The sequence below is a fragment of the Athene noctua genome, chromosome Z (genome assembly GCF_965140245.1).
Source record: "Athene noctua chromosome Z, bAthNoc1.hap1.1, whole genome shotgun sequence".
NCBI classification, from domain to species: domain Eukaryota; kingdom Metazoa; phylum Chordata; class Aves; order Strigiformes; family Strigidae; genus Athene; species Athene noctua.
The window spans coordinates 16,282,598-16,426,776 of NC_134077.1; the positions used below are offsets into that span (position 1 = coordinate 16,282,598).

The following is a 144,179-nucleotide window of genomic DNA, read 5'->3' on the forward strand; positions in this document are numbered from 1 at the left end:
TGAACCAAGCTCTGCTGCAACTCTCTCATGCTTTGACCAGTGATAGTTCTGAGCAGACCCCAAAAATCAAACCATGGCTCTTGTGAGATGTTAAACAAATGCTTAACATCAGGGCTCATGAAAACTGTCTGTCTGGAAAGCTTTTCCTCTGGCTGGTTGGTACATACACGACTCAGCCTCTTTGCCTTTTTGTTACAGGGCAATGCTGACTGCTAAAGAGCTTTGCACAGAGCCCATCCGTATCTGACAGGACTGCTTGCCCTGCAAGGTCTCAGTGCCAGCAAAACCAGCTTCAGCAAACCAGGGAGTGAACTGCAAGGTGCATGTGCAGGCTAGCTTATCTCTGCTCATTTGAACTCATGTCTTGAAATATCCATGTATGCACTAATACCATCAGCTGACCATCAGCTTCCGGCATCTGCTAACAGTCAGCCTTCTACAAAGGAAATGTTGATGTATCCTACTACATCTTTCCATCTTCATGCTGGTGCTAGTGGGAAATGTTGAACTTAAATGTGCGTGCAGTGATTGACAGGCTCATATTGTGATCCAAAGCTATCCCACTATCTATCTGAGACAGCTTTTAAAACCAAGCTTACAGCAGTCAGTCCTTCTTTAGAAACCTAATGAGTTTAACAATCATCCCAGCAGGCAAACGCTCACTTTACAAAAATAAACCCAGAGGATATAGAGTGAATTCAGGTAGGTTTCAGCCCTTAAACTCTCCCCACTGAAAATGAAAGATGATTTATGGTATACTTGTTCTGCAGATAAGCAAGAGACTTGAGACAATTCTGTAATTACACATGTGCTCTCCTCTGGAAGCAGTGGCTATTTTCATACCACAGCCCAATAAAGGAAACGTGAGAGGCATCTGTGCTTTGTTTATAGCTCCATTAGCCTTTCTTGAACTGTAAATTACTTGGCAGGCTGAGACAAAAGGGAAAGACAGGGATGGATTCCAAATGTAAAGTTTGAAGTTCACAGCTAATTCAATTCCTTCAGATTTTACTGCCTAAAGTTTAGTCCCTTTGAATAGTTACTCCATAATTATGAAACTCATTAGTGGAAATCAACACATTTAGTACATGCTTAATTGTAGAATGGACTACTATAAAATATATTTTTTATATATAAGTGCTTTATAACATTTCACTATGACCATTTTCCATGGCAGTCTTCACCCTTGTCTCCTTCTTATTCTTCATCAGTCAGTGAATAGAAGAGAGAACAGACAAATGGGTTTGACATCTGCCTAGCACACTTGAAATTTTCAGAGTGAGGGGAGTTAGGAACAATAAATTGTACATTTTCTTCCATTTCCAGCCCCCTGGTTTAACCACAGTGACAACACTAGGAGAATATAAAGGCACAGCCTGTGAGGGCCAGCATCAGGAAGCACAGTGCCGTAATGGCATCTGGAGTATTATCAGTAGCACACTTGTGTGTAATTGCATTAATTGCCTTTAATTACACTCCGTGACCTGAAACAGTCTGCTTCCAAGAATCATGACACACTACCAGTCACGACGGATTTATAAAGTAACTTGAACAAGTATATGGTCAGATCTTTTTAAGCAGATCCACAGCTGGAATGACAGACGTGTGTGTGTGTATTTGTGTGCTTGTTTTGCAGGCCACCAGCAGAAGTAGAGAAGCAAGCAACAGTCTTTCTTTACATAGAAAACCCTATACAAAGTATTCCCAGAAAAAAAAAGCAAATCTGGAAATGATGCTTTTCTTTCCTTTCTCTGGGACTAAACATCACCTATATCTTCTGCCATTAGTGTCCCTTCAGAAAGGCTTTAGAGACAACAGGTGACACCGCAGTTGCTGCTGGATGGCAACATCTTTGCCATGAGCACAATGAGAGTTGTATGTTACCACAGCTTTCCACAAATCCTGAAAGGAATTTTGTCTCAAAGTCATCTCTGTTCCCTTTTTAGTTACAGTTCTGCAATCATGAATAAACATTTACATGTGTGCATTTTTGTGGTGAGGCAATTCTGTCCAATGCTGGACAGAATTTACTGGTCAAATCCAAAAGTCAATGGAGGTGTTGCATTAGAAATGCTCTCAGCTCTCCCCTCAAGCCTTGGGATGGACCTAAACTCCCTGTCCAGCATCCCAGCAGCAGAGCCAGGAGCTGTGGTTGTAAATCTATGTAATGACAATTTGCAGGTGCACACATGCCTCTGTGGCAGGCAGACAGGCTCCTGAAATGGCTCTGCTGATGGAGCCAAGATGACAGTTTTTCTGTCATTCCCTGTGTCCTACAGTGGGATGGAGTTGGTGGTGTTGCCATGCCATCTTTACAGCACTCACCTGCAATTATGGGAGCAGTGTTTTTCTCCATGACTCAGAATGTTTTATTCATGATCCATTTATGGCAAGACAAAGCACAGGGGACTCTGATGATACTGAAACTCCTTTGCATGCTAATGGCAAGGTTTTCAGCTGTGGGTCTCTAATTCTCATGCCTTATGCTGATATTTGTGTGTTTGAAGGATAGTTGCATGCCAAACTTGTTGCATGTGCATTTACCTGCATGTGACCTGCACGCAGAGTGCAGCTGACTGTGCAAGCTTAAATGTGCATGCCTCTGTATCCAAGGATGACTGCGTGCATGACTCCATGAACACCTGTATGAAGATGGGAGAAAAATTATATGCTATGTCATATGGCTCAGGCAGTCATTCTGCCAGACAGCCCCCTTCTTACTCTTCCCACTGAGCTCCTTCAGAGTGTACGGTGAGACTCTCAGTCTGACCCAACTCCCAGCTCAGCCACTGGCAGCCTTAATTTCCTGACCTGCACTATAAAACCTTACATATCTAGGAAAATAAAGGGAGATCTCCATTGTGCCTAGATGATCTACTCACGCTGCTAAGTCCTCTGTAGCAGACATGGGTGGGAACTCACACAGTTAGACTGAAGAGGGAAACCTGACTCCTTCCTTGATCCCTGCTGTGGAAGTCCATGCAGTCACAGGCTGTCTCTTCCCCTGCCCAAGGTGTCAGTAGGTGCTCAGTGAGCCATTTTTGAGTTTATGACCTTTAGCCTTACCTGTATTAACACATTTTGAGGCATTTAAGAGGTTGATCCTGTAGGTCATACTGTGATTTTGTTGTAAGTCTCCTTGTCACACAACTCGTAGTTTTAGATTTTTGCAATTGTCTTTAAATGTACTGTAGAAGGCACATATAAATACTTACCTGTCAAGGAGCATAATGGCTACATGCAATGGCTGGCAAATACAACAATCAACTGATGGCTCTATCAGAGTTCACATAATTCTTCTAATCTCCTGCTTTGCAGGTAGGTCAGCAGTTTACCTTCATCTTTGCAAGCAGGAGATGAATAAAAGAACTTCAAATTCCCTAAGTCACCATTTACAAGTAACGGAGATCTTGGCTTTCCAATAGGTTTTAAAACCAACAAAATCATCTGGAAATCAGTAGTGAGTCTCTGAGTCCCTCAGCTGTCCTTGAAAATCCCAGCCTAAGGTCTTGCTCCTGTTCCCACTGAAGTAATTAATTTAATGAAATTCAACACAGGGCATCAGAGGGAAGTATAGTCCAGACAGCCAAACACAAAGTTAGGAACTAGAAATTACAACACCCAGCTCCATGCCTTCATTTCTGAGGATGATGCTGAGTCACTTACTTTTCTTGCCCTTCTCCTCATCTATTTTTAAACCCTGGCATTTATTCACCTATTTAAAAAAAGATTTGTTCACCTCTAAATCCACTACATGATCTTCAAGTTATTAATTTTCTTAGATAAAGACATCACTGACATCCAGCTCTGCTTCTCATTACACATTGCAGCACAGCCAAGCTCAGCCTGGACTCCCCACTCTGCTCCCTGCCAGCTGCATGAACTTATACTGGAGAGAGAAAACAGCGCTATGCAGAGGAGGGGAACACACCAGAAGAATTTTTGTTCTGCACTTATGACCCACATGGATGCAAAATGCAAAGAGGCTGCTGATGGAGAAAGCTGGTGAAGATGCAAGCCCATGTTGCCCTCCATGATTTAATTTCACAGGAAGGAGGTCTCGTGACTATTGCACCACACTTGGGCCCCTGATGTGTCAACATTGCTCACTACAGCCATTTTGAGGCTTGCTTTCCTACCCACCTTTTCTTCATTAAATCCTCCGATTCCCAGTGCTTGGGCATGGACAGTTCCCAGTACATAACCATGCCAGCTGTAACACTCATCTATGCTTGTCCAATTTACAGTGCAGTAATGGCTTGCTGCCACTGTCCTTCACTGGTCCCATTCTTTCTATCTGTCTATCTATCCATCCATCCACCCACCCACCTGCCCACCCTGTTTGCACAAAGGATTGGCAGCACTCTAGGTTGCCCTGGTTATGGTTTCTCCTCCACAGGCTGCTCCAGACTACCATCATATCCCTTCTCTGCTGAAGCACCGCAAGCTGCTTCACAGCCAGCCGAAGGGGCATGTAGGCCTTCTGGTGACCTTGAAAGGGATATTCCAAGATCCGGGTTTTGGCTGTACAATTTCCCATTTTGACATTTGAAATCAGTCTTAGTGAAAGAACCTGGAACGAGCTGAACGCTTAATGCAGCATCAGCATATTGCAATCATCAGACCCACTGTATAGGACATGAACACTTGCTTAACACCACATTTGCCCTGTAAAGTTACTCATAACGTGAGATTTTTCAGCACGGCTAATGATGGTAGGCCATGTAAAGAGAGCTGACTGCACCACTGCAGTAATTTTGCCCAAGGGAACCTGTAGACAAATTAAGCAACATATATCAGAGATTAGCTTTCTTTTTTTGGCTATTCAAGCAAGCCAAGAAGGTCATGCAAAATATCTTTCATTTCATTAAAGGCAACTTAAGTCATTAATGTCCAGCTGACACTGTAGCGTTAATTCTGCTCTACAGAGGCAAGAAAATGGTCAGTGACCTGAATTTTTTAAGCTGCATTAGAAACAGCACGGTGCAATTACAATGCTACAGCCATGGTTAGCTCTATCTCTAAAAACAGTCTAATCTTTCAGACGAAAATTAGAAAAGGTCAAACTAAAAAACAAGGTCATAACCGCCAGCATTGGGAAGAACAGCAAAGGACACTTCATTTTTAAGTTCTTTTGATATTTTGTGATCATAGTGGCTGGAGATTTTTTTACTTAAAAAAAAAAAAAAAAAGAGCAACTCAGGTGAGAAGCCTCTCTTAGATGCAATGTCAGAGAGACTCAATGAGTGTAAGAGAGGGTGAGAATGTGGAGGAGAGATTAGTATTGTGACTAGAGCCAGAAGTCTGGAAAGATGGTAGCAAAGAGGACCATGTTCTGTATGACCAAGCCCATGAAGGAATTTTAATTGTTTTTGAACAAGGTACTTAAATTAAAAAAATACTGTTTTGGTATCACCCCATTAACTCAGCTTCATTTTTCTTATGAATAATTGAGGTGAGATTCAGCTACACTGACAGGAATTTGTTTTTATTGTTTTGATGATTGTAAAGGTCTTGTGGAAGTATTAGAACAGTTGCAGAAAAGAAGGATCCATTGCCTAAAAAAAAATAAAAAATCCAGAGTGTGCACTAACTAGGCATGATCCAACTGATATATCAGCTGTGCATAAAGACTTCCTGTTTCCAGAATCCTTGCAATCTCAGTAAAATGAAAGTTGATGTCATCCAGAGGCAATTTTTAGGGTTACTAAATTAAATAAAGCAAAACAGTACTGAAAATATAAACAATGGATTTATAGGACACATTCAGCTACAGGTGAAGCGAGAGAAAAGTGCTGTACAACAGGGAGCTTGCGCTGAATTCTCTTCCAAGAGCAATCACAACTTAATACAGATATTGTTTCGTGTATATATGCATGCGAGTTTATTATAGCTAGGCTTACTGTTTTCTGCCAAACGCAAGGCAAGAACGGTGAAGAGGTGCTATTAAAGTATTGATTTAATTTTTTAAATATCACTGGAAGCCTAATTGCACTATTCGCTTGAGAATTTACCAACATAAGCAATAACTGATTTTTTTCAAGTCCTCAGGAATAGTCATAAAAAGTAGATCTGTATTAATTAAGTCACAGCACAACCTTGTTATCTGCATTCAGGTGAGTGATTTGTAGCTGCACCATCACCCCTTGTAAGGGGAAGCAAACACTGCCATTTAATGTCTTACTATTCAGTGCTAAGTCCAGGGCTAACATACACTGAGACAGTATGGATCAGTGTTGCAGTAAGAATTACTGTGTTTTATCATTCATAACAATATAACTTTTAGATCACAACATTGCTTAATCAAGCAGCAAAGACTTACAAAACAGTCCTGCCACCCTTAACAGTGGCTGGCACTGGAAAAAGCAGCTGAGCAGTTGCAGAGCAACAGTTACAGACTTCAGGACAAAACAAGCATATCTCATATTACATGACTTTAGCTCCTTAAGGTAGGATTATATAGGTTGCTAAACTGCTGTAGAGCGCTCTTCTTGATTTAAATCTTGAGTTGTTCGAAGTACCACACAAACATACTTAAGTGTTTGGCTTGTGACACTAAGGTAAATTGTCCCCGCAGCCTCAAAGCTGCCCACACTGCACATTCATTGTTTGTTTTGCAACAGCCCATTTTCACCCGATTTGGTCCTTGAACAACACTGTGAAAGGAATTATCACGGACTGATACAACAGAAATCCTCTAAATCCTATCAAACTTCACTGTATTTCAGGCAGGGAGGGCATGGGGAAGGGAGGGACACACAAACACACACACACACACTGTACTAAAAATGGATGTTTTCTTGTCCACTTTCCCTACCGTGAAAAGTCGGTGCTAGACTTTTGGGTTTGAAAACAGAAGAACCAGTAGAGGTGCCTGGGGATAGCGTAGTTCACAATTAGCCACTGCAAAATTCCTGTAAAACCCCCAATACCACTGCAACATTCTTTGCATGGGACATGCAGATCAGCCTGATTGGCAGTATTTTGAATCCTTGATTATTCACAGGGGGCTGGATTCAGTGTGATTAGACATAAATGGTACGTAAACATAGATAAGAGCCAGGCAATTAACTGGTATCTATGCTGCTTTAGTAACTGCAGCAGGACCACACGGATTTATAGTAACCAAAAACTGGACCCTTAAAGGCTGAGGTTTATACAAGCCCCAGGTCTGGTCTAAAGAAAGAGTTCATTTCAGAGTCACATGTCTCCCCAGAATTTTCTGAAAATCACTCCTTCTTTCACCAGTATGCAAATACACTCAGAATTTTACGGTTCATCACCTTCAAAGCAACAGGATTAGTGTAGTTTGCAGACAGTGTTTTAAGGAAAAGTATTCTCTCTGCCATCTGGACACACAGCTGCAACACAGAGGCGCCTGCACATGTTAGGAAGCCATCCTGACATACCCAGGAACTATCAGGGAGGCTTACCCATACAGGAGAGCCAGCTGCATCTTTGAAGGCAAACTGAGATACAGCAAAGAAACAGAAGCCATCTACTATAGAAATTAAATTAGTGGGATCTCAAATAACACAGCTTGGATACTACAGTCAGACAGACAAAGAGAATGCCATTTTTTAAGAACAGCTTGAAGGTATAGAAACTGGCAGTCCTACCGTAGTTTAAAAGGGAATCCTTTGCACCATGATACAGTGGAGTTTACATTTCTCAGCAGATGGGCAGGCCCTTTCTGCTCACCCATGGGCAGCTAGGCATGTGCCAGACCCCAAGACTCCTACCAGCGCCAGCCCCGGCTACCTGCAAAATCCACAGAGAAGCTCCCATTCCCAAGGCCTTATGCTTTTGCCAAGTAAATATGAAGAGCTAGCAAATTAGAGCACCAATATCCCACCGTTACTTTGTAGAGGTATAAATGTCAGGCAAGCTCCAAGGTAGTGGAACAAATAATCTGAGAGCAAGCAAAACAAAGCACATCCTCACAGCAGAAATGCTGTAAGAGGCAAGCACAAGGCACTAGCATGTTAAAAGGTGTCACCTGACCTCCAAACAGCTGTACAAATGCAAATACATATAACACAGCCAGGGAGAATCAAAACTGGTTTTTACTCACAGTGTAAAAACTTCTTCTGTTTGGAAGGTGAATGTGCTCTGAACCATCCACCACACAGGTTTTGTATAGCAATTCAAGAAAAGATGCATGAGAAACAACAGGAGATAAATGTATTTTGTCTTGTCTTCTCTTTTGAAGCTACTCGTCCCCTTTATAATCACAAAAATAGCAACAGAAAGGTCCCCAAACTATTTAATTCCTTTCCATCTTGTCCAGTTATTAGGGGAGTGTGGACTTGAGTCAAGATATACTATTTACCATGTCTTGTGGTATTTAAATGGTCTATGCAACATAAAATTGCCACAGGAGAAGAGAATGGAAGAGCTGCAGACCAACAGGCAGATGGATTTGGTCCTGGGGAGCTGCCCGGGACTGGATCCTAGGGCTCCCATGCCACCAAAATATCTGGCTAACCAGATAGAGATTAACGATTCTGTGTTGAAAAACTGTATGTTTCAGGAAACAAATTTCAAAAAGGAAAAAAGAACCAAAGTCAAGCCCATAAGCAAGCTTGTAAAATATAAATACACGAGGCAATTCCTCTTTGGAGGAAGTCACCTCTCTCCACCTTAAGTGCATACTCATCTGCAAGCAGTGACAACTGTGTATGTATGGTGTTTACCAGGCAGAATCACAGTTTGTTTTCTCTTAGAGGATAAAAATATATAGATTTACTGATCAATCTTTATAAACATAGATTGCTCAGGTCTTCCACATGGCCTTTCAAAAAAATTGACAAAGTTCTTATAACTCAGTATAATAAATCCCCAATGCCCCAGAATAACACTCAGATCATTAATGCTACAATATTTAACACTTGCTTTGAAGTAAAAGAGAACTTGTACAGACTCACAAATAAATCCTATTTATATTTGTTAACAAATTATTTCTGAGCATGCATTGGGTCCCACAAGACACACAAGGCCAAGTTTCCACTAGTACTTTGCTCCGACAAAAGTTCCACTAAACTATTTTCTTTCACTCGCCTGATCCTGTTAATGCAGCAAAGGCTGTAATAGGAACTGCAAGACATTGGCATTAAACACCACTGCTTAACAGTATCATGTTTGTGTCCTGTTTTTGTCTGCAATGCCCAAGAAAGAGGAAAAAAAAAAAGAGCTCCTTGCAGCAGTAGCAGGACAAGTGTTTGGTTTGATATGAAAAGTGAGACATTACAGTCCAATTCTCTATTCTTCTGCACAATGCTATGGGACTGAAAGTTACCACAAAATTGTCAGCGTAATTCTCCAAGCTATTTATTTAATTATTCTAGAAGGTCAAGAGCTTCTTCTGAATGTCTGGAAAAGGGCAAATTAAAGAAAAAAAAAAAAGTAGCAGAAAGTTCACCAAATAATTAAATTAGTAACATATATTCAAGTTCTCACATCAGTAACTTGGTCTTTAAGCTCTTTTTGTACTCTAAAAGTTGTATTTATTTAAACCAAAATCTAATTTCACAAAGAGAACATGAGGGAGAAAGCTCCTCAGAGCTCTAGACATTATGGTGACAGGGAAATTAACACACTTTACAGATATTTGTTAGCTGCAGCCTTTGCACAACTGACACTTTCAATGTAAGGACAGAGCAGCCCTGAAAGTTGAAAAGCAGCTTCATCATAAATTGTTCATCTACATTTCTCTCTGTCAAGTCTTTTTAGCAAGGTCTAATTCAGGACTCAGGGTTTATTAAAAAGAAAGCAGAGGGAAGATGACAAAAATTTGAGAACAGCAGCAGCCGTGTTCATTCCCTTCACCAGCAAACAGCCCCCTCTTGACCAGCTCCAGGAAGGGTGGGGTTGCATTTGCTTTCATCTGCTCCTATTTGTGGTTTTAAATCGACAATTTGTCATCATCAGGCTAAATTGCAGCCAAATTTTATAAAACCAGAATGATGTCGTTGAACACTTAGAAAGCTGAGATGCTACCTGATGCGCTTTCCTCTGGACAGATTTATGGGGTATCCCAGGGCACCAGCTCTTAAAAAGTTATTGCAAATAGAACCTGAAGCCTAAATTTCTTGTGTCTTAAGTGGTCCATAATGGTTGACTGGGTGGTCCATGCTCCTCTTCTGCAGAAAATGCAAGGAGCCTTAGTCCTCACTAAAAAAGCAAGTGTACTTCCAGCACTAGCTTTGAGATGCACCAGCTTTTCCCTGCTGCATTTAAAAGAGGAGGCAGCTAATTGCTCCAACCATTCTCTCACTTTCAACTTTGTTTTTGCTTTGTGCAAGCTAAAATCCCAGTGTTCAGACTGTGTAGTTGGTGTTTACAGTGGTGCTGTCGGATTTTGCAAGCAGCTTTTTGAAAGAAGTTCCCCCTCCCTTCACCATTACATGCAGGCCAATTATGCACACGTACAAAAAGGTTCAGCAAGTTTAGCTTGCACCTTTAACTGTTCTAGTAAGTAGAATACAGATTACCTGATTTTCTTGTAGAGTACATTGTCTGCACAAACAGATGTACAGACTAATAATCCTCATATTACAAAAAAGCACCTGATCTGACCATATTAGAGCTTTAGTAATGCAGTAATTCAAGCAGACGACAAACTCATCTCTGAAAGGTTTGATTAATTGGAGCGCTGCTATTTTGTGCATGTCCATGAATTGTGGGTATGAGTACCTATTTGTATAACTATGGAGTTAGTCATCCCAAAGCATTCAATGCAGAAGCTTGCTTTTTATCTGGAAAAGTCTATTGCGGTCTTTATTTCATTGAACACAAAGCATGAAGACACAATAGCTTGTTAGATTGAACTATGGAGACAAGGCATGCAGGTTGGTTTGATACTAGGTCTTGTGACAAGTTGTGACTACAGCTAATAAAGTACTCCTGGCTCTCCTCTCTGCTGTAAATTATAGGCGCAAATCTTTAGCCCACAACAATACTGGTACACAAATGCGGGTTGGGTGAACAGACAGGCAGTCTTAAGAAAATCAGTACATCATGAAAATCAGTACATATGAATGAAGGCAGAGAAGGATCTTTTTCTCCAAGATAATGTTTTCAGCATCTGATAATCCTCTCTAGCCAAGAGTAATAGGAAGGATTAATTATGGAAATAGATTAACCTTAATTATTCTGTGGCCCTATAGTAATTAATCAGTGGGGTGCTCAAGGGTGAGCTATCCAAGCAGAGTTTACCTTCACATCCATGTACAGGAATTAACTTTTTTCCTATTCATCACTAGACAAGTGCTATCAGATTTTGATTTGTGTGAAAGATTATGCTATATTTACCATCAAAAGAATCAATTTTTCTTTCTGTTATGAAACAGCTCTGAAGCACCTTCCAGGCTCCAACTATTTACAGTTTAGGAACTTCCTGAGATTAATCCCCTGCCTGTGTATTTAGTAACCTGCAATAAATTTTTCATGAACTTGCCTAGTCTCCCTTTGGGCTGATGAAAACATTCAACCCCATCATCCTGCAGCAAGGAGGTCGCTGTTGTAACTACACAGCAGGTGAAACCCCTTCCTTTTGTTTACTCTGAACATGCCTCCACAAAGATTCAGTTGATGCCTCCTCCTGCTTGCAGATGGCCAGTTGCAGCCCACCTTTTCCATGCCACTCGCGGTTTCATAGCCATCTATCATACCCCTTTGTATCAGCCTCTTCACCATTCTGAAGAATCCTGAGCTAGTCTTTCCTGAGGTGGGAGCTAGCTGCAACTTTCCTCATCCTTATTGCCCTTCTCTGAGTCTTTTTCAGTTCTGTCACATGCTCCTTAAGATTGGCTAGCTAAACTGTACTCAGTACTCAAGATGCAGATGCTGCTTAGATGAACACATAATGATGTGCTCTGGTTTGTTCCTGTTTCTTTCCTCATGATCCCTACTGTGATTTGGTTTTTTGATCACTAAAGCAAATTAATTTTATTGCTCCATTATTTACAGTTTGTTTCAGTGGTGATACTAACAGTCATTAGAGGATCGAAAGGTAGACAGATGACAAATACATGTTTCTCAATATGCTGGAGAACAGGCTACAGCTCTTCACTGTCTGTATTCATTGCAAATTGTATATTTAATTTCAGTTAAAATATAAAACCAGACACTTATTCTTGAAAGAATCCAATGCCAAGGGGATTATTAAAATGTATTGGCTCCTTGGGGAACTTGCAGTGACTATAGGAGCTACAATGCTTGACCATGTAAAAGTACATCCCGTGTTCTTTTTTTCTGACAACTTCTCAGGTTTTCTGTTTATTCATGCTGTAATTAGAGGAAGAGAAAATGTGAATTTATGGGGTAGCATATACAAAACATGGTGGAAAAGGAGTTCGCTCAGATTTTGGGTCAAGTGTTTTAATGACAATGGGCAAATCTTCCCATTATTGCAGGAAAATAAATGATGATTTGTTATCAAGAAAGCAGCCCTCAAAAACCTTTTGCAAGATCTTGGATGACTTGGGTCAGATGACTGCCAGGTTGACAAGTACAGCAGTATAGAAAGATGGAAGTGCTAAACACTGTCTGGTGTCACTGCTCTCACCTGCAGCGCCCTGTCTACAGGCTAGATCTGCACAGGGGCAGGCTGGGCTTGGAAGCTCAGGCATAAGCAATTTGTTCAGGTATCACCCAGTAACGTAACACACCATCCTCTTGGATTTGAATGCAAGCTGATAGAGTGGTTTCACATTTTTTTCTGAGTTACTAGAAGAGCAAAGCCAGAGGACTTAATACAATTGGATAATAACAGGCTTTTGTACTCCAAGGTATGATCTATTCTGGCTGTTTCATCCATGGGCCCACATATCTAAAATACAGCCCAGCTAGTGCCCTCCAATTCTTTCTTGCAAATTTTACAAGCTTTAAGATGTTTATGATTTTCAGAAATATAACAGCTACTTGGGGAATGGAAGCAGTTTGGTCAGACAATATTTTGTTAATGAGGATGATGCTTCCTCACCTGTGCATATATCTGCATAGATCGCATGGCCTTAATGAGCAAGGACTGTGCACATCATGTAAATCAAGCACAGGAGTTTTTTAAAGCTCTCTTCTTTTTAATCTGAATATTGTGAGGGAGCAATGGCTCTCCCAAAGCCAAAGCCCTGCAACCTTCTCTCTGCCTACAGCTCATTGTTCAGTCTTACTGTTTTTCTACTTCCATAGCTCAGTCTGGCTCAAATATGCTTATATGATGGTGAAGGTGCTCATGTTTGTCTTTCAGGCCATATTGGCTGGGCTGAATCTGTGTGATCAACCAGGCAGGGTATTTACATCTGCATCTCCCAGGAAAACAAAACACCTGTAGTATTTACTGTTGCATTTCACAAAGCAGCAAACCCAGTCCCTTTCCCATGCAATGCCTCCTAAGGCAACAATTCCCCTCTCAGGTGAACAAAGTCCCCCATGTTCTTAGATTTTCCCACTTTCTCACTGACTCTCCCCAAAATGCAATTCTTTTTCCATAACAGTCCCCCAGGACATCCTATTTAGACCTCCTTTAGAGCTCCTTCTGCAGTTTGTGCCACCCCTGCTGTGCTCCTCTCTACCAGCACGAGTCAAATTCTCCCGCTCAACAAAGAGCTGCAGATTCTATTCCAGCTGCCCTCATTTCTGAGCAGGTTTGTTAGCTATTAATAACTATATGAAAATTGGATACCACTTCCACCATTTTAAAGGAGAGACAGAAACTTTGTTGATCCATACTGATCCAAATTAAAGCTTATATTTACTATTTAGTACTGTAAAATAATTTCCACTTTGTTCACACTGAAACACAGACAAATGTAAGTAGCTGAAATGGGTGTTGTCCCCAGCTCTAAACATAGAGGAATAAAATTTCCTGAAGTGACTGACTTTTTTGGCATATGGGATCTCTGCAGCAGACATTAAAAAACTTTCCTCTCTTAATTCAATAATTAGCTCTTTCAAAACAGAAAAAAAATGATGTAAGCTTCCCTTTTCTGCTAATCTATGAACAAAAAGTATATGCACACTTTTGGGGCCTTTTGGTCCTAAAAAACCAAGATAATTTTATAATTATTTTATATATATATATATATATATATATATATATATATATATATATATAAAATCCTACTTAAATCCTTAACTCTACATCTAACTTTTTTCATTTAGTAAATGACTTCCCATAGCTTTCACTTTTGATATAGATATTCTTTCTTTGGGATCCAGCATGTTTAGCTCATTTTCTTTGTAACTCCTTTGTTATTAGCCATAGTACTTACACTAATATGTATTAATTTGCTCTAATCATCTTCAGGACACAGTATGAAAAAAACTCAAAAAAATGAATTTAATAAATTAGAAATGCTTTTTGCCGTTTCCTCATAAAGTAAAAGAAGAAATAACAATCTACATGAATGTTTGTTAAAACAGATACTTGTTTACCTATGTGTACATCTTACCCTCCTGCTTAGCAAAGACATACCAAATCTGATATACTATTCCACTTAGCTGCTAAATCAGGTCTTAATGGTTATCTTCAAGGATTAACCTGTCTTTAGACAACAAAAAACTCTGATTAAAAAAAGGGAAAGCAAGACTAAAATTAATTATATCTAAATTACTGTTTTGTACTTGAAGATTTAAACCTGATTAAGACCAGTTATTTAAATTACTTTGATTTCAATCAACACATTTGCAGTACAATTATTTTTTCCTCAGAAATGTCACAGTTGCTGGGAGAAAAAACAAAAATAAAGGAATAATGCCAGGAATTGCAGCTAGGGCACTAAGGAGCTAGAAACTGGGCCAAAAATGTGGAAGTCCTGTGCCTATGCCCATAAACTGCTTATTTCCATAAAACCTATTTAAAATTGACTTTCCAAGAGAATAGTTGCATTTCAATTGAACTCTCTTTTAATATTAAAAACATATAAAACTTTTTTTTTCCTGTTCTCAAATCCAGTCATTCAATATACAATTATCTTCTGGAATCAGAACCATTTACTAAATACCTGTCTCACCTAGTGTTACACATATTTTCTTAAAGGCAACAGCAACTTAGCTAGTTGTGTCCTCACATATCATCAGACCACTATATTAAGAGTTAGGACAGAGGAAAACTATATTTGGAATAAAGTAGTTCTTGTAATAGCAGGATAAAGTTGGCCTGCTGATTCTTTTATTGGCGTCTAAGAAAAAAAGAGAACAAAACCACTTTTGCAGTGAGCAACCCATATGGTCCTGTTGGTAAAACAGTATCTGTGGGGTAGGAAGAGGAGGGGAGTCATTTTAAGCAGCAGGCAAATTTAATTCATGGGTTTCTGCAGGGACGCACTGACAGGGAGGCCTCCTCAGCATTGCTCATCTTCCATGGCATCTTCTTCTGCAACCCTGGCAGCCTGCACCTGGCTCCTTGGCTTCAAACTGGGCTCATAGACAGTGTTCAGTTTTGGACCCCCCACTACAAAAAGGACATTGAATGACTCGAACATGTCCACAGAAGGGCTACAAAGCTGGTGCAGGGTCTGGAACACATGTCCTATGAGGAGCAGCTGAGGGAACTGGGATTGTTTAGTCTGGAGAAGAGGAGGCTGAGGGGAGACCTTATCACCCTCTGCAGCTCCCTGAAAGGAGGGTGCAGAGAGCTGGGTTTGAGCCTCTTAGCCTAGTAGAAAGCGACAGGACAAGAGGGAATGGCCTCAAGTTGCGCCAGGGAAAGTTCAGACCAGATATTAGGAAGCATTTCTTTCCAGAAGGGGTTGTTAGGGGTTGGAATGGGCTGCCCAGGGAGGTGGTGGAGTCCCCATCCCTGGAGGTGTTCAAGAGTAGGGTCAATTTAGAGCTTAAGGATATGCTGTAGGTGGGAACTGTGCTAGGAGAACGGTTGGACTAGATGATCTCCAGGGTCCTTTCCAACCTAGATGATTCTGTGTGAAACTGGGCCAAGTGAGAGGGCATGAAGAATGTGGGAGCGGAGCACTCGGGCTGGTTTGCCTGTGACTCATTAGGAGAGGTGAGCAAAACAGGTCTGTCCTGGAAAACACCACTTCTGGCCTTGTTAGGAAGAAAGAGTAATACAGACCTTAAAGTCCAAGCTGTTGTCATGTAGAAAGGTTTTAGCTTCTAACATGCCACACTTCACGTTTGCAGGATGCTGCAAAGCCAAGCCTTGCTGGCCATGCTCCTTGGTGCAGAGCACTCTTGATGGGGACTTGCCTTCATCCCACTCCAAGGAGCAGGTCCCCAAACCCCACAGAAGTCACCAGGGAGACGATGAAGGGAACTCACCTGCTGGCTGTCACAACGTGAGGCAGATGTGAGGCAGTCTAGCCTGCTCCACCAGCACCTGCAGACAAGCTGAGTTTGCATCAGTGGTGGGCGCTCCTCACCTTGTCTTCCTGAGCTGCCAGCTGCAATGCTGAGCAGGCCCAAGGGAGCCATGAGACAGACTAAAATTTCAGAGGTCTAGTCCCTGCTTTCCATCTCCCTCCTTCTTACAAGATACCACCAATGGCAAAAGTGGCAGCATGGGCTCACGGGCTCATACAGCTGGGTGATACCCTTTGGTGCTTGGTGCAAACTGGGGCTGGAAAGCGCTGCCAGGGAAAAAGGCAGCCGAAAGCCTGCTGTATCCCTAGCGGCACAAACACATCACAGTACCCTGTGGTACTCAAGGGTCCCACAGTAACCATGTGGAAACCATCCTCCCACTGCAACGCCCTCATGGCGCAGTCCACATATGCCCCTAAGATAATAGCACAGCCTGGGTCTAACATCTGACTCCACCCCATAATGCAAAACTGTGTTTAAGAAGCCTCCTGCATGTAAAGTCTTGAATGCAGCAATGAAGCCATAAACCAATACAGGTACCAGAGCTTTATTAGATGTTTCACTGGATACAAAGAAACAGGATTTTATGTTACTCTTTTTTTACATTGAATACACACTCTTGTCATAAAAATTCACATTTGCTATACAGAACTGTAGGCATTTTTTACACAACATTAAAGTACCATTGAATAGATCCTAAAAAGAGAAGGTGCAGCTCTGTGAACCTTTGTGGGCACAACACACAGGGAGCTCTATGTCCTCAGTGTTACACAATCATCCTTCCACCAAAATGGAGAAATCATTTAAATGCATTAATGCTCACTGGGAATAATAAGGCTTCTATACAGAGACCTTGAACAGTGTCAGGAGGCAGTGTGGCAGTAACATCCTAATCATCACCTACATGATCCTAAAGCTACTGATGACTGAGGCAGTCAAAACCTTATCAACTGTCCTGGCCAGCCCAGATATTTTAAAATTAAAGTTTTAACCATGTGTGTTTATTTTCAATAATAATAATTACACATGAACTCAGGATTCTACTTTAAGGATCCCAGCTTCACAGCAAAACTGATTTCAGCTACTCAAGAAATCTCTCCTGATCAAACTGACTTTTATAGAACCCAGAGCTGAGGGAAGAGATTAGTACATGTCATCTCACTCAAAAAAAAAGCGCTTAAGTGTACCTCCATCTTAGGAGATACTCATTGGCATATCATCCAATCTGTTTCTAATTTGGAAGGAGAAATTTTATAACTAAATTCTCATCATCCAAGGTGAGGCCAGTCTAATAGGACATGTGTGCCTAACTTGGAGTGTGGAGTTAAACCATCCCAGGACATCAGATGTTGGACACTGCCATCTTTTAGCCCCATATTTAACATCTTATAAGAACTTGTGGATTGTTATGGTGCACTGAGACTGAGGATGAAAAACCTCCAACGCTCACTTTGAGCAGTGTTGCTCACAGCTGGCAGTTAAAGGGATGTGTATGCAGAAGTTAAGGAGCATTGAGCAAAGGCAAAGGAGTGGGAAGATGCTGCTTTTTAGCTAGACAAAGATAATAGAAAAGGGTCTGAAATCAGACTTCTGCCTTCCCTCAAGAGCTGTTCAGGTGGGTCTGACTGAAGCTGACTTCATACCAAATGTACCCTAGTGCAGGCACACTCTTCCTGGTCCTGTCCAACTGGCGAGGCATGAGATGGACCCTCTATGTGTTCAGTACATGTTTCAGAATTACCCTTGGCATCAGCCAGAGGTATCTCAGACAGAAACCATGAAGGGAGAGTTAGACCTGGCTGGGGGAATGGTAGAGGGGTCATACCTGTGGGCAATGTAGAGATTCCTAACTAGAGCACTAGATCCTGTGTCACACTGGGAAATTATTACAGCTTTTTAAATTAAAGTTGCCACGGCTCCTGAAAGCAGAATGCTATATGTGGGCAGGCCAGGCCAGGCTGCTCAGCCTCTGACATCTGTTATTTTTACGTAAGGATTTTTACAGTCCAGCCTGGACTGCAGCTGAGTTCAAAAGTCTTCCTGCAAATTTACAGCTACATTCCAGAATGTGATATGAGCAGTACTGCATAGCGTCCAGGTACTTCCTCAAAGCCAGGCTATCACCACCCTCCTGTCATGATTGTATTCTAGAAGATGAATTTTAGGCCATTCAATTACATGATCACAATTCCTGCTGGCATCAGCAGGAGCTGTGTGTGCACAGAAGTGATTTGATCTGTATCACATTGGAAAACATGTCTTTACCCCCTTGAAGAATCAAGGTAGTGAATCAGGCAAACCTCCTATTCTTTATACACCAATATGTAAGTGAGCTCCAAGTAACTTCAAGTTTAACTCCTTAGTGCCAAAAAGTGAGGGAGTCAGCCCTATGGACAGTCCTCAGTAACGTTTGAAATCGGAACTGTTAATTATGGGATTTAGAGAGTATTGTGTGAATGCATTAAGGCAGGTTACATAACTGCCCTTTTCCTTTAGGATTAATTATTATTTCCTCATACATTGTAGACAATCCATACTCCCATACACACACACCTACAAAACAGCAGCACAGTAAAAAATAAATAGATCACTGAACTCCAACATACTTCTAATCAATACATTGCACATACTATACAGCATATTTTAACCTCATCATTGGGTAAACATACACAATTCAGAACAATGTTGACTGCACGTAACACAGAAGCTACCACTGAGATATGGCAAATACATCATATACACTATTAGCTTTTACTTCACTGAAATGTTTAGAAGTTTAAAATGGTGTTAACTGAACTCTTGAAATCACCAAATAGCCTACTCAGTTGCTAATACCTAGTGCTCCGTATACTATATTCAGGATAAACAGCACTGGAGCTGTGTTTTCAGGACACTCCATTTTTTTGATATTGTGGAGTTAAGCTCCAGAGTTTTACATTTCCTTTGCAACACAGCATATACTTACTACACATTGACTATCTGCTCCCTCTCATCCCAGGATAAAGGTTTGGTAACTACTTTGAAGTTAGTAGAAATGGTCTAGATTTGTATCAGTATGACAGAAAGCCCAGCATACAGGATCATACACTCTCTCTCACGCACGTATGCATATATATATATACTCACACATGTGTATGTTTAAAAGAATGGCTTGAAATGGCAGGACCTACAAAACCACTGAAGTAATCAACAGCAAAGGAATGCAAATAACCCACTGATTTTAAAACTAGGCTCCTGTGGTGTGATTCTGATCCTACCACTCTCTACACAGGAAGGTATCAGACCCAGGGACCAGCTGCTTATTTGGTCCAAATCGCTGCAGGTTGGATCAGTACCAAAGAAAGACCGTGTAAACTGGAAAATGGAGCCAGGTAGGTTTACACCAGTTGAGACACTGCATGTGTTGTGCAGCACTGTTGCATGTTTTCAAATACGAGTGAAAAGAATGGATCAAGTAACCATGTGAAAATGTCGGAAAGCAATACTACTTGATGTGTATACAATGAACGTAGCAAGGGGGGAAATGAGCACAGAAAGAAAAAAAAGGTTTTGATGGAGAATGACATGACAGTTTGTGTAAATAGATGCTTATGAAGATCATTAGTGTAGACAGGTATTTTTCATCTGATGTTATCTCATTTCCCATGCAAGATTCCTCATAATACATGTGCAGAAACCTCTCAAACAAATCAGGTCAGAACAACTTATCTGACCCAACCCTGCAGCCACATTTCTGGTTGAAATCAAAGAGTTTTAGCTGCATATGGATGACAAAGCTGGGCTCCTGAATGGTCCAATTGTGCTGCATAGTGCCTTCTGGCTTGTTCTTTTCTGGCAAGACCTGCCAAACAGTATCAACAGGAAGTGCATCCCCATCAAGACTTAAGAGTTTTGGGGCCTTGCAGATGAAATCCCCAGAAAAGCATGGGTAGTATGGCCCCCCCCCACACTTTTTTGTTTTAGTAATTAAGGCAAGTTTATCTGTCCCTAACATAAAGTGCTGTGCTTCTCCAACAGAAAGGAGACTGACAGCTAAATAACATATTTTTTCTGACCAAAATTTAACATTCTGCTAAGATTTTTTTCTCCTATTAATGGAGAAACTATATGATTTATCTATTATCCTTCTTGTCAGAGGGTTTTTTTCTTTGTTTTTATTTTCCAGTACCCAAATGACAATTAGAATAAAACTGACGCTAAGCTAACATTTCATAACAATGCTAACAAGCTCAACATAGCACTATATTTATTCATAAATACAGGCACACACACACACTTTTCTTAAATACAGCAGAACATTTGCTTTGAGTACACTTCTGTGTAAGCTAAAGGCTTGGTGTGCCTGGTGTGTGTTTGAGCGTGGGGTCCCAGGAGGAACTCAGTGGTGTTGATACTCAACAGGATTTCCATCAAAATCCAAAATAAAGAAACCTATTTTTTTCTCCACCCAAGGATTCAGATAACTTTACTATATTAAAAGGATAGGTTAACTCTTTGACTCTTTAACTCTTATACTTAAACAGCTGAAAAGGAAGAGTCTGGAAGCAAACAAATCCAGCCAAACATAAAAAAGAAAAGAGTATTTCACACTACATCAGCAATAAATAAGCAAACATTTTAATGTTTCTATGTGGGACACCCACACAGGGTGGGTTCAAAACCAACAGAGGCTTATGTTTCGTTTTATGTGTTCGTTACATTAATTTTGCTTGGAGAGCCTGTTGAAAATGGAAACAAAGTGCATCAACCCACCTCATATCTTGCTTAGTTGTGGTTGAAAGCACTAGAGTCAACCTTGTTCAATGCAAAGATGGGCTGTGACTCTTGGTAAATTTTTGAGGCTGTTTGGGTGAAGTTTTAATGCTGTAAAAAACCTAACTGGCTTAGATCATAGATTTCACTGGGGATGAATCTTGCAGTCCTAATCTATATAGAAAAAATTGCTACTGAAGGAGGCATCATAAATTTTTTTCAACCAAATTTATAATAATCCTGTCCAAAAACCTGAATATCATTATGCAAGTGTGCATGGATGTCTTTGTGTCATATACATACACTTAAATGTGTCATTATACTACACACACACACACGCACACTTTTTCCAAGGCACCCTCTCAGTACAAAATAGCAGCAACTGTTCATTTTATTCCACTTCTTCCCAAACTAAAAAAATCCCACAAAACCCCTGTAACACCCCATAAACCACCTGTTTTTTAAGACCATTTTTGTTTTTCTAAACTCTAGATGGTACTCCTTATCATCTGACAGAAAATAGCAAAGGACTATATGATGCCATTGTCTTTTCTCACACAACCAGAAGTTCTAGTAATATCCATGGAAACTTGACCTTAGCCTTATTCCACAAAGCCCTGAAATATTTCAAAGAGCATTTTCCTTGTAAGACGTTGTAGCATCTATTGTTTTGCACAAATGAAATGTTTTGCTTTACAAAGTTGTATGCCTGTGCACTGATGTTTCCAGGAGATATGATTGATTGCATTGCATCCAGTTAGGTGTCATACAGTGGCAATGCTTTCATTTAATAAATCACTAAGATTTCCATACATTTGAATTTTATATATGTTTCATTAAAATGGTTAAGGATGATCAGCGATTCTGCTGCTAGAACAGTGCCATTCAGTAGAATTCTAACCTTGTGTTATGCAGTATAATATCCTACAAACAATTTAAGGACTATAGAGTATTGTTATTTGCTAGAAATTGAACTACTACACCCTGTAATACAGGAATTTTTCGCTGACGAAACTGGCACTGATTTTTTGGTAATCAGCAGAGAAGTGTTGTGTTCGTAGCTGCCTTAAAGGGAAGCTTAGACTGTCCCTATTTTTTTAAGTGCAGTTTTAGTCACATAAGATTTAGTCACATAAGATTAATCTTAGGAGGAAGTGGTGCTCCAAGCTAGCCTAATTTTGTGTCTGCTAAAACCAGGGAAAAAATGCACTGGCAGCTCCCAGTACAGGGTAAGGCCAGCATCACATATCTGCTGACTTGGCCTGGGGCAGAGACATTGGAAAATCCCATTTTGAGAATGAAAAGCAAGCAGGATTTAATCTGTGCTCTGTGCAAGCTATGTAATACATCATGTTTACAGTTCACTGATTATGCGCGTGTTAGAGGCATGACTTTGGATTCACTTCACAAAGGCATTTAAACCTGTAGCTCACTGATAAATACTATCAGTTGAACCACCTAACAGATGAAGCATAGCGGCTTAAAATTTTCAGGCCAGATATACTGTCCTGTTTCAGTGTAACACACCATCAAGGAATCCTGCTGTGGGCAGGCAGAGGGCAATATATATCTCATTGTGCTGAAAGCAGCAGATTTCTTGGCACTGTTCATAACCATAGAAGACACACGAATCACATATGGTATGTCATGGAAAACATTTAAATGGCCTTCTTTTATCAAACACTGTAAACACGTTTAGTTTTCTTCTTCACATGAAACACAAATGTAAAAAATGGTCATAAATGATTAAAATATTTCCCCTACACCCACCCACTAAAGCCCTAAACACCTCAGCGTTTATAAGAACATTACTGTTTTACAAGATAATTCTTTTAAAATGCAATCTTTCTTTTTAAATTCTAAATAATGCAACAATACACATTATAGTACTATCAAGTAGTGTCATCTTCACCTTCATCCAGGGCATAGTTGAGCTTTATGACTGTGCTGATAAAGTCACCAAGTTCTACAAAATCTGCAGTGATAATATTCACACCACTTTCTCCTGGTTTCTGAGTTCGGACCCACTGCATCATTGCAGGAAGAGCCCTAAGGAGAAAACACAACAATAATTACTTATAAAGCACTGAGACAAATGCATCAAGGCAGAATTTACGTACAGGGACTCCCACAGATCTTACTTTGTTTCTGAAGGAACCATGTGAGAAAGGATAAAAGTTACTGCTCAGGCTTTTTGAAAACACTTCTTTTTATAATTTTGATTCTCTGTGAAAATATGTTGACTGCATTTCAACTTCTCAGCAGAAAAGAATGGAAGGAAGATCATACAGGCTCACAGTAATTATTGATCTTGCCTGGGGGCCAGGGCATGGACTAGATAACTTTTTGATATCATCTGCCCGTATGACTCCATGGGAATTGTTTATGGTAAAAGAATTAACAGAAAACTTGAGGCATTTGCAAAGCATGTTGTACACATTAAAGGAAATACTGAAAATAGTATTTTGGGGGACACTGGAGCAACCAAGATTACTACAGTGTAAGTACAGCATACACTGAATATCGTTTCTTTCCCATATTAATGTCCTAGCCATGAATTATATTTAATCATAAACCAGTGGTTAGTAACTGAAACAGAAGGCACCACAGCCATATCGACTCTTTTCTAAGACGGCTTTTTTTTTTTTTTTTCATATCAGACCCTTAGCACAGGAATACTGGGGTGTAAAAGATATCTGCATGTGTTTGTGAGCATAAAGAAATTTTTCTGACACCATGAAAATATAAGCTAACAATCACAAGAAACATCTATGGGAAAGTAAAGGGCTCCCCACTCCAGGTGAGTAAGTCAAGCAGCAAGATCCAGTTTCCAGAAGGCAGAAGTTAACAGAGTTCCAAAAAAATAAGGTACAGATTTTTCAGAGAAAGGGTATTCTTCAGAGAAAGGGTAATTGACCATTGGTACAAACTCCCCAATGACTGTGAGAAACTCTGCACTTGCGAGTCTTTAAATCAAGCCTAGACATCACTCCAAAAATACACTCTTGGTCAACCTCAAGCTGCTGAGTTAAATAAAAAAGAACCCAAGGACTGGGCAGGGCCACAGTCAGTTTAGGTGAACATTGTGAACATCGCTATTGCTCTAAAATCTATAAATCTGTGATTGCCCCTCAGCCAGCAGGTTGTACAGCCTTTTTCACAGCGGCAATGTACATGTAAAATGTTGGTCTGGCAGGAATTTTACAGTACATGTAATTTACAGTACATGTAAAATGTTGGTCTGGCAGTAATTTAAATCAAGCTGAACATGCTGAACCTAAATCTTCTCTCAAAAGTTTTAGGAAAACAGATGTAAAGAAACCAAAACTATTGGCAGACACAGATTGTACTTATCGGTGGCCACCAGAATTAGTCATTTTTTAAAACAATTTAGTACAGAAAAAACCCCAAGCAGTTACAATTAGCCCCCTCTCTGATTTTACAGGAGAATGCACAACACTAAGGTTTTGCTTCAGCAACATGTGCTTAAATCGACCGTAAGATCCATGTTTAAGCCAGCATCACATTTTATTTCACTCGTTGATTCAGTATGACTGAAGCACATGAATGTATGCACAACAGCTCATAAAACTGAGCTTAAGAATTCTGCCACATAAGAATCCAGCCAGTTTTGGATTTAAGTTTATGTAATCCTGAAAAGTTGCACTCTGTGGAACTGTAACAACAGGCACAGGTCAGGTGTTAAATATCCAGCAATGCCTGGAATGCCTGAAAAGATCTGTGAGCAATCAGAACCAGAACCCGGACAGATCTCAGCAGAACAGCATGGACCACCAAGGTGATAAAAGGCAGCTCAGAGAAGCTGAAAACTCCACTGCATCTTCACATGCAAGAGATACTGCTGAACACTGGACAAAGACATAAGGCTGAACTTCTAAGATAGCAGTATGTTGCCTTTGTCTTTAATATTGTCCTATTTTTAAGCTCAAAGAGTTTCAGGTTTGAAGGTGAACTGATTGATTGTAGGCAGGCATGGATTTTTTTCTTACTTCCTTCTGCATAAGTTGATACCCTTGATATTTTACTCCCCCTTGAGGCATAATTAACTTCTTTTGGTGTCCTTTACTTGTTCTGAAGCTGTTTCTGATGAAATTCTGTCTTCAGACCATAGAGTTTGCTGTCTATACACTTAGCCATATAGACTGAAATACTGTTTTCTTTTTCCTACTGTGTTCTTATTAAGCCAGCCTTTAACAGACAGTCATGCCTCCTATTGATCAGTGCTCTATCTTAAACTCAGTTTGCCCTGACATTTCATCTCCAGTTAGGCCTCATAGTTAAATGGTTATTTACGTTTTACTCTTATTTCACACAAGACAGTTACATGACCCTTTGTTCATACACAAATTGTTAAAGTCACAGAAATCTTTTGCTCATGAGACTAGAGAGCAGTTAAAGGTAAGTCAAGAAGTGAATCAGATTATCCGACAAAAAGCTTATTTGCATAGTAAAGCCAAAGATCATAATCCTGTAAAAAACCCACAAGCCTGGACAAAAGATTTCACTGATCTTAAAGATTTGATCTAGGCCATGCAACTCTGCTTATCATAGAAATTCATAGAAAAAAACTATACAAATCACCTTCCTCTGATAGTCCAATCTTGAAAGTGCATTACATCAGTGACTGTAAGAAACCACATGTTGCTCAGTTTTAGTACAAATCTCTCACATGCTCACAATAATTATTAGAATAAGCCTGCTTTAACATTCCTCAGGGTGCCTTTCTGACATTAGCACAAACCTTGTTCACCCTTCCTTGTACTTTTGTCTCTGCATGCCTCAAACTAGTAATTGTTCTCATTAAGAGGTTTAGTCAGAGGAACAAACCATGCTGCATGGCAGCCACCTACATGATTGTGCTCACAGAAACCCAGTACATACCATGCTCTTCGTAAATATTCTTGCAGTGTTGATAAGAAATTATTTTGCTTATGAGTGCATGCAAGTCTCTCAGCCTGCAAACCCTGATAACATCACTGCCTCTGTGTTATGCAGGTCCTGGCTCTCCTGTGGAGAATATTGATGTCCATGCTTAAGGGTCTCACTGGAGCTCTGGCACCAATGGTTCAGATCCCAACTCTGCAAGTGTAGTAATCTCTGCTGTTATTCCACTAACTGCATAGGTGTAGTCATACTGTAACTACATCCACAACTCCACTGTGCTAGTGTAATGATTTTTCCTAAAAAAACAGTGTCATGCTGGTAATAATGACAGCAATGCCACTATTGAAACTGCATGCAGGACAGGCTCTAGCTCTTCTGAGGGCAAACTCAAGTCTTTCAGCCTTCCTGTGCCTCAGCTGTCCCTGCTGTAAATGACGCGGTGAAAGCTGGATGAGTTGATCAGGAGTCTTATTGGCCTCAGAGACGTGTTGTGAGGTTTCAGCGCTGTTAAGTACAAGATGAAAAGTTTTATATTAACATGCTACAAACTAAGAGACAGGCTGGAAAAGCTGACAGATGCAGAATACTCTCAGCCCTTAAACTTACCGATCAGCTGCATCCTGCATATGTGCAGTCCAGCCCTTGCAGCCACTGTCCCAGTTCTTGGCAGGAATAATTTCTAACTCCTAAGGGTTGCAAAAGCTACGGTGTAATGCTGAGCCACACACACAGAAAGGCGCTGCTTGCCTCAGTCTAAAGCCAGGGAGGAGAGAGGTGTGCTTGTCAGCAAAACCTGTGTGGGGAGAAAGAGATGAGTCTCCTCCTCTCGCCCCACTACCTGGGCTACTGTTTTCATCCTGCTGCAGCTCCACCGATCTGGGCCGGGACTGGCTGGATCTGACCCTGGCAGGCCAGGGCAGCACTGCCCCACAAACAGTATCTGAAATGAACTCCCTTTTCCGCATCGCCAGCACAAGGGGAGGGCATGAACAGGGCAAGGAGGGAAAAGCCACAGGACTGAGGGGCTTGAGAAGTGGCGGGAAAAGAGGGGAACAGCACGTTGCCTGGGTTTGACTATGGATTGAGATCAGTAATCTTGGTGACAAATTTTCTGTCCTGAAGGAATACATAGAATATATCATTTATTTGCACTGACTGGGAACTAGGAGGTACCAGACTGCTGCCCCTTGCTCTCAGGAGGGCGAGAGAGCAGGAGGATGACAGCGATGTGGAAGGACCTCGTGGGAAGGACTGTGGTCCAGTCCTAGCCCACCACTGCTGCACCTCAGCACTAGTGGCCAGAACCACCCTGCCACCCACACTGCCCAGTAGCCTACTGCAGGGGCTCTCGGACATGTCAGAAACTCTGCATGAGAAGGGGGAGAGCAGAGAAGATCTGGGCAGTAAGGACCTACCTATTCTGGACAATGCAGTGTCATGCAGAGATATTTAATTTCTTCTGAGACCAAAGCTTTTATCTCTAAGTGGCACCTCACTAGGTCAGTCAGAGGTACGAATCATTTGCATACGGTTTGGATATCAGGATGGCTTACATCATGCATGCAGACATGCCCTAAATCACCATCTCCAGCCCTTTTATTGTTGAGGACCCATGTACTTGCTACAGAGATTTTCATTTACAACTCAGTAAGATCTAGGCTCAGCTTTGACAATTATTTTATTACGTCTATTTTCCCTGTTCTGTTTGCTTGTCATATAAACAGAAATGTGTGCAGATTTCTTTTTAAGTTTTTCACTTCTTTCAGGAACCATTTTCTGATGCATTAAAGAACTCAGCAGAGAAACGCTGTCCTAAACTATGAAATAGGCATAGCCCTTCTCAAAGTTATTGAATATTCAAAAACTTTTTTTTTTTTAACCTGTCAAAGATCTCCAGTGGACTCCAATGGTATTGAATTTTGTTTAAAAAACAATAAACATTCAAACAGCTTCAGTTCAAGCAGCAAAACTGTGAGTCCCAGAGAGAAAATATGACCTAACTAATTACATTAAAATTTGCTTTAAAAAATTTGCTCTTAGGCTATTTTAGTTCAGAAGGAGGGGTGATGTGGGTTTTTTTTTTAATGCCTGAGTCATCAAATCCTGACAATGTGACAGAAGACTAATGACAGCAGTGCTTTAAGAGAGACTTCCCATGGTGAAACAGCTGGTCCTCTCTGCAGAGCTTTCAAGAGAGAGGAGGAGGAAAAGCAACTTTGCAAACACAAAATAAAAGGCCCGTTCGCTGTTTAATGAGACAGATCACTAAAGACAGAGAACAGGTTTTCTTCTGGAGTGCAGGGAGTCAGTACAACCTAATCCAGAGTGAGAAACTGGTCTCATTTACAGACTGTGATACTGCCTAGCGTTAAGCTCCCATTGCCAGTAACATGAGAGACAACTGAAGCAGCTCCACTTGCTCAGGGCAAAGTGACATGTGGCATTCCTTCCCTCTCCAGCAAAGCACACACCCTGGCTCCCTGTAGCCTTATGCAACTAGGTGTTCAAGAAAAACAGCAGAAGGATGTACGTCCAGAAGCCTGAGTCTAAATCCCTATACTCTTTAACTTTTCTCCCCTCCATCCAATTTTACCTATGTTTGAAAGAACACTGATTAATTCTGGAGCAGTAATTCAGCATACGTTGACTTTGGCTTTTCAGGGATGCTGAGAATTCATAGCTCCAGTGGGAGCTGTGGATGTCTCATGTGTCACTGAATCATAAAAATCAGGACTGGAAAAAAACTTGAAAAGTCGTTCAAGTTCATCCAGCCCATCCTGGGCAGGATCAACTACACAAAGATCAACAATACAAACCAATCCTGGCAAATGTTCAATTTAATCAGTACTTACAAGTCCCCAGTGGTCACAACCTTCCTCTGTATTCAGAGCATCCCTATGTAAATAACCTTATACATCCTCATTACCTTTGACTGGATTACCCACAAATAGATGCCACCAATAATAACGGCATTACAGTGTGCTGCTCAAGAGTGTTCACTGTGTCCTCACTCTGCTCCCACTAAAGATTTACTGTTCATCAGTAAATAAGCTTCCCTGCAGAACATGAACCTTAGGTACCATTCCACAGTACATCATTCTACCATAATTTTCTCTGTGGCAAAACTAGTTTAAAAGGTCCTCTTCTTTTACATGCCAACTGCTTGTTTCTCTTCCCTGATCAAAATTTACTATTGTCTCAGTTGTGCTAATAGACCTGTAGGAACAAAATAAAAACCAGCCCACAGAAATGGTCTGGATTAACAGAAACAAATCAACCATTTTTGCTCTCCCTCTGCCCCAAATGGCCCCATTCATTGATGAGATTGGATCTCTAAGACCTCCCAGACTGTTGAACTGACAAGGATCAAATGAACTGAAGCACAGAGATTTACATGAGCTCAGCATAAACAGGCTGGGAAGGAACTCCTTAGATTGACTTCCTTACTCCTCAGATCCTCTCTAGTAGTATGGCCATAAAATTGGCACTACCAAAACCAGACTGACTAGAACCAGAAAATTTGGGCAATGCTGGGTGAAATTTTACTATTAATAGTCTCCAAGGCACACAGATGGGAATTCCTTTCCCTGGATCCTGAATGGATGTTACACTGCCCACGAGCTGTCACGTTGCAAGAACCTACATTAATGTCCTGAATTTATTCTTCTGAAACGCTTATCTATAAATTTATCATTCAGTCCTATTGCTTTATGCAGTTTGGAAGCACACCTAATCAGATGACACAGACTACTGTGCTGGGGTCAGATGAATATTTTAATGTAGTTGATCATAGCACTATACTCTGCAGAGTTATAGCAGGGGCCAGATGTCCTCACTCTTCTATTGAACTGTTGTTGACTTTCTGGGTTTCATTTTTAAGGGGAGGCAGAAACGAGCTCAAAAGGGCATTTTCTGCCCTCCCCTCAAAGAACGTTTCAGCTGAATTTATTGAATCTACACTTCTATGCTTGTGAAAAAATGCAATGGGATATTTAATAGCAAACGGTGTTTCTGGAGGTGATTAACAGGAAAAACATCCTATTTTTCCCTACTTCTGTGATTTTAGCCATTGCACCTAAGGCTTTGACTAATAGTATTAGGGATTTGGACAGCTCAGAAAGGACTGAGTGAACCTGTAGTGTAAAAGATCTCATTAATGAGGCAACCCTAGTATTTTGCTTAGCCTCTTGGACACTGTAGTGGGGAACTGAAATGGCCAGTGCCAGAGCCAAAAGCTTGGACTGCAACTGCACAAAGTGAGGCATTTAGCTTTTACATCATGACTGAAGAAGGTCTTGTAATAGACATAGTTAAGCAAGTATGGGCAAATACATGATAGTCCATGGATTACCAGGAAAACTACTGCTTGCTGTGTTCAAAGGCTGGGTTTTCTCAGTGAACCAGCAGATCAAGTTATACAAGCTCAACTGCTCTTCTAATCTGGATTTGTGCAAAGCATTTGACACTCTCCCACAGGACATCCTTGTCTCTAAATGGGAGAGACATGGATCTGACAGGTGGATCATTCAGTGGATAAGGAGTTGGCTGGATGGTTGCACTCAAAGAGTTGTGGTTAATGGCTCGATGTCCAAGTGGAGAGCAGTGATGAATGGTGTTCCTCAGGGGTCAGTGTTGGGACCAGTGCTGTGTGACATCTTTGTTGGCGACATGGACAATGGGATCGAGTGCACCCTCAGCAAGTTTGCTGATGACACCAAGCTGTGTGGTGTGGTCGACACGCTGGAGGGAAGGGATGTGCCATCCAGAGGGACCTGGACAGGCTGGAGAGGTGGGCATGTGTGAATCTCATGAAGTTCAGCAAGACCAAGTGCAAGGTCCTGCACATGGGTCAGGGCAATCCCAAGCACAAATACAGGCTGAGGGATGAGTGGATTGAGAGCAGTCCTGAAAAGAGTACCTGGGGCTCTTGGCTGACAAGAAGTTCAACATGACCTGGCACTGTGCACTGGCAGCCCAGAAAGCCAACTGTAACCTAGACTGCATCAAGAGAAGTGAGTGGTGAGACACTGGCACAGGTTTCCCAGAGCAGCTGTGGCTGCCCCCTCCCTGGCAGTGTTCCAGGCCAGGCTGGACGGGGCTTGGAGCAACCTGGGCTAGTGGAATGTGTCCCTGCACATGGCAGGGGGGTGGGAACTAGATCTTTATGATCCCTTCCAACCCAAATAATTTTATGATTCTATGATAATCGGTTATCTCTTTGGAGATCACATAGGGGAGAAACATTTCTCACGTTCATGACAGTGGTGCAAGTCATAAGCTATGAAAATGGAGGGGAACAGAGAGATCTGAGTGCTGTTCAGATGTCATTCCTTTCAACCTTCTGTGGCCCAAACAGAGATAAGCCAGAACACTCATTTACACAGGTCCCTGCATGTGGCTTATTTATCTGCTTCAGATAGTTGGTCCTGGTCCCACTTCCACATAGAAATGTAGGTATTCAAGAAGTGCCAAGAAATACACAGAAATTACAGTAGGCATGGACTATGGAAATAGGAACTGGAACTTACTTCATTGCCTGTGAAACAGAGAAAACTTCTGCTTTACATAAGAAAACATCTGTCACCCATCAAGGGAACAACTACAGGTTTGGGGCTTTTTTCTAGCTGTTTAAAAAAAAAGGGTTATGATTTACTCATACACTCATTACACTCAAATTACTGGATCAAACCATTCAAATCAGGTGTTAGAGTTGTTTGCAGAGTGGGAACTGCTTTGTCACAGGTGTATGTTGTAGCCCGTACCAGATCATTCATGGTCAAAGTTTCTTCCACCAGACTCAGCCAAGGGCTTTGTTTTCTCCAAGGATTGCCACCATGTGTCACCTGGGACCTTTCAAAGAGCTCTCCTGCTGAAGAACTTGCTAGGGGCCACAGGTACAGAGCTGCCCAGCTATTCCACAGTTCACAGTTTCACTTGCTGCTGATAGCTCAGCCCCTTGTTACAAAACTCACATTCTTGAGCATGTAAAGTTTGAATGATGTAAGAAAGGAGAGATTAAAAGGCAATAAACAATAATAAAAAAACCCGTTGTGCATGTAAGAAATCCTCTGATCGTGGAGAACAATGAAATAGGGTCTACCTAGTGAACAAGAAGAGGTGTTTTTCACCAGTGTTTAACCTTGCCCAGAACCTTGGAAGACAGATGAATTAACAGAGTGATTCCAAAAATCCCACATTTGAGTAACTGGAAAAGTTAGTAAAAAGTTATGTATACTATCAGGGAAAGGAGAGCAGCTAGGTGGAAGGCAGACTTTATTTAAGAAACTTCTGACTGCCAGCACTATCACTCTGCTGTATGACCTGTAATAGAATTTCACACATCATTGCACAGTTTTCACTGAAATAGATACTACAATAAATCTGAATTATTTAATTAAATAGATAAAATAAGTTGGGGGGGGGGGGGTGTTTTATTCTAATAGCATAGCCAGCAAAATTAATGTTTTCCTTCTGCAGGTGCTTCAAAATTAAACTAAGTCTCACCTATATTTGAATCCTTTGCTACTGAATACAGAGCAAAGCAATTTCTATTTTCTTTCAGATAAACAGCTCTAAGTGGTTCTAATTTTTTTGTTCCATCATGAGGAGATATAAAGTCAGTTTGTGGTGGCAGAGAACAGACAATCAATGAAACTGTGTTTGCCATAGTATGTTGATCAGTATTTCACAATATGTTATTCAGACATACTGTAGAATAATTCATACCAAATGCAATGTTGAAAAATGCAAGGAAAATAACCATATCAAATCAGAGAAAGTTGCAGTAAAGAGATGAGTCTTGCAGCATTCTTATAAATTTAACACTTTCTGATTCTTCAGAGAAGGTAGAAATCTGCTTCATTCATGAAACATCAGCAAGTAGATTACAATGAAGCAATCCACCCAACAAAGTCTAAATGAAAAATTATGACAAAAATAATTGCCCTTGAAAAAAGGTACAGGGTCATTTTTCATCACTGCTGCTATCTGGACAGCAAGAAGAAGCAGAGAATATAGTAAGAGCTTCAGGATGCAGTACCGTTACTTCAGGCTGTTACTCCAAGTAACAGAAATTTTGCATAATTACAGCTCTGATTTGAATGATGTTATGATTAAAACAAGTCAGGAAATGAGATGGTGGGGGACAAAATTATATAAGAAAGTACACCTTTTTCAGTTAATTAAAAAGATTAAATGTCTAGTTAATGTTCAACATAGCAAATTAAACATTATTTTATTAGATTTTGATCTTTTAAATTTTAAGTAATTTAAAATTAGGTGTCATTTTAAAATAAAGTTGTTTTGAAACTGTCAAAACACTTCAGTATTGCTGCAACATTCAGGATGAATGTTTTCCTACATATTTTCCTCAAATACAATTAGTCATCAAATTTGACCCAATTTCACGAGTAGTATCAATGGTGCTCACAAACTTGTTTTTCCTGCAAATCTCTGTTTAGCATCAAAATTCCTCCCTGCTGTAACTCTCTCCATCTGAGGCACCACCTCTTCTGCTTCCTACTGTCGTTTCCTTTGATTATATTAGCAACTGCCTCTTTGCATGGACTGAACTTCCTCCATCTCTTCCTCCACCAAGCCTTCATGTGCAAAGCTACTTTTATCATTTTCCTTGCAAGGTGTGTATCAAATACACAGCACCAAGGATCCTTATTAAGCTGCTGTCATTACCACCTTGGGTTTTGCCGCCCAGCACCCCAGCCCAGCACCCAGGCTGCAGGCTGTGGGCGTCTACAGTGGTCACACCCCCACCAGCTCCTCCACAACAACTGCTTCATATCACCAGAGAGGGAAACTAAGATACTTATTACCCTTTATACATTTTCTGGCTTCTAACTCTGGCCTCACACAGCTAAACCAGCTTTGTTAATCAGCTGGATCCCAGAGGCAATATCCTCCTAAATAGCATCCTGGGCATTTCTGTGAATCATTTATCAGGAGCAGTCTTCCTGAGCTACTCCTCATCCCTTCCACTTGCTTTCCTCACAACCTAGTATTAACAAGCCCAAAGCATTCATATGATAAACCCTGTATTATGCTGATTATGCCAAATACACTACCTAGGAGATATTACAGAATAGCCACTGCTCTTTCACAGTTAGAAATCTTTGTTCTGGCTACAGCTGGGGGAGACATGCTCACCAGGGTTATCTTCCTGTCAAGGATTTGTCCCCCTAACACAGACTGCTCTGAATCTTCAGTGACCAGTGGGGCTACGAATGAATACCTACAAGAGCGCCTGCTTCCCCATCCCCAGTGATGGCTTCTCACATGCCTTGAGACCAGGCTGCTGCCAGGGCTCCCACAAGCAACTGAGCATTGAGAGGAACACTGTGCTGTGTGGTACTGTCCTCCCATCTCCAGTCGCAAAGCAAGTGGCATGGACAAGACTGTGCACAGCTGCTTTTGAGAAGGCAGGTTAGCAGCCATGACGTTCTCCCATACAAGGTGGCCTGGGATGAGTCTGCTAATGATCTCTGTTCCTCTTTCAAAAAACCAACAGAGCTCATCTTAACAGCAGTTAGCTTTCTCACTCCCGCTTTTCCAGCTGTAAGACTGTTGGAAAACTTCCTTGCTCTGATGGCAGGGAGTCCTTCTCTCACACTCAGCCTGAATTTATTTAGTCACTGTGTAACTGTTGCTCTTGTGAGAACACCGGCCTTTAGCCTAAACTGTTCATTTCCCTCCCTGGTATTTATTCCCTGTGATATTTATAGGCAGTAATCACATAGCCTCTCAGGCTTCATTGTGCTAGGATAAACAAGACAAGCTGTCTCAATGTCTTCAGCAATTTATTCCCTGATTATCCTAGTTAGTAGTCCCTCTCTGCATCTGTGCCAATTTTAATATACTCCCCAGAACACTGATGATCAGAATTGTACAGGCTATCCAAAAAGATATCCCACCCACACCTTGGGCAGTAATAGCACCACCTTTCTGAGCATGCTGGAAATGACTTGGTACATATCAGGAGGATACCATTCTTTTTCCCATCTGCTTTCCACTGAGGGCTCAGCTTTAGCCAGCCATGGGTGACACGCCAGCATCTACCTTGCCTGGCTTCCTCAGCTGATGAGATCCCACCTTACAAGAGATGCTCCCATCATTATGACCTTCCATCTTATACTACTGAATTCCAGCTCATTTCTATATACTACAGACACCCAGTTCTTGCTCTACGTTACCCCTCAGCTTTCCTCTGTTATGATGATAGCCTTCTTACTTTGTGTTATCAGCAAACTCCATTAGCAGTCTTCTACAGCTGAATCCAAGATGTAGGCTCTTTGAGGAATGCTAACATTACCTTGTCTTCAGTCTGGTACTTTCAACTAGTCCCAAATTAATTTCTGATTCCCAAATTCCATTTCAATTGATAATATCCTACTTAACACTTCACCAGCTGCATTACTGATATCCCTAAATTTTCCTGTAAAATTTCTATAGAATTAGTTACAAAAACAAATGAAGATCATTCGACACCATCCACCTTTGGCAAAACCTCATCAATAGTTATCTTACCTTCCATTAACCTCTGTATCTTTAATTATCACTTATTTCCAGTTAAGCTCTTCAGCCTCCTGAAAGCCTTCTCCTGAAAGCTTTGAGGGGCTCAATACCATTTCCCTGACAATTTTAGGTAAGAGCATTATGTTTGCTGCTCTGCACTCTAAACCACTTCACAGGTCTGCTTTAATGTGTGCAATGCTCATGCTAGTCCTTCAGCAATTCTGCTATGGACATTAGACAGATCATGGTGCTCTCAGCTTGAATGTATTCACTTCTCACAGCTGTTACAAAACATCTTGACTAGTAGTATCAGGAGTTGCGCAGAAGGCTCCAAGAGTAATCCTGACAGTTCAAACAGTGGATGAAAAACTAACTTCCAAGCTCCACACCGAATATAGGAGAACTTAACATGAAGATAAACAGGATTAATACAGTTAGTTTAACCAACTCACAAGGTCCTATAATTAAGATAACGGTACAGTTTACTGATTGCAATGTGCAAAGGAATCCACTGGAAGGAATAAAATCTGCTTATTTCATTTTGGTAGACATTTCTGCTGACCTTTGAGCTATGCTTTTTAGCATTCATTACTGGCAGATTTTGTAATCAACTGCTAATAGTCATCTTTTCTTTTAACTCAAACTTATAGCCAACAGTCTTGAGATGTCTAGATGATGCAATCAGTGGCAATGTAACATGACCAACAGCAAAATTCGGAGCAGTCAAACCTGAGTCAGACTCTTCCACACTGCATAGTCCCGAATCACTAACTCTAGACTACATCTATCATCATGCTGTCCACCTTGATTTCAAAATGTAATTTCCAATAGTCATGAGCAAAATTAAAATGGACATTAGGAATGAAGGGAGAAGTATGATATTGTCCCCAGACTGGCACTTGAAAAACATTGATATCAAGGGACAAGTAAAGGCTGGGTACAACAGTACCAGACACCCATTGTGGTAATTAAAAAGACCTAGTCCAAAACCAAGACATACTGTTCTGTGAGAAACTCCAGCATTCCAAAATGTGATTTCAATTCAAATTAGAAAGAAAATATAAGATGTTGGCCTTTCCCATCAAATGAAGTTCAGGATCTATTTCTAAATATAAAAATGAAAATCTGTGAATATAGAAACAGCATTAAATATTGTAATTAACACCCTAACATAAATCTGAAGACAAGACAGAATTAATAGAAGTGCAAAGTTGAAATATTTTGACACAAACTATTTTGCTAAAATAGGCTTCTCCCTGGAGAAAACCACTGAAAGATGCATTCCTGAAAAAAAGAGTAGACTTTAAGATACCTGCATTTTTCAATAAAAAGCTGCACCCATGTGAAAAAGAACAAATGGTTTTATAATTGCTGGGTTCAATGCAACAATTTACACAAACAGGCACTCACTACCACATCTAACAACTGTAGACCAAACTCTCATAAAAGGAAATAAAGTATTAACCAATATAGCACTGATATGAACTCAAATTAGCTCCAAAACCAAAAATGTTTTCATGATTTTGAGAGCTCTTGCTGGTTCTGATCAGCACTAAAAATAGGCATTGTAAGAAGTCTCATGCTTCCAGTAATACTGGTAACTTCTGAACTGATCTCATATTTTATTTAATGAGAACTCCACATTGATGAACTAGGGTTGCTACACCACAAATGAAGCAAACCACATCACTGATCACCAGGGAAAAGGTAGACTAAAAAATGCATTATATAGCTTGTAAAAATATAGCAAGGGATTGCAGAGGACGCATCAACAATAAAGTCAGGTTCTCCTGGAGTGAAGCCCGGATAGATATTTGATTGAGACAAGCCATAACAAAGAGGTCATAGAATCACAGAATAGTTTGAGTTGGAAGGGACCTGTAAAGGTCATCAAGTCCAATCCCCCGCAACAAGCAGGGGCATCTTCAATTAGATCAGGTTGCTCAGAGCCCCATCCAACCTGACCTTAAATGTTTCCAGGGATGGGGCATCTACTACCTGGGCAACCTGTTCCAGTGTTTCACCATCCTCATAGTAAAAAATTGCCTTCTTATATGTAATCTGAATCTACCCTCTTTTAGTTTAAAACCATTATCCTATTATATATTTATATATATATATGTTATATATAAAACCCTTGTCCTATCACAACAGGTCCTGCTAAAAAGTCTATCCCCATCTTTCTTATAAGCCCCCTTACAACATCTGTAAGATGCTACATCTGTAGCTCTTCCCTGGTCTGCTGATGTAGTTGCTCCATCAGAGAAGGCCACTAGGTTGGTCAGGAAGGACTTGCCCTTGGTGAAGCCATGCTGGCTGTCTCGAATCACCTCTCTGTCCTCCATAAGCCTTAGCATAACTTCTAGCAGGATCAGTTCCATGATCTTCCCAGGCACAGAGGGGAGGCTGTCAGGTTGGTAGTTCCCAGGGTCCTCCTGTCTACCCTTTGTAAAAATGGGTGCAATGTGTCCCTTTTTCGAGTCACCAGGGACTTCACCTGACTGACGTGACTTTTCAAATACGATGGAGAGTGGCTTGGCAACTACATCAGCCGCCAATTCCCTCAGGATTCTGGGGTCCATCTTGTCAGGTCCCCTAAACTTCGGTGTGTTCATGTTCCTCAGGCAGTCTCAGATCTGATCTTCACTTACAGTGGGAGGGACTTTGCTCCCCCAGTCCCTGCTCGAGGCCCATCCACTCAAAAGGTGTGGGAAGAGAGATTGCCAATACAGGTCATTCCCTCTTTCTTCAGCATGACACAGAGCTTTGCTGGACCGCTCTGCTCCACTGGCACCAGGCAACACAGTCCTGTCGTGTCAGCCATGCACTGAGCATGAGAGTCCCTGAAGTGGCTCACGCTCCTCTCGTGGGATACAGATCAAGCTGCACATTCACCACAGAGCTGCTACAGTCCCCTTCCTCCTAAAAACCTCTCACAACAGATGCTAATAGCGGTCAGCCTCAACTGAGCATCCGCCTCATATCAAGTGTCAAAGACTAGCCAGAGAGACCTTGAACCTCTCCAGCCAGCAGTGACGCAGGGGGAGATGTGCTAGATAGAACAGCCTCTGCCAGTGTGATCCAACATGCTGGTATACTGTGCATCAGCAGACTTGTTATATAAAATAGATTACAAGAGTGCACAAGCATGGTCCTGGTGAAAAATACACACCCCTTAAAAAGGAAAAAGCAGATCTGAGTCTGCATATCAGAAGAGATGTACCCTGAAGAGCTGCAGGAGAGAAGCCCAGGTTACTGAGAGGGAATTACAGTAACTGAGCCTTGCGGTCAGTCCATCCAATGCATTATTTTCAGCTGCTAGAGAATAAAGAAAAGTCTTGCCTGAGCTGGAAAATATTTTTCAAGCAACAGCCCACCTATAATTTCCATGAGTAATAGATTAGAAGAAAAAACACCCAGATGTTCATCATATTGATTACTACTTCCACAAATGTTCCTCAGACTGCAGAGCTCAAAGGACGGAGCTTTCCACCAAGAGAAAACTGTTCAGTTGGATTTATGTCTCTTCTGTTCTAGTGCAGCCAGACAGTAATAGCGCTGAAATGCTGTCTGATGGAGAGAGGGAGCCAGCAGCAAACGCCACTAGGTGAGACAGATCATTATCTGCCAAATGCTCTCTGAGCTGAGATTAGCAATGGACTCAGAATTTACTGTGCCTGGTGTGAGAGCAGGGCAAGAGCCTGGCTCTCATTTCCAGTGCTGCAGCAGTGACCTTACTGACCCTTCTTGGCTGAGCCCTGTCCTTACCTTCTGCAGAAGGATGGTTAACAGATGGACCAAGCCAGGCGCAGCCACGTGCCATGCCATGTGCTCGTACTCTTCAGAGAAATACCACTAGTCTTAGACAACATACAAGTACCTTGATGACCTTCCAGCAATGAGCTTCAGGATCACCCACCTAGCACCCAATGACAGCCTGAAAGAGCATCTCTGGGTACAAAACATCCTTTCCTAATTCCTTCCAGTGGCAACTTTAAAGACTGATGGTTTCATATTTAATTATTTCATCTTAATTGTTCAAATCCTAACCATCACCGCTCATGCAGCTGAAGTAGAAATGAAACTTGCTGGCTGACTGCTTGCAACAGCCTAGAGGAAGAAATGAAAATGAAGTAAAAAGAGTGTACATGTGAGGACAGAGATGACAAAAGGTGGCTAAAGAAAGGATGGAGCAACAGCGCTCCTGAGCAGAGGCAGATCCTCCTCCTGTCACAGGGACAGCGGTCATGAACCCTGCACAGCCAATGGCTCAGTTGAGACAGCAGGGAAGGGTAGTATGAGTTGAATCCTCACTGCTTCAGCATTTTCCTCAATCAAAAGCAGAGAATGGAGGGCTGTCCCTGTTGTTGCTTTCCTCTGGTAAGCAGCAAAACCAAGGCAAGCCATAATGAACTTAACTAGCTCTGAGGAAAAAGCCTGCTCACAAGGAGGCAAGTTTCTTTGCAATATCCACTTAAACCTTGGGAAACAAGGCAACAAATGTGCAGGCTAAAATCATCCCTTCTGAGTTACTTAAGCAACATAGTACACTATCATACCTGTAGGAATTATCTGGATTACGGCATTGCATCAGAGCTGTAATTTGGGTGGGTCTAACTGGAAAAGGAGACAATCCATTGCAAACTTCAGAGTATGTAAATCCAAGTAGGAAGGGAATAAAGGTCTATGGCTGTCTCCCTTCACTGTCCAGCAGCAAAATTAAGGGGTCCATCATTTAACATCTGATTTTGTTCTTGATTTACTACATAACAGTGCTTCCTGGCACACTTGAGAGCACCATGGTGCTGTCTGAAAAGTTAATCAAGTTTCAGTAACACACCATGAAACAAATGATGGTAAGGTTCCTCCTTTGTGATATAGCTCAGAAAAAAAAAAAAAATCAGTGGGAAAGTGCTTGCTTCTCACCATGGCTCCTACACCACTCTAACCACTCAGTCTCCTTCATATCTTAATACTATTTTATGATACACCGCATTCTGGATGACAGTTGCCTAGTTACAAAAACTCTCAGATCAACAGCTACAGTATTAAAATCTTGCCAAAGGTCAAATCACACTGTATGATCATTCAGTGTTTTAAAGACATGTCTTTTATTATTTTTCTTAGTGTCTGAGATAAACACTGAAGGACATATTACTATAATAGGCTGTGCTTTGTTAAAGCAACTGTACACCCTGGGACTGTGCACACAATACATGCAATGTTATAATTATAGACAAAGTCTGTTCTAATCTGTGACTTCATGAAGTTTATATCTTAGCCCCCCTCCTCCCTCCAAAAACAAAGTCAATCCTGGAAGAAAATGGAATTATGAAACATTTGTCTATGAGTTAAGTTGTAAAAAAAAAAAAAAAAAGATCAATACAATGACTTTAAACATTTCTAGGCTTTAAGAACAAAAGAAAGAAAAGAAAAGCTTTATATTGTATCAAATCAGGATCTTTCACAATGACAGTGGCTTCCTAAGAAAGAATTGCATTGCATCCCACAGGTATTACTGAATTTCTAGGGAAAAAACTTTATCATCTCTGTTTCAATAGGAAAAACAAAAGCATATTTATAGCCTGTGCAAGTTCTGCATGATACAGAAGGTGCACCGTACATCACCAAAACCTTTGGCCTGGCTGGCTTCTCTATTTACAAGTCCTTTTCTACTCCCCCTGTTCCAGCTGTTTCTTTTGTACAAAGGTGGCACCAGGGTGCCAGGTTCCTTTACTGTTTCCTCTGTATGCTTTGCCCCAACATAACTCTGGCTATAGCCTACATGCCTAACTGCTCACTTAGTCCACAAAGACTACTTGTTTGTAAGCACAGGGAAGCTTTAACAAAATTAATTGGAAGCTTGGTATACCTTCTGACAACTGATCCCACAGGCATTCTGTCGCTAAGGCTTCCTTAGCCTACCGTCCAAGCAGAGATAGCCACTGCAGGTGACTTCTCTAGGGAAACTGTGGATGCATTCTCCCCTAGATTACCATTGAAAGCCCTCTAAGGCTTTGGAGGATGTTGAGAATTGCACAAAACCATCAGGAATGTTACAGCATGTGCAACAGGGTTTTAAGAGGTGACAGGAATTTTCTGACAATTTCTATCCACATCCTACCACTCCGGGACCATGGAGCAGCTACAGGAGATTAAAAATTCAAACTTCCAAACATATAATAACTGCATGTTAGTTAGTCCAGGACTGCTGGATCAGTTCTCTGCTTGAAAACTGACAAGGCTGCCCTTATAAAGCTACTCTACTCATGTAGTCCTGAAGGCAATGGTTTGCAGCATGCAAGTACTAATACAACACAGACATGGATGTTGTCACACCTGCTGAGTTTGTATTTGCTTGAGTTTCTATTAAATGTCTTTGTATTACAGAAAGTCATTATCAGCTCAAAAGCCACCTTGTGAATAAATCTGCAAGGGCTTGTTTGCCTAAATCTCTGCGGTCATTTTGTACCTTATAAATGAAGAGAAGGACCAACCCCATCAGGGAACTGTTCCCTTCACAATGAGGTAAAAGCAGCCCAAGCAGACCCAGGCCCAGCATCCACGAAGGCATTTTCCCCGGGGTCAGCATTTGTTAGCATCTATTAGCTGTAGAGTTTCCTTAGTGATCTAAGTAATGTCAGAAAGATCAAAGAAAATCCAACTGACTTAATGAGCCATTTGCAATTTCACTACAGCAGCCCTGCAGACTGAAGCATGAAATCTTTGAGACAAGTAGACATTAGTGACAGTTTACAGCAGCGTAGTTGGGGGAATGAACATTTCCTTTGCATGATGGAAATGCTTGCTACTTTCTGTATACACAGGGCCAGACTGCTCAGAGCCCGATGATGGGATCACATAAAGTATCTTTACAAGTAGTCACACAACATATACTGTAACTGCAAGCAGGTGTTTTCAAACGTAACACGATGAAAGTTGCAAGCAGGCCTAATAGAGGAAAAGACTGTGAGACACCCTCACACATCCCCAGAAAACATAAAACTAACTACCCTGAACGAACACTCCAAAGCTATGCCCCCCAAAACACTGGTGGTCACGTTGCTGGTGATCACCATGCCAACTTCCTTTCTGGACTAAATCCCACAGAGTAGGTATGTAGACAAATACTTTTCCCTAACAAAGTTCTTAAAAATCCTGTGCTCTTGTATTTTGTGGCATTTTACTACTATTCCAGGTTTGTGACCAAAGCCATCAGACACAACCACCCAGCACTTCCCAAGGGAATGCGATACTTAAATCCTTGTGCAGACAGATGCTCAGATGATGAAATGCCACTAAAATGCCTGCCAGCAAAATCAGCCTGAACACACACAGCCTATTTGGGACTTTACTGCGCAGGCCTGCTGACGTGGCAGCTAGATGCTTCAAATGAAACCAAGGACTCCCTGTGCTGTTCTGTGTGCAAACATGGAGATTGCCTCTGGTGTGGAAAGACGAGAAAAGTAATTAAGGATCGTTTGAGTAAGAATAAAAATACTAAGGATTTGGCTGAATTCCCCAGAGTTCTTTTGAATTTTCTACTAATATACCAGAATGATAGTTTGTGCCTTCTGGGGTCAAAAAGAAAGACATCCACCTTCAAAGTCAAACCCAGTGAGGGCAAGCGTTGCTTGTACCATACACATTGGTGAGGGACCGAGTCTACAGTTGCCTCTTGGCATTTAAAGAGCTCACACACCACCTCTGCTGCTATGGGGTTGTGGAGTTCTAAACACAAACCACGTCATCAGAGCCTGCTGCTCCCCTGCAGCCTACAATGGAGACAGCCATCAAGGTTACAAGCAAGAGGGATGTCCAGACGATTAGCAAAATACAGTTGCCACAGTTGATGTGGCATCAGTCAGTACCACAGGTGGATCAAAATATTATCAAATTCTACTCTTCCAGCAACACATAAACTTTCAAAAAATTCAGCTGGCTGAGATATGGTTTGGAAGAGTGCGCCCTCAGAAACTGACTCAAAACTCCCACTTCTTGAAACTTCAGGGATTATTTTTCATACAATACCCACCTATTTGTTAGCTAAATCTGACCCTGCTTAGTTTATGACTGAACCCAGAGATGGCTTTTTTCCAGACAGCTTCTGTGGCCTACTTACCACCCCTTTTGTTAATAGTATGGCTTCTTTGCCTCCACTTCAAAGGTTCATTCTCATGTGCAGGAATTTTTTTTTTTTTATTTGCTTTGGTTGCTAAGGGGGAAGCTTTAGCATGATAAGCAAGGATTTAGTGACATGCGAGCTACAGGGAACATTATCCTTTAGGATTAATTTGGAAATCAAGTGAGAATTGGCTGGGTATGTATTAGTACCACAGGATTTTTGCATCCTCTGAAGGAGATCTATTCTTCTGTATTATTCAGCCTCGAAGACAACAAAGAGGTATCATGCTCATCTCCAGTGTCAGAGATAAAATTGGTAATTTCACTGCAAATCAGAAAATAAACTAGATTATTATGAAGAACAGCTCTACACTCATCAAAAGGTTGTTTCACAACTGCCTTTCAGATGTACTAAAGGCAGCTGCCTCACTGTTAATTCAATAAGCAGAGAGAACATAATTTATTTGGTATGTACTGTTTGCTAATCAAAGAGTATTTCTTGGCATCTAAACTCTGCGTGACAGAATGTTAAGCCTGAAAACATATTGTTAGTCCTCAAAGTTTTTCATCAAATCCAAGAAACATAATGTGCATGCATACGAGTGATTCTCCTCATTCAAGTAATGAAGATGAAATCTGTGTTATAATGTTGAGTAACTCTGAGCTGTGGTCCTAGGAAGAGCTTAGGATAAATGGCTTTTTCTTCTCTTGCATTTGTGCAGGATAGAAAGCTTGATGACTTTATAACTTCTCCTTCCAAATTATTGTCCCACAGAGCATTACCTGTGATGACAGCAAAGCCTGTGAGCAAGCATTATGGGTAAAAACCAGTCCTGGTATATCTTCTACTGAATTCAGTCTTAGGAGGATGAAACTGGGTTTTTTTTAATCAAGGTTACCATCACCTCCCATACTGCATATCTGTGCTGTGGCGAACAGGTTGAGGAATAACGTCACTTCTTCTGAAACGCATCACCTTAGGAGACTGCCCTACTGAAGTTTGAACATGTAGACCTGCATCAACACAAGCAGCTGTGAGGAAAAACCAACCATCTTGGATAAGGAGCCACAACATGAGCTACAAAGTAGCAGAAAGGAGCATGGATTGCTGCATGGTGTTTCCCTGACATTTTCCTGGTCTGACGGATGCTGCAACTGAGAGAAGCCAGGTTTTCCCTCTAAGGTGGCCACTGCTCTTCAAATTGTAAATAATCTCATGACTAACAAACAACTTCAGAGATCAAAACCTGCTACGTTTTATTGGATCTGAAAGGATCTAAAACGTTGCTCTGTTTTCAGTATTAAGTCGATATGTAAATGAAAATGGTCACTGTACAGATGGAGGGAAAAAGAGACAACTACAAGTTTTATTTGAAAATGCCAAAGAAACTTTTCTTAAATGTAGTGTTTAATTTAGGGGAAAAAAAACACACACCAGAATTATTTGAAAAAAAGTCAACCTTAGTCCACATTTGCATTTAGAGCATTCAAAGTTCAATGTGCGGGGAAAACCCCACAAAAGTAAGGTTACAAAACTGCCGACAAAGACAAGATACTGCATTCTTAATGCAAAGCTCTTCACCAGCATTTATTAAGAAGCAGAAAGTAAATATAAAGTGTATAAATCTACGCAGCAACTGGCACCAAAAGCACTCTTTTTTACAAATGAGATGGTTCAAAGTAGCAAACAGAGCCCAAGTGGAACATAGGCCTCAGCTCCTTTAGTACGAATAGCATACTTTTAAGTTACTGAAACATTAATGCAGCAAGATTGAAGAGAATTCTGTAAATTCTACTAATTGTGCTCCATCCTTTAATTGTTCATCTATTTATATTTATCATCAAGCGACAAGCAGTTCTGAGTTGGTTTACCTTTAGAGCAGTTAACACAATATACAAGCTCATTTTCTATGTAGACACACATTCTATGTACACACAGTCCAAGCCTGTGTCTTCCTGCAGTGTATTTTTGTAATAAAAATACAAATAAAAATTCAAAATGAGATGCCACCTTGGAAGACTAAATACTAGCTTTGGAGATAATTTTAAAGGTCCATCTCTTTTCCAATGGTTAAAAGAGTTATATAAAGAAGGAAAAAAGGATTAATGCAGCAGCTGTGATTACACCCTTGTGACTCGTGAAAAATCTCAGTTGTAATTTAAAGAAACAACATTTCCAGGTATTCCTGCCCAATTATTTACTGACATTTCAAGTTAGTTATCTCAAACTTTGCTGTAGAGAAAGGTGTACTAAGAGTTCAAAGGCTCAAGTTTTTCAGAGCTCAGCCAAACATATCCAGGATCCATTTGAAGTTTTTATTTTTCCAAACAGCTTCAAGGAAGCACATTTTGAGCCAGAGAAGAAGAAAAGGTTTTTTAATGGCTATTCTATTGATGCAGCAGGTTTTAAGAAGAACCTGGTAGTTTCTTGATTGTGTTATTTAATGTTCTAAAGAACACTCAGAAGGATGTTTACCAGTAAAAAAAAAATATCCCTGAACACCAAGGTGAGTGTTTAGCAGTAAAATCCATCAACAAAGTAAGATTTCAGCACAGAGCAGTGCCCTTCAGACTCAGCAGAAATGGAAATCCTCAGTCCAATGGAGCCTATAAAAACATATGTGGAGGATATACAAACAGCTGCAAGTGCAGTTGTACAAGCACTTCTGAATCATATTCCACTGCTTATAAAACCTTCTATGTCAGTGTTTTACCATTTCAGGTAAAGTTTTCCCCTGTTTTTTTCAATTTAACAGTCACTTGGAAAAGTTGCCATAACGGCTCAACCTTTCCCAAAAATGAGGCATGTTTTCCTCGCAGGTTGTAGTGTCACAGGCACTGCATCATTCATCTCATAGAAGGGGACAGCGTTCCCAGTAGACCTTCCTGGCACAGGCACATCCATGCAGAGAGCAGAACCTTAGGAGGCCAATGACCCCCATTATAAATTCTTTACACTCTGCAACCCTTCCATTTTTAAGGGGAAAAAAAAGTAGCTCTTTTGTCTTGGCATTAAATTTTAGGTTTCCTATCAAGTTGTCAAGAACACAGTCATATATACATGCCTTTAAGCTGAAAACTGGCTGTGATTTATCAAAGTCAGAATGGTATAAATAATGTATATATTGCACAGATGGCTTTTTTTGTAATGTAGCAACTAATGGCCTGTCAACACAGTATTCCATGTACAGAACCTCTACAATGGTCTGCAGTCTCTTTCCTGTATGATAAATGAAGGCCTGTTAGGAGGCAAATTCTCTCTAATGATCTCCTGATATTTTTGATAGAATGTGTAATGGTATGCAGAAAGAAAAGACATTCCTCTTTAAGGTGTGTAAAGGTAGTTAACGATGCAAATTCTGTAGGCTTTGCTGATGAGCCAAAATGAAACATAAATGATCTAGATCATTCAGATAGATTTGTCCACATCCAGTAAGGAAATCAAAGGCAAGATGTTCAGTGTATGTGGTAAGAAACAATATTTGAAAAATAAAACAAATGGAAAAACCTTTTTGCAAAGAAAAAAAAGGCCAAGCCAATCCCATAAGATCCCACTTGGCTTTGGCACCAGATTTTCTTTCAAGATACAAAAGCTTGTCCTTCAATGTGTTTTTCTCTTTAAATATTTTAGGATGATGCCCAGGTTCTGACTAACCCACAGTAGCATGCATAAAGACATCTCCTGGCGTTTCTTTAAAAGGAATTAGAAAAGCAGCATTTCCAACACACACATTCATCACAGTCAGCACATTACCTGCCAGAAACTTACCTTTCTGTGATCGTTTCTCTGAGACCACTAGCAACCCCTTTCACCACTGTACTAGCCTTTGGCGTCAGCACTACTTGAGATATAAAAAATGAGCCCTTCTTTCTTCTTTCGGTGATTGATGCCTGGAGGAATTGAATCAGTTTTTCCGGATCTGTGGTGTTTGCCCAGGGAGCTGGCATCATCTGGCCTGGCCAAAGAAAGGGTACCTCAAGAGCCACTGGACTGTGGTAGAAAACCAGCACTTGGTGTTCCTTTTCCCACAGGTACTGGAGGCTGACTTCATGGGCGAATATAGCAGGACACATTTTGTTTCCATACGTGTCTTTGAGCATTTGGACAAGCTTTTCATGATGGTATTTCTGCATCCCGTAGAAGTGATTGAAGTCCAAGAAGACCACTTCTTTTGGGTGGTCACTGAGAAACGCATTGATCTCTTCCAGACCCTCCTTGACTTTGGCACTGAATAAACCATGAGCAAAGTACAGTTCATTGTCTGGGTCTCTAGGCTTGGTGGAAATTCTTAGATCAAAATACCGTATACCTGCCCCCAGCTGGCTAGTGAAGTTCATGGTTTGTGTAGCCAACCACTTCCTCATCAGCTTTTTAGCCACAGTCCCAAAAACAGACACAAAATTCTGGACCGTCTCTGGCTGTTCAGGCCCAACTGGAGAGGCTTCATCGATGTAGAAGCTAAATGAGTCATGAGAGCCTAAAAACACAACAGAGGAGAACAATCAACATTGTATTAATCTGTTAAAAGTCATTAGTGATTCTTTATTAATAAACATAATTCTCTGGCCGTATCAACTCTCACCAGTGGACTCCTCACCTGTCCTTTTTCTCAATAAATTACATTTGTCTCGCAGCATTTACCCCACCAGCAGCTTGCAAGAACTTAAAGGAAATGTAGGGCCTGTTTCACTGTTTGTCTGGGCATTCCCTCACTCTCTTCTAGATTTTACTTATGCCTTTAAGCTCACTGAAGTCAGTGGGCTCTGAACGTCAGAGCAATCCTGGTGTAACTCCAGCAAAGCCAGTCACAAAATAAATCCCTAGAGCCAACAAGGAGAGTCTGACCCTGCACACTGAATGGTACACTGTCTAGCTCGCAGAACCAAAGAAAAAAACATGCACACCTTTATAGCCAACTAAAATACGAGTTGAAAAATACCAATGACATGTAATCTTTCTGACCTTTTCCTTATTTCAACTCTCATCTGGTCACCAACAAGGTGACTGAATGCTGTTTTCCGTCTTAAATTTACCTCTAAAATTCTTTGCTTTCCTTTGCTACTGAAGTACAACAAATAGAGCCAAGGATAACATTGCATTCCACTGATAAAATACAGAAACTCCACTGCATTCTCTTGACAAGAATGAGATGTATTACTTAACATTCTTATATACAGAAGTTACCATTTTCCACAACATAACAAAGTTGAATACAAATATGTAAAACACGAGCTATGCAAAATTCTGTCTCAAGGTACATCCATTTAAAAAAAAAACAAAACAAAACAAACAAACAAAAAAAAAAAACACCAAAAAAAAACCAAACAAAACCACAACTTATTTTGCTCAGTATCTAGACATTTACATGAAAGTAGCTGATAAAGCTAAGGACATCTGCAAACACATGATCATTCCTCTGTAAGTGTCTTTGTCTTGCTTTATGGTGAGATGAGCTGACCCTAGGAGATGCTCATCACCCTTGTCAACCACTAACCTTCTGAATACCTAGTGGTGAAATCTGACAGTTTATAGAGAAATTCTGTCTGGCTGCAGGCAGAGCTGCACTCCTGCTGTCCCAGCAGGAGGGGATGCTTCTGGTCGGACTCACTGTGGCAAGTGGGTCTCCTTCTCAACCTATGTCACACTGCTTCCAAAACTCCTTCAAGATCAGCAAGCATTGTATTTCTGAAATGGACTGTAGCACTCAGGGATCCACTCTGAGGGACTGGATTCCTCAGAGATCCAAATCCTAGCATCAAAATGCATTCAGAACACAAGCCTTGCCTGCTACTGACATTTTTGTAGGTGCTCTTCAAAATTACTTTCCAAAGCATGCATACTGTGGCAAGTAAATATCACATTACTGAAATCCTGCTAGTCAGTCATTTCTGATGGTGATGCTATTTTAAGTGAACTGGAACAAACCCTATAAACTGAAGTGACAGCTATAATATTCTCTTCTTTAACAATAAATGGAGTCACGACAAATCATCTTAGATTCTGGCTTGGATTTGGCTTTGTTTAATCTGAAAAATGTCTTAAAATTTTGTACACACCTGCTTTTCATGGTTGTCTCTTTGAACTGCATTTTACTTCAAATATTAGATAAATTTTCCATTTTGATGAAGCTTTCTAGTGCTAAGTGCTGAAGCAATAGCATATTCCTTGCAGAACCTGATTAGATCATAGAGTATCTGGTTACACACTGATATCCCAGGGGACCAGATCTGCATACAGAATTTTAATGGTAAAACAAATGATTGGAGCAGTGATTTGTGTTTCAACAGTATTAAAGGGAAAATCAATGAGATATATTAAATGTTCTGCTCATTGTAACCAGCACTAATCTAGAAATCAAAGTAAATCCAATCTTGTTTAAAACAAGGCATTGCTACTGATCTTAGCAAACACTCACTTTGTCCACTGAAGTCCCTGTTATTTCAGCAGGATTTTATGTCATAGTAAGTACATGTATAAACATGATTAACTGATTGCAGCAGTAGGCTCAAAATGGTATTAAGATTAATTAAATCACTTGTTCTTTATTGTCTGCTCTACAGCCACTGGCAACCTGAAGTTGCAGAAGAGGTAGCCAAACTTGACCACCATGGCCAAAATGAAACATAGTGCCAAACACTACTCAAAAATACTTGAGAGAGGAAGCACAGTTCTTAGAACAGAACATCAAGGTGAACAACTTATCAGCAGGTAGCATTTAGCGACTGGTAATGCAAAACAAAGAAGAGACTGGGGGGGGGGGGGAACGACACACGACACGGGACACACACAACAGCTAGAAACAACTGAATGTTAGAAGCAGGATAGTTTAGAAAAATATTTTTTCCTGATTTTTCCCGATTAAGGTTTTCGTGCACATTTTGAGCCTAAAAATGGGGATTGCAACATGGAAGGTAGAGAGAAGAGTGCACAGTGCACTGAGAATCTTCATGTTTTCTAACCCAAACAAGGCAGCCCCATCAAATACTACAAAAAGAAAACAAGGTTTGACTTAATTTGATTTGTCAGCTGTTCAAGAGTATGTAAAGATTCCTTCTGATTGAAAAAAAATCAGCAAATGTTTTGTCTTTCCACATGTATAAGTAATTTGAATAGGTCATTTAAATATTTATTTTCATCATGCACTTATCTACATTTATTTCCTTTCGCCTTCATCCTGCCCTGTTGTCCTAACCAGCTTACTTACGTAACTCACAGAAATTCAAAATCCTTGCACTTGGCAGAGCCAATTAGAGTATGATCTTTTCCACTGTCATGGAAAATCACTATGTTCCTGGTAATGAGAGAATCCTGAACAAACATACACTTGTTTTTAACAACCAGGTTTCCTTCCAACCTTGTTTTGGTGCATGGGGATATTCCCATATTACTTTGACATTGGGAAACTGACTTGCAAATGCTCTGTATCACTAAATATCAGCTCCCATGAAGACAGGACGCAGGGTACATTCAGAAATACTAATGAAGTTATGCCTTCAATCTTTGGAAGGTAGTGGTGCCTGCATGTCAGCTATCTTTTTTACAGTAGGGCAGGGGACACACTGACCTGATGTATGGGACAATCTCTACACACAGAGACTTCACAGTCTGAGACACAGGGTAGCAAAAAGAGGGGAAATATTCATCGCAAGCCACACAGGGAGGAGGACAAATCTGACATTCCTCTTGTGTGCAAACATGTTTTCTGACCAGTTTACTAAGTGTCTAGCACTTTTTAAAAATATTGCACAGTTTTCCCACTATTTCAAGGAATCAAGAAATCCTTGATCCAAGGAATCAAGGATGAAGGCTCGTGGATCACAATCAGGGGTGTGGCAAAGAAGGGGTAAACATGATATGCATATGCTACTGACTGCCCAGTCAAAAAGGGGAAAGCAGACAAAGCTTTCTTTAAACAACTGGAAGACACCTCATAATTACAGGGCTTGTTTTCTTGGGGAACTTTAAGACATTTGCTGGAAGAGCAGGGCACAGGCAATCTGGAAAGCATCAAAGACTTTTTTTCTGCAGGCACTCCTTTACATAGACAAGGACCCCGCTGGACATGGTACAAATTAAGAAAGAAATGGCTAAGAACATGAAGGCTGATGGTAGCCTTAACCAGAGTGACTATGAGGTGATACAGGAACATGAGAAAAGTGAGAAAGGCAAATAGCAGACTATAGATCCTGGATTTCAGAGCAGCAGTCTTAGCTTGTTCAGGAAATTGGCACATGGTACCCTGTGGGAGAATTACCTTAAATGCCAAAGGACTCAGGAAAAACGCTTTAACTTAAAAGACAATCTCTCTAAAGCATACGATCAGTGTGCAAGAAAACAAGGAGGTACAGCAGGAAGCAAATTTGGCTGCATGCATAACTTCTGAGTGAGCTCAAACTTGAAACGCCATGTACAGAAGGTGTAAGCAGGGATAGGCCATCTGGGAGCAACAGAGGAAGCATGCAGGGCGGGAGTTAGGAAGGGCACAGTTTAGCTGGAGTTCCTGCAAAGGATGGGAAACCTGCAAGGGATGGGAAAGGCAACACAGCTCCTGCAGATAGGTCAGCAGCAAAAGGGAATAAGGAGAATGCTGTCCCACTTCTTGACAGAGCACGAGACCTCATAATACAGGACTGAAGTACCTGGTTATCTTCCTTGCCTTAGTCTTCACTGGCAAGTTCTGCTCTCAAGCATCCCATGTCTCTCTGCCTAGTACTTTCTTTTTCAGACTGCTTTTCATTAGTAACAGGTGAGTAAATCAAGGACTACTTACACAGATTAAACATGTATAAGTAGATGGGACAAGACAGGATTCATCTGAACATGCAGAAGGAGCAGGCCAAGATCACTGTAGGCTGACTTCTCTCACCTTTGACAGGTCACGTTGACTGGAAGAGGCAAACATTACATTAATCTTCAACACAGGAAAGCAGGACAGTCCAGGGAATAACAGTCTGTCAGATTCATTTCAGTTCTGTTGAAGAACACAGAGCAAGTCCTCATGGAAACTATTTCTAGTTCATGAGAAGTAAAAAGGTGACTGGGAACAGCTACCATGGATTTTGGAAGAGCAAATCATGACTAACCAACTTGATTGCCTTCTAGGATGGAAATTACTTGCTTTGCGGAAAACAAAATTTTCCATTTACTCCAGCAAGGCTTTTAACACAGTCTCTCTTAATATGCTTGTAGTCTAACTGTGAAGACAACAACTAGACAAGTGGACTGTAAGGTACATGAAAAACTGCCTGAACCATCAGGCTCCAAAGGTTGTGGCTAAAGGTTCAAAGCCCAACTCTGATTACAAGCCAATTCTGTTTAACATCATCAGTGACAGAGACAACGTGATGGGAAGCACTCGGCAAATTTGCAGGTGAAACGAAGTTGGGGGAAGTGGTTAATGCTCTGGAGAGGGAAGCTGGTATTCAGAGAAACTTCAGCACAGCAGAGAAGCAGGATGACAGGAACCTTAAGAAATTCAAAGGCAAGATAGACCGAGGACAAACAACCCCATTCAGTAGCATAGCTGGGAACCAACTGACTAGAAAGCAGCTCTGCAGAAAAAGCCTTGTTCATTTGGACATAAGGAAAAAACAGCTTCTCCAGAAGACCAGTTAAGCCCTGGACCAGGAGCCCAGCAGGGCTGGACTCTGTATCCCTGATTCTCAACTCTTGGCTCAACAGCCTCATCTAACTTGGAGTTAGCTCTGCCTTGAGCAGGGGATGGACCCAATGACTTCTGGAGCTACTTTCCAACATGAATTATTCTGTGTCTGCTTATTCTCCCCTCTCCTAAGATAAACCAAAATTCAGTCCTTCTCTCTCAACATTAGAAGCAATTATCAAGAGACACTTAAAATGTCTGCACCAGCCATGATCCAAAAACCAAAAGTGGTCAGTTTCAATCACCAAGATGTTAAAATTTTCATGAACTTAGATGTGGCCAAATACTATTTAGACATTCAAAAGTAAAATGTGCAGTATCAGATTGAAAGAAAACAGCTACTAGTACATTCACTATGGAGAACAGTCTCCTGTTTTCTTTACCGAATTCCCGTAAGAGGACAATCAGGAATATATCACCCACTATAGCTCAGCTATGGACATACTTATGGCTTCCCTGGAGGGCTAAACCCCCCATTTAAAAAATAATTGGGCTCAGTGCTGTAAAAAGTCCCTCAGGGAGAGTGTGTTTCAGTTCATAATAATTTCTTCAGTCCCACAGAGATTTACACAGAGGCACAGAGAAGCTACTATTTTTGGTGGCTAAGCTTTAACATATCATTCATAAGGCCAGCAAGTGTAGCTGAGTTTTGCTCTGCCCTCCCCTTGCCTCACTGTCAGCTCTGGCCATCCCTCATACCAAACAGCACCTAAAATAGAGTTATCGAATTGAAGGGCGCTTCCCAACATGCTCCTGACAGCAGCAATCACACCCTGAAGACTGACAAGTCACAGAAAAAACACAAACAGATAGAAGCAAAGTTGCAGAGTTTTTGACATGTTTTACTCTCTTCCCCTTCTCCCACAGATCTCAAGCTCCTCTTGTCTCTGTGTTGGGAGTTATCCAACAGCTGTTGGAATTTGAATGTTTTAGTACTGCTCTGGGTGGCATTAAAAGCTTTCCTGCTGTTATCTTCCTGTATTTAGGAGATTACATCCCTTGGTGAGTATTGCTGAACGGTCATGTGATGCAGCCTAACTTTTTCAAAAACATCCTTGACAGGGAGAGCTTTACAGTGACTGACAGCAGATCACAACATGCTTCTTGGATGTTGTAGAGAACAGCAAGGACAAATTCCATGACCTCTGGTACAAAGGAGACCAATGCAGATGTTCTTTGAATCTCATTTGGTCTGTTGACACTGTCCTGTTTGGCCTTAAAAAACAATCAAACATGGGAAAAGCCCTACGAATGTTTAGCTAGCCACACTGCAATTTCAAGGAATAACAAAGCCTAGTCATGAACACTAGAGCTAGTACACCTTAATATTGTGTTTCAGCTTCTTTTTAAGATGGCTGAGCACTGTTCTCTCCATCAAAGTCACAGCACATCTCAGGAAGTCAAAAGGTGCTGCCAAGAGCAATGCAATTCAGCCTTCACAGTTCAGTTACTTTTAGCATTCAAACTGCTTGGGTGATACAAGATTTGTCTAATAAAAAGGTTACCTAGGAGAGCAAAACAAAAACAAACGGTAAAAAAAGAGATTATAGATTGTGCAGTGTCTCAGCTTCCCCACAGGTAACTGCCTCGGTTATCAGCTGTTCTTGAAGCCAGTGTTTGTCAGGAGTTGTGCATCCCTGACATCAACCGAAGGTCACAGTGCTTAGCCCTATACACACTCAGCACTCCACAATCCGAAGGCATCGGAAGAGAGGCAGACAGTACCTCGGGTAATGCAAAAATCCAGATAATGAACGAGTCAGAACAAGAGTATGTGGATGACCCATTCTTGTCTACACAGGCCCACTGGCTATGTATCTGATCACATTAAGTTATGATGTAATAATGTGTGCAGACAACACTCTGCTACCTAAAAATCTCTTTCAAGGCTCATAAACTCTGCTAAAACCCTACGAGAAACAACTAGGTTTTCCAAGCACCATGCAGCTGTTCCTAGGTAAACCAGGTAAAGATACACAGACAGCCCCATGCAAGTCAACTTAGATCTGGTGAAGAGGAACTGGGAAGAATAAACTGACTCTCTGCAGAGAGATCAACTTTCTCCCTGCAATCCCCCAAATTTTTGTTTTGTTCTGTGTCTGAATTAAGAAGCCTGCAGAGACTGAGCTGGCCACCTCCAAGGTCTCACCCACGCAAATCCCATGGTTACAACCTGCCGAACTGCCACAGTTAACTAAGGGCGCAAGGAAGGTCATCCACAGTCCTGCTCCCCCATCTCAACCTCCAACAGTCACCTGGGATTTCTGCAGCACTCCACCTGCGAGTTCCTGCACTGGCCATAAATTAGTCAAGGTTTTCAGGCAAGGTTGCCTGCAGCACCAGCAGGATCGTGCCTACCTTTTGGCTTTCTGAAGGCCCAGAAAACCTTCTCAATGAAAAGCCAGAGCAGTGGGTGCTCTTCCCAGAGTCCAGGCCTACAATCAACCACATACACTTGTAGCTTGGTCTCAGCATGGGAATTAGGATTTTAATTAAAAATTTAAAGTTGCACCTTTCTTTACATGAGAGGAATATTTTTTAATATGTAAGAATATCTGGGGGTTTTTTCAAGTGAATTGTCTGATCAAAAAGTAAGGAAAAAATATTTTATAAGCCTGCATTTTGTAGGTGGTGAGCTAGTCCATACATCACTGTAATCAAACTGAATCACCCCCTCAAGCGGTGAAAACAGAAGAGCTATTTCACTTTCTCTATATAAAGCTCTGAAGTTTCTATTGAAAAAAGAGACATAAACCAAAACTAAGACTTTTTTAAAAGAAACGCATTAAACAAACTTTAAATGTCTGTGAGGTAACATGAAAACAAATCATTCCACTTTTAAAATCAAATCTTTTTCCAAGTCATACAGCACAAACAACTTTATATCCAGACAGTTAAGTCTTCCAAAGTCAACAGTTTTAACCTATTAAGTAAAACTTTCAAACTATAACCACTGGGGATGAATTAACCTTGGTTTTCAATGGGAGATTACCGACAAAATACGAATCCAGAGCCCAATTCCAAGCACACTTAACTGTTTGAATGATTTTAATTATGTGCATGAATGTCTGCCCCAATGTCTGAAAGACCCCCATTTTGCTTTAGCTTCTTTCAGAAGAATAGAATTCCAAATTGCTTTGGTGCTACATTAACACCAGATAAACTGAAGTAGTCAAATATCAGGGGGCAGTAAGAGTCAGTCAGTGACAAAAGAGAAAATGTATTCTGGTCATGTTTGAGAATGTAAGCAAAAATGGTAACAGGAATGAGAGAAAATGAAGCTGTTAAAGAAACATTTGTTACATTACTATTAACTTCACAAGAATTTAGATGCTTCTGCAGATACAGCACCTCTGCAATTTCCCCATCATATATGGACTCCCCTGTCTGCCCACGTCCTCTCTACCAAGCCTATTGCCTCCAACAAACTCTTCTCCTCCTCTGCTTGTATCTCCTCGAAGACCTCGGTGATAATGTGGGAAAAGGAAAGGAAATATTTGCTTCCTTCCTGCCGTGTTACTTCCCAGAACTGGTAGCCTCCTCCTCCAGCCCCACCCTTCTCCTGCAGGAGACAAAGATGCATTTTCCCTTTACCACCAGGTGAGTCCTGGACCAGCTATCGGAACTGCACATAACCATAACTCAGACCTTGGTCCTGCGCCTAGGGACATTGCATCAGGAGTCTGCACTGTGCTGCCTTGTCAGGAATGTTATTGCAGGCAGAGTTACGTGGCAAAGGGACAATATGAGAAACCAGATAGGTTTGTCTGCAAGGGTGAGCAGAACTACTCTGTATTAAAACCCACTTCAAAGTCATATTTTGTCAACCTCTGCCAGACATGGTTTCTAATATGACTTCTGCCATAGGTGGTCTGCATTTCTCAACCAAAACATCTGCATAATACTACTTCTGCCACAGGAACTCTGCATTTCTCAAACAACACACCTCAGCTGGAGCACCTTAATTTGAATGGAATGTCACAGCACAACTACAACAGACACACCAACTACTGGATCAATGGACACAGCCTAGAGCTGCACATGGCAAAGTACAAAACATTCAAAACCCAGCACAAAGCAACTGCTCTTTGATCAATGTAATACAGAACAGAGAGTTTATTCTTCAGATAATCACAGAATAGTTGAGTTTGGAAGAGACCTCTGGAGGTCATGTGGTCCACCTCCCCCCTTCTCCTGAGTCCAAAGAGAAGTGAAAGAAAAAATGTTTGCACAGATTATAACAATCCATTGAAGACTGATCAAAAAGACCTGTCTGAACCAGCTTCTTAGCTAGGAAGAAAGAAGAACTGGTAGTCCATCAATCTGGAAATGGCATCCCATATCTATTGATCAACTTTCAGACCTAGAATGACTATATGTTTTTGTTCTCCCTATAAACAAAATTTTCACACACAAGGAAGAATTTTAAGGAACTACTTACTCCTGTTCCTCTGACATCTTCTTATCACCTATGAAATACTCCTGGGGATCACTTTGTTTTGTGCTTTTGAACATGGCTACATCTGGCTCCAAGGGAGGGCCTACAACTGTTGACATTGACAGTTATCTCCATGACCATGATGAACTGCTGTTACCATTTTAAGTTGTTTTTTAAGAGATAGGTGGTGGACTACGGCAGTGCCTGCACTGGGGAAGACTGGGCCAAGATCAGTGCCTCACCTAAGCACTGCTTCCTTCCTCTAAGGAACTCACTTCCGAAATCAAACATGTTGGAAGGTGGGGAAGGATCTACTTGGCTTTAGGGCACAAGATAACTGACAATGATCACCGTATAACAGGCAAGCTTGGCTAAAAATCTGATTAGGTTACTCATTATTCCATTTATGGACACAATATATTTACTGTTCATAAAAGGACCCACATTCAGTCTCTTTATAGCTTCCTCCTGCAAATGCGAAGACCAACTCCCGTTGCTCTTAGAACACTACATTATTCCACATTTCAAATTCTCAATACTCTGTTGAAAAGTAAAGAAGTAAGAAAAAACAAACTGTAATTGTATTTCTAGCTCTCCAAGCAGCGTGAGCATGTTCACAACTATGGACATCACAAGGCCAATTCTAAAGAAACTACTCTTCAACAGAAAATTAGCACATGCTGCCCTCCTAAGAGCATGTTTCCCCTCTCATTCAGTAACTTCTTTACTGTCCGTAATTATTTGTGTAGGAGGAGGTGTTATAATGTTTTCTGAGACACTGCTAACTGTAGATAACCTCCTATCTCTTCCCAGTCAAACCACCTCCAGACAGATTTCCTTGCAGAAAAATAGTATACAGAAGACAGCACGGTGGGGCAGTATGCAAATGGCAGGGGCTTTCCAAGAGCCCCAGATCACTCTAAAAGCTCACCATTAAACCAATTATTAGTTTCATCAAATACAGGTTCTAAACAAGCCAGTCCTTACTCAGACAAACGTAAGATTAACACCACTGGAAACCTGAAAAAGGGCTGTAAAATCAAGCCATGGCACAGAGTGGAGCATGCTAATTGTCACGTTTAATCAGCTCAGTGGAGACACCTCACCCAACAACACAGTAGCAGCAGGGCCAGCTCTGGGCAGCAGCACTGCTCACAACCTCTCCCCATCGGCCCCTTGTGCTCTCCCAAGCGCAAGTCAGGCCACCAGATTTCCGGCAGACATCTAAACACAAACAGTGTGGAGAACATTTCTGCATTATAGATGTATTAGTGGAAATGATCATGTTGAGGACTGAATGAATTAGGCGGTGTGACTTCCCCACTATTTTTTCAAAATGTGATCTAAACCTCAGCTATAGACAGAAGAAAAGGTGGAGGAGAAAGACAATAATATCGCCTGTGTGTATACCAAATGTAAAAAAACCCAAACCTGTTACATGTTTGCACACTGCACCGAAAAATTTTTGAAGGTGCAACAGCCTTAAAACTTTTAAAACCTGCCCTATAAAAAGCCACTAATAAAGTTATATTTGTTCAGTCAAGTGAAACTGTAACCACATAGCACAGATTCTTTAATAGAAGGCAGCTCCCTTCACCTATCAGGATAAAACCAGTACAATCTGTGGAACAAGAACTTCAACTCAAACCTACAAAAATTAGTAAATTAGCTCTTATTTTTGACCCAGAAAGAGCAACTACCAATTTTTCAAAAGAATGTCTGTATCAGGATTGACCAAACACCTAAAACATACGGTTTAAGATCATCAAAAGTTACAACTTCAACAGCAGTCTAGACAACAACACTACAGCTTGCATGATGCAGGTCAAGTGCTGTGATAGGCAGACTGCCACAGCCTTCTCATTTATGAATTTGACTGCATATATGAAGATTGAATAGAATATTCTATATCACATTAATAAGCATCACATACAATCTTGTATTTTATGGACAACTATAATCTGAAGCCAAATTAGCTGTCTAATCGCTTGGAAAAAAAATACTTGGATGTAGAGCTGTAGCTACTGTCTATCACCAGCACACCACAAATTACAATACTTATAAGTTTTTGCTTTTTTGGGAACACTGCAAACAAATCTACAATGCTATTTTTTCTTTATGCTCTGCAAGTTCACTGCTGCATGTTCAGATGCATCAAAGATCTCCATCAGACCCAACATTTTAGTTAAACGCTAGTCTCAGAAATACTATTAACTATTTTTCTTAATTCATGGACTAATGTACAAGAATGTGAACAGTTCAGGGACGAAAAAATAGCACAAGGTTTATCTGATTCTAAGCACAAAATGAATGTGCCAGGAATAGTTTGGGATTTATTTTATTCCAGCACCAGCTTAGTCTGGCAGAGTATGTCATCCACACCCAAGTCTGATTTCCTGGGCAATCAGCAGCACTTGAATTGTGAGCCAATAGACTAGTGAGAAACTGTGATGACCACAGGCAGCTCTGCTGAGCATGTAAAATGGCATCTCCCCACAGTGAGTGCCTTCTGATCATAATTCTTGCTATAACCCTAATGCTACTATTGACAGGACAGCCTTGAAGGGCAGCATGCAACTGAGAAGGCTTATAAAAAAGAGAGCAGGCCATTGATCTGTTTGTATCTTTTGCTCTCTGTGCACACATACAGCACTACTTATTATGTATAGCCACAAGTAACTCAATATTTACACTCTAAAATAGGATCAAATCAGACAAATAAAAGCACAAGAAGCAGAATTTGTCTGATTTCTCTTCACGGAAAACATCTTTTAATACTCTTAGTAACAAGATAAATTTCCCTTGAAATAATTGCTTCTGATTACACAGATACCTCTCTTGCCACTTCAGCAACACAGAATGTTTTAGATGCTTGAATTTGCATTTCTCCCATTTCTTGCCTCTCCCCTCTTCTTTGATCTATGTTTTCTCTGGCATATATGGTATAGACCCTTCCTAATTCATGGCTGCACTGATGCTTGGATTAGCCTCACTATAGTTCTTACCTCATTGTGCTTTCTCTTCTGTTTTTTTAAAAACAAGAAAAAAACCCCACAGTTTATTTTCTATTAAATCTGAGCATCACTACTGAACAGTTCTAGTGATCTTACAGCTGACAAATTACTTGCACAGCATATGCAGTTTCTGCATCTTTACCCATTATTTTAAGGCCAAGAAAAGGAAAAACAGGAAGTGTAGGGGGGAAAATAATATTACATTGCAAATCTAGTGGAAGAACAATGCCTCTGTTACTTTTAAGATACCTACAAGAAGTCACTGCCACCTGAAATGGATCTCCACAAGAACGTTAAAAGGCATGATTTTAAAATTGTTTGTACAAGCATCAAACTCTGGCGCAAGGACACCTGCAACACAGAGAATAAGGACTCTTCCTGCACTCTAATGAGTGCCTTGACAGCCAGTTTATCAGCACTCCAGGATGGGCTGTCCTAGGGACAATACTGATAGAGCTTTCTATTACCATGCAAGAAATCCAGGCTATATCCCTTTTCATTTTCTCAGTCACTGAGCTTGAAAAGCTGGGGCAAATCTGAGCAGTTCATCTGATTCTTGTGGGAGAAAACTGGGAAAATGGGTGGGAGAAATAATACTCCCTTTTCTGAGTCAGTTTGCAAAGGCTTTCACATACAAACACATTTAAAAGACCACTTTTAATAAGTGGTCCATATAAACTTAGCTGAAGACCATGCCAAGGCTGAGACATAACAAAAGGATGTAAAATACTGCAAAGGAAGGGGAGGAAGAGGGAAGCATGTAAGGTGTTATATTTTGACTGTTTCCCTTGCTCTACACCTTTCCTTACCCTTTGGTTGCCTCAGATCTTCACATTAGACATTGTTCTACTTTTGTGTATTGCCTGGCACATCTGACAAACTACTACAAACAAAATAACTCCCTTAGCTACTGCACTGAATGCAAGACATGTCTCCCAAGACAAGGTGCTCTAGAAGTCTCTCTCATGCAAGGTGTCCTCAACTATAAGCAAAGACACTGTAATGTTTGACTTCATGTTCACTAGAGGGAAATAATGACTTATTTTCTCTCAGGCCCTGAGATGTGAATGGAAAACACTATGTCATCTTTACCAAAGCATTGTTTTGCTCCAGAAATACAGAAAAACAGCCCTAAGTACTTGAAGCCTGAATTTAGGAAGTCACCAGCTACACACGTACAAATGGAGTCTCCCTCCAGCCCAGGGGGTCCCCTGCAGTCAGTTTGCCTTGCTATAACTCAACGGGGTGCATAAGAATGGGCAACTGGAGCAGCATCACCATGAGGAAGCACACAGGCTCGTTCAGCTGGACATAAACATAACCCCTCCACCGAGTTACCACACCATGGTGTCACTGGCCTTCTCAAGCCCAGACGTCTGCAAATGCAGCACAGTTCTGCTTTACTATGTACAACCACTGCTTTATAACATGACTATCTGGGAAAGTACTACAGAGGAAGAAAACCTTTCTAGGAGACCTCACTGTGTACTCGACATAATCAGTATTTGACTTTTACATCTAAATGCAGAACAAGGAAAATAATCTCCTTCAAAGATTTTTGGGTAAGAGAGATCAAGATGGTTTTGGCTTTCATAAAATGTTGGCTGTGAGGCATCATGAACAATCACGCAACCACACACTCTGAGCTTGCCGGCACCCAGAGTCCGTGGCAGGTGTCAGACCACATCCTCCTCACAGCCAATGCTGCCCTCATGTCGTTCACCACCTTCTTGCACCATGCTTTGCTGCTCAGATTCTTATGGATTCTCACAGTCCTGTGTGGCCACTGTCAACTATCCTTTCTAGGAGCACAATCAGAAGATAAAAATGTGACTGGCTGCATGCTGAGTTAAGAAAAGCAACTACAACACCTGTAAAACCCTAAATCAATGCCAGAAAAATAGCCTCTTGCAGTGAGACGACACCAGGACTAGAAGACAATGAGCCAAGAGGCTTTATAGGGTAAAACAGTGGAAAGATGCACCCAGTTGGAAAAGGAGAATCTAGAGAATGAATTTAAATGAAACTGTTTATTTGGTCACTACTAAATGAAAACATAAGCAAAGATGAGCTGCATTTTTATTCCTTGGCTGTGAGGTGTGGATAGACAGGAGACCTCTCTGCAACCAAACATGGCCATTTGAAAATAAAACCTATGCAAGCTGGGTGCAAATAAGTTTGCAGGCCAATGTGGTTCAGGTAAGCATTGTCAGACCAGTAATGCTGTGACAAGATGGCATCCCCTTTCTGCCAGGAACTACACTTCAGCAGAGGTTTAAGAATCCTCCAGACAGAGGTAATCTGCCACCTCCTCTTCCCCAATACCTGACTTTTGAATAAAGTTAAACCCTAGAATATGAGGTTTAATAATACCCCTTCCAACGTTTTCATGCTTTTAATTATAACTCTGAATAATCCTCCTAGCCACACAAGGGACTGGTTTCATTTTTGACCTTGAAGACATATCTACAAAAGAAGGGAAAACACAGCAAAACACCAGAGGCCCAAAGAAAGGTTTCAATCTCAACCAATAGGCAAGAAAAGTGACTCACTTGGATGCTATTTTAGCTGGTAGATCAAATTAAAAAAAACCCACACTGTAATACAGGTAAGCATTACAAATGCCACTGTTGGAAGCGTCTTAGCTAGGATAGCAAAATATGTCTATCATCAGCCACATCTGGTCCAGGAACATAAAGACATTAATAATTTCATTTTGAAAACATAATGGGAACAAGTAAAGGCACACAGAATAGCGAGGATTCAAACTATCAATGCCTACCTTGTACTTAGCTCTTCTACCATCACTGAACAGGCAATTTAAAGCCCTGCATGATCGATCAACCTAGAGTCCCATCAAACACACTGTGTGTAGCAATCCAATTTCAATCCAGTTCCTCTTGCATTATTTGTTGCTAACAGTATCCCTGCTTGAGTCAATACAGCAATCAAACAAGCCACTATACAATACAGAGGACTATAAGAAATGAATGAAACAAGTTATAAAATAGCAGTATTCCATTTCCTAAATTTCCAGTCTGTAGTCCACACCAGATTCCCAGTTGGTATTTATCAGTATAGCTCTAACGACCTATTAGGCCAATTTAGACTGCTGCAGATCTGGCTGTTAGTGTTTACTATTTAGCATTAAAAAGTCAATGAAAAAGCACAGGCACTACTATTGATTAACTGAATGAACAGTCAGCTGATCTGCAATTTGTCTAGGCTCAGGATACATCTAATTTACAGTGGATATGCTCATGTCTTTAAAAACAATGGTTTAGCTATTTCATGCTAACACTACATAAATACAACATTTCATAGTAATTTCCTAACATGTAACTGGATACTACCCTCATCCTCCCTCTAACTCATTTCAACTGGTTTCATCCCTGTGGTTCAAAAGTTAACTTTGACATATTAAACTTACAAATTAGTAAATGTATTTTAAGGACATTTCAAAGCATCTGAACATGGAATGTTTTCAGTCTTGAAATATGCCCCAAAAAAGCCGTATTTCATCTGAACACCATGGCAATGACTGCAGTCCACCTAGACTGACCATGTTTTGGCTTTAACATGACACTTCCTCAGCTTAAAAGTCAAAATATTGTTATCTGCAATAATCCTACAGTTGGTTATACTGGTAAAACTGATGATATTGGTGAAGCGGACACAGTGCAGTGATGATGCCAGCACAAATTCTTTCATGCTACTTTTGAATTCTTTAGAAACTTCTGTGTCACCCCTTTCTTCAGGGTAGAGGTTGCCCTTATTACTCAGGCAGGAATATCACAGATCAAACTGCCTTAACATCCTCTTCCCCTCCACTCTCTACTCCATTCTGAATATTTATCGTTCCAAGACATTTGCAAGGACTTGCTCAAGATGGCCCATTTCTGATCCAGTTGTGAGAGGATGTGAATGGCTTGTGAGAAAGGAGACCCTTTGGTTTAAATCATTAAGTAATTCTTTAATAAAAAGGCACTGGCAGACAGCGACTCAGTTTGACAGTCCCACTCCACAGCCAAACACAATGTCAGCTGTTCCATATTGCTATTGCCATTTTTCAAGGAGACTATCAAAGCTGAGTCTTTATCAGTCAGTGTCTTCTTTTTTTTCTCTCTGTTTTTCTTCCAGTTAAAGACATATATATTAACCCAGAAATTTGACAAATTTTGAGTAACTGAGATCTTTCAAAAAATAAAATCCTTGTTACTTCTTAAGGAACATCTGTACTGGGAAAAAAAACCAATCCAGCAAATCACTTGTAATTATCTAAAAGCAGATTGAGTTGGATAGAGAATAGATCGTAACTTTTAACTTTGTTTAAAAAGCTTTTTCACAACCTGAACCTCTCTGTTGGATGCAGAGCGACTCTCGTGTCACAACATCACCGAAGCTGTGGAGCACACAGAGCCATAGGTTCCAGGACCCCCACACACAGTTGTGATCCAGAGAGTGGTGTGGAAGACAGATTCAGCCCTTAGCTTTGGTGAAAATCTCTTCATCACTTAATTGTCATTTCTGCAAAACTAAAGATATTAATACACTCACTCCCATTAAAAGTCTCCTAGTAAAAAATGCTACATAGGAACTAAGCATTGCTCAATTTTTAGTTGAGACAGTACCTGGTGCAAGTAGACAGTTAACAGTATCCTTGTTAATGCCCATCACGGACCATATGGATATCGCTCTCACCCACGAGAGCCGCCTTGCTGCACTGCCACCCTCCACCCTGCAAGCCCACACACCACAGAGACAGGCAGACAGTTCAGCAGCCAGAGCGCCTGTACTTTGTCCGTGGAGGCACACAGTGCTCCAGATGGTGATACGAGGAAGACTTCATCCTCCCCTCCCACACCAGTGTCATCATCACTGATTGGACAGATCCCACATACAACACAAGAGGCCTTTTTGCAGAAGTTTAGTTTTGTGTTGCACTCATGACCATAAAACATTCACCCTTGCATATGGTGAAAATGTTCACTATTTTAAAAAGAAAGTATCAAAATAATTGCATGGCAAATTATTTCTCACCTATGACAAACACCTAGCCTGTAATCTTCTGTTACTAGCAACAGCACTGACATACAAACAAAGAATAAATACCTCTTATCAGAGGGCATGTTTTGAAATCTCAACATATTCATCAAAAACTGAAATTTGCAGGAAGCTCCTAAATCTGTTCCTGCAACTAGCAATCAGCCATTTTGTACATTATGTTACTGACATACTTTAATTAGCTCTAATTCACACATTATAATCACTGTCTAGAAGATTTGTGATGCACTTGTTATGAAGCAGTTTTGCATCTTTATCAACACTCAGTTTCTTTAATCTTACACAAGTCACTAATGCAACAAAAAAGACTTCTTTTCACATCATGAATTATGACATATCTGCCTTCCAATTAAGTACTGCTTTTTGAAAGCCACTTGTAAATAATAGCTAAAAGCAGTAAAATCTCTCCACATTGAACACAATAAGGAAAAAAAGGAAGGAATCATTCATTTGCTACAGGGACTAATGGGTTTTTTTCCAATACATTTCAACAGGACACAGGAACTAATCTTCTCCAGTGCTTCTGAAAAACTCTCTGAGCATATACCTCTCTCTTTCTGCTCCCAAAGACCTTTGAAACTCTGACTTGCAGGAGTCTATTGCTGGGAGTCAGTGACATCCAAGCTCTTCCAAGTGAGACAGTTTTAAGCCTGGCAGTGCTTAAACTACAACATGCAGTATCATTGCTACTGAAGGGGTGGGAATTTAAAAATTAAATTAAACATTTCTACCTTTTATATTATATGTGATGTAGCTGTCGGTGTTACTAGAGTTCAGCTCTTATTACTATACAGTTCTTCAGCATCCACAGTTGATTTCTGAGCATTGTTCCAGGCAGGTTTAATGCAGCTCAGTTATCAAGTGTGGAGTTTTACAAATTTGCTGTATCTGTTAGGTGGACTGTATTTTCTCCTAAGTAGCAAGAATAAAAAGCAAACCTTGTACAGGTGAATGAAAGCAAAAGGAATAATCAGCACAAAACCTTGAGAAGAAAAGCTTTTGAATTGCAAGCTATTTTGTCTCAGCAGAGACTGGCAATCCAATGGCTTTATCTGCTGCAGTGCACTTTAAGCACAGGTAGGTCTCACTCCAGGTGCTTAGCTGTCAAAAAAAAAAAATAAAGCAAAGCCAGAATTGCACCCATTCACCAAGCAAAAGATCTATTTTGCCTTATTTCACTAACATACCTCTCTCTGAGCAGAGGTACAAATCTACATTAAACACTGATTGTTTCTTTCTTCCACAAGTAAGCCTCATTTGAAGAACTCCAGAAACAAAATAGTTCAATTATTTGCATACAGAAAGCCAGATTTCATGGCACCGATTGATTTTCACCAGTCAAGCATCAACGAAGAGGCATGCAAGGGCATTGCACTATGGACAGTAAATGAAGTGTTCAAGGATGACAAGGCAAGTATGAATTCAGGTGCCAGGCATGAGTTGGTGCATGTGCCACACACAAATGACCCATAAAGAGGAATAGGAGACATATGGCAACCAATCTGTGCTGAAAACCATCCCTGTCCACTGCATGCTCTATTTAGTGGTTGCACCCAGGCATGTCGCCCAAAAAGCTCGCTCATCCTGTGCAGCAAAAGCAGCTGCAATGGAGACAGAATCTGCCCTTCAGTGTAGGAGGAAAATGAATAGTGAGAACAGCAGTCCCCACCCTCATGCCACCAGTAACAGTTTTGCTGGTGTGTGACCTTTTGTTTGCCATCAAATCATCTCCCTAGCAGTCAAATCATATGTTTGTCTATTCATCAGATCCTCTGAACATTCAAAGCACCTGTTCACATGCACAAAGGCTGTTTGGATCCTTCCTGCCCTCTATTGTGGCAGCTCAATAACTACGACAGGGAGCTCCCAGCTGGGTATGAGTGGCGGAGAAACACTGCACTGCCAGAGGAGAAAGAGATGCCGGCAGAGCACACTTATATAGGGAGAAAATTAAGAGTCTGGGAACTCAGCAACAAGCCATCCCTTTTCTTGTGAGTGTCATAGAAGAAAGATGCTCAGAATAATTACTACAATCGCGATGTTAAAATGTTAATTTGTACAGTACTCTGCAGAGCGTGCAGTGTTGATTGACGTTTTGGCTGGAAAAGGAACCTTACTTAGCAATCTCCATTTGCTGAATTAAAGCACTAATAGAAGCAGTTTGATAAAGATGATGTCACCCTGTTTGAAACCAAACCAAAGGAAAGAAATGTTTTTATGATCTCACTCCTGCAACTGTACAGTGGTATTTAGACATAAGAGATTTGCAGGATATCAGTATATGTGGATTTGAACCTCAGCATCAAAAATTAAAAATTTGAGAAAAACTACAAAATCTAGGATTAAAATCACCCCCAGCTGAACAAATGCTGTTTGCAGGAGCAGCAATGTGTTGGGTATTTAATTTCATCACAGAGATTAACATCCCCTTAGCTGATCCATGTTTATCACCCCGAACACTTCACCCAATTGTAGCTGCTTAAAGTTAAGCCTCTCATCTGAACTGATACGGTCATCTAAATTCCTGTAGAGGTAAGACAGAAAGAGACAGACTTCTGGTGTGTACTTACCTTGTCCAGATATAGGTGTCTAATATGTTAGGATAATTCATCAGTGGAGGTTATTCTTTTTCTCCACTCCTTAAATGAGACAAACAGCTCACTTCAGGCAGCTAAAATTAGGTGAGATGAATCCCAGCATACACACCTCTGCTATTAATGAATACATCTTCAAGGGGAGGAAAATATTTTCCCTGTATTCCTAGGGTCTTGAAAGTCTGAAAGTCATACCCTAAAAGAATTTTAAGTCCATCTGCATGGAATTTAGAAGTTTAAAGTCTAAAACTGTGACCCTGAAAACCCTTCTGTGGCAGACAGGCAAAGAGTAAAAAGTCTTACTTCTTACCACAGCATTTCCCAAGCAATTAAGAGTTGCCAAGAAATGAGTCAGTTTCATGGATGAACAGCTCAATGTCCCAGTAGCATATAATCCCTGTTTGGATACACAAATTTAAAAGTGTCCTTGCTCTAAATCCCTATTTAGGAACTGAACTGTGAGCATATGCAAGACACAATCAGAAAGACCTGAAGGTGCTCAGTAACTCCAGACATCAGTCACATGGTCCAGAGGAAGGAGTATGGTTAAGAGATAAGAGGGGGGGGGGGGGGTGTAAACAGTTGAGAGTGCAAGAATTCTGCAAAATTCAGGCCCACGGTGTTTCAGACTGAGCACCAGAAATATTCAGTTTGTTTTGCTGTGGAGAAGTTGGAGAAATTCCTACAGAGGCACATCACAGACAGCCTGCATCTTTGCAAGGATCTAACCATCTAAGGATAAAAAGAAATGCATAAATTAGAAATAAAAATCAAAAGAGAAAAGCTCAAAGAAACACCAAGATAATAAATAACAGCATAAAACAAAGTCAGAACTCATCAACTGCTTACTAAGTGCTTCAAGTTTTTACATCATGGTAGAGCTCAAATTTAGGGAAAGACTGGAATAAGATTCCCATTTTGAATCAGTGTTTCTCTCCCACAGAAGTACAGAAAAAAGCATAAGAGAAAAGGTGATAGTGCTTGTGGGAAATGCTGACTCAGGTTCAAGAGAAGGGGTCATTACTACAGGAATGCAGGCAAGAACCAACCCTCCATGGCTCCCAGGACTCTCCAATTGGGCTGAGGCAAGCTGGGCTCTGAAACCAGAGATGAGCACCCTGTGTTTAATGTGATGGGTAGGGAGAGGGAGTGGTGGACAAGAAAAAAAGGAAGGAGAGCCTGCAAGACCAGAATTGCTCTTATGAGTCCTCCAGAAACATCTGTAGTGAAATGTACGGTTCTCTTTATGCATTTGCTCTATATGACCTGTGTAGAGAGGAAGATACGTAACCATACACAGCCCAGAGAGAACCACCACAAACCCTACCTGAGTGCTGTCTGTAAGCTACGAGACAGATATCCTCCAGGGAGAAACAGCATATCACCCTGTAACACTTTGTGTTGGACAAACTGATGTTACACAAGCTATCCTGGTATTTCTCTTACTGTGACATGAAAACAGTGCCCAGATGTTCAGTCCTTGGCAGTCCAAGGGAAAGCATCTTTCAGGATACACTCAGCAAAACCCAGGCTGGACTCCATTTGATATCCAGACAGTAACACTTTCATGTTTCACAGACTGAGCTACTCCGACAGTGTTAGATGGCACTAGCATTAGTGTCAGGTGGTATTTTTGTACTTAGCTTGAAGTCTGCTGCTTCCATTTCAGGCCTGGAGAAAGGTTTCTACACCTAAAAGTTTATCCATTTTTTTCCAATTATAGCTACTGGTCCTCCAAAGGTGCTGTCTTTTCTTTTCAAAGGTGCTTCTTCTAACCTGGGATTATCACAGCTGTAAGGAAAGTATTACAATAAGGGAAGATACTGAATTTGGTGTCAGAGTGGAGATTGAAGAATTAAGAAAATTAAATGAAGAAAAATGAAGCCACATTACCATTTCGTTCTCAATTTTACACACCATACCCCAAAGACCTATATCCCCAAATCTCTAAGTATTAATTACTACATACAAGTAGTCAGAGAATTTCAAACACCAAGAAATCATCTCTTTCACTCAGCTACTCAACTCCACAAAAGTAACTGAAACAAGAAATGTGCTCCAATGCACTAAAAAAAACATTCCCTAAACAAAACCAATCATTATAAGGCAAACCCTAAACTGCTGACAAAATAATTTGGTAACAGACAAAACAAGAAAAAAAAAAAGTCTCATTATCCTGATGAAAACACCCACTGCCAGCAACAATTGACCTGGAAACCCTACGAAAGCATCAAGTAGAATACCAATAACATTAGATTGGACACCCTTGGACAAAAATTTGGAGAGAAGTCCTTAAAAAGACTATTTATTGAACACCAGGAGGCAAGTAAAAACCCAAACCTCTTAAACTTTTAATATTTTTACTAACCTTCAGTTTCTTCATTAAACTAATCCCATTAACTCCTGATCAACAGGTTACAAAATCAGCTTCCAGTCCTTAACGATACAGGAAGAGGCACTTGGCAATCCATGGAAGTAATTTACCTCTTCCTCTCCCAAGTAAATAACTATTAATCTCAGACTGCTCTAATATCTAAGGCTCCATCATTAAGATGAGAGAGAAAGCCCAGAAGCTGTGTGAGCCACCTTGTTACAGAGGTAGCTCTTGCTCAGAGAAGCAAAGCCCCCTCTTCCCTAGCCACCTCCACAACCCCTCCCTGCACATATGCACGAATTTTCATTTTGACATGCTATTGGCATCTGGGGAAGACACACATGTTGACAGGCAGTTCGTGGTCCAAGAGAAAGGAAAGATGCCTATAAATAAAAAGCATTACACATAATCAAATCTGCTGATAATTTGCCTATGTGCTTCCTTCCACCTGGATAGCATTGGAAATCAACTTTTTTTTTTTTTTTTAATTTGGTTGTATTCCTGCTGCAAAAGGTGGCAAATCTAACAGGCTTTGGTTTTGCAGAAAACATAATGCAAGGGTACAATGTTGAAGTGAAAGGTCAGTCTGACCTTCACTTTGACAGACTTGAGACATTAAAGGTTAACACACAAAAAATGTTAGCTCCATCTCAAAGACTCCTTTCCAAGCACTCTTCTGTGTACAGAAACAACATTTCTGCATTGATCATAGAATCATTTAGGTTGGAAAAGACCTTTAAGATCATCAGGTCCAACCATTAACCTAACACTGTCAAGTCCACCAAAGACTGGCATGAGTACAACTGAGACTTCAAATTATATTTTAACTGGCTTTAGATAAATTAATGCAAGCCTCTCAGAGGACACTTACATTGATTTAAGCAGTTTAGACTGCAAGATTGGTGTAAGTGTCCACACCCTGTGCTCCTCTCCACTCACCTTGGGTGGGGGGGTCTGGCTCAGACAGAAGAGCTGCAAGTGCTGGCACTTGACAGCCGTCTGCAGGGGTGATGCTCTCAGGGGTCTCCTGACCCCAGCGTGTTCCCACCATGCAAGAGAAACGGTCTCATTAGTGGTGCATCATAACCTCATTTTTCTTGACTAGAGTTAATCTTCTTTTCATTATGGATGCAGTAATTAGTTCATGAGGAGGAACTGCCACTATTAAAAGACTGAGTTGTAATGCAAGGGCTCAATTGGCATGAACTGGATTCAGTTCCTGAGTGGAGCCCTATAATCTGTTGTTTAACAGGAGACTTTGCAGCTCTTTGTCAAACTGAAATTTCTGCATTTGCATTTGATATTACAGAGTTCCTACATTTCCCCCCTGCCCCTCCTCCCAGTAATACACACGTCTAAAAGAAACAAGAAGATGGGATCAGTTTTCAAAGACAGGTGGAAATTGAATTCCACAAGTACAGAGAAATTGTGAATAGAATATTTTTATCTAGGTAATACTTTGGAGCCAGAACACTGACAAGGACATACTGTAAACTGCAGGCTCCAAAAAACAATTCCTGTTCTAAAATAGGAGCAGCACTATTTAATTACTTCACCGATTTATCTTCTGGCAAAAGCATCAGCTAAGTAAATAAAATATTTCAGTGTAGAGCTGTGATTCCTTATAGCTCTGGCTTTGCCCAGGTTGACAAAACTAGCATAAACCTCAAAAACTGGGAGGCAAACAGTTATCTCATTAAAGTGCAGCACATTAACTTGCAGCCATCAGCTCTGCTGCATGCTGTGCTGTGAATAAATTAAATGTGAATTCAGAAGAATTCTGGCTGGCTGTGTCTGACAAGCTTTATTACCATGCATATAACAGCAATCATCTCCCCAGTTTTGCAGGGAAAAAACCATTAAGGAGGCAAGAGCAAAAGAGTCCAAGTTTATCTTCTCTGGCAGTAGAGTGGCTAAACTTGTAATGCCAGAAATGGCCTCACAGAATGGCAATTGATGGCAAATACACAAATGGAACCAATCTTTTGGACAACCATAAGTGAAGCAGATATTTTGGTGACCTACCATTAGCAGCTTCTCCTTGTGGCCATACCTACTGAGTGTCTGTTGCTTATGCAAATGTAGTTCATGCTCACTCAAACAGAAATACAATCTGAGCACCAACTATGTTGGGTTTTGGCTCAGTCAGGTACATATCACTGTGGCAGTCATTGAATGTGTTCTCCTGGGTCAGAAGGAAACATTTCCCCCATCTTCTTCAGTTGTTTGCCACTATTTCTTGTAGGTTATTAAGCTTCTTTATCCTGGCAGCATAAAGAGACTATAACATGTTAGTTGTATTTCATACATTTCAAATGAAACATTTGACTATGAAAAACAGGAATTAACATTTCTTTTCCATTGCACTTAATGTTATGTTCTATCCCCCTAATGAAACTCGGGATTTGTGACTACCGTTCTATATCTCCAAACACAGACATAATAGAAGTTAATTTTAATAAGGCAAAACCATCGGACAACCAAAACATGAATGAGGACAGAAATGAGACAACCATCACTCCAGCTGAATCAGGTCTTCCAAGCCACAAGCACAAATGCAGGCATTCAAGAGTGAAGCCACAGCAGATCAGTGAAGGAAGGAACACATTAATACACAGCAACAAGTTTTATATCGGTGTTTGCAGGATATCATTGTTCAGATGGGCTTAACAATAATTTACTAGTATATGATCTGTGGCATGAACTCTTGAAGACCTTACGTCTCGATTTAGCTCAATGGCAGTGGCATTATGTGATGACAGCCAAAGAATATGCAAGAGCAGAATTTGGGCCTTTGGCATAACTATAAATAGAAGCACACAAAACAATTTTCTTCTATTAAACCTAACACCTTGGCCTCCAGGAAAGTAAAATCCTGTAGCTCCATGTTTATTTAAGTGTGCAGATGCATTAAACCTTATAATGTCAGAAAGTCTCTTGGAGAAAAGCTGAAAAGAGAAAATGTTGAATTTCAATTAGTTCAGATTTACGGGGAATTAAAAATTAACCTTTTATTCATCAATATTTCAAAGCCCTTTTAGGTTCCATTCAGTGGAGAATGTCTTTAGCGCACATCCAGCAGCATTCCACAGAACAACCAGAGCAAAGCTGAGGACGATGACAAGCATCTAACTGCAGAAAAAAGGACATGGGGTTTGTCTAAAGCCTCCAAAGCTAGTGCCCATTTCACTGCCAAAAGTTTTAATTCTACCTCTGTATTCCACACTTTGACAAATTTTTTTACTTCTAATGAGTCTTACTAAACAAGATTCCTGTGTCTTATTTTCTTGGGTCTACAGATGTAAAACTTTCACTTCAAAAGCAGCATCACAGTAAAATTAAGAAAGACGACTCCTTCAGTACAACTGATATGTGCAGTTACAGAGATAGCATCCATTTCAGCTTGAAAATGTCGTCCACATATTCTTTGCAGACTTTTGACCTGGCACACATTCATCATGATATTGTCCCTGGAGAGGTGACTGCTCTCTCCACAACCATCACCATTCCTGAAGCCCTTGAAACCCACCAGAAAAACACTAGAACTGGAAACAAACTGTGGCACCAGGTGATTGTGAGTAATCTGACTGCATCATTTTACAAATTCCAATCTCACTGAAGCAGCTCTCTGAATTGCTTTTAACTTTTACTCCATGCCTCTTTTCTCAAGAAGGGACTTGAAAGATCTTTATGTCTGTCCAGAGAAAGTAATTACTGGTCGTTGGCAATGATAACTCCTGGCCAAAGATGACTGTCTTGCTAATGGTTCCTAACCGCTGTACCAAACAAAAATATCCAGCAGCTGTGAATGGGGCGGGAGGGAGCTGAGGGAGAAGATACTAAAAATCAGAACTCATAAATGCAAAACAGAAAAACCTCAGAGACAGGAAGAGACAATGCAATGAAGCACATCATCTGTATCAGAAAAGACCAGACAAGAACAGAAGAAAAGGTTGTGCAAGGGAACAGAAATACAAACAGAGTCATAGTAACCTTGCCTATAGTGCAGGAGATTTTCAGCAGAGCCGAGGAAATGTAGAGGAGGTTTTTCATATAGGCATTTGTTATTTTGCTTCAGATGAGCCATGACTTTAGTCTTCAGGTAAAATACCTGTGTTCCAGGGAGTCTTCTGTGTGAAGTTGCTGTTAATGGCCAGAGTCCTGAAGGAGCCCACTCTGTGCTGCCATCCACACACAGATGGACCTTTGCCAAAAGCATGCTTAAACTACTAAGAAGGCTTCAAGGCAGAGAGATGGCACTTGACCTGCGGCCCTAAATTCTATCGTTTCATAACCTAAGAGGAAGTAGTACCAGCACTGAGTTACTCTCAGGGAACGTGCCCCCCAAAACAGGGCTAACTCTCAGGGAACGTGCCTCCCAAAACAGGGCTACTGAGCCTAAGTGTAACCTTGCAAACACACAAGATCAAGGCAAGGCTGGTAGATACCTGCAGCAGGAATGTGGGCTGCAGCTCTCACATGGAAAGAAGCTGGGAAATTAAAGCCACCCCACACCAGAACACAGTCCCCACTTCTTCAAGTTCGTTCCCCCTAGTGGCTTTTTACAGTCAAACCAGACAGATCATGTATGTGTACTGGGGAAAAAATAAATTGAGAGACAGGAAATAATTGTCATTTATCTTTTAAAAACCTGGCATATGTCCAAACACTACAGTAGAGTGTCTGTGCTGGTAATTGAATCTAACTTCTCTGGGGTACTTTCTTTTACTAAAGGTAAAGATACGAACTATCTAGTAAATAAAAATAATTTGCCTTGACAAATACACTCTTTGTCTTTGTCAAACTGTACAGCAATCACTATTATGAGGTACCTGAGCAGACACAACTTATGTATGTTCTGTGAGAGTTCCCACATGGGTTCTTGTCAGAGCAAGGCGGGTATTGCTGCTCAACTGCTTCTGCACCACCTGGTGTAGGGTGCCCATGTGTTCAGCAGTGCCACCCACATGGAGAATAGAGGAACAGAGAACTGGAGAAGATGGTGGCAATGTGTACTCTGAAAATGGATTCTTCAGATTTTGAGGGTTTTCTACAGAGATATAAGAACTTTCTAAAGAAGTTTTCCTTTTATAACTTGTTCATCAGTCACTTGATTTGTTCCATATACTTTGTGCCACTTGCAAAATAAATTCTAATTTCATTATGAACTTTCAACATGGAGTCATCACATGAATGAACACAGAAAAATATATTTACACATATACAGACACACATATATGTATTGGAGCCAATGCAATGATTAATGCATGTCCAAATTATTTGATTACTGAAGATCTGAATTATTCTGTTAATGAAGTGATTAACATCATGTGAAGCATGAAGTGATTAACATCATGTGAAGCCTAGCTCTATCCTTTGAAGGGGTAATCTGCTTTCCTGCAGAGGAAAAATTTTGCCTTGTCTTCAAAAAGGCAGACTTCAAAACAATCAGGATTGGGCCCAGGATAGTTTTTCAGTTCTTGAGACCTCTACTTTCATTCACCCATCAAAAAACCCCCAAAGACAGTGCACTACCAAGTGTGATCCTTTACCCTGCGTTCTTTGGTTTGTGATTTGTTTTTTTACTTTTTTTAAAAAGAATGTAAGATTTTACTAAAAAGTTACCCCTGTGTAGAACTTAAGAGTGCTAAGTAATGTGCAGCCTTTGCTCTGAACATTGTACAATTTAAAACAGGGACAAGAGATGGAGAGACAAAAGAGTGCAAAGGAAGAAAAACACAAATCTTCCTAACACTACTAGTGGCAGCCATGAGTGGAGAGAAAATTAATTTTTCAACTCCCAGTTCATGTTTATATTGGGTTTGCATACCTGTTCCCGATGCAGGAAAAGTAACACAGCTACTGCCAAGGACACCCTCAGCTCTCCTACCTGGAGGGTTGGTCACAAGGAGCTGACTCAAAAGTAACATTGCGTTGGTCTCTAGCAAGTGCTTGATCATGTCCCTCCTTATTGCTGGGGTGTGTGTGTGTGTGTGGACTAGATGACCTTTAAACCCAGACTAACCTGTGACGCTATGATTCTGTGTAACAGTACAAATTCAACAACATTTAAAAGAACGTATCTCCTAACTACTTCTTTCAGCCTGTGAGGCCTGTGCCCAAGTACAGTGCAGAGCAAGTCCAGGCTCTTTGATCTTCAAGCCCTTTGAGGATGCACAGCAGGGAGAGGGACAGGTTGAACCAACCTGCCCCTGGGAGTCCATCTTTATCAATGTGTTTCAAAGAACTCACTTCCAGCATTTAAGAAAGAAACCCCAGTCTCTCTGGAGGAAAGGTAAGTATTCTTGAAGTCTGGGTACAAGTGATACAACTACTTTTGCTCAGCTTTGAGGAGGTAAGTTAGCTAAAAAGCCCTGTATTCAGCTGGTTATAATATTTGATGAAGACAATGTAGTCTTTCAGGTAGTTTTAACAACCACCTCTCAAATCAGTGGCACAGCTGGTGTCCAACATAGAGCTAAGGACACTGAATATTTCCAGCTCCAATGTACCAATTAAGTAGTGATGAACTTTGTGCAAAAAAATCATACTGCATTTTTACCTCTTTACCCTGAAGACCTGTACAAAGAAGACAATTAATTGAGAAGATCACTACAAGTGAAAGCCTAGCTCAACAGTTGGGAAAAAACATGAATGGATGAATTATTTACATACGTACATATATATACACATAAACATAAACACACACACATATAAATATACATATATATACACACACACATGAAAAAAGTGTGCAGGACTCTTTTGAACAGGAGCCAGAAGAGTTACCCTGCAATGTGTACAGCCACCTTTAAAAGGCTGTGATGGATCCTTGCAATCATTTCTTACATCCTAATCCTACTCACTGTCCTCTCCAGAAATTTAAGAACATGTGGTGAATAAGGACACTCAGAGACAGACAGTAGTCTGCCCTGTGTTAGGGAAGGGGCAAGAGTCACTAAGACAGTCACACAATAGGGTCACTTTCAAAATGCCTTGAAAACATAAAAACTTGTTGTTGTCAGGGGAGCTCACATGCATTTATTTACTCCAAGTTCAGAGGGGTTGGTTTAGGGCAACACGTACATGGACCTCAGCACTGACCTAATTCTGACTTCTCGAGAGCGTGGTTTTGTGAATTCCAGGTACATTTGAAAATCCACATTTAAACTTTTACCAGTCCCTGTGAAAGTAAACTCATATATATATATATCACCTGAGCATATGTGAGCAAAAATTACAAATTAGTAGATATGTACTTGCTAAATGTTAAAACACCTCAGAAAAACATACACATTCTGTAAATCTCCACCTGATATTAAGCACCTGGAAACCTGAAAAAGTATATACAGGTATCATTTGCTTCCTAGGAGTCCAATACTTGTGTCATAAACAAGGAATTAAAAAATGTTTGCATGCACATCACCTTTACCTTTTGCTGATCACCTGTCAAGAAGGGTCATTGCCTTTATGTGGCTTACAGGCTTTTTTTCATTATTTTGTAGCTCAGTCCTTACACATATTCCAAGCAAAGATTCACTCTTCATATTATGTAGCTTAGTCCACAGTTTGCTTTGAAACAGTGAATTTGGCTGGGACTAATAATACTGCATTTTGCAGCCTATTAATCCGTCAGATTCATCAGTTTATTCTCCTATGACCAATGGTGAGTAAAGTCCCTCAAATTATTTTCTCGCACATAATTGTTTCTTGTAAGAAAGGTTATGCAAGTGTTCAGGAAAGTTCATTGGGTCACTGGATTCAAGAAGTACCTTTTCATACTTTTAATTTACTAAATCCCAAATGTTTTTAACTTACTGAATCAGGATCACAGCCACATTGTACCCTGTTCACATTCTGACTTTCTCTGTTTTGAGGTTATGAGCAAGCTTTTAGAATTTCAGCTTGTATAAAACATCCTGAGAACAAAACTCTACCTAAGCAACTCTGATACTGGAAGGACTGTACTTTAGCCAGAAAAACTGAATACAAGTTACAGGTGAAAACATGTTTTTCATTTCTACACCCTGCTCTGTCTCCCCAATCTACTCCAAAACAGTCTGTTTATCAATTCATTCTGAACTGTCCATATTTGAGATCTTACTCTGCTGCAGAGAAAATAAACATTCAAAGGAAGACTCTGACCAAACTTTTTTTTTTCTGCTAAAAAAGGATGAAAGGACCAAAGAAACTACCTAATTCCAATCCTGCAAAATAATGGTTTGTTTTTTAAATGTTGAAGATGAAAAATTTTGTAACTAATGTCAAAAGACAGTAAGAGTAAGGAAAGCAAAAATTCTACAAGTCAAAGGGAATGCACTATCTGTTGTATAAGTTAATTAAGTAAGTCTAATGGCTATGAAGAAAGAAATAAAGTGACAAAAAAATCTAGTTACAGTAAATTGTTGTAGCCATGATTAAATCCCCTTCATTGAACAAGCAGTAATAATTGTGGCATAGTTAATCCAGAGAGCAACACTGTGTCATCCCATGTATTCTCAGCATATTTTCTAAGTGAATATTTGCAGATACCGTTTCCTGTTTCTGGCTCCCAAAACCCAAACTTTGCTCCTAAAAGACTCAGTGCTTAAGGGCACATGCAAGCAAACCAGTCTTTTAGCCATCCAGGTAAAAATCCTCCTTAAGCAGACAGCAACACTAGCATTGCAGTGAAATATTCTTTCACAACTTTGTCAGGAGTAGCCTCTACCTCTTGCTGTCTTCTTTTTTTTTTTTTTTTTTTTTTTAATTAAATAAAAATAAGTGATAATGGTTTGGTTTCTGACAGAGATCTCAGAATCCTCTGCAAAGAGGTGATACCACACTTCCCAGGTCTTGCAGGTAATAGAAAAAGGATTATTTTTGCCAGACCTAAACTAACAGGACATGCTGTCCATTTCATAAAATATTTTCTATTACTTAAATCAGTAAGAGAGAGCATTAATTTTTCATGTGATCACCTGTCAATCCAAGTTTACACATTGTTCAAGAATGCTTGCAAGGTATTATTTTAGAGGAAAGTAGTATTACATGGTTGGTTTACAGAACAGAAACACCCAAGGGAATTAACAGACAATATCTACAGATTTACACCAAAATCATATTACAACTCATAGGCTGTTCAACAAAACCAGCCTACAACTGCCAGGTCCACAAGAGAAGAGGATTTAAAACCCTGGAGGCAGAAATATACTCTAGTTCTTGAGTATTTCCTGCTCATCTTGGCTCTCTGCCAAGAGCTGCCATCCTACAAGTCCTACTTCTGATCTAAGTCCACACTCACCAAAAACTGAAATATGCAACATAAGTGTTGGGGTTTTTTTAAAAAAGGACTGTATTACAGATGTCACAGAAAGGAAAGCTTTCAACAAGAAATCTGTTCATTTTTGGAAACAGCTTTAAAATAGGAGCTTAATATGCATAGTTTCAGAGAAGTACAGCATTCTGCACAGGGCATTCAGCTCCCTGCAAATGAATCCTTTACAAGAAATGGCCTATTTGTAAAATGACCCAGTCAGAAGTTAGAAACCCTGAAGATCTGGAAAAACTCACAGAATAAAAGGCTACTTTGACCTTTGCAGCTTCTGAATAGAACTAGCTGAACATTTTCATGGTCTTGAAAAAGCATACACCTCTCCATCCAGCATCATCAAAAGATTTAGAAGATGAACAAGTAGTTCAGTGAAACAAAAGAAAAGATTATGCCACTTTTAGTAGCTGGAAACTGCAGGAGTATACAAGGGAAGCAGCAGCTCTGCTTGTCCCTTCCTGTTCTTGCTCTTCCCTACTACTCTGCTTACAGTCACTGCTGGAGAGCAGAACAATGGGGAGATGGCGGTACAGCTATTTATATGGTGCTTTAAACATAACATCTTGGTTTGAAGTGAATTCTTTGGGTTTGATATATATCCTGTCATTACTGACAATATGAGGAGAGGTGCTATGCTGGACATTGTTCTCAAAAAAAGGAGGGGCTGGTGGGGAGTGTGAAGCTCAAGAGCAGCCTTGGCTGCAGTGACTGTGAAATGGTGGAGTTCAAGTTCCTTTGGGCAGTGAGGAGGGAGCACAGCGAGCTCGTTACCCTGGACTCCAGGAGAGCAGACTTTGGCCTCTTGAGGGATCTGCTCGACAGAGTAGCATGGGGTAAAGCCCTGGAGGGAAGAGCAGCCCATGAAAGGTGGTTGATATTCAAGGATCACCTCCTCCAAGTTTAGGAGCAAGGCATGCCGACAAAGAGGAAGCCAGGCAAGAACACCAGGAGACCTGCATGGATGAACACGGAGCACCTGGACAAGCTCAAACACAAAGAGGAAGCCTACAGAGGTGGAAGCAAGGCCAGGTAGCTTGGGAGGAATGCAGAAAAACTGTCCAAGCAGCCAGGGATCAGGTTAGGAAAGCCAAAGCCCTGATAGAATTAAATCTGGCCAGGGACATCTCTGAAAGGAAAGAGGAGACCAGGCTATCTGGGATATGGTGAAGACTGAGGTATTCCGTGATTCTTTTGCCTCAGTCTTCACTGGAAAGGGGTCCAGCCACAAGATGTGGAAGGCAAAGGCAGAAACTGGAAGAGTTAAGAACTGCCCACTGTAGAAGAAGATCAAGTTCAAGACCATATGAGGAACCTGAAGGTGCAAAGGTCCATGGGACCTGATATGTCTGCAGGTCCTGAAGGAACTGGCACATGAACTGGCTAAATCACTATCCATTATACTTGAGAAATCATGACAGTCCAGTGAAGTTCCTCCTGACTGGCAGAGGGGAAACATAACTCCCATTTTTAAAAAGGGAAATAAAGAAGACCCAGGGAACTACAGGCAGGCACTCTCACCTCTGTACCCACCAAGATCATAGAGTGGATCTCCTGGAAAATATGTGAGAGCACATGGAAAATAAGGAGGTGATTGGTGACACCATCATGGCTTCACTAAGGATAAATTGTGCCTGATGAATTTATTGGCCTTCTGCAATAGGATTACAGCGTTGGTAGATAATGGAAGAGCAATTGACATCATCTACCTGGATCTGTGCAAAGCATATGACACTCTCCCACATGACATCCTTGTCTCTAAATTGGAGAGACATGGATTTCACAAATGGACCACTCAGTGGATAAGGAATTGGCTGGATGGTTGCACTCAAAGAGGTGCAGTCAACGGCTTGAAGTCCAAGTGGACAGCAGTGACACATGGCATTACTCAGGGGCTGGTAATGGAAGAGAGCTGTTTAACATCTTTGTTGGAGACATGGACAGTGGGATCGAGTGCACCCTCAGCAAGTCTGCTGATGACACCAAGCTGTGCGGCATGGTCAACACACTGGAGAGAAGGGATGTGCCATCCAGAGGCACCTGGACACGCTGGAGAGGTGGGCCCGTGTAAACCTCATGACGTTCAAGGTCCTGCACATGGGTCAGGGCAATCCCAAGCACAAATACAGACTGAGGGATGGATTGAGAGCAGTCCTGAGGAGAAGGACTTGGGAGTAGTAGTGGATGGAAAACTGAGTATGAGCTGGCAATGTGCCCTTGCAGCCCAAAATGCCAACTGTATCCTGGGCTGATTGAAAATAAGTGTGACTAGCAGGTCAAGGGAAGTCATTTTCCCCCTCTGCTCCACTCTTGCGAGACTCCTCCTGGAGTCCTGTGTCCAGTTCTGGGGCCCCCAAAATAAGAAGGACATGGATGTACTCAAGCAGGTGCAGAGCAGGCTGAGAGAGTTGGGGTTGTTCAGCCTGGAGAAGAGAAGGCTCTGGGGAGACCTTATAGTGGCCTTCCAGTACTTAAAGGGGCTACAGGAAAGGTGGGGAGGGACTCTTTATCAGGGGGTGTAGTGATAGCACAAGGGATAATGGTTTTAAGCTGAAAGAGGGTAGATTTAGATTAGATGTAAGGAAGAAATTCTTTACTGTCAGTGGTGAGACACTGGCACAGGTTTCCCAGAGAAGCTGTGGCTGCCCCCTCCCTGGCAGTGTTCCAGGCCAGGCTGGACGGGGCTTGGAGCAACCTGGGCTAGTGAAAGGTGTCCCTGCTCATGGCAGAGGGGTTGGGACTAGATGATCTTTAAGGTGACTTCCAACCCAAACCATTCTATGATTCTATGATACCACTAAATTGGCTCATGACTGAAGTAAAACTTTTTATTTTCCAATTAAAAAATGCCTATTTTTTCATCCAAAATAAAATATTATTTTTTCACTGGGTTTTGTCAACTGCTAATGAAGAAAAGCATCTGTTACTTGCTGAGTTCTTTTACTGATAGCATGGAATTTACTGGAAAATAGATGATGACAGGGGATTTCAGATCAGGGTCTCTTTGCAGACCTCTGAGGCAGCAATAGGGAATGGTTATTTATGTTGGAGTGTTGCATAGCACAGAAGAAGTCTGTTCAAGACACAGAATAATTTTATTCAATAGACTCTACAGCAACACCGAAGCCTTGTGCTGAGATAGAGTGTCTTTTCTGGAAAGAACTCTAATCTCACTTTAACAAATTTAACTTCTCAATCTATCAGTTATGTTAGCAGTCTCATTGGTAAAAATGCACAGTTTAATTCCAAGTTGAATACATATGGAGTAAAAATGACATTTATATTTCACTTCTTGACTACCCCTAGAGCATGCTATGATAGTTATGTTCCTACCAAAGAGCCATCCTGAAAAAAAACATTGCTCGTATTCTTTAATCAGACTTAGAAACATTTTCATACTCTGTAGGAAGCAATGGTTCCATCAAAAATATGAATCTCACAGGGTCTCTAACATGAACTTCTTCATGTAGCAAATAGTGCCCTCAGGATTTCATGATTTCTAGTGTCAGAGTAAAATGTGTCATTAAAAGCTTTAAAAGGGCAGCTCATGAAATAATTTATGGGACATCATCTTCAGCTGATACTAAAATGCACAGGAGCCGCAAGGACTGCAGCCTCTTCTGATATCACCAGCTATCCCCTCCTCTCTTTGGCTGAGGTAAGTAATTCCTCACTGTTTGCTCTTGAGGCTTTGAAATCCTACTGCGACATACTATACAGCAATACCATCTTCTTAGGCAACCAGAGAACTGTGATTATGGAATGCAGCACAGTCAGAAACACACTTTTATACAGAATGACACTGCCACACACCTGAATCTCAAATACTCTTTGAAAGGCATAAAGTCTTTACAAGGGTAAAAAAGAGGTCTATTAGGGATGGAAGGGCTCTTCAAGTACTATGAACAGAGTAACAAATACTGTGGTAATTGTGTGGGTTTTGGTTTGGTTCTTCCTTTCCTCTGCAGATACAGGGACAGCTTAGAAAATGAGCATCATTGTCTCAAGAAGAGACTACTTTGATACCATGTGGGCTACCTGCTAGGCATCACAGCATTTTAAACACACACATTCAGAAAATGTGTAAGTTAAAACTAACAAGAATTCTTTTTAAGTATACATTTTTACAGATGAGCTTCAGAAAGGGAGACACTAGTCATTTTTTTTTCCACATCACCAAACCTCTGGTTTACCTTCATCTTATGGAAGCAGTTCTGCAACACAGGACATAACTAGCACCCCAGAACCACACACGGAGAGATCCAGTTGTCTCTTTACCTGGATCTTGCATAAGTTTTTCCATGTGGTTAAGGCTGAAATTCTGGCAGGGTAGTAAGGACAGCATAGGCAGTAGCCAGAAATAATGGTTCAGCCTACCTAGCTCAAGACTGATGGACAGGCAGCATGGCTGTCAGAGAACTGCCCTGGTACAGTGTTTGGCCAGGTGTGTCCTCACCGCTCAGGAACAGCTAATGTCAAAGTATCACTGTACCTTGGAAAGTAATACTACATTTAATTGTTAACTTATTTCCTGACATCTTCCCTGCTTTAGATTTTCTTCTAAGACAGAACATGCTTTGATTCCAGCAAAGCATTAAGGCATGAATTTCATTCTCACCTGAATTACACCCATGACTAGTTAAGGCTCAACTGCAGTTGTCATCCTCCAGCTTGTAAAAGGTTTCTTAAGGTATAGGCAGTCCTACCAGTGGGCTTCTTCATGTAGAAAGCCTCACTAGTAAGAGAAAAAGAATTCAAAATTTGTTTCTTGATGAGGAGTGATTTCTGCATAATTAGCAGTATGTAATCCAATTGGCTAGGCTCTGGCACACATCTAGAGAGGCTCCAAGGCCTTGGAGCCTCTTTACCAGATCTTGGCTCTTTACCAGATAGAGCTACTCAGCACAAAACTTCACCCAAAAGGAGCACTGCATTTTGACAGAGTTTAAGATACCCACTTTCACAGAAGAGCTCAGAGAGCAGGTCAAGTCATTCAAGAAAATTCACTCTTCCAGTGGTTGCCCAGGCTTTTTATACAGCATAACAAGAACAATCTTACCGAGGCATTAGCAGCATCAATTTTTATAGAGCAACAGTTCCAGTAACTCACCCGCAGTGTGCACTAGCAGCAAGCTTTCTGAATTTATAGCACCCATCCAAGCTTGTCCCTGATGAAAAACTATAAAAGCATCTTAATTGTTACTCTTTAAACTATTTGTCCTAAATATTTTTTTGCCAGAAGGTAATCGAATTCAAGAGAAATCAATGAGACATGGCTGAACATTCTTCATCTCTTAAGAAGTTTCTGGAAGGTTCCTTCATGAGTAAACCATCACTGACATGCTGCCAACCTGCAGCAGAAAGTCTGCTGCACAGCTGATGACCAGTGCTTGGTGGAACCTGGAACCCATCTGACCTCACCCACACGCAGTGTAACTTCCCTAAGATGCCCAACAGCTAAAGCTGCTGGAAGAGAAGGGAAATCTGAAGATAGCTACAAGTGATGGTAAAGATGTGCCAAGCTGCAGCTTCAAGAAGATTGCATAAGCCTGATCCCCCAGGAGCCCTCAAGTTTTTACACATGAACTATTGTGAATTATAGCTCATTACTACAACTGAGGCTGACTGAAGAACACCACATTTCAACTTAAGTTGCCCGAAGATGAGTCAAGGAATGGAAGAGAGGGTTTCAGAGGTCAGGCTGGGCACTCACCTGGTAACATGGTAACTTTGTTTTACAACAAAGGCACTCTTTCCAATCTATGTTTAAAGGAGCTCAAAGGTATAATATTTATTTTCTTTGAATTACATAGCAAGTTTATCAACCATCGACACATTTTCCTGTTGTTGTCACCTCTTGCTGATCTCAGCCCAATTTCCAGAGTTGTACCTGGGTGCTTCACTACTCCTCACACCAACATACGACTTCAAGGGGCTTTGTCACTTCACTTTCAGCTTCCATTTCTGTATTTCCAGTTACGACGAATACCATACCTCATTTGTGGCCACACCAGACTACCATATCTCTACACTACACACTGCTTCTGAGCAGGCAGCTAAAGCCTGCAGTGGCCATTTCTTCCCGGCCGCCTCACCTGCCAAAATCACAGCCACTGCTACCCTTCAGGTCTCTTCCTGCATTACCATGTTTTAAATCCCTCTTCTGAAAAAACAACTGCCTCTTGAATAATTCTACAGTTCTGCCCCAGCCTATTAGTTTAAAATTAAGTCCATTTCACTGTGGTACAATATGGGCTACTGTTTTCCTCATGTGCTCCTTTCAATTGTTATTACTCATATATTTCCATAATGAGCTTGTTCTCATCTAGGTTATTAATGAAAAACATTAAATTAAGTAGGACCCGAACACTGCAGCAGTGAAAAAACACAATGCCCAGAACCAAATTTTACCAGTTTAGTGCTGTCCTCACCTGAAAGCCATTCAGATTGATTGGATGCAAACACTACTATTTTTTTTTTTTTTAGTAAGTATCATACACAACAGACAAAAGTAAACAAGTTTTAAACCTGTGGTTTTCATTCATCAGCTCCCCCCCACCCAAAGAAATTACTTGAAGCTTATTTCTCTGAAGTCAACATGAATTCACTGTCAAAGAGAGCAGCAAGAAGAGTCTACCAGCAGGCACAGGCCTACTGGCAAATATCATTTTAGGCCCTCAGCAATTCCATATCCTCATTTAAATTTGGCAGCTATAAAAACATCTTCCATCAACAGTTTTCACTTGAGATATTTTAGCTTGGCACTTGTAGAATACTTCAATACTGTAAAATAGCTTGATCTCAGCACCCGGTCATCAGAACACAGCCCCATTCTGCTGGGAGCTCACAGAAACCTTTTTCTTGCATGGTTTAACATTAATTTTACTTGAACTTCTCCACAGCAAATTCTGTCACTTTCACATTTTTTTAAAGAAAGGCCTGAGCTGCAGTGGTATACAGACAGTTCTTTCTGAACAGAGGTCCTGAGGACAAAATTTAATAGATAGGGATATTGCAGTGATACATATTTTCAGAACATACGTAATAATGGCAGAGCAAAGCAGTCTTTTTAGAGCCCACAAATGAACTTAGCAGCTGGTGAAGTGCCTGGGTATATCCTTTTATTTAGCAGTAAAATGTGGTTTTTGTTACAGTAAATTTCACTTATTTTCCCATTAACAGCATAATATGTGTCCCCTCTTTCTGAGCTACAAATCACTACATTTGAACTGGGAGACAAAACCCAGAAATTAAGTGTTCCTTCACTTTTGCTCAAGTCTTAGAAGTGAAATCAGTCAGCAAACCACTCCTGGGCTTCACTTTAGATGCTTTCTGAAGCAATGTTTTGCAAAGAGATGGGAGCTAAATCTGTCAGTGCTCACCCTCTAATCTGCAGGCAGGGATTTACGGTAGTAACCTAAATGGCTTGTCCTCATCCCTCCAGCCTTCAGTGTATTTATTCATCTTTTAACTTACTATATTCCCTCTCTCACATGATTTTGGGTGAATGGATCAAACTACTGGTTCCTTCAAGCTTTCAGACAGGGCTAGAGGAGACTTTTGAGTGCTCACACCTTGTCCCACTCCCCACTAGCATGTATTAAAGAATACAGTGATACACAACTTACTCAACAATCTTCACTTTAGGAAACAAACCTCACCCTTCTGGTTCTTTGCCTGGGTGACTGAAGGACACAGATAAAACCAGCTGTCTGTGGCTCAACCACTGAGAGGGGAAGAAGTACTGCTGGATGGCACCAGGAAACAACATTCAGTGCAACAGCAAGGCAGTGTTTGCACATAACTCCACTGGACAACATACACAACCCTTAACGTAACTCAGAATTTGTTGCTAACTGGCCAGCCCTTCCTCTGCAGACCTTGCAAATGTCCCGTGTAACTGATGCTGCTGTAACACTTTCTTTGCTTTTCAAACGAGGCCAGAAACCTCATCTGCTATGGCTCGTTCTCTAACCTGCAGGGATCTGCCACAATCGCTTATGATCTATCTTGCCTCTGAGTGATCCTTCTCTTCAGAAACCACCTCAGAGGTGGGCGATATAATCTAGCGCTCCATATGCCATCACACCCGCTGATGACTAATGAACATGTATTGCTTTCCTGTGGGAAATGTTTCCTTTTGCTGATGGTATGACAAAGTGCAAACCACAGAAGTCTCACATACAAGACACCAAAATCTAACACGTCAGCTGTCATGAGAAGCTTTGGATACCCTCTTTGTCCTCTATTATACAACACTGTAATTCACTGTCAGAGCGGAATACATAAATTCTAAACTACACTACTGTTTAGGAAAAAGTATGGTTCAAAGGCTAAGTCACTAAGTTAAGATCTATAACACTCCTGCCTCAGCCTCCCCCATTTTAAGCAAGCCATTTAGTTTTCTGGTCCATTAAACATAGAAAACATTTTGTTGTAATACAGAATATAAATCCTTCACACTTTGTGTTCAGTACAGAAGTTATGGAGATGGTTAAATGATGCACATGCTTTCCATGCTCTGACTGTTTCTTTTAGACAAGCTTTAAGTACGTGTCTTTGGCTGTAAGACCGCTGTACTGAATCTGATCTCATATCTCCCTCTGGAAGCATCAGCAAAAGCCAGAAGTCAGAAGCTCTGTCCTAGCTCAGTGATACCACCAATCATCAGTGCTTTTACACATCACTAGAGAGACATGTCTGCTGCACTTCAGCTGGGCTAGTATCAAAGTCACCCAGTCTGGTCACTTGCTCTGTGATATCTCAAAGATCTCCAGCTTTACTGTTCTTCTCAGCACCCAGTCCAGGCATCAAAAACTCCATAAATCCTTAATGTGATACACAAATCTATGCTGTGTTTCTGACAGCTGCTCTTCTTCTCTCCCATTGCACCTCAGTATTATTTAAACTACTTGTTTTCAGACTATACCACAGTTAGTAATATGATGTGAAAATCCAGCCAAGATCAGGAACCAAAGCAAGTCTTTTGTAAGAAGCTGTTCAAAAGGGAAAGAGAGCCTTGGTGCTCCAAGGCTTCAGAAAACAAACCAATACTTCTGTCATGAAACAACCATACATGGCCTTAAATACACCATGGACATTTTAAAGCCCTCTTTTGGAGAATATTTTCTGTTTCTACGTGTATCTCAATTCCATAGCAAACCCAGGAACAAATCACTACATTTGAACTGGGAGACAAAACCCAGAAACTACACCCTTTACTTGTCCCAAGAGTTCTCCAGACTTCAATTATATGAACATCTTAAAAGATATGTTAAGACGTTGACAATAAGCTAGCTTGTTTTAGGAATACTGCTGCCTAAATATAAAAACATATTATTATAGATAAATGTTAATACATTTGAAAGCCTCTCATATTTTCTTAATTTTACAGTAAAGAGCAAGTCTGTGAAAGGCCAGCTGGCTTCAGTATCATTATAATGCAGACCGAAACCAAAATATTACTTAGTGGCATTTCATAGCATACTGTCTCAAAAAAGATTAGATTATATGCTATTTCCTCCTCTTCTGCATGTTCCTTAATTCATTACAATAACTAAGGCCCTGATCTAGCACTATTAGTCATCAGCATGTCTGTCAGTTGACTTCAAAATGCAATAGGTAAAATCTCAAATCCTGCTTTTCTGTAGTAGCTCCCTAATTTATATTTAAGTCATAATCAAAGACAATGGAATATTTGGATAAGGCTGAATTGTAAAGCTTGTGTTTTTTTCACTTTGAAGACAGATTATTTTTTCTTTCATGTAGCTATTTAATAATGGTTCACTTAAAGACTGGAAGCAACATAAGATGGTACTTATCTTTCTGACAAATGGGTTGCACTGGGTATTTTAGAGGGCCATATTTAAGTCCATCATCTAATCAGCATTGCCTGCTCTGAGCAATTTATTCATCAAGAACTAACCAAGACAGACTCAGTTACATGTTGCACGAAGTAAAAATACACAGTTACTGCTCTGATTTAGTAACACTTCTTACAGATCTGCATTTACATGTGGTACAAGACAGTGGAAAGTCAGGCCCAGTGAGACTAATGTCAAAATTTCTCCTGGCAGTCGGTTAATTCTATTATCCAATAAACTGTCCAAAATGAAATCAAACAAAAAACCCACCCAAACTTAACTGTGAACTGGGTTGAACTCATGCAAAAAAGCATGATGTTCAAGCATAATGTTGCCTTCTCTGCCTCCTGGATCTATCCTGGTTTGTCCAAAAGTTGGTGGGTTTTGAAAACACATTACTTTGTCTCCTAGATTATAACACAGGTCACAAATTACTACCTGAGACAGAGTGACATAATTGCTAGCCTATCCCCACTTACTTTTAAATGTGATTTCCACGTTAGAAGAATACTTCTCCATATTTCTACTGGCTTTAAATATTCTCTAACAAAGTATTTCCAGCCTGTATCTCATACTTAAGACAGAGTTAAAATGACACCCGAAGGAAAGCATGATGTAAAAGGGATTGCGTTTAGCTTCTTGGTTTCTGTCTTCCAGGAACAGCATAGTCTTGTAGACAATAGCAATTTCAAAAGGAAAGGGCATTATCTCTCGAACTGAGAAGTTGCTTTCAAGGCATTAAGTCTGTTTATCAGCGCTTCTGAATACCATTCAAAATATGAAAACATCTATTATTAAAACCTTAAAATGACAACAAAACTGCATCACCTCCCCTCTCTCTGATAAAATTCAAGGTAATTCACAGCCTAGAAAGGTAGATTAAAGATTAAGAAATCTTATCTCTCTTGGCACATCTGGAAAAGCAATGCCAAACAAAGATAAAATCCAGTTCTGAAAATTACACTGGTGGCTTATTGTTGCCTGAAAACTTACTTTCAGAAGCAGGCTGGGCTGGAAAGAGGCCACCCCAAGTGTTAGTTCCTCTAGGGTAGGTGACAAAATGTATGCGTGTCAAAGAGATATATGTTTCCTCCAGGACAAAGAAATGTTGATTTATATGGATCGTAAATAGCCAGAAACTACTGAGCATTGGGAAAATGAAGAGGATGTCCTCCAGTCATGCCCCTAAATCTCTGCAGCAGTGGGTGAGATTCACAGGACCCAGGAGACCACAAGACGAACTACCATGTTCAGCTAGGAAAGAGGCATTCAGACTGCATCAACTGCTTCCAGCGCAGGTTCTGTAGTTCTCTCCAGTATCTATTCAGTGTCAAAAAACTAAGCAGTCCCAGAAGCAGGGACCCAGGCTTGTCTCAGTCCTCTCTTGTCCCAGTCACATTCTCCCATTACTGAACCAGTGTCACAAACCCTTGCGCCCTCTCCCCACAACTGCACAAACCTCACACTCTCCAGCAGCCACGGGGAACAAGGAAAGTCCCTACTCCAGCCTTACAGACTAATGGACACAGCTGTCTTGAAAGCCAATGGAAAAGGAGTCCATCAGAGGTTATACAACATAACAGTTTGGATGGAACCTTCTGGCTCAAGAAATCCACAGGCTAGAATAGTAAGGGGATATATGTGGTGGGGGGAATATCCCTTTATTCTCACCTCGTCCTTAAACCATTTCCCTGACACAGATCAGAGAAGACACCAGAGCCAGGGCACTAAACCAGTGGCACCTTCGATGTCCTCTAGCACACCACTTCTCATCTTGCATCTCCCATACCATGTAACCTGGCTCAGTTTAATACTCGTTATGTTTATTTGTCCATGTACCAACACAGCTCTCCTGTAAAACTGAACTCACTCTCCTACAGCAGAGGTTACTACTGCCTTATTAAAGGATGCAACTTCAAAGATTTTTGTCATGTAGGTATGACTTTAACAAACAGCTAGAAATTGAAATCATAAGGTGGACCAGACCAGCCAACCTTTCAGTGACTTTTCTGACCCACATAGAGCAGGAGGATTTGACATGGCCAAATACACAATGGCACAAAAGCAAACCATTTCTCCTCAGTACCACCACCATATCATCCCGAGCTCTTAAATAAGACAGTGTCTCGTTTTATGGGTTCCTATTCACATAGTTTCCAGCCAGAAGACCCTGCATCATTGACAGACAGTTCATTCAAACTGATCTTAGAAATCCCAGTTTTCTCCATATAACAATCTAAAGGGATTCCTGCCTCTGCACGCTAGAAGCAACAGCATTCATATGTATACGCACTGTTTATGTCTTTCACAGTGTCTCTTGGCTTGTTTCCCCTATAAGACAGCTACATCCAAAAATTACTGAAGCTGGCTTGATTTCTCCTTCTTTATTGTCAACTTATAAAACATTTCTGAAAACATTCACTAGGCACATGCACTAAATAACACTTGGCTAGCAGCACGAGTCCAGCTCCCTATCACAGCAAGAGTCTATACTACTACATAAGCCTTGAAGCATGACTAGAAGGTCAAAATACATATGCTCCACATTTCCATCCCATGCAGGACTCAATTTGAGGCAAACTCTCCTACTGCAAAGCATAAAGGCTGTCAATTTTGCATCAGAGGCAGAGTAAGTCAGAACTCCAACTGAGCAATGCTTTGAAGATTTAAGTTTATCAAAACTGAGCATCTCTGTGCCGTTGGAAAAGCCTGCACTTCAGTCCTAGAGATGGTGAGAGAACTATATCAACTTGGGGAAAATCTGAAGCATTAAAAAAACAAAACAACCCACAAACACTGCCAAAACAGAAAATTCCAGATGGGTTCACATACTTACATGGTCTAAGTAGTTCTGACTTTAAACATGCAATTTGTTGACCAAAAAAATGCACTGCTGACTGCTGTGGTGTGCGCTCTGAGGCCCAATACACATATGCAAGCACAGCTAATTCCAGCATGCACCCACTGAGAAGAGGTTCTGGGGATCCAATTATGCAACTCCCTAAAAGCAGTGCAATGAGGATACAGAGATGAACACAGGCAAACCCACAACATCTGTTATTCAATGTCCAGGTTAGATCTTTACCTCCAGGAGAACTTCTAGTCAACACCTTCCTCCTTTTTTTGGCTGACGGTAACCGAGGAGTTTCTGTTCAAATGCAGCTCACCTCAGTGCACTAATGATTCATTCTCACTGCACTGCAATACAGAGTGCAAATGTAGTCCTCCTTGCTTTCCAGCAATGGAAAAAGCAACTAGCAGATGTCTTCTGCAGTAGCTTTAAAGTGATCTCCTGATCTGTCCATCATCCATAAACAAGCCACTTCTGAGATGTCAAAGCAGACAGTTCGAAGGAAACAATGCAAAATACTAATTTTTTTGGATCACATGATGAGAACATGCGTGGACACACACAATATTTAAGGAACATCACCTCCCCAGTTTGCCATGGCTTCTGAGACAGTACTTATGAATATGATCTACATAGTTAGAACAGTCTTGCAAAATTTAAGGGCTTCAACAGAAACAAGACTGATCCTAAAATAGCAAACATGTTGGGATTCCTGCACTAGCAACTAGAGTCACTATCTACTCAAACTTTTCCTCTGCTGACAAAGCAACTTCTGGGTATTATTAACATGGCTGGAGAGCAACACTCCACCAAAAGCTTGTGTGAGCTTTGCAGTGTGAAACAGACAAATGGCCTTTCTCCCAAAGCACTGCCTAGGGGTCAGTGAAATGTTCCACAACCCATGGAGCACACTTCCTAACCCAGTTATCCTCCTAAGAACAAGACCTGCCTCAGTATCTGTAGTATTCTTCAGATTACCAGCTGCAGTCTACAAAGACAAAAAAAAATGGCAAAGATTTCTAACAGCTTTCTAAAGATCATACAGTAGCTTCACAGATAATGAAAATTACTAAAACTTCTCCATTTCTCTTCTACCCTTTAGTGGCAGGCATCCAAGTGAAACACCAGAAGACAATTCTACTCACACGCTAGTTCAGAAGATTTACAAACATGTCATTTGGCTTTGGTGTGAACATCCAGACTAGTCTGAAGTGTGTATTTTTGAAGAACAGGAAGTTTTAGCAAAAGGATTTAGCAAACCAACAAACTAATACACTTTGAGGCCCTAAGCCAACAGTTTCATATTTTGGGGGAAAAAAAAAAAAAAAAAAGCTGAAGAATTTATTTAAGAGCAGGTTAGTTCCGTGCCCTTTATTTTGGCTTTTTAAAATCTGAAGCAAAAATTCATAATCCAATAAACTTCGTGGATTGGTTTTCACCTTCATAGCTGCCACATGTCATACATCTCCAGTCATCTGAAACATCATACGCGTCACGCACAGATAGGAGCGAAGACTGAAACCGCAACTAAGGTCTAAGGAAATCTTAGTTTCCTTAGAAACTAAGGAAATCCATTTTTTTCTTTCCTCCTTTCTCTTTTTCAAGATATTCTGTGATGTTTCATTTCATAGTTGAAACACTAAGATGAAGTATTTACTCATGAGGTATGCAATCTATCCAGATAAGAGATCAGACGAAGCAAAGATTAAACTTTATTTAATATGAACAGAGGTGTTTTAAAAGGTGGCAAAGCATCTAAAAACTGTTCTAGTAATTTTCTTAAAAGTTAGATCACAGTGAAAACTCTGAGATGTTTTTAGAACAAACAGAAAAAGACTAAACCTGTACTTTCAAAGAGAAAAAACAATATATTCCGTTTCACCTAAAGAAAACCAACTTTTAAGTAGCTATGACATTTCGCTACAGTACGAACATTTCAGTGAACATTCTCTTTGGATAGCTGAACCTGAGATGATGGAATACCGAGGAATGTCAGCTTCCAAGGAAGCTGGCAGTCATCAGTACCTTTCAACATTTAGTCCTCATCTACCAGGCACTAATCTAGGAGGGAACAAAGAATGCCTCAAGCATTTTGGACAAATGACAATTTAAGGAGGGGTTACTATTGGTATTATAAACTGCAATTTAACAGTTTTGTTGTTTAGCTGTTCTTCCATGTGGAAAATGGTAGAAAAAAATTAAATTATTTAGAACTTCAGATTAACCAACCACTTCTTGGCACAAATTATTTCTTTGCTATTTATCTATATCCAGTAAGGAAACTGAACCCTTACTATTAAAATGTGAAATATGACCACAAGTGGAATAGCTGTGCAAACATACACAGCACCAGTTTTCTATCAGAAGCATAAATACATGAAAGTGCAGAAACTATTCATCACTGAAATCATAGAATGATCTAGGTTGGAAAAGACTTTAAAGATCACTGAGTCCAACTGTTAACTTAACACTGATAAGTCCACCACTAATCCACGTCCATAAGTACTATATCTACACAACGTTTAAATACCCTGGGCAGCCTGTTCCAATGCTTAATACTTTTTCAGTGAAGAAATTTTTCCTAATACCTTATCTAAACCTCTCTTGGTGCAACATGAGCTTAAATCCTCTCGTCCTATCCTTTGTTACTTGGGAGAAGAGACTGACACCCACCCTGCTACAAACTCCTTTCAGGTAGTTGTAGAAAGCAATAAGGTCTCCCCTCAGCCTCCTTTTCTCCTGGCTAAACAACCCCAGTTCCCTCATCCACTCCTGGTAAGACTTGTGCTTTAGACCCTTCATGAGCTTTGTTGCTCTTCTTTGGACATGCTGCAGCACCTCAATACCTTTCTTGTAGTGAGGGTCCCAAAACTGGACACAGTATTCGAGGTGCAGCCTCAGCAGTGCTGAGTACAGGGGGACAATCACTTCCCTAGTCCTGCTCGCCACTGGCCACACTATTTCTGATACAAGCCAGGACGCTGTTGGCTGCCTTGGACACCCGGGCACACTGCTGGCTCATGTTCAGCCGGCTGTCAACCAACACCCTCAGGTCCTTTTCTGCCAGGCAGCTCTTCAGCTGCTCTTCTCCAAGCCTGTAGCATTGCAAGAGGTTGTTGTGACCCAAGTACAGGAGTCACAATTGTTGAATTTCAATACAACTGGCCTCAACCCATCGATCCAGCCTGTCCACATCCCTCTGAGGAGCCTTCCTACCCTCAAGCAGATCAACATTCTGCAAACTTACTGAGGGTGCACTGGATACCCTCGTCCAGATCATTGATAAAGGTATTAAACAGAACTGGCCTTGCTACTGAGCCCTGGGGAACACCTCTTGGGACTGGCCGCCAACTGGATTTAACCCCATTCACCACCAGTCTTTAGGCCCGGCCATCCAGACAATTTTTTACCCAGAGAAGTGTACACCTGTCCAAGCCGTGAGCCGTCAGTTTCTCCAGGAGCAGTCTGTGGGAAATGGTGTCAAAGGGTTTATTAAAGTCTAGGTAAACAACATTCATGGCTTCTCCCTCATCTACTAAGCAGGCCACCTTATCACAGAAGGACATCAGGTTAGTCAAGCAGAACCTGCCTTTCATAAACCCATGCTGGGCCTGATCACCTCGTTGTCCCATACATGTGATGGCACCCAAGATGATCTGCTCCATAACCTTCCCCAGCACCAAGGTCAGACTATAGTTCCCTGGAACCTCCTTACAGCCCTTATTGCAGATGGGCATCCCCTGGAGGAAATCACTAGTGATTCCCATTTTTGGCAGGCTACTTGAGAGGGGAAAAGAAGTGCTTTGTTACCTTTGTTTACATTGACTTACCCCAGCATTTCAGTGTGTCTGTACAGTTCTTAGCTGATACCACACAACTCTTCAAAATAATGGAAAAGATAAGATTAAACCAAGATATGCTACAGTGTCAAACAAAAAAAACATTCAACCTTGCAAAAGTTTAGATTCAAATACAAACTTCCATATTTTGAACTATCTTTCTTCCAAATTATATGCTTTGTAACGTCCCATGGGCTTTACTATAAGAACTGTACAAGCAGATATGATCACAACTTAAGCATCCATAATTTGTACCTACTTTGAAGAAAGGAAAAGATGGGCATGGAGGTTATTCTCCCTGGAACAGGCTACTCTTTGAAGAGCAGAACTGTTAAACATGAATCTGTTTAATAAATACTTTTCAGATTTAGTAAATACATACAATCAATTTCTAGTAGAAGAAACTACATAGCCCTCTTGGGGGTCTTAAAGTTATAGTCTCCATAACTTTGTCTACTTTGTACCCACATTTTTGAATACTTGCACAGTTGGGTGTGTCTGAGCATCTTCAAAGCAAGTATCATTTTGTGTGAAAGACGCAGTACAAGTTGCACTACAGTAAGAACTGTAGTATGTTACCAAACATAAACCACATACCAAACACAAAGGTAAAAATTGTCAGAAGGGCAGTCTAGATGCAGAGAACAGTTAAGAAGTTTTCAGCCAAGAGATGAAATAAAACAGAAATTCAATGAGGTGGAAACAGAGGAATAACTCCAGATGGCAATAAAGCCATTCCCTCTGCTGCACCTGCCATGGTGGTGGGACGCAAGGCAGGTCAGAGAAGAAGCCAGCTCTGCTGGAACTAAGCCACAGGAGACAGAGCAGACAGAGATTGCGGGATTAAATAAACAGCTCCTGTTGGGAAACGAAGCAAAGGCAGTTTCAAATTACTCTCGTAGCAGATGGGCAAGTAACTGAAGGGCTTGAACTGTTAAATTTTTGAACCAAACAGCTTAATTTTGTGCATGCTAGAAACACGTCACAGCAAGGGAAATAAATACTGAATGACACAGGAAACTGTATCCACAGAAATATTTCTGAAAGGGTTGGAAATGGCACATTAGCATGTGCAGGGCCAGTGAGAGACTGTTTTGTGGAGAAAAATTATGTAAAAAGACAACCATCAACAAGGAAGAAGAGAATTAGCCTAAAAAAGTTAGGAAGGTCAGTTATGAAGATCTTTGTTCATTTTCTGAGCAGAGAATAAAGTACTTCAGGTAGAACACTGAAATAGAGTAAAGGGTGCACTGGAAAAAGAAACAGTTCTTCTAGATACTTACATGCATGTCAAAAACGAACGGGAAACCTGCATTATAGGTTTATATGTAAGTTTACCCACATCATCAGTTTATGGTTCTTAGAGGAGCTAATTTTGTACAGAATCGGACCTGGCAAGTGAAGTGGAGGTACTCTGTTCATCACTAGTGGACAGACAAGGATGAAACAGGTCCCACTTGCTTCCCAAAGACAATCACTCTTCACTCTAAGAACATCCAATTTTATTGGCTGTTCCAGCTCAAAATTAAAGAGCTCCCTAATAACATTTAAACAGTCAGTGTTGCCTATCTATATAGCCAACAAGGAAGTATTTCTAGCCCGTGGGGCTGAGAATGAGAAGTGTCTGCCCAAAAAGCAATTACTTAAACAATTTCAAGTTATTACAACAGAAGACAGGAATTTAAAATATTTGAAACAGTGTTATTTTACCTCAGAAGTCCTGTCATTCAAAAACCAACTGAAATATAAAATACAACTAAAATATAAAATACAATAACATGCATGCTTTTCCCAAGTCTCCTTGTACCATCTCCCATCTCTTAATACACCTTTGACACTATCACACATCCTCCCTTTTTGCAAACTAATTCTGTATGAAGTCTTGCTCTTTCTTTTCAAAGCATGCTGATAGTGAGACAGTGGAAAATACAAATTTCAAGTCTCAGATTCTCTTTCTGAAGATGGGTAACAAAAAATTCCACCTTCCAACAGCTTCTTATTTAAAGTGAGCCAACTTTAGCTCTGCTGTGTCTAGTAATTGTTTTCTGGCTGATAGACAAAGAACTTTATAGGTCAAAATTTAAAAAAAAAAAAAAAAATCATCTGAGAAACAAAAGAAACCAGTCAGGTCCTGTGCATTCCTCATAAGGAACATTCAGCAAACATAGCTGCCAAGCTGGTATCACTGTGAAAATAATTTTCACTAAGGATTCACAGTGAATCCTCCAGTGACAAGAGCAAATACTGTGGCCAAAGGTTTCATCTGCTCGAAGAAAGTAGAAAACTTTCCTATGAAACAAGAACCTGGAGTCCCAACTCAAAATTATGCACTCAAGGAATATTTTGGGTCTCAAATTCATTCAGAAGATTTTATCTGCATTATATGAAGAACACACATGTCTCTAGCACACATCAGGATTGCTCATATGGCAGGTCTTAGGCTAGCACAAATTTTGGTGGACGGATTAGTTACTTGGGGAGGAAAATACTTTTTTCCATCACAAATTATTCTTCTAGACTTCTCAGGAGTTTGGAATACTAACATCAGGCGAAAAGGCAACATGTATTACACGTATTATTTGTACAAAAACTAACACTGATATAAAACTAGATACATATTTACAGATTGTCAGTAAGAAAGTTAATTGATCAGTAAGTGGGTCTCAATTCATAAGGAAATGCTGCCTACTGATGTCTACTTTACTGCATTGCACATAGTTTATACGCTCAGCCCGGATTAAGAAAAGGGCATTAACACAGCAGAATACACAGGCTCTCTATACCTCACCTTCTAGCCTTTATCTCGGAGCACAAAGATTTCAGTTCTATAAACATACATTATCAACAAAAAAACTACTTCTTACCCTGGTCAAAGAGGCACAGGCTTTGAACAAAACTGCATTTTACCAAGTACCAAAAAATATTTCCCACCCCTCTCCCCCAACCAACAACAAAAACAATCTACAATCCTCCACTTTTTTTTCTTCACCAGACTGTTGTGAGTTTAGCTAGGCAGATCTTTTAACATAAAAGGCAGTTTACACATGCTAGGAGACACACACCTTGGGCTGCAGTCCTAAGAATATATCCTGTCATTGTTCTAATTGTCATGGCAATAAAAGACTAAATATGCATGGTATTTTCTGGAAGCGAAGAGATTATTTTATTCCCAAGTACTGTACACTATTATTTTCTAATGGTATCCTTCACTTGAGGAAAATCTGCCATTTGCAGTGCAAGAGAACACAGACATAGACAGCACAAGGAAAGAAGAAAATGTCATGGTATAACACATCATCCTCATATTTGGAAGAAATGCAAATGGAAAAGTTTCTGATTAACAGAGCTGGCACAAGTTGTATTAGAGATCTCCACCTCATCTATTGGATTCCTGGTTTTAGGAAAACAATAGTACCTGGCTTGAACTGTAGAGAATGAAATGAATAAATGAATTTACTGGAATACTAACAAAACTCAGCACTGACCTTGGAAGCATAACTGGTGATAAAGAGTATAAATTTGTGACTGCATAAGCTTAAAAACTGACAAATTAGGGGAAAAAAAAAGTGTGATTGATCATGTTTTTAAATATAATATGAACATAACATACCTTCAACAGTATCATTTAAATACAATCATGACAATACTATGGGTTTTCTGCTTCTCTTTGCAACAGTTAAAATATTACATGCATGTCTGTGCAAAAACAGTGTATCATCTCAGTTCCAAGAACTCCTTCTAAATAATGAGAAAAGTACTGATTATTTCTAATAAAACATTTTTCCCCTAATACAGTGGAACATCCCCTGTATTGGGTAAGTGATGATACATTCATTTGGAAAATTCATTCTAACATTTTCAAGCTAATAGTTTTCTTCAACATTAGCACCACACTGTTACTCTGGCTCCTGAACTGTCTTCTGTCCTGCTGAATTAAGGTCAAAATCGGTATTCCTACTGCGTAAGGGAAGTTTACATCCTGCTGGCGGAAAAAAAAACAAAAACAAACAAACAAACAAACAAAAAAACCCCGTTAACTTATTTTGGCAAGGGGGAAAAAAAAAAAAAAAAGGCGCAATGTAAACAAAATGCTATTTAGAAGATATAGCAGTAACTGTATGAATACATTAGTTATTAAATGTTAGTTTCCAAACCAGTTGAAAATTCACAAGTTAAAAATATGAATATTTGACATACGAGGTTTTGCATTCTACATATTCCTTGCATTAATTACTTGAATAGCAGTTATATGTTAATAGTTATTAAGTGCACCTAGCATTAATGTTCAGCTGTGATCATATGGGAAGAAACTTCTAAATAAACATTATGAATGTCTCAAAGGTTATTTCTTCTTAAAGGATTAAATCAATCCAGTGTTTGCCTGTGTACTAATATTGTGTATTTCCATACTGTATGTTGAATATAATAAATCTGCTGTTAGAAGATAATAACAGCCTGTGTGCCACGCTCCATAACTGACAAATTCATATGAAACATATTGCCTCCCTCCCCATAAGGCTCTATTTGCCAAAGCTGAAATTTTAAAAGTGAAATAGGCAGTTAAGTGAAGTTTATGTCAATGTACAATAACAGAAGGGCAAATTTCTAAGCTTATAACCCCATGCCACTCAAGTCATGTAAGTTTTGCTGTTAATTTCACAAAAAGCAAGACTGTGCATGGCTGTTACATGAACAAAACCCTTCTGCCAATGTAAAGGGTCAGTCTTTGCACTTACAGGATGCAGAATGTGCCTGCTGCTTAATGCTGTACTGGGATTAACTGGAATTTACAGCCCACAGTAGGTTATGTATTTGCCAAAAATGTAAACATGTTAACAAATAGCGAAAGCTTGTATTATTACTGCCAAAGCACTGAAGAACATCCACTGTGAAAAACTCTCCTATATTTTACAAAGAGGCTATGAGAAAGTAGCTAAGAGATCTTGGTGAGATAAGATGCACCAGTATGGCCTCAAGATGCTTCAGTCAAGAAAGCCAGTTAAAGGGAATACGTAATGCAATTTCTTGCATCTGGAAGCAAGTAAGTTTGATCACAATGTCCTCAAAACCAAGAGAAAATCTCTAAAATAATAGATTTAACTTGACAAGGACCAATGAATCTCAGTCTCATTTCTCATCACAGCCAACATTCTGTAAGAACATTCCGCAGCTTGTGGGTTAATGAAAAGTTACTAACACCAAACATACTTTGACATTAACAGTTACAGATGCTTGATTCCTGTGCCCTGGAGGGACACAAATTTATACATAATACATTCAACCAATAGCAAAACCCAGTGTAGCAAGTAAAATACTAGACATAGCTTGTGTAAACTGTAAGAAACTAAGAGACATGATTTTAAAAGGTCACACGGGTGTTTAAATGGAACTATAGAAAACACATGCTAGCAAATAGCTGCTGCAATTACATTGTCTCAAAAAAATACCTTTGACTAGTGTTATAAAAATTGCTGTAACATGAGCAGCTGCTACACAAAACTTGCAAGAAGTGAGCATTTCTCATAAGGAGCTTAAGAGATGTTACAGCTTCAGCATCTCTGAAACCTCATTCATGTTAGACATCTCAAAGGGGACAAGATGCTGATAGATGCCTTGCAAAATGAGGTGCTCCCTCAAACCAGGGATCATCCGAATCAATTACTGGTTTGGATTCTGATATGTATTTTGTGTAAGTCTACAGTTACAGTTAAAACCTTACTAAAAAAATGCAGAGAGTGCAGCAATGAAAGGGTTCATAGAGTACCATGACCTGCCATTTCTCACGGTGAGATCAGATGTTTTCTGAAGGCGACCCGAGATGAAGTCGCACACCGGTGCGATCTGAATACCCTCACGACAGCCGGCAGACCTGCACCCCACCGCCCCCCCCCCTCCCCCCTCCCGAGCTGGGACCCGACCTCGCGGCACAAGTTTACGAGGGAACAGGCAGCACATGGCATTTTGGTCATACATGAGGTCCAGTAAAGCGGTGCAGGAAGGCGCTCCTCCCGCACACAAACAGCAAGGCGCAGCCCGTGCGCCCCGCCAGCCATCACCTCCAAGTTCGTTACAGTTTGGGGCCGCAGGAACCGCGTCCTGCGGGCACCCCTCCGCCCCTCCGGCTCATGCCAGAGCACGACGAGGCATCTCAAGCGGAAAGCCAGAGCAGGGCGTGAGGAAGCGAAAGGTGCTCAACGCTCCGCGCCCCGGCGCAGCCCCGGCGGCGGGGCGGGGAGACGGGATCACCTACCCGGGATGGCCAGGTTGGTGAGCGGGATGCGGTGGATGCTGCCGGGCAGAGCTGCCATCCAGTCGGCGAACCTCAGCTCGTTCTTCCCTTGCGACGAAGCCATGCTGCTGCTGCTGCTGCTGCTGCTGCTGCTGCTGCTGCTGCTGCTGCCGCCGCCGCCGCCGCCGCCGCCGCCGCCGCCGCCGCCGCCGCCGCCGCCGCCGCCGCTGCCGCTGCCGCCGCCGCTGCCGCTGCCGCCGCTGCCGCTGCCGCTGCCACCGCCGCCGCTGCCGCGCCTCTGCCGCTCTCCCGCCGCCGCCGCTCGCTTCAACCCTCCTGGCCCCGTCCCGGCCCCGCCCGGCGCCGCCTCCCGCCGCCTCCCCCCGCCCCGCCGAGCCCGGGCGCTGCCCCCGGCCGCCTCCCCGCGGCGCAGCGCCGGGCCCTCCTCTGAGAGCGCTGGGAGCCGCCGCCGCCGCGCTCCCCGCCGGCGCCGCCGTGTGCCCTCTCAGCGGCGGGGCCGGGCGGCATCACCGGCGGCGCGGCCCGGGGCTCTCGGCAGGGCGAGCCCACCCGAAATAGCAGAGCGGGTTCGGGGCGGGGAGCAGGGTCGGCCCCCGCCGACATGCAGCTCTCCAGGCGGCCGGCTCAGCCCCGTCGCCGTTCCCCCGGGTCGAGTGGAGCCAGCGGAGCCCCCCGAGAGCTCGGCCGGGGCCGCGGAGCCGTGGCCGGCAAGGCTCCGCTCCTGGGATGGCGTTTAGGGACGCTGCCTGGCTTTTGTTCCCCGCGCAGCTCTGAGACTTTGCAATAACCTCCCTGACCTTGGCCATCAGTTCTGGGGTAGGAGTTGGGCACCCCTCACGGCAGATTCCTGTGGCAGGCTCGTCTGCCTCTGATACACACTTCTCCCTTTGCAGTGGGCTACTCACAATAAAAAAAAAAAAAAAAAAAAAAAAAGAAAAAAGAAAAAAGAAAAATGCTCCTTACTTGAACATTCCTTGGAGATCCGTAATATTTTTGGCAATAAATTTTTACTGTCCTTGAGGATGATCCAAAGTAGTATCGTCCATTCTCATTCCCAACCTATCTGTCTTTGGAGACGTATTAAGAGTTGGCATTAGCAAAGCATTTACATTACTGCCTCCTGATCAATGAATGAATGAACCTGATACAGACTTGTGAGCCACCTTAAACTGTTATAACAAGACTGAGCTTCTGACCTCAGCATAACTGTTTGTTTTTCATCGAAGCCGTTGATACACAGTGTTGAAATTCACCCGGTGGATCTGTCAGAAACAGTGCCGGGAGAGAGCCATGCCTGAGCCAGGATCAGTTATCAGTCCACCTTGAATTCCTAGAAGGGTCAGCTGTGGTCCTATAACTTGTGTTCTCACTCAGCATAGAATCATAGGCTCACGGAATGGTTTGGGTTGGGAGGGACATCAAAGATCATCTAGTGCCACCCCCCCTGCCATGGGCAGGGACACCTTCCACTAGCCCAGGTTGCTCCAAGCCCCGTCCAGCCTGGCCTGGAACACTGCCAGGGAGGGGGCAGCCACAGCTTCTCTGGGAAACCTGTGCCAGTGTCTCACCACTGACAGTAAAGAATTTCTTCCTTACATCTAATCTAAGTCTACCCTCTTTCAGCTTAAAACCATTACCCCTTGTGCTGTCCCTGCACTCCCTGATAAAGAGTCCCTCCCCACCTTTCCTGTAGCCCCTTTAAGTACTGGAAGGCCGCTATAAGGTCTCCCCAGAGCCTTCTCTTCTCCAGGCTGAACAACACCAACTCCCTCATCCTGCCCTCATAGGGGAGGTGCTCCAGCCCCCTGATCATCTCGGTGGTCTCCTCTGGACCTGCTTGAGTACGTCCATGTCCTTCTTATGTTTGGGGCCCCAGAGCTGGACACAGCTGGACACAGCAGGTGGGGTCTCACGGGATCAGAGTAGAGGGGGAGAATCCCCTCCCTTGACCTGCTGGTCACACTTGATGCAGCCCAGGTTTCCGTTGGCTTTCTGGGCTGCAGATGCACACTGTTGGGTCATGTTGAGCTTCTTGTCAGTGAACAACTCCAAGTCATTTTCTGTAACAGCTGTCTTTGGAAATAAAAATTCAGAAAACTACTAATAGTAACCCTCTTTTTCTGTCCAGGTTTTCAGAGCAAATATGAAGAAAAACTCCTCCTTCAGCTACAAAATAATGGAACGATGTTTTGGAAAATAAGTGAATATTTCTGAGGTAGTTCAATAAATGAAATGTTGCTGACTAACACTTTGTAACAGAAATAGCTCCTGAGGTGGGATTTGACTGGGGAAATATGAACAGATGGTTGACCTCAGGGGAGATGTTGAATCTGAGTTGAGTAGTACATGAAAAAGGGGGAGGAGTAAGCAAACAGTCACTGAGACGTTTAATTTTCACAGTATTTCTTCCTGCCTATTAGGATGCTAATCTGCCCCTTCCAAAATCACTGGTATTAGTAAATAAAAAAAAAATGGATAGAAAGACATAAAACCCACTAATGACCTAAACATGAACGATGTCACTTTACATCATCTTCAAAGAACAGGAGGAAATTATAGTAAAAATCATTCAAGATTTCTAGAGAACATTCAAGTTAGGAGTAATGACTGTTTTTAACAACATGATTAGATCAAATCAGTTTAAGTGGCAAAGTTATTAATGGATTTTACTAGTTACCTGGAAAGCTGCTGCTGAATTTTTATCCACTCCACTATGTGTTCTATCTTTTCTGAGATAAAACTGAAGTATACAGCTTTTTGAAAGGTTAAACATGTTGCTAATACTTTTGTTGATCTCTTCCATTCTCTAAAGCTTTGGGGTGTAGCTCAGAGCACAATAAAACAAATACCTGCAAAACCCAGTAATTTTAAAATTTATGATTATATGTAATAACACCTGAACTATCTGATATCATTCCAGGTCTCTCAGTAATGCTTTCTACTTTACTGGAGAACTGTAAAAGTCCCTCTCTACACTGACTAGAAACTTGTTGGTCTTTGCTTCCACGAGTACTTAGAGCTTTTGTATCTTCTTTTTTTTTTTTTTTTTTTTTTTGATGCTCAAAGTAAAGTTCTTCATAGTCTGGATTTTCTAACTATAGATAGTTTGCATCTGTTTCTAATGCACTGTAACTGCTAAAGTATCAGGCTTAAAATCTGTCACTGGTTTCTGAATTTGTCAGAACACAGGTTTAAATAATCTAGAGGAAGTGGGATAGGAGAGGACGCTTTTATGGGACAGAAAGAGGAATACATTTCTACAGCAACTTGGAGAGACATTTATGTGGAAGCTTTGACTTTAAAAAGTAGCTTTTTGGAGCTTTTCAGTGGTTTGAAACTTCAGCATTTGTCTATGTATCTGCTTGGGAGTAGTTTAATAAAAAAACAGAGAAAACTATTTGCTTATCTTGATTGAAGAGTAGCTTATTGTGTTTTAGTTTGAATCTGCCGGTTTAGTAGTTTTAACTGATTTATAAACAATGGTAGCTGTAAATCAAAATCAGAGAATCCATACAAACTTTGTTCCTATTTAAAAAGGGTAAAAAAATAAAAATCACATTTTTGGTCAAGTTACTGAAATCTCTACACATAACAAGTCTGAACTGTCAAAGAAAGTGGATTCCAGGAATCAAATACTTTAAAAGCTTAAGACAGACCAGGTACAACAAAAATGAAAGGCAGTGCCAAGATACTGAAAAGTACCATCTTTGCTCTGTTATTCACAGCTATGCTGATCTCGCTGAAGGTGCCATGAAGAGAAGGCAATTTGAAATCGTACTATCTTTTCATCATGAATTGTGTTCTCTCCAGTCTGCAGCTATAACTGCATGGATGAATAGTGACACCTCTGCTTCTATGGAACACAAAAACAGAGTAATTTAGCCAGTAGAAATGTTGCTTCAGCACTCAAAATTAATTTCATTGTTAAAAGAAGACTTTCTGTTGGTTTTATTCTCTTAAAAATTAGCATTTTAATGGTAAACATTCACTGTTATACTTTGTCATTTTAACAGGCAGATACTTCGCCTTTTCATGTGTCCTTGGCATCTATTTTAATCATGTGAATAACAAAGGAGTAATAGGACATTTTTATTTAAATTACATAAAGTACATTCCACTCTGGAAGGTAAAAAAAAAAATGGCTTAATGGGACATTGTCTCTCTATAATTTTCCTATTATATCTGATTTATTTAGAGGCTATTCTAAATCTGGTGTTAATGAATTCAAAATGAGTCTTTGAACAGAAGAATTACTATTGTTTAAATATTTGAAGTTTTTCAGTGGATCCTGCTTCTGAGGTTTGGTCTCTTCCTCCTTCCTACTGCCCATTTCTATTAATAGAAGTTTTTCAGAACAAATCCTGGCTGCCATCCCATGTTTGCAACTCTCATGGCTTCAAATTACGCCATCAGTCACATCTGGGCAGCAAAGCCCTTCCAGTTGTTTGCAGCTGAGTCCTCATTATCTTCTTGTTACCTGAGAATGCAGTGGATCCACATTATTCTCAGCTTTTTTAATGCTCAGGGCTTACAGGTGTAAAAAGTAATTTTTATCTATAAGGTAAAGCACACAAAACCCTGAAGAGTCAAAGTAGGTTGATTGATTGAATGAGATCATTTTTCAAGTGACCATACGGGTGAATAGAAGATGTGACAAATATTTTTGTTGTCATTTCATACTACATCTGGCTACTTTGTCAAAGTAACATCTCACCTTGCATTCATTAAGCAGTCGCTATTTAGAAGTCAAAACAGCTTACAGATTTTCCAAGTAGACAGAAAAAAAGCCTTGTAGAAACAGGTTAAATAGCCTTTTCTTCAGTTTATGTGAAAGAGTATGTCTGTTTCTGCTTTTCAAGCAAAAGAAAATGTGGCTTATTCTGCACTCTGATTTGTTATGCTCTACTAAGAAAACCTGAGCATCCTTGCCGGTGCTGATACTGAATCTGAGAAGGAGCCGTATTTGTTCTGGGCAGCTGACAAATGTCAGGATGTTAATTTTATCCCCACTCTGTTGTTATGAACTAGAGAGACTGGGAACATGATGGGTTAATATAAAAATCTAACATATGTTTTTACTTGCACACTTTACAACCAAAGCAGAGACATTACAATAATATACAGAGGGGTCAAAGGAGTATATGTGTCTTAATGCAAATAAAAATAAAGCCCAAAATGCATACTACATCTACTATTAGAATAAAATAAAACTATTAAAGTGTCTGGCAAAACTGTTATAGTTGACCAAATTCTGGAAACTTAAAGAGGCTAAAAGATTAGTGATAACATCTATCTAGTCCTCAGGTGGAAATCACCATAGCTACTCCTCTCTGAAGAGTATTTCTCAGGTTTCTGGAAGAAGGTTTGTTTTGGGTTTTTTTCTAAGTTTGTCATGCAGAGTCATGCTGTGCCTCACCTAAGATGTTTGCATAAAACCACAGAAGTGTCTACTTTTTTACCTAATTACAAACAAACAAGTTTGGTTATGTTGGCATTACTGCAAAGACTCTAATGGCATTAGTGAGAGCAGCAATTGCAGAACATTAAAAGCCCTATTTTCTATCCAATGCTATAAGATCACAGCAAAGTATGCAACTTCAGTATATGGAAGGATGAGAGAGAGGTTGATTTTTATTTCTAAACATACCTGACAATGCTTAAAAATGTTCTATATAAGCTCATGAACACTTTGTTATGAACAAGTGTCTTTGTGACTTGAAGGCCCCATGTTTAGGTTGGTAAAGAACTTGCAGAGAAAGCTTGATTCGAACACTCGAATTTCAGCACATTCTCAAGGTAGTAAACTTTTTTAACAAAAAAACAAGAGCTAAATGAGCTAGTTTAATGGTGAAGTTACCACAGACAGTGCAGAATCAATCTCCAATGCTGATCATAATCCATGTAGGCACCCAATGTACTGTTGACGTGGTCACAAAAAACTTTATCAATATGAAAATATCTACCTTTGGTTAAAAAAAATAGAGCTGAAAGACCCAAACCAACATCTCCCTTCCTAAATTTTAAGTTTTCCAGCAGAAGCAAAAAAGAATTAAAAGTTTTCAAGGCAGTCAGGTAGTCCCATTACTCTACTTACCTGTTAGAAAACAGAGCCCTTTGCATGAATAGAAACCTTTGCTATATAGCAATATGATAACAGACAACACACTCCAGAAGAATTCAGACTGTCTGTAGGCTGAGATCCTATCTTTGGAGTTGTAGCTAACAGACAAATCAGGAATGTTCAAGGCAGGGTAAAAACTGTTAAAAATGCAAGACAAAATCAAGTCGAGAAAGTGAACTATTTTCACTGACAATATTTGTTATCCTGTAATGGTAAGAAAAGACAAAACCATACACAGCAAAATCAGTGAAGGTAACAGGATTGAAATGGTTGAGATAATCAGAAGTGGATAGGGCTTGCAGGATTTTACAGTAGTCCACCAGAAACAGAAGATGCAATCAGCTTGTATGTGTCAGCCATTTAGGATGTAGTTCAGACATACTGGGCATAGTATTTAGCAACTGAGGGAGAAAAGGAAAACAGTATTTCTAAATAGATAGTAAAGTACTTTCTGATTTGTTGAAGTATGGAAATTAAGTGCTATAAAAAGGGACTCAGATTTTACAACTGTTTCTTTACCATCAAGATATTCAGAATGACATCTTGTAATTGATCTTGGCTATGACTGAGCAGCACATATGTACTATGATGTAGTTCCAATTTCTTTGCTGTAGGATTATTTTTAAAAGACCAAACATCAGTCAAACCATTCATGTTCTGTAGTAAATGTTATTTAAATGTGGCTAAAAGAAATGGGAACTACATTAAATGAGAAAATAGTGAAAGCAAATAAATGTATAATGGCTACTTAAGCAATGAATATTAATCAATAATAAACAAATTATTTTTATTTCTCTGCCTGTTGGAGAATAGTCAGAATCGATGAAGATAAAAATACTCCACTGAATTCAAAGGAATTTGGATCCCCTGATAGAAGACTAGTATCAGTTGGTTAATAGCTGATGCACGTACTGTGCTTACATTCTAAACAACTGGAGTTGAAAAATCTTTTTATTTGTAAGTATAAAGAATGGTGGATGACACAGAGACTTTCCAACAGGACCTGCAGAGTGTTAGCAGTGGTCATTTCCACTCTTGGAATCACGTTTCGTGAAACTGGAATCACATTTCATGAAAAATGCATTTCTGCCTCTTGGATGAGACTTTCCAAACAGACTCTTGCTGTTTGTATGGTAATGAAGCACTCCCAAAACGTACTGGAAATAGTCAGCAGGACTAATGAGATTTCAGCTACTACTACTCAAATCGGTATGCTAGCCACATTTCACAGGCTGCAGTCAGTGCCTGCTGGGGAGATGAGAGGTAATGTTCCTTTTTAATTACACACACCCCGTGACCAGTGTGAGCAGCGCAGTTGTTCCAGCCTGGCATCTGCAGGTTGATACAGGATGCAGGGTAGTGCCTCAACCCCAAAGAAAGGAGTGGATGCACGTGGCTTCTCTAGAGGAAGAGGTAGAAAGAAGTCAGCACAGATGCTAGAGAAACAGAGTTGACAACTAGTTGTGGGAAGTCAGCATTTCTGTGGTGTGCTCCACTTCAGCTTGTGATGTTAAGGAATCATTGCTCAAAGGCAATATCCTGTGCAACATCATAAAACTTCTTACCTGAAACCACAGATATTTCTTCTTCCAGTCCAAGAAAGTCAAAGGAGAAAGAAAGAGGGATAGAACAAGAGAATAAGAAAAATGGATGGTAATGAAGAGAGGAAAAGAATCCCCCAAGGGCATGAAGAAAGTTCATGTCCAAAAGTGGTGGTCTCACCAAGAGCTTAGACACCAAGTTCTGGGACTTATCTCTGCCCATGGGCCTCCATCATCTCGGGCGATGGGGTGGAGGAGCTCAGCTCTTGCTTTTCCTTCTGAGAGCATCTGTCCCTCTGCCATCTGTCTCTTCCCAATTCCTGTGGACTCAGCTCTGCTTCCCTCTGCTTTGAATTGCTGCCTCACCCTTGACCTTTGTGGCAAATTAAATTATGCACCTAAGACCTTAATTGCCTGACCACACTCTACCTAATGAACCAGGTCAAAAGGCTGAAAATATTTTACTAGAGCTTGGAAATCAGACATCAGTTTCCGAAAGAATTTTCTGCCCACAGGATTGGGCCCTAATTGCTGTGCATCACGACTTTCTACCAGAATGAAATGTTGTTTAAAACAGTTTCATTAAATGCAGTGCAGCTCAGGATTATGAAGATAATTAAGTTTGAAAATGTAACGATCCATATGACATCAAGTGAATAAAAGATATGAGGAATTCCTAATAAAAATACAATCCCCATAAGATTAAAACTCATTATTTTTTGCAACATAGAGTAACACATTTTAGATGCTAGGCTGTAAAATATTTGCCTAATTCTCTTTGGAAAGACCAGGGTTAAAAAGGCCATCAAAGACTTCTCCCCACATAACCTGCAAGCATCATAAACCAACACAAAGGTCAAACGGTGCAGTCTGGCTCCAACGCATTTCCTCCCACTGCTCTCAAGCAGGTAGGAAAGAAAGCCTGCAAACTCCCCTTCAATGTGCTGCAAGTGCTGCATGCTTCCAGCAGCTTGTGCAGGTTCAGCTTTAATGCAGCACTCCTCACAGTCTGCCAGTATTTTAGCAGGGTTTTCCCATTTTACCCATTTTAAACTATTTTCATTGGATGCAGCAGCTTGGAAATCAGAATAAGGCCTTGATCCACTGAAGCACCTACATATGGTTGTAGTCTGACAAAGAGCTTCAGCATCTGCTTTTTGATTTCAAAACCTTAAAGCCTGGTTGTGTTTTTCTGACATCCAGAGCTCTGTTGAAAAATATACATTGGCCAAAATAAAATCAGCCCTTCAAAAGTTGTCTTTTGCCATCCTAAATCAAACAGGGGTCAGGAAGGATGGATCACAGCAGGATGGCTGTGGGAGGGATGCTGCCATTTGGGATGAGCAGCTGGAGGAAAAGGCACTGCTCACGCACTTGCCAGCAGGACTGGCGCCGGGGATGGGATCATGGCAGTTCATGCCTTACTCCCACAATGCCCACTGCCAGCACTGGAGATTTTTTTTTTTTTTTTTTTTTTTAAGAGAAGAAGGATGTCTCATCAAAAGTAAAGTCTCTACTTGTCTACTTGCAGTGTCACTTGCAAATCCAAAGCGTCACTCCGATGAGCAACAAAGCCCCAGTGCTTCCCACAACAGCACTGGGCAGCTCCTTTCTTTGACCCCTAGCTTGAACTCAGCCTACTGTCCCATTGCTTTAATAGACACTTGATCTTTTAGTTGTTCTGCTTTTTTTCAGGTACTCAGTCTTCTTGTTACCATTTTTCAGGGCAAAAGGGAAAAGCAGTCCTTTACAGCAATAAATATTTACTGTCCTTTCCACAAACCAGCTACTTTCAACATGTGTTTTTGTAAACGCAGAGCAGGTTAGCATGTGTCTGTGCTATAATTTACAGCATCTGCTCTTCCTCATGTCGGCTGCAGACCCTGTGGAGGTCTGTGGGGGCTCACACAGACAAGACAAAGAAAAGCAAAAGAATTTTGCAGTAATCTGTACACAGACCTACAGACTTCAGTGAAATACTCTTTCTTATGTGTGCAAAGCAACAGATTTCCAATTGCTACTGCTGTGGAAAGCAGAAACTTAATCCAGGCACCGTACATGCTGTTCTATTACACCTAAGGGGAGATCCAGGGTGTTTTCCTTGTGGTAATTACAGCTTTTCATACCTGAGGGTGAAGCTAAACTGGCCACAAGAGCGACTCTGGGAATGTTGGCATCAGTGGGCTGTTGTGCAGAGAAAGCTCCTTGGGTGCTGGGGCAGACACAGAGCCCGGGTTTGGAGAGCCAGGGCACGGCTGGGTTGTGTCCACAGCTGATGTCAGGGCAGTACCCAGTGCAAGCAAAGGCACTGTGAAATGGAGGAGGCGCAGATAGACTTGTAGAAGAGGAAGAAGCTGGAGAGAAAAAAAGCCAAGTGTTCAGTTTCATCAGTCTCTGGACAAATGAAAAGACATTTCTGAGCAGAGTACGGAGGCAGAACATAACAGAGCACTTATGTAGGCTTGATTAGTGTAATTTTGAGTGCTAGGTCCAATTTGGCAATTTTAAAGTAGCCTTTTGTTTTGATGAGATTCTTTCTGGGTTGAACTATGGTGAGATGCAGTTCTATGTAAATCAACAGATTTATGCAAGTATATGTATGTAAGCATATCAAAATCAGACATGTTTATGAATGGAATAAAATGTACATTGTTTCAGGGCATAAGTATTTTGTTGAAAACTTCTGTGTGGAAATTGTACAGCATGTTCAGCAGCAGCTAAAAGGTAAAGATAGACTGGTAACGTCTCCTCACTGTTATATCTAGCATATGCCATCTGAGAAACAGGAGCGTTGATGTGTTATTCCACTAGCCATATGAAATGAAAAAGCCAGAAAAACTTGGTCTCATTTTTAGAATTTCATTTTTGGAAGAATTTTCCGCTGCTGAAAGAAAAGCAGCAGCAGGAGGTTTGTGAATGGCCTGGATGATAAACAACTTGAATCACGCACAGAGTGAGGAGACACAGTCTGTGCCCCTTTGAAGTCAATGGGAGGCTCGGCATCAAATGGGAGGGAGCCAGCCTTCACGAGTGCTGTTTTGGCTTTCCCTGGGATCTTGCAAGAGGTTTGCAAGGCACACTGTTGGCTAAACAGCCAGAGCATTGTGGAAAGAGGAAGAAAAGCAGGAGCTACCTTTTCCCTTGCAAATGAGAGCTAGAAATATGCACTGATCTCCTGCATTGTTCTTCTTCCCTGGAAAACTTGGGACTCTAGGTTGAAAATTTTCTTGACCCATGTGAAGACAGATGTCCTTAATCCCCCAAACTAAAGGCATCCCAGAGAACAAATGAAGTTCTTTGAAACTCTACTGCGTCCAGGAAGAGCAAAGCCATTTTGAGAAATGTGCTTCATGAACACACACTTGAAGTTGGAAGTCCAGATGTAACATGGCTCATCACCTGCACTAGGGGAATTTCAACACTCTGAGAGAAGAATATCTATTAGACACCACCCCAACTCTTTTCTCCAATAGTTCTCACTATAAAATATTCTAGAAATTCTCTTTATTGGGAGAAGTTGTTTGAGCAACTTTCAGTAAGTTAGAGAAGTTCAGCTGAGATTGGTTTGAAGTGACACCTTCTTTTGCTGCACAGAGGGGAGCTGTAGGACAATGAAGAAGGATAATTAAGAAAAATATGAGAGCAAAGGATTTCAGAAGCTCTGTATGTGCCAGCAGTGGATAAATGGTTTGCCAACCAAGGAATAATACCTTCGGGAAAAAAAAAAAAAAGTCATGAAAGTACTTTGGTATCATCTGAATGTCCTTTTACTGTGCACCCAGTCCTTGAAAAAAGGAAGTCTTGCTAGTTACAGAAGGAACTTCTGGCATTTCATGTACACACACAAAGAGAATATTTAAAAATATAAGCATGAAAGGCAATGAATCTCTCTGCTAAAACTGTCTGTGTCTGTGAGAGATAAGAGGGCAGGAGAAAGAACAGTAATTTCTTTTAAATTCTTCTTGTAATCCACTTACGGCATAGCACCTACTAAACACCTTGCAATGGTTAGGCAGATGCTGTGGCAGCCCTATGTACTACCCTCACTCTCACTGTTTCCTCACTGTTCCCTCTCCTTGCAATTCACTTTCTTTACTACAGTAGTAAATTCTTCAGCTCAGGTGTTGTTCATGGTGACATGCTAATAGGGACCTCGACTCGCTGATGCAATACAAATAAATAACCTGAAGGAATGAATTATAAGCATACTAGTATTCAGGTGGTTCAACATGCCTGTGAAATCCTGGGTGGGTTTTTTCCTTGGCATTTCTACAACGTGCCTCAGTGGCTGCCACAGCTTCAAAGTCCCCCACGGTGGGGAAGGCTGCAGGACACAGCACCTGCCTGACACTCCACCTGCCATCACCAGGACCAGCCATTCAGGCCATCAGCCTTGCTCTGCATCAGAGGGGAGGAATTACTGTGAAGATTTGTATTGTTTGACATTTTTGTTTCGCCTAAAGAAAGGTATTCTGGTCAAGCTTACAAAACCCAGCTCTGTTTCCAGAATTTTGAAGGCAAAATTTCTCAGGAGATTAAACAATGGGCATTTAAGATAGGATCTTTAAAAGACTCATAAGAGGAAATAAATGTTATTGCTTGTGCTTTCTCTGGTGAAGCTTGGGAAGTTCAAGACATATCAAAATTTATGAGGAATGCTTAGGGACAGAGATAGGTTCTTCCTTTATTGGTTGTATAAATCAAAATAAATAAATGAGACATAAAGAAATAATTATGAGACCTGCAAATCAGTGCCAGCACTGGTAAGACACTCTAAATGTTTAGGTACATCTAAACCTCTAAATACCTCTCAAGAGTATAATTTCCAAGGATGCATTTCCCTGTAATGATTAACTTTTGTTTCCAACACAGTGCAACACATAGATTTGGTATGCTGTGCTGATTAAGTACTTACATGGGTCTTGCAAAGGATAAAAAATGAGAAAGGGCAAAATAACATACACTGCACGTTATGAAGTTGTATTTATAAAAAGGGAGCTATTTGCACACTGCTTTTACCAAGGAGAGAATAATTCAGAGCAAAGGATGGCCAACTCTGCTCTGAGGGACCAGCAGCAGCAATAGGTCCATCCAACCAGTCTTCACACTTGCACTACTTCCCAGTTTTGGGGAAGAAGTCTAAGGCAAAGCTGGGAAGGACTGGGAAATGTGTTCACAGATTCTCTGTTGTTCCCCAAATGTATTTTCTTAGCTAACTCTTTAATGAGCATTTTGTCAAGGACAACTGAAGTGTACATCTGTGAGTCTTCATTAGCTTGACAAATTCATTTCTTTTATGGTCTTCCTGAAGGAAAAGCTAGCTTCTTAAGTCCAATTTTCAAGTTTTTCAGCTTTTGGGAGCCAAAATTTCTTGATTTTTTTTCTTTGAAACTCCATAAACATTTGCATGAGCAGCAGGCACTGCTCTGCAAGTTTAAAAAAACTCCAGAAAGTTTATTGAGTTTTTATGTCCCAAATCCAGATTGTGCCTAATTATTCTCCTCCATCACACAACGTGTTCAAATCCTGTGCTTCCAGTAATCACTTCCAGAAGAAAGAAAATGCAGTATTTGTTCCCCAGGAAAGCTGTTACATATGTGCATTATGTAGCTTCCTTTTCACTTTTGTTAAATTAAACCAATATTTTAAATATCCTGCATACGAATTTTGTTTGCCTCTCTTATTACAAGGCCTGAAGGAAAAGCAGGAGACAGTCTTATTTCCTTAGCAACAGAGTCAGGTGTGATTTATGCCACTGTGCGTCCCTGCAGCTGTCTCCAAGCAACAAACCAAACTGCAGTGTCAACTCTTGCATGCACAATAGACGGAGGGAGCTGAGGGAAAACTCTGGACCCCAAATACCTATCCCTGGCATCAAACAGGAGGCAAGACTGAATAAACATGGCATTATCACAAAAATGGAAATCAATTAAATAATCTTAGCATCTCAGTTCAGCCTGCCAAATGCTCAGTATGCAAAGAATAATTTATTTTAGATCAGTCAGCACTTAGCTGACAGCTATAGATGTGTGTTAATACTTTACCAAGACTTTGCCTTAGCTTATGGAAGTGGTACCATTGAGTCTGCTGTCCCTGATCTGGCTCAGCAAGATTTCTCATGGAAAACAGAGTAATTGTGTAGCAACAAAATATTCTCAGTAATATTTCACTGTTAAAGTAGTTGGCAAAATTTGCCAAACTTCATTTGCCTTTTCGAAGTTGTTTCCTCTTCAAAGAGACTTGCACCTATATTGTATCGTGTTGGCAAACACTGTTTCTAAATAACAACTGTGAAGCTATTGCCAAATGCAATTGTGACAGAAAGCACTATTTTTCTGAACAAAATTCCTATTTTAGTTAAGGTGAAATTTGCTTTGGAATCTGAGGTTTTATGAGTGAAAGCTGATGTTTATGCATCAGTTTCCCTGAGCCAATGATTTTTAGGTGCTTTTCAGGTGCAGAGCTAATACCTGTGGGTTACAAAAAGCAAGCAAGCACTCTCTTGTGTCAACACTTCATGTCCACCCCTAATTTACTCTTCCTGGAAATCCATAAAACCTCTGAAACACCAGTGTTCATTCCACTACTGAAAACGCAGTGGTTTGTGTAGGAAGTGCCAGATCATGTAACACCAAAATCAAGGAAGACCTGCTGATCCACAGGTGAGGATGGAGTGTGGAAATGCTGGGTCTCTGCTGGTGCTGGAACCAGTACACCCATGTTTCACAACCCTGAGCATGTGCTGTCCACGCCAGGCCTAATGCAGAGTGAGCAGAGTGGTCAGAGAGCAATGCCTCTCCCTGGCCCATCCTTGCCACATCAGCATCATGCCCTGTGATGAGGTTTTTCTTTCAGTGCTTTGTGAGATGGAAAACACCCCCAGGCCGGCACTTCCCACCTGGGTGGTTTGGGTGCAACCCCAGCATCTACAGCCTGGAAATATCAGTAAGCAGATGGGAAAGACTTAGCAAAGGCGACTAGACCATCCCTTGTTTTAGGGATCAGCCCTGAAATTACAGAGACTATGAAGGTGTGTGAAGATCTCCCAAGAGCTGGGTGACTGGGATCAGGTTTGTATCACTACTCCTGGCAGCACTGGTCAAGGTTTATCCCAGCCTGGCTAACCACAGTTAACCACAGTTCTGCCTTTCCCAGGAGGAATTCATTTACCATGAACCTTTAAGCTTTCAACATTTCACTTCCTGGAGTGCTATCTAAGCTGCTTTAGTCTGAAGCCAACCTGCATTATTTCAGCACATTAGGCAATAGCCACCTTGCCTTGTACTTGCAAAAGCTTGGGTTTTTTCACTTGCATAGGTTTGTGCTAAATGGGTTCCTCCTCCTTTTTTTTTTTTTTTTTAGCTTTTCTTTAGGCCTCATCCTTTGAAAAAGCAACATCTAGAGTCTTACTGCAGAACATTTCCTATTTATTAGGCAATCCCCTTATATCTCATACTTTTGTCCTGATTTTAAAAGTTCTCTTTCTGTAGACCTTCTCTAGGAGAGCTCACATTAAAAACTTTTTATGATAATCCACAAAAATTCTCATTAGCTGACAACTGTCACTTACTTTAAGAAGAGCATAAAACTATAAGGCATAATGTTGAAATTCTTTTTTTTGTAAGATTTTGTCCTGAAGTGGTAAAATCTTGAAGTAACATAAGACTGGATTTATGCTAAATATTGGATAAAAAAACTTTGAGATTTGTTACCTGACTGCAGATATACACTCCTGTTGACACTGCTTCTGTAGATCAGGTCTCAGGGCAATTTTGAATATTTAAAAAGAAAATACAATTTATCTTTGAGATCTAATGTAGTACCAAAATCAGGCTTGTTCTCACATTCCCCCTTTTTCACTCAATGTAATCAAACAAAGATTTTTACATCACACAGCAAGCCCTCAGAGTTTCAAGAAATGCTCGCTGACCCTACCACTACAAAACAGTTAAACATGTCTTATTTCTTCTATGAGTTACAAAAGAACTTCAGTCATGTGAATAGTATCACCAAATCTGTGGGACTAATTGCATGCCTGGTGCTATCAGGAAGCTCAAATATCTTATTCTTTAATTTGGGATGCAAATTCTGATTCAGTTTTATGGTATGCACCTGTCTTTTGCTCTCTGCAGAGAGGCATGCTGCTTCCCCCTGCAAAGGGAAAATCAAGAACCTGATCATCTTTAAAAGACAAGGAAAGGCTGTCTGGGTCCTTCTTCTCTGTGCAGCCAAAGGGTCTTTTGGGACTTCTAGAAAAGTGAAAAAAACAAATGTCCCTCTTATCTATGTAAATATGCAGATGTGAATAAGGTTTTTCTGCTAGAAAAGCTTTGCAAAAGGACAGCCAGACCTGTGGAAAATACAAACCCATTTCAGTGGTTTTAATGTTCACCTGCTTATTATTTGTATAAGTGTTTTTCAAATTTGTATATACTTTTAATATGAAGTTTGAAATTATGACAATGGAAATAAACATCTGTATTTTATGCTTTCCCTGGATAGCAGCTTTTTATACTTGAAAGAGTAAAAAAAATGGTTCAAGGCACCCAATTATTTTTTTTCTTTGATACCCCTTCCTTATAGGAGTATTTAAAGGATGAGCTAGAAGTGCAAAAAGCAGTATTATCCATCAGCAGCCTATCCTTTTTATTAGCCGTTATGCCTCATGTGCACTTGTTTACTTCAGGCAAGCTCATTTTAAATGGCATGACTTTATTTTGGTTTGTTATTTTAATTAAGAGAAGCAGCCTGCAATTGTTAGAGAGGCATTTTTGTCTTAATCTTTTACCCTTCATCTTGTTCATAAATACTGATTTCTTCAGCATCCTAGTGAGGCTGCTCATGGTTTTTCAGTGTATGTTTAGTGCTGCACAGAGAAGCAGACAGACTATGGGAAAAATAAAAGTCTGATTTCAACACTGCCTTGCATCAGTCCTACTAAAAATAATTAAATTCAGAGGCAAAACAGGCTGTCAGTGGGTCTGCATGTTGCAGTTGGCTCCCGTAGAGGAGTTGGAGGCAGACTTTTCCATCAATACTGTGCAATACCACCTCAGTTCTAGGAGTAAGCGGATGCAAAATAGTAATGACTAAATCTATCATCTGAGAAGCCTGAGAGGAAGACGAGTTTAAAGAAACTCAGACACTACCATAGGGTCTGTATAGAAATTGTGGTGCACAGGGCTGGGCAACAGCACCTGGGGGAACCTGAGCACCGGCCAGCAACTGCAGCTTGGCAAATGCCCACTCCAAAGTGCGTGTTCTTCATATCCCTATCTCTCTCCTCCTCAAAACTCCTAAGACAAGTCTAAGGTCCACCAGACACCCTGCAAATCCACAAAGCTACAGTTATCATGAAGGGACAGGCCAAGAGAAGAGCACAGTCCTATGTTACATCTCTTTGTTGGACCATAAAAGTCACGTGGGATGAGGGCAGACTCCCAGAGTGACTCGCTGCACCTCAGGAAAGAAACAGTGAATGGGCGGCACTGATGGACCCTTCCAGACAATTCATCATTGGAATTTTTATGTCTTGAATTCTACACTTTGTGCTTTTCCTTCCTTATTGCCATAGAAATGGAAAAGCATCTGTGAAATGTCTATGCTTGACATTTCTGAGATGAGTTTCCAGCCCTGGTTCACTTCTTCCAACAGCAGTTAAGTACGTATCTGAGGGTTTGTTAATTTTTAAATTTTTTAAAATTTGGCTCACATTGAACTATGTTTCAGATTTGCAGATATCTCTCAATGACATACATGTTCTTTCCTGAACTTTTTTTCCGGCCTATGTGAATTGAAAAAATGCCTAATGAAGTAGTCTTCTGTGCCTGTACTCTGCATCATAAACACACACATTAGCTCTAGAGGTACGAGTTCCCAATCAACATGCAAAACCCATCTGCAAGAAGTTCCTACTTCTTCACTCACTATCTAGAAGACTCATTTCTTATTCCCCAGTGAAGCTTTAACCAGTAAAGGATCACAATGGCTCCATTTAAAATTTCCCTAAACAACAATAAAATATTATTAATCCCTGCCTCCTCTCTGGTCCCAGATCACTAAGAGCCATCATAAACACAGCAAACTGGGCTAGTTGTCTGTGCTTCAACTCTTGCAGGAATAATTTTCTGTTTGATTCTTCAATCAGATCTGCAGACTTTCCATCAGTTGCCTCTTTTATTCTCAACCCACACAAGCCAGTAAAATTGTCATTTTTTGAAAGCAAATATTGTATCTTCCCAGTTATATTTTCATTTAAAAAATAAATCAATAGAGTTTGTAACTGATAACCAGATTATGATTGCTTTTAAGATTCTGGTGTCTTTCCCATGAGATAATCTGACAGCACAATAAAACATTTATTTATCACAAAGAACACTCATATATTCAGTCAGCCTTTTTAAAAAGAGACTATAAATGAGATTTAGGATTTTAAACAGACTGGATGACTTTCCTTGCTCTTAATTTCCAGTTGCTTGATTTTTGTAAGTCCTTCTTCCCTGAGAAGAGTTTTTAAGAACTCTTCAAGACTTTTATCTCGCTCTATACAAACATATATATACATACACAAAAACACATAGACCCTACCCATATCATGAAGAAAGAAACTTCTTTTTTTTACTTCTTTAACAGAAACTAAAAGGAGGTGAGCCACTTCATTCTCTGCAAAGCTCATCTGAAGATGTTCCTCTCTGTATTGTCTCAAGCTTCCTCCCTACAGCCTTTACCCCTAGCCCTAACACAAACACTGATCCCTGTCTCAAAAAACTGTTTTACAATCCACCTGAAAGCAGAGGCAAAGAGCATCACTAAAATAACGATATCCAACAGTGCCCCAGCACTGTTTGTCTCGCAGTGTGGAGCTGCTGTGTTTTTGCAATACAGGGAAAATATTCTTTTCACTCTGAGGTTGGAATAGGAAAGTGTAAGATTTGCCTCACCACCCCTGGGAAACACTGAGTGTTATTAAGCTTCATGGGGAGCATAATTACTGCCCGGGTGTCTCTGGGGTTACACTTTACTAGTAAGAACACACACAAAAAAAGCAAAACAAAATACTACTGAGCTAGGAGTGTCAGTGGGGGAAAAGCTGGCTGGGCTGTGACTCCAGGCTCGTGGGCAGCGCTGCCCTAGTGCGGATTGTGGGCAGAAACCCTCGCAGGTGGGAAACGCAATCTCAGGGGAGAGGCACTCCCTCGGTTGGTAATTTAAAATTTTTAATATTAATTAAAAATATCCTGTTTGGTAATTTTCAGTAGTTACATTTAATGGTTAAAATCTTAACGTGGTGGAGGCAAGAGTTAGGAAGTGGGGAGGTGAGATCTCTGGCAACCATGCCCTGGAGGCTCTGTGCTGAGAAGGAGGGTCCCTGCAGAGCAGTGGCAGCCCCACAACCCATCTCGAACAAAGGTGCAGAAACTCGTGTGCTGGTGAAGAGCAGAAGCAGCCAGATTTTCTAAGTATTTATGCTGCTCAGAAGGGGAAAAGCAGCCAAAAACCAAGCTTGAGTGCCTTTACCAACCCATAAGCAAACAGGGAGCAGGTGCTTGTGTGTACCTACTAGATGTGATATTTATTGTTTGCCAGCATAAAAACATAAATAAGATGAAGAAAATATTACTTGTATTGCCAGATTCAAATCCATTTCGTGTTCGTATCCCAAAAGGCCCCAATATTGAGGATGTTGCATTCTTGTTGCGTTTGAAATCTGGACACAGAATGGAGGAAGGATACCCTTGTTTTTCAGCAAGCTAAACCACATTTTATTTCATTATGTTTTTCCATTTGTGAACTTGTAAGTGCTGTTAGATGAAACAAAATAGTCACACACAACCTTCTAGTGATGCAACTGCAATGACAGCTTAAAAAGCTTTAATTCCTGTTACATAAACAGAACCAGATAGTGGTGTTAATTTTCGGTTTTCCAGTTGATCCTGATATTTAAGAAAATTTTGACTTCTGAGATTACTATCTAAAGCAACTGTTGGACTTGCGATCAGTAGCAGGTTAGCAATTGTCTAATGCAAAGGAAAATTTCAAGCAACAGCAGCACATTATCATCTAACACCCAAAGTCACAGTTTTCATCCTGGTTTGGTGCATCCCTTGAGTGAGTCCAGAAGGGCCTCTCAGCTTCTTTGTACCCACACCTAGCCATCTTTCAGAGCCCTCTGAAAGGAGACAACATGTTTGACCATGTTCTCTCTGCTGGGCACTAGGCTGCATGGCCAGCTGCCACCACCCTTCATCTTCCTTAGGGGGCTGCACCTTGGTGGGGCCACCGACCTTGTGGGCTCACAGGGCATGCGTGACACTGGGACATGAAAACCACAGCAGAGCTTTGGAGGCAGGCAGATATGGCAGCTGAAAACCAAACTGGGCTGTCGGAGAGCCTGTTCATGACTGCAATGCCCCGACCAGCACAGCTGGCAGGATGCAGCCTCCTGTGAAACCAGCTGTGGTATTTCAAGCTACCACTCTGTTGTGTGTGAAGCCTAACTTTGCTGTCAACACTTTCTGCGAGCATTTAGATACCATAACAACATGAAAACCAAGACAGCAGATGTGGGCAAATATATATAACGCTTTAAAACACTCTTTTTTCACTGGATGTTACTGCTTAAATCTATGAAGATTTGCTGGGGATTTTTATCATTAAACGAGTTAAGTCTAAAGTGCATTATTTTTAATGCTACATTTCATTGATGGAGAGAATCAAGTGGTGACCTTACACCTGTGATTATCTCCTGCCACAGCCATGGAGAGGCTGAGTGGGGGCATTCGACATCCCACCAAGATGTAGCCCATGACCTCCCAGTTCCTCAAGCTCCCTGGCAGGGACAAATGAACGGGGTCACTGCATGGTGCTGAACTGGACCCTGCATGGCACAGTGTTTAGTGTTAGCAAACAAGCCAAACGTCAAACTCCAGCTTTCACCTGCTAACCTTGCTGGAAAGACATGGTGCTTTAAACAAATAAAGATAGTAAAAATCATGCAGTAGAAACTCTGGTAAGTTTTCTATCTTTTCCTTCCCTCTCCTACATTTTATTCTGTTTTCATGACTGCAGATATTGCTATAGGCATCTAATCAAAATCAGGTCAAACCCATTACAGTGAGAGCTGTGTTTTAATGTCAAAAAGGCCAGAAAGCCACCCGGAAGCAGAATATTTCTCTGGTGTGAGAGACAGCTTTAATGTCAGAGACCCCCTGACCCAGGACTTAAGTCACATCCAACTCCCCAGCTAGAACAGAAGCGGTCAGAGCACACTCTTTGTTGGTAAAAATTACTAGCTGTATGTATTAAAGCAATCCTAGTGCTGCTCCTTGGCCCAAGTCAGCCCCTGTGATATTAAAACTCAGGGGAAGGCAAAGGCGATATTGCTTCTGTCTTGCTGCACAGACACTGGCTATGCATAAGGTTAGAGCTACTTTTTATATCCATACTTTCTCAGAACTGGTTTAAACAGAGATGACAGTTAAAAGACTTCTTTAGTTTTGGTACTGCTTGTTTCTAGCAATATTCAATCATTGTGGACTTGTACCAGCCAATGTTTTTTAGCAGTCATTAACCCAACACAGTCCATGGGCTGTGTGCATCAGGCTGCAGCACGTCCCTCTGTTGCGCTGCCACAAGGCCAGGGCTTGCTGTGCCACGGGCTGGGAGAGACAGCTCTCTGGTATGGGATGCGCTGGTGAAAATGGACATGCACTCTAGTTCCATTAGCAATTTTCTTCCATTGCTTGTTTTTCCTGATGCATTGGCTTTCTGGCTCATTAGCAGTGTTAGGCATATTTCACTACTACTTAGCAAAGGCAGACACACCCCTCCATGCCAGCTTTAGTGATCTAACACTATGTAAAGCTTAAATTATGCCAGACTGACTCAATAGCCTGGTCTACAGAGTATTTTCAGGTATGTAAAATACCACACAAACACCACAGAACAGGTCTTCATTCACGTTGTCATGCATTTTAATCCTGATCTCTTTTTATTTTCCTAAAGAAAACAACTGCCATAGTGCTTTCAACTACTCTAGTTCTCTCACTAGATTTCATAATTCTTGATAAAATGAGGATGCATACAATGTCTTCGTAAGATCAAGACTAAATAACTATGTTAAGCTACACAACCATTTACAATTCAATAGCTGCTTACATAAACAGTGTATGCCCTGTCTCTAAGAAACTTCGTATTTGTGTTATGTCAGAGAAACCTTTAGATGGAAATTGGAAGTCAGCTAAATTACATGCAGCAGAATTTAAGAGCAGTTTTTTTGTTAAATTACCTTCAATCTGCCGGACACAAAAGAAAAAATAAGCTTATCAAATCATATTCTACATTAAAAAATGATTTATTAAGAAATACAGTGAACTGAACAGATTGTTCCTGGTTACTACGTCCTTCAAGATTTTAGAACCAATAAATTTCACTTCCACACTTCATTTTTATTCAAAAACTGGAAAACAAGCTTGCCTACTTTTTCTGTTCCCAACTGGTGTTTCAGTTTTGAGGGAAATCATCTTTGGTAGAACTATTTGAGGAAAATGGACTAGTCTGCAGATGCAAAACAGGGTATTTCAATCAAAAGTTATTTCATCATTTCAAATAACTTTTTTTCACATGTACAGTCAGTGCATAATATTTCAGGATTTTGACATGTTCTAAAATGTTGACAACAAACATGCACTGCTGGACTTTCTTTTTCTTGGTGCAGCAGAGATGTAAGCATATAATGTGACAAAGTAGAAGATAAGTGAGCAAGAAATTCAAGAATCAGAGATGCCAGCTCTCCTTCTCTATCTCTGAGGCTACAGGGATGGAAAAGGGGGATAAGATGATGACAGTCAATTAGAGCTTAACAAGTCTTGAGTTCAGCTTCAAAGTTAAACCACAAAAATATTCTTTGTTTTTAAAGGTGTTTTTCTTGCCTGATGCTGATGTGCTGGTTTCAAAACAAAAAGGCTGCTACCTCTTACTTCAGTGAGTTTACCAGAAGCATCTGTATTGATACAGTCCTTTCATACCAGTGCAAATGTTCATTCTAGAGAGAGGTGCAAAATTAGCTTCTTGGTTCCGGTTAGTACAAAACTTGACATTACTTAGCCCAAAACATGGAGCTAATTAAATGTCTGGTGCAAGACAACATGGTTAAATCAGAAATATAAGAGTTAGGACCATAGAAAGAGGATCTTTCATCATCTTAGTAGGAGCCTGTTCTTTGCTCCCTGGGGCTGTCCACAGCTTCCTGCTGCCCAGGTGAAAGGAAGAACTTAGCTCAGCTCTCTCACACTTCTCTCTTTCACCAGAACAAACTAATTCTGTCTTCACAATGCTATAAGGCAATTTACAGTAATATAAAGTATAATATATTATAAAATATAAATTGCCAGCTCAGACTATTGTCCATAAGACATTTTGATCATTAGAGTTATTAGAAATAAAATCTTGATTCCTGTACTATTACCTCTGAGTCTAGACCATTTGGTAGGAACAATGATGAAATCCCTAAAATACCAAATACTCAAATTCCCATTGAAATTAGAGGTAGATTAGGTGCCTTTTCACTGCTGTGGATCTCATCTGACCCCTAACTTCCTTTAAAGATGTTGGCCTTGTCAGTGCAACACTGAATAATACATTCCTGTGTGGCATACACACACACACACACACACGTATATATAAGTGTGCTATCAGATTATCTAAGCAGTAATATCAGGGAACTAGTCCCACTCCTCTTCACCCTTGGGAACGAGATATATACATTCTTTACATTAAATGTGAATTCGGGAGGCCAGTGCACAAGTGACTGTTGCAATCCCTTATAATTTCATTCTTTTTTGCAAGTGTTATGTTTCCTAACATAATACCATAGTGTCATATTTTAAAACAAGAAATACAGAACATGCCACATGCAAACATGCTGCGTGCAACTTCATGTACTAAACACTTATGTGCTCTTTCTAACACTGTTGTCTGTGCTCCAGCTCTAGCAATGACAGGGCTTTACCTCCCTGCAAGCAGTTATTATTCTGCCTTTCCCCTTAGTTTTATCTTAGCCCATTTCACTTCTGTGAGTTAACAGCTCTTCCATCTTCAAATTAGTTCTCTTGCTATTAAGTAACTTCCATTTAAAATGGTGAAGAGCCCACTGTAGATAATTGTGCATAGCACTCTTATTAAGTTAACTCCTCTGCAGCAGAAAGGCTTAGGTCAGACATTGGCCCTTTCCAGTCCAAATGTCATTTCCAAGAATAATTTCCCTTGGTTGCTTAGCAACTTCTCTTAATCTTTCCTTTCTCTCATTCATATCAATATCCAGTCCCTTGGCCACATCACAAAGCCAAGGCACGCTGCCTCTGGCTTGCTGTTCACAGTGTCCTGGTAAAAACAACCAGAAACATCCTGGGATCCATTTTCACTGTTTTGCTCCCCAATATAGTTGCTTTGCCCAAGGAATACATAAGACATAAGATTTGCAGGCAATGAGGAAACAGATCTACTGTTGTCTTTGTGCACTGAGGCACAGGGATGTGCCTCAGTTTAGCTTTGCAGTCCTCGAGGGACCCCAGGCTGGGCAGAAGCTGCCTCTTGCTCCATTCATAAGAAGGCAGCTGAGGAAATCTTCACACCAGCAGGTAGGGATAAACTTCAATCTCCTAGAGAGTTCCTGTGCCTTTTTTGCCTTTTCTTTCCTTTTCAATCTTTCCTTTCCTTTTTTCTTCCTGAAAACCTTTGAGAACTTTGACGCTGGCAGAACAGCAGCATGGCTCAGGAGGAAGATGCTCAGAGTTTAGAAGAGTTACAGCATCAGATGTACATACTCCCTTTCCCTGTGTGAAAGGGGGCACAGGCTATCATTCAAAATACAGAGCACAATCTTGCACAATTAAAATATAACTTTGTTTCTGCAGAGTAATTTTGTGTCCTTGCTGGTTTATACTCATTTATGCATAATTATTTCCCTTTCTCTTCTATGCTGCTCAAGACCAGTATGCTTCTCTTCTATGCTGCTCAAGATGAGACCTCACAGATAGCTCTGCAATGTCACTATTTGCTTTCAAAATGATCACGGGTCTTTTTTCATATACTCAGGTGCAACTCAGAATTCAATGAATCGTATTAACTAAGTTCAGACTTGTCCTGTGTATATCTTAAAAGCAGTTATTAAAGTCCCTTCATGTGAAGGAAGTATTTTTTTCTGAAGGGTATTTAGCAGTCATTATCCAAACATAAGAACTTTCAGTATTTCTCATTTTTGTGATTGCACTGGTTTATCCACTGGCAAGAACAAAATAATACGAACAAAATATCACTCTCTAAATATCAAAATATCACCATCTAACCTCATATGGTTTGATTTTTAACTCTGCTAGCATATCTGTGTTTGCTTATGCATAAATAACAAAGATATGCTCTGCAGTTTTGTATGGGGAACCCCACTGGCACCTTATGTTTCTCAATCTGTAGGAAAAAATTACGACCTTCTTGTCCTCAGCCATACCACTGAGGAAACTTCATCTGAGACCTTTATGAGTTTTAAAGTCTCTCTCACTCTACAAAGCTAGGCAGATACCAATGTTGGCCCAGATCAAATGACCCTTTCAATAAACAACTAACTGAAATGTCAAAATAAAGTCACTTCAAGTTCTTGATGATATTTAGGACTTTCTACAAGACTACATAAAAGACATATTCTCTTACACACCCCAATACTCATACTCGCATACTGTGAAGACTGGGGACTGCTAGTCAAAGATGAAAAATAGAAATGGTTTACAATGAGGCTGGAGACATCAGATGTTTACAAGGTTGTTGGTAAGCCAACTGGCAAAAAACCTGTCTGTGAAGAAGCAAAACTCCGCTAAACAGGATGTAACCTGATAGGCATCCTTGTGACATGAAGTAAGCATCAACAAAGAGAAGGTCTTCAGCTGTATCAAGATCTTAGACAACCATTATCAGTACCAAAATTATACAGTATTCTTCTCAGTGGCACAAGAACAACAGGATAGTGCATACTGTCTCTTTGGAGGAGAAAAGCACAAATCCAGACTTTTTTACTTGAACTGCAGGAATTGGATAGAATTATGAAGACACCCAGAAAACAGCTGCTAGTGATGATACACCCTGGGACCAATATGATACCAAACAAAACTGGACAGATGAGACAAAAAAACTTGTCTCCATTTTTTCTGTACCCAAGAGTGAGATGACTACAGGATAAAAATAATGGAGACACGTCATTAGTCATATTAATAGAGTGAAAATTTTTTTTGGGGGGGGGGGTTTGCAGAGCCTTAATTGGAAGAGTTTTTTGAAGGGATGGATGACCATTATCTCCTGTGTTGCAGTGATAATTGTTGGGAATGGAGGCAAGCAGAGCAGTAAAGAAGGTAGTACTTTAAATATATAAGGGAGTATGCAAAGAGATGAATGTAACACAGACATTAACTCAGCGTCATGAAAAAACTATAGTGACAGACAAAGTTAAAAGAAATATCATTCCAATTGCCAGAACTTGCAGTAAGAAGCAAAAAGAATAGAAAGTTTCTCATTTACAAGAAGACATTTAACATATTTGACATTACAGAAATCTAGTGGGAGAATTTGCATGTCTGGAATATTAAAAACATTGCTTTTAACACGGTTAAGAGGAATTAGGCAGGTATAACGTAGGTGGAAGAATTACACCATGTGTCCATTGTGCCACCAGGCACCATTGCTCACCTGAGTGACTTGAAGCTACAGTCCAGAGCACAAAAATAATAATAATAATTTGAAAAAATGACTGGAACACAGCTTGAAAGCTGGTTATACCACCTATGAGTTGGTTTCCTTTTCTTTTTTTACCTCTTTTTCCCATGTTTGACATGTACAAGTAGATTGAACACAGTAAACCAATTAGAACAGTATATATGTAGACTATAAGACTGTTGTCTTAATCAGCTTGCTATTCTGAAATTTGCATCTTTGACTTGGATGCTACCTGGCATGCTGCTGAATCCTATTCTTATGTGTTCATCCCTTCAGACTTCTAACTGGTGTTACTGTGGAGGTTTTTTAAGCTTTCTGTAAATGTTCATAAATTTTAATTTAGCATTAAAAGATCATTGAACGAAGTTGTTTTTCTTGTCCTGGAAGTTTCATTATTTATATTCCCACTTAGAAGTCTGCCAGGATCTAAAAGTTTTACCTGTTCCAGTTCTTCCTGAACCCTGTAAGGTAAGATTTATGGATTAACATTAGTACTGATAAAAAGGAGACAGTTCATTTCTTGTGTATGAGGGAAGTTTTAGGCAACTTCACCTGACAGAAAAGATCAGAGAAAAAAAGAAGGAATAAGAACTAATATTGTAGTTCTTTAAGAAAAGTTTTAGATGGTCAAGAAGCTACAATCAAGGCAGACATCTATAACTGAGCAAAAGTTCATACTGGATAAGTGAAAGCCAGATAGAAGCTAGATATATAATAAAGAAACAAGGAGGAATATTAAAATTAATATGATGTCTAGCTCAGAGTATAGGAAGGTGTAATAAGAGAAATTAGCAACGTTAGATAAAGATCCATGGCAGGCAGGGCAAAGAACAATGCAACTTCCATCTAAATTTTTTAAGAAAAAAAAAAAAAGAAGAAAGCAAGAAGGAAGAAGGGCACCTGTTTACTGAACAGCTCTTTCTACCTCATTAGTAACATCCTTTCTGTAATCATTTACTGTTTTATGTCTGGAAAAAGGCAAGCCAAGTTACTAGATGAAGTATATTCGTGACAATGATGAAATTATTCCCAGGCCAGGAGTATTCAATGAAGTACACCAAGCTATATATAGGGGATAAACACTTGAGTCACAGGGCCAGATAACTTTTTCAGAAGTCATTAAATAAATTCTCCGACAAAGATTCTACACAGTTGATTTTCTATATAAAATAAATTTTAGGAGAGATCAGAGAAAATACCTGATCGATGGAAGAGCTGCAACATTGTCCACACTACAGCAGGAGCAAACAGAATGACAGATGGTGGCTTAATTTGATAGCAATCTCAGGCAAAATAGTAGGAAATCAAATAATCAATTGTAGGAGATTCAGCCCACAGAAAATGAGCCATCTTACATCTGCCATGGCAACACACTTGCCACTGCTGCTCTTTATTCTGCCCAAACATTTAGTGAAGGTTCTTGCTCTGCAGGCAAGAAGAAGATATAGCTAATCTCAAAGGTTAAGGTCTTTTTGGCCTTTTCCCCAGCTTTCTGTCTTTTCTGTGCTCCTTGCCTTTCTTATTCCTTTTTCCTGAGTCAGTACTCTTAAGTTGTAGATAGATAAACAGCTTATTCTTTGAACCTTCATTGGCTGCTATTAGGTAGGTCTCTCTAATCTATTGTAGGGGTTCAACGGATAAAGAATTTGAGGAAGACAATAATTAACTTGAGTCAATGTGGTTTTATGGAAAACAAGTCTTGCCAGACAGTTGATTTAATTTGTTGAGTGGCGGAAGGTAACTGGCTTGAAGTCCTGAATGGTTGTAACATGTAGTTGACTTTGTTCTTTACAAAGTCATGACTGAAAAATGACTGCTCTAAAATATCTTCAAAGTACATGAACTGGCTAATGAGTTGGAATGTTTCTTATAAGATAAGAGGGAAAAATGTTGCCTGAAATTTGAAAAAAACATCATCAGCTATGGTTTCTAGAGCTCCAGTGCACAGCAGCTTGCTCATAACCTAAGCAATGAGGTAAAACATGAAACAAACTCAATTATACATGAAGTTTTCATGGTAGCAGCAGAAGACTGTAAATGAGGTACAGTGCATCTGAGAAATCAGTAGAGAGCAGATATGCACAGCAGAATCCTCACCGAGATAACACCCAAGCAGAGAAAATTCAATCATAGAAGAAGAAACACTCACTTTACCTAACTACAAATGCAAATATGGACTTACCAAGCTTGCATATGTGGTATGAGCTCTGTTGCAGCCAGGGATCCAGTTGACTTTTAAAGACAGCTCACACTTATGCACCTAAAGAAGGGAGAGCGTGTTGGACAGTCAGAGGTCTATAGGAAAAAAAAATAGAAGAATGAGTGTTTGTAGTACTCGATAAAACACCTTAAGTTAGTTTCTTAGCTTGTGAGAAAGAACGATTAATTAAAATGGGAAGTTCTGAGATACAGAAAAGCATGGCCTAAGTGTGTCACAGCATGAGTCAGACATTGAGTGGAAGAAGGATCAGCAAGGGTTTTAAAGTATAAACTTGGTTTAAAAAACAGAGTGACCGAATAGATAAAACTCTTACATGGATAGGAGTGGAAGAGACTGCATGGTTTATCAAATCCAGCACACCACAATTTAAGCAAGTAGGCATGACACAAAGATGTCCTTGGTCTCTCTTCTAAAGAGCTTGGGTAACCCAGCCTGGAAGAGATGACAGGAGGTCCCCAGTGCAACTGCCTGTTCAAAACAGCAGCAGAAAAAAGGTCAGACCATGTGGCTTGGGGCTTTCTCCCGTCTGATCTTGAAAAGTTCCAAGAACACAGACCCACTGCCTCTATTGGCAACCTGCTCCACCCTGGACTGTCCCCACATGGAAAAATGTTTCCCTTTGTATATAATGTGGGCTTGTCCTGTTTCAACTTAGACCCACAGTCTCTCATCCTGTTGTCTTGCAGTGCTGTGGAGAGCCTGGCTCCATCTTCTCAGTGACTTGCCTGTAGGCAGAAGAAGGCTGCTCTAAGGTGGCCCAAAGCCTTCCTTTCTCCAGGCAGAAGCAGCCCTGTCCCTCAGGCTCCCCTTGCAGGGCAAGTGCTCCAGCCCCTGAGCATCCTGGTAGCACTCTGCTGGGCTCACTCCACCTAATCAACCTCTTCTTCAGGTTTTGTTGTATGGTAAAAGGCTACAAAGGTTCTTCCATTAATTGCCCAGCAGAGATTTGTAATTAAAATAGACTACTGCTGATCTGATGGTATTAGGAGGGAGTAATTTTTGCTCATTGCTTATATGAACCCTTAAAGCAGTATCAATAAGGTAGTCAGCATTCCTATTTCAGGATGCTGACAATGGTATCTGCATCTTGATAAAGACTCTTACTAATGAAGAAGATCAGGCTGCTACTGATCAGGGATTGAGACAATTTTGGCTCAATTTGATTCTCACTACATCTTCTGGAGCAGAACCTAAACTTAGCAAACTTCCACAGAGGAATGGGAATGATCCGTTTTCTGTCTTGTTGATCGGTTAACCTGGGCCAAGTACTGCTGGGGAAAAAAACCCAAAACCCCTATCTGTGAATATTCATTTAAGATTTTACAATAATTCCACCTGACTGCTATGAGGTCTCTGTATATGTTTCTGTGAATATCCTGTTCATTTAATTTACTCTATGCTCTGATATGGAAAACACTAATGTTAAATTGTTCTGAGATCCAGAACCTTTGGCCTGGCAATTTACAATTAAATGCCATACAACATATGCATTAAATTACAATAGCTCAAGATAATTCTTTTTAAGGATTAACCACTCTCCAAAGCAGTTATTTTAAAATACATTTAATAGTAAATAGTAATTTAATAATAGGTAGCAAATCAAATATCACTCAATTTCTGGACAACAGAAAGTGAAAATATTTGTTGTTCAGATTATAGGTCATCTTCCTCAAGTCACACATGCAAATGTCTCTCTCTGAAATACCAGTTTTCCTCCTTCACCTCTACTTTTTGTACCCAACCCAAAATACTGTTCCCAATATAAGTTGCTTCTTAAAAATTTGCTTCAGATTAAAATAATTAATAATTGTCACCATCTTTTATTTTTGCAGTGTTGGAAACAACAGAAACGTTACAATAGAGATGTTAAGGTCCCAGAATACATCCTCTTAAATGAGAATTAGATTCATCCAGAATTAATAAACCATGATAGACACAATGCACATTGTGGTCAGAGAAAGCAGTTCTCTTTCACTTTGAAAGGAGCTTTATTAACTAATTACAGAGTAAGAATATGGTGATTCCAGGGATTAATGACCAGAAGGGTGTGATAGGTTCTGTGCACATCTTGGCCTATTAGCTCCCAGCAAGCCTCTATTTATTCATCCTCAGGAAATTGCATTGTTCTTATTGGCATATTAAACTGCATATGAGAGCCGAACCTTCAGGTTTATGGATAGCTTAATTTTATTGGCTAATGTAGAAATAGCTAGTGTTTACAGCAAGAGGAATGAATGTCATGTATATCAAATTAATTGGGATAATCCCTGAACTTTCTATTCACTTGATAATCACAACGTATTTTCCAGTAGTAATGTGACTGACTACATTTCGCACCGTTGTACTTACTACCAGTACCAATGTATTCACATAGCCACTTTTTTTTTTTTTTTTTTTTTTAACAGTGGTATGTACAGAATTTGACAGTTTTGGAGCTTACTGATCTCAAAGTACTAATTGCAGTCATTCACAGAATTAGAAAAATTTTGAAGAAGGGAAGGAAACGAGTAAGTTGAATTTTTCCTGCTGCCAGCAGGGCTCACCTTCACACAGAGGAGTGACTCCCATTAATTAGTAACAGTGAAAAACACGACCCCAAAGCTCCCAGAGAGAGGCAGAATTGCAAGTCTTTGCACCTGACAGCCCTCTCTCTTGAGGGAAACAACCATTAGGAAAGGACACAGAATCTTTCATCAGAATATGTTCTTCCTTGAACATAATTTTCCACAACATAAAATATAATAGAACTGCTTTATTAAATCCCAGCTAGACTAAGTAATTTCTTACAATATGATTCTAAAACAAAATAAAAGGAGATGAACATCTCCCTAGACTTGAGACACACTGCTACTGCTGCTACATGTAAAACCAGATATAACAGCTTTGTTTTGTGATAAGCAATGTGAGGGAGTGGTTTATCCAGCTCAGCAGCTTTTCAGTATTATTTGAGGTTTAACCAGGGCACAGACTGCTACTGGCAGAAATGGCTTGGTCACAGCTGTAAGCATGGCATGGCACCATCATGGCAACTTCTCAGACAAGCACAAGTGGTACATGTACTCTGGACTTGTGACTTTTTGTAGAAACAATGGTCTCCTCATTTAAGCAAGAAACAGTATCAAAGCATTGAACGTGCCTTCTAAAGAAAGCAAGCTGAATGAAAAAAATGGGAAAGCTGAGACTCTTTAGTCCAGTGTAGAAATATGATGATGAGCAATTCTATTGTGACTTTCACCCAAGCTGCTCCAAGGCTTTAATTAAACATATCTTGCATTCTTTTTTTGTCCACCATTTGTAATTTTTGAAAACAATCTTTCATATTTATGCATGAAGTTTGATTTTATCCAAGGACCACAGATTCAAAAGGAAATGGTATTTTTCCCATCATCATATTATCCCAGTCCCTTACAATCATTCATTAACATAATCTCATTTTATCTGGATAAAAGAGAAAAGCAGTATTTCAAGCCATCATTTTACAGATGAGATGGCAAAGTCCAGAAAGATTTAAAAATTGGGCGAGAAGAACCTAAAGGTAGAGTCTGGAGGCAACACGTTAGTCACAGGTCATCCCATCTTCCTGCTTGCCTGGCCCTTTCCCTTTCCCTACTGTAGGTTGTGAATATATATATTAGAGAATGTTAGGTGTCTTGTTGGTTTGGGGTTTTTTTGTTGTTGTTGTTGTTTTGGTTTTGTTTTAACATGCATTAGAATCATAGAATGATTTGGGTTGGAAGGGATCTTAAATATCATCTAGTTCCAACCCCCCTGCCATTATATTGGCTTTAGTACCAATCTCTGGTTTTACAGAAGAATGTGCTACTCATTTCACAGTCAGGCTCATGCTCAGCCCACTCTCACCTCTTTCTACAGGGATACTCAACTAAAGATGCCCTGGGCATTTCAAGCATCCAAGAACCTGCCCCAGAGGTATTACCTTCCCTAGAGCATGGGGCTGTCTGGAGGATGAAGTTCCTAAAACAGAGAGTTCATCATTATTCTAGCAATGACTTTGCGGATGACAAGGATGATTCTGAACTCTGTTCTGAAATTGAGGACAACGAAACGTGGTTAGCAAAGGACAGGTGTGGATTGCTTGTGTTGGCCATCATTGTTTATAGGGCATGTAGCTGCATGCTGTACAATCTCAGGCTTCCTGTAGCATTCATATTAAGACAGAGGAAAAAGGACTTGTGAGACTCTACACTAGACATGACAGGAATGTGGACCAGTAAAGATGTTTCCTTGCTGGAAAAAAGAGAAAGTTTCTGGACTACCTGAAAACCTCCCTACTAAAACACAAAACATGAGCACAATGCTCTGGTAGCCTGTTTTGAGGTGCTCAAAATCTGTTGAGACTAAAAAATTAAGTTTAACTTGAAAATATTTCCTAATACTGGTACAAAACTATCAATGCTCATGCATGTCTTGGCTGGGTAAAACTTCTGTCAACTGGTCTCTTCCCATCAGTTCAGATTTTCCAAGCTCTGTGGTTTCTGCAAAAAAGAAAGAAAGGAAGGAGAACCAGGAGTATGATAGCACTCTACAGAAGTATGGCATAAATGTCTTGTCTCATGAGCTCCCTGAAGATGAACAACGGGAGGGAGGGAAGAAAGGGGCAGAAACAGAGCCTGGGTGACTCACATACATATAGATATACAGACCTACATAGTCAGAAGTATTTGCCTAACTAGGATCCAAAAGGTTATACCTCTGTGCATGGAGGTCCACAAGTCCTCATACAAGGTGGTCTTTAACACTCCTTGATATGAAGTCCTGTCAGAAGCCTCTGAAAGCACCTGCTCTCGGTGGCTTCAGCCTAAGGCCAGCAGCAAGCTGCCTATAACACCAGCAAAGCCTCATCCAAAGGGGAGGGCTGGGACCCTGAAGATGAGCACTCCTTCAAACAGGGCTGTCACCGTGACAGGGATGGCAGCTTGGCTCTGGGCAGTGGCAGGAGGTTATTGGCACCATCTGTATACAGTGACAATTGCAGGCTTGCAGATGGCGGATCAGTCACAGCTTTCCATGAAGGCATTGGTGGTCTTGTTCACCTGGACCACGTGGCCTCCATGCTATGGACAAACTGAGATTCAGTAGACCATGAACAGCCCTCTGGGTTTCTGTTTGAGAGCGCAGGTCTAAATTTCAATAAGGCCATTTCTTGGGTTTTGTTACCTCTTAGCAAAAATCACTCAAATTTTGCCTTAGAAACAAGAAGAGAACCCCTGAAAGCATAAATGACAGCCAGGATTAATTACCCATGCATCACACAGAGCTGTTACAGTCATCAGAATTTGTCTGATGCAGTTGTGTCTGGGAGAGAAATTATTTATGTACCTGTTGTAATGGCAACATAGAAAGAGTCAATAGTCAAGAGTTTTCAGCTGTGCTTAGTTAGAGTCTGACTGAGTTTTCTGTAGGGATGCTGATGTCTGATCTTTTTTTTTTTATTCCTACTTTTAATATACTCATCACAAAACAATGAAGAAATGCGGGACTATTGAAAAATCGCAGCTGGGTTTGATCTGACACGGTCATAATTTGTAGTATTTCATCAATGTATCAACATACTAATCTCTCTGGTAGTGAATTTTCTTCTGTGTTGTTTGGAAATGCTCAGATTATCTTTTTCCAGCAATGTACTGCCTCAGGTCTTTCAAATAAAAGGTCAGTTATCTGAACGGTCCTTTGCTAGGTTATAGTTCTCCTGTTTCTGAGGTTTAATCCTCAGCCAAATAAACTTCTAATTGTGGCTAGATGGACAGCATAATATATTAATTATATAATTTTAAAATTATTGGGTTTTTTTCATTTGATAAAAAGGTCTAGAGCTTCCTAGAACTGTAGAGCTCAGAAAGTGAATAAGGGCTCCTTTTGCCACTTGCTGAAATGCAACCATCGGTAAAGACAAGCCATCTCCATCACAGACTAAGAATAATAAGAATGGATGGCAGACATCTCCACCTTAGAGATACAAGGACACAAACACTGTCAGGTGAGGATGCTGACAGCTGGAACAAAGCAGCAAGAGACACTGATGTTCAGTCATCACTTGGTCTTTCCAAATCAAGACTCGGTATCTTTCTGGAAAATAAATCCTAGATCAATGAGCCAGGGTGAATCCTTGTAACACATGGCATATTGGTTGAATAATTTAGGATATCTTCCAGCCTTAATATCCATTAATCAGCTGATCAGAGCAGCAAATGAAAGATCACGCATTCAATAAGAACCACAGGCAGGAACAAAGGTAGGCAGGGGATATAATCCTCTGACTTTCCAGTGGGCAGATCACTGCTTCATAAATACATAAAGCCACAAAGTATTCTATAGGAAGGTGCACAGGGTTTTGATTTCACCCCCACATGGTGTGGCTTTTTTTCCCTAGGAAACTTTGTTTCTCTCCATGTTTTGTTTTTTTTTGTTGTTGTTGTTGTTTTATTGTGAGACAAAGGATAGGAACAGTACATGACTTTCTTTAGTAGCTCATGATTTTATATCTTACATCTGAAAATGAAATGTAGCATGAAATTTACTTTTTCTCCTAATGTGAAATTGGATCAAGTAAAAGCAATTTTTGTACTCTTAGCAAGGAGAGCTCCTTAAAAATGGCTGAAAAGTCCTCCATTCAGTTTAAAAAAAAAAAAACAAAAAAACACAAAAACACATCACATTTGTACCTCAGCTCACAATGATTTTATTACCATCTGATAGAAGACTGATGCTATTGAATTACAGATGGATCACCATATCAAGCAACAAAATTATGAGATTTTCCTTTTGCACTAATGTATTGTTCAAATCCTGGCTCTCTCTGACTCAATAAAAAGCACCAGGCTCTATGCAGCTGCAGCTAAAAGAACTTTTGCTGTAAAATTTTGGCTCTGCTTGTAGCAACTAAGACAATAGTTTTTATTTTAATAACAGTGTTCAGTGACTCACGTTAATAAAAAATCCTCAAGAAATATAGGCCTGTGTTGCTTGCATTTTTTTAAAATTAATTATTCTCCCATTTGAATGTGACTGTACAGTTGAGAAATCTCTGGAAAAAATATTTATTATTATTACTATTATTCATACTCAGGCTAGCAGGACAGATCAGCTGCCTGGGAGGTTGCAGCAAAGTAGGGAGGAAGCAGAAGGGCTTGTAACCTCTTCCCTGGTGGCTTCCCTATGTGCTTGGTCCAGCTGCAGGAGCCGGGTGACAAACAGGAGCTGCCACAGCACTGCCCAGCTCCCCCTACACAGCCGCCCTGCAGAACCACGCAGCAGCTCATGCTCTGTCACAGCCCCGGGGTACAAAACAGCCCCAGGATAGCAGCCCATTTGCTGCAACAGGGGGTGCTCTTGTAAGAGCTCCTGAGAAGATGATCTTTAAAGACCACATCAAACAAAACAGACCTCATCAAATAAACCAGCTCTGAGACCAAACTGGTCCTTAGAAGTCCTCCAAAATACCCTCCTTACAGTGAACATTAAATGTCGTTAATACACGTAAATTGGCAGAATAAGCAAAATGTGAGTGCCTTCACACATCCATAATGCTGGCAACCCTGTGCATGGGGAAAACAAGCCTTCTTCGGGGAGCACCTCTTTTCTCTGCATTTTGCATTGCCTTGCAAAGTACCTAGAAATACTGCCTAACCATCACTCTTTGAGTAAATAAACAAACAGTCCCAGTTCATAATTAGCATAAAGCAGAATGTAAAATATGAAAAATGAGGCCTTCCCCAGGTCATAAATAATTGTTTCTGACACAGCACTGAAGAGTGATTTGTCCACGTATAAGAACAATACAGGATGAACAGCAAACAGTGAGAAATTTTATATATCAATAAATTAAAATTATCTATGTGATTACACACAAACACAGACACTCATATGCATACACAGAGATTTCACTGAGAAAATTACTCTCAAACTGTTTCTCTGAAGCCACAATGGCCAAATGTCCAAACTCTCAAACAAGTATTCAGGTGCTTGGCTTCACCTGCTGGGGCAGCCCCAGCACAGGAAAGGGATTAGCCACAAGTAACAGTTCAGGCAGGTGCAGGATGAGCTCCTATTATTTTGGGGGAGACTGTTGCCATGGTTTCTACAAAAATAGTTAACAGTAGTAACACTGAACCACTTGCTCATCCTGTTGCAGTGATATTCTCCCTGCTGATGGCGATGGTGCAACAAAAATCCTTGCCTGGTCTCCATGGCTTTCAGCTGGAGTTTCCAGCCCATGGCAGGCAGCCACGGGTTGAGCTCCCTGTGCTCTGCCATTTTAGAGAAGGGGTGAAGGTGCCTAGGTCAACATGGCTGGACTGCTGCCCATGAGCCAGGGGAATGGCTTCAGGTACAGTGCATCACTGGAGCCCCAAAACTATTGACTTGGCACTCCAAGATGCAGAGTCATCAGTTTAAACCCTGTGACTCCCTCCTTACCTGTGACATTGTTTCATCAACACCCTGTGTCTCTGCTGTCCCCTGGAAAGACCCCATGGACCCAAAGGGCCTGCCCAGATCCCCATAGCAAGGGTTTCCATGAGGAAACCTCACCCAGAAGGGTCTGAGTCCGCAGCACCTGCCTGAGTGTCCAATCTACCAGCTATGAGATCTCCTGGAGCAAAACTCAGTGAGCACCACTTTGAAAAGGATAATGAAATACTTCTGAGGTTGAAGAGGGAGTGAATGTGACCACACACAGAAGTGTGGTCAGAGCTCCCATCCATCAGGCTTACCTCATCCAGTGACTAACATTAAACAATGTAATTAGAAAATATATAAAACCAATTGCTAAGGTAATTTGATTTTTAAATGTAATGGCATACAATGAAAGGCATTTGTCTACAGCATGAATGCTTACAGACTACAGCAGGCACACATCAAGATGGGCAAGAGCAGCTGGCCAGTCTCTGCAAGGGTGTGAAACATCCTGGAGCAGTTCACTGTAGAAACTATTGGCAAGGAGTGGTGGGATTTTTCTCTTGAAATACAGTATGGATAAGCTAAACACCAGGAAACAGAATTATTAAGGCCAAGAAGTGTGTTTGGCACTGTGGCAAAAGGTACAAACTGCCACTAAGAGTATCAGGCTGGAAGAAAGAGGGAAGTTCCCAGCCACCAGGGGCTCGGGAGCCACTTGTCAGCCTGCACAATGGGCAAGACAACATGATGAAGTAGGGCTTGGCAGACATGTGAATGGGAAAACATGAAGTGACAGACAGGGATAGCAAGGAGACTAGACTTGATGGCTCAGGAAGACTTGGCTCCTATTTGTACATCTGCAGGCAGAAAAAGTTCAGTCTGAAATTTGCATTTATTTCATGGTGCTGATGCCAGGTAGCATTGATGCATTCATCACTGCTGTCTCTGTAAGAGGTTCATTTCCATCTTCACACATGACCCAGCCTCAGTTTCACAGCTTTTCATTATTGCCACCAGCACTGTAGCCATGTGACATTAATAGGACCTGAAACTCAAAAAGGTTAAATCTAAACAAAAATACTTTTAAAGTAAACTGCTTCTTTACAACTACATTTTTGCCTCTGAAGACATATTTTAGGATGTCCCATGCCTGACTGAAGTACCATGGAAACCCTTCAGATACTACAGTAATGGGGATTCTGTAAAAACATGTGTAAAATCTGTACAAACCCGATTAGATATGTGTGCACAGAAAGGAGAAGCAAAGTTAACACTGTGAATTAGAGCTTCTGCAGAGGCACACTGTGAATTGCTCTATGCGGTGTCTTCTAAAGTTTATTCTCTGTTGTAAATCTGAATGTGATAAAGGAAATAACAATCTCTGTTCAGATCATCTGGGAAAAGATTGTTTAATGCCATTAATATTGTGTAAGAGTGAATTACAAGGCCACTGTTTTCTATATAAACCAGTCAAATGTAGACTCAAGGGCATTTTGAAATATTTTTGCAGCCATGTCATTTGGAGAACCCATAGACCTCTCAGCACTATCCTCACAGCCTGCTTTGGCCTGGCATGAGGAGCTATGTGTTTTTTGCTAGGAGGGATGTTCAATGGAACCAGCAAAACCAAGGTGTTTATAGTGAGTTAGAAAGCTGCCATTCAGCCATGGTTTCTAGGGCTTATAAGCATGTGTCTTCGTGTGTGACTTGTGCATGAGACACTAAACAGTCATGAACAGTAGACGATCCTGAAGAATAAACAAGTGACATTGGGCTGCATGCACTGTCTGGACAGTTTAGACAAGCCTTCACTTTACACTAGTGACTCCAAAGTCTCTGTGTGATGACACTGATCTTGCTCTTCACAGTATGACTGCTGCATGTTCTGAGTAGAAAGAAGGAATTACGTTTTAAGGGTTACAAGTGTAAGCATCTTAGAACCTATGTAAGGAAAGGCTATCCTCAAAGGACAAGACAATTAGTTGTCTTGCAGGAATTGAATGTGCAGAATTCTTGTAAACTGGGAAGAGTGTCAAAAATACTCCTAACAATTCAGACTGATTTGATTTTTTTTAATGGACAAAACCAAAGCTGTCCAGAAAAACCTCACCTGACGCACCAAGTTCTGCTGGTTTAAGACACAAGAGGCCCCGCCCAAGAAAACAACTGCATGTCCCTGGAGAGGATGCTGACATTGCAGGCCCACACACTTACCATTCAGATAGGTGGCAGATTCTGAAATAGGTGGCTTTTAACAATACCTGGTCAAAATTTCTATGCAAACTCTACTTGTAAAGAGTCCCTAAATGATGTGCCAGGCTCCCGTGTCTAGCATTAGAGATGGTCCTATGCACATCTATGATTGTAGATAATTATTAGTCACCATTGTGAACAATTTATTGACCTATTTGGATTTATTTATCAGGGTATTCATGACCGATTCATTAGCTTGCCCATGGTAAAGTACTTAAAATTAAAAGCATAATTTAAAGTAAGGCTTATTATTTACAGACTGTGTTTTCCAAACAAAAAATTCTTTCCTACTGAAAGATAAAAAACATCAGTAGGAAATATTGTTACGAAAAGTACTACTGCCACTGTCATACAACATCTACCTGTATGTACATACACAGGGACATCTGTACAGGTCCAGGCTTTGGAATAGTGGAATTGCACAAAGACTGTCTTCCTCAGACTTACTTCAGTTCTCTGAAAATCCAATATTGTTCCAGTGGGCACACCATAGTGTCAAAATTACCAGCTATTTTTTGGTCAAAGCTGCCAGATTTGCCCATCCAACAGCATTTGCCTACACTTTGACCATATAACTGATAGCCAAAATTAGTTTTTTTAATGTCCCCCAAGAACTGAGCTTCAACAGGTAGTAGTACAAGTGCTGCACTCAGCAGGTCCTATGACTTCCTATAGGAGAAGGCTCAATTCCACAATCATGTCTCAGGCAAAACACTGCTAATGGTCAGAGAGATGCTGCACAGTTAAATAAGCAGCTTTTTTGAAAACAACTCCCGCTCAATGTTTGTTATATCTCAAGCCATCAACAGGCCCAGTTGATCAAAGTTAGCATTTTTAAAGATAAAGTTTATTCTAAGAAAAAATATTTATTTTAAATAGAATTTTGTGAATTCATGTATGAACACTGGGAAAAAGTGCACAGCAGATAGATACAGGAGGGTAATTTTTGTCTCGATAACGCACTTTTTGTGAAAACTCACCCTGGACTAAAAACCTTATAAAGCAGCAACTCTTGCTTTCCAAAGCTGTTTGCAGGGCAATGGAGAGTGGTATTCAGTACATAAGAGAATGCCAAGCTAGGGGGACTGCCGTGATCACAAGGTGCCAGGCAGTGAATGACAAGTATAGAGGGACTCCAGGATTATCCACCCATCTGCCAGAACATGCTGCAGGTCACAGAGCATCCCTCTCTGCCACAAACTCAAAGCCTGTGATAAACTGAGATCCACCCACAGGAAGAGAACAGGAGAGATCAGGGACATCACTCACACCACTGGCTCTCCAATATCTGCAAACTGATGTGCTATTGCAAAAACCTAAATAAAAAATCCTAGATGGACCAACAAAGCAGACCAGGATCATGATACCAGAGCAGAAATGAGAAGCCCTCACTTGTGCCTCCTGTCTAGACCAAGTTCTGGTGATGGGTTTAAGCAGAGCAAGAAAGAGGACGTGCACTGACACTCCTTTGAAGTGAATGTCCCAGCAGCAATGGTGCGTGTTGCCACCACCCTGGTTCACCAGTCATCATTGCCAGGGGAGGCCAAGAAGACATGTCCTTCCCAGCATCCCAGAGAGCTGAAGCATGGTGTTAGCAGAGGAATCCAGTGTCTCTTCAAAACCCTTTGGATTTAACTTGTTGCATCCTAGGTCTCACAGCATAAACCTCATCCTTTTTCTCCAAGGATTCCTCCCTTCACCTATTCTGCCCCTCACATGGGGCCCTGAAGCTCCATCTTAAAATAGGCCCAAGTCTCCCATTTCCCTCACTGAACAACTTCAGAACTTGTCTCTTCAGATACCCAGAAATTGCCTTCTAATTTGCAGTATAAATTTATTCATGACCAATATGTAGCTGTTTGATCCTAAGCTAATATCCTTCAACTCAAAGAGCTGTTTCCTCTCCTCAGCATTTACCACCCAACATATTTATTAAGAGATATTACATCCCCTCTAACCTTTGTTCAACCTGGCTAAACGAGCT

At 40.7% G+C, this 144,179-nt stretch overlaps 1 protein-coding gene across 1 annotated transcript; it reads right to left on the reverse strand.

Moving 5' to 3' along the window:
• Window positions 1-22,820: 22,820 nt before the first annotated feature.
• On the reverse strand, window positions 22,821-103,053 carry PLCXD3 (phosphatidylinositol specific phospholipase C X domain containing 3). The gene is made up of 3 exons (XM_074932700.1): window positions 102,886-103,053; window positions 47,399-48,107; window positions 22,821-23,124 (listed from the first exon to the last, which is right to left on the reverse strand). The coding sequence occupies exons 1-3, from the start codon at window positions 102,986-102,988 to the stop codon at window positions 22,968-22,970; spliced, it is 969 nt and encodes a 322-aa protein (XP_074788801.1). The 5' UTR covers window positions 102,989-103,053; the 3' UTR covers window positions 22,821-22,967.
• Window positions 103,054-144,179: the final 41,126 nt, after the last annotated feature.

Bases quoted from the DNA above. Each gene is read 5' to 3' on its own strand.
- PLCXD3 (XM_074932700.1), bottom strand. From the start codon at position 102,988: ATGGCTTCGTCGCAAGGGAAGAACGAGCTGAGGTTCGCCGACTGGATG. The intron at 48,108-102,885 runs GTAGGTGATCCC...TTGTGTTTTTAG, and splicing joins CACCAACCTGGCCATCCCGG to GCTCTCATGACTCATTTAGC. The intron at 23,125-47,398 runs GTAAGTTTCTGG...TTTTCTCCTTAG, and splicing joins AGAGAAACGATCACAGAAAG to GGCTCTTCCTGCAATGATGC.